The following is a 121,896-nucleotide window of genomic DNA, read 5'->3' as shown; positions in this document are numbered from 1 at the left end:
CTGGGCCAGTGCGAAGCTGGAGCTGAAATCCGCCGTCAAGGGAAGGGACGCTCCGTAAACCCTCCAGGGCTGTGATGGCCCCGGCTTGACAAAGGGACAATGTCCAATTTATTCTGCCCGTAGCCCTGACTGCCTTTTAGATAAGTAACCCCGCAGCGGTCCTGTCCTTCGCCCTTTCCACAGCTGGAAGGGAAAAGGGGTCACGCTCCCTTGGCCCCCGGGCCCCCGCCCAGCTAGCTCCCAAGGCGCGGGGGAGGCCGCCCAGCCCCTCGGCGCCTGCCGCCCCGCCCCTGTGCTAACTTGGCCGCACCCACTTCCCCCGGGAGGCGCCCCTGCCGCGGCCAGGCTGACGTCACAAGGCACCCAGCGCCGGCGCCCCGCGGTGCGCGACCCGCGCGGGGACCCGCCGCCCTCACGGCGCCGACACCCAGGCGCGCCCGCGCGCGTGCCCGTCCTCGCCTGGAAACGCCGCTGAAGATGGCGAGTCTGGCGCCCCTGGAGCACGCCAAGGAAGGATGCCCGGCTCCGGCTGCCGCGGAGCAGGAGCAGCCGCCGAGGGCTCCGGGGGAGGAGCAGGGGGAGGCAGCGCCGGAGGAAGAGGAGGCGGCTGTGGCTGCGGGGCCGCAGGTGGAAGAGGCCGCCACGGTGACCTGGCTGCTCGGGGAGCCGGTGCTGTGGCTGGGCTGCCGCGCCCAGGAGCTTCTGAGCTGGAAGAGGCCGCTGCGCACCTTGCTCGGCTTCGTCGGGGCTAACCTGCTGTTCTGGTGAGATCTCGGGCCAGGGCGGGTGTGTGTGTGTGGTGGGGGGACGTCTAGGAGGACAGGTGACCTTGGGGCGTCCAGCGAGGGGAGAGTGCGCGCTGGACGCTGCGAAGTAAGAAGTGTCAGCCCTGCCCCACTTTCTTGGTCACCTTTCTGAACAGGCAGACACCCATTTCAACTTTCCTCCAGCCGCACTTTCCTGTAAACAGTTGTCATCCTCCTTGCGTGTGTTCAGCAGGCGAGGTGATCGGCTGACCCGCCTGCACCTGTACCTACAGATGTGCCCAGCGTGCTCAGAAACTTGGGCTTTTGCTTTCTAAAACTCGCAGGCTTTGACCTGCTCCCCCAAAGCATGTCCAAGCAATCGTGCTTGAACTTGTACTCGTTCTTGCACCCCCCAGCAGGCATATCAGGACCAGCTTGGGTACACGCTCAAGACTGCGCCGCCCTCATCAGCTACCTGAGATGGGCACTGAATGATTTGTTTTTCCGTTCCCTGGAGGGTTGGGTTTACTGTCTTTACTCCCTGATGAGAAAACAGGAGGCAACCAGGTGGATTATGTACCTCACCCCCGCCCAAGTGTGCACAGTGAGGAAAACAGTCGTATTTTTAGGTGAAGCACAGAGAGAATACATAGGAATGGTTACAACAAGCTCCCAATCAACAGGTTTGTCTCTCCTTATAGAGCCCTTCACCAGTAAGGACAGGGGAAGTGTCCTGCTCCTTCCTTGAAGGACAGCCCTGTCATCTGCTACCAGTCTGAGGGAGGGCTGAGAAAAGTCTTCTTTGTTTGCAGCCCTGCCCTCGTAGCAAGCATGACCCACATGGTGCAGAGTGAGAAGAGCTTCGGCAATAGAGACCTTGTTATAGGACACAGATTTCTTAACCTTAAAGTTAGGAAATAAATGCACGAGACGTACACAGCCTGCCATTGTCTAGGTTAATTGAGCAACTCAAAGAGGTGCGTCCCCCCTCCCCCGCAGATCTATGCTAGTCCTGGTTTTCTCTAAAAACTGGCTGTATCTTATCTTACCAGGGCCCCTGAATGTGAATTACTTTCACTTTGGGTCACTTAGCTATCTGCGTCTCTAGAGTTTATTCCAAATTTCTCTTGCCTTTTGGGAAATTATGTGAGCACTCAAATCAGGAGGGTTTGTTGTGTTATGCTGGATGGGGCAGCAGTTCAATCATCTGAGGGCTGAGACTCATTTTACCAATGTGGGGCATATTTTTAAAATTCTCTTTCTTATTTTAAATTTTTGTTTATTAAACAAATAGCTAATAGGCCCACAGTTCAAAAGTTTAAAGGTACAGAAGGGTACCGTTTTGAAAATCTCCTTCCCGTGTCTGTGTCTGGCTACCCAGTTTCCTCCCAGAGGCAGCCAATGCTACTGGTCCCTTGTCTCTTTCCAGTTTAGGAAATGCACAATATTCCACCCAAACTGTAGAATGCTGCCTGTGCTCTTCCTCCTCTTAGTGTATCTCAGCGATCACTTCCTTGTTCTTTGTCAGCTGCATAGAATTCCATTGGAAGGATGTCACAAATTACTTAACCTGTGACGGAGGACGGACTAAGGTTGTTTCCAAACTTGCTATCTCAGTGTTCTAGCTAATGGCTTTGGGCATACAAGCACGTCTGTAGGATGAAATCCCGGAAGTGGAATTGTCTGGTCAGGGGGGATGTGCACTTGTACCTTTGATGGCTAGCACGTGACTTCCTTGGAGTTCTACCAGTTTAAACTCCAGCAAGCCATGTGTGTGACTGCTTGTTTCTCTCCATCCTGGCCAGCAGCATTTTATCAAACTTTTTGATCTTGTAAATCAGATAGGTGAAAAGGGTATCCCATTATGGTTTTAATCTGTATTTCTCTGAGATTGGGCGTGATTTCTCTGAGATTCATAGGAATCTCTGAGATTCCTATGTTCAAGGACCATTAAAATTATCTTTTCTTTGCATTATCTGTTTATTAATAACCTTTATCCATATTTCTAGTTGAGCCATTGGGCTTTTTTTCCCCATCGATTTGTAGGAACTCTTTTTATATTAAGAATCTTTGCCTAATTTCTGTAATATGAGTTGCAAACTCTTATTCTGTGATGTATTCTTAATCTATATTGAAAAGAATGACTTTGACATAAAATAATTGAAGGCATATTTGGTATTATTCAAGAGTGATGTCTTCTATTTTTTTAGTGAGTTCTATGGAGAGGCAAACAATAACCAGGCCTTTAATCCATTTATTTCTTTCTGTTTATCTGTTTTTCTTTCTTCTCCTATTTGCAGTGTCTACGTTCCATGCACGTATTTTCTTTGACAGAAAAATAATAGCACTGCATTTTAAATTCTGAATTATTTGTTAAATGGAATTTCTGACTCACTCATTAATTTCATTAAAATTTTGGATTTTTCCCCCTTTGTTGTTTTGGGGTTAAACACTTTTTGAGGACATCATTTTCTTTACATAGTGTACTTCTTATTAAGTGACCTTAAATGATGATGTTCTAACATTGTGTCTCAGTAACTCTAAAGCTCTGTATTTTTTATGAGAAAAACAAGATCAGTGTTAGAAATCTGAGGGACCCAAATCTTGTCTTAAGCAATAGTGATGGTATTTTTACTTTAATTGGTGTTAGTTCATGTGTGCAGAAATTAACTTTTCAAACATATATTTTTGAATGATTTAGTGCCTGGTACCAGCAGTAGCTTTCAGGATTTTGGTTTTGAGTTCAAAAGCTCTGACATGTATTACTTGTCCATTATTTGCAATATTTTAGTGCTGCACACGACAAAAACCGATCTTGAGACACGGCTGGAATGAATGGGTGTAACTCAAGGCCTCAAGAAGCAGGTGTGGTGGAAGAGTCAAAAAAGGATAGCTCATTTTCATCCAGTTTCAGGGGAGTGCTGGCCTTGTGGGTGGAAGAGATCGTGGGGTCTTCATAAGGAGACCGTGCTTGGACCAGATCTTGACGAGCAGGCGTGTTTTGGGAAGATCTAGTCCATGGTCAACAGCCTTCCAGCCCTAAGGAATTGTACCTGGTATTTCATCAGTACGCTGAACTGATGTAATGGCACGTGGATTGGTGGGGAGAAGTAGGGAAGATGAGACCAGCTACGTGCTTTGGAAACACATGTGGGGACAGTGGGAGCCTCGAATGTCATATTATGTGTATGGACTTGTTTTTTTCTTTAGGCAATGGGAACAAAAAATGCCTCCTTACTGTGCCCATAATGTTTTAATGGATAACTAAATTGTGCTCCATCCATTCCTACCATAAAATACTGTATAACAATGAAAATAAACCACAGTGATAGGCAATGACATGGATGCATTTTACCAATGTAATTTTGGACAGGAAAAGCACATAGTAATACGTGCAGAATGATTCTGTATTTTTTTAAAATTTCAAAATGCGCAGAGTAAACAGTACTGGTTCGGTAAATACACATAAGAGATAAGGCAAAACATTCTTGTCCCCGAAATCGAGGAAGTGGGTGTCCTTGGGAGGAGGGAAAACGTGTGACCGCAGAGGGACCCCTGGGTGCAGGCGGCATCGTTTTTTCTGACTTGGGTAGCAGTTACATGGTGTTCATGTTAGAATTATTTGAAAACTGTGTATGTGTGCATTCTTCTGTTACCTATATATCTGAAGGAAAATACTAAAATACTAAGTAATGCTAAAAAATAGTCTTCATTCAGAGCCCAAAGGAGTTCGATAAGACACAGACCACGCACAGTGTTTGCCTCATGAACAGGGTTTCCAGCACTTGAACTAGACTGGGTTATACTCAACAACCTTTTTTTTTTTTCACCAACGAGGGACATGTTTTAAAAATTCTTTCTCTTCATTCTAAATGTTATTTATTTTTAAAAACTAACTAACATGGCCTCACAGTTCAAAAGTTTAACAGTACAGAAGAGTAAACAGTTTTAAAGATCTCTTTCCCACGCTTGTCCCTGGGCACCCAGTTTCGTTCCAGAGGCAACCAGTGACACCGATTGGCAAACACAACATGAAACAGAATGAAGCCACCCCTGACCGATGTGGCTCAGTTGTTTGGGCGTCGTCATGCAAGCCGGAAGGTCCCCGGTTCAATTCCTGGTCAGGGCGTGGGCCTGTGTTGTGGGTTTGGTCCATGGTCAGCGAGCATACGAGAGGTAACTGATTAATGCTTCTCTTCCTCTCTTTCTCCCTTCCTTCCCCTCTCTCTAAAAATAAATAAGTAAAATCTTAAAAAATATATGTAGAATGAACCCAGCAAAACAGAAAATGCCCATTTGGTTTTGTTTTTAAAGAATTCACTTTTCGCTGTGTACTGTCAATAAAGCACACACTCTCTCGAGCGTCCAGTCAGATGTCACACCTACATAACAACAAAGGCGGTCAGGAGCTAGACCGTGCATTTCATCACTCCGACAGGTTTCTCTGAGTCCCTTTTCTGTCTGCACTTGCCCCTGGGGACTCATCTGCTTCCCATCACTACAGATTCTATTTATCTTCCCTAAAATTCTGTGTACACGATACCACATACTACGATGTCGTCTGTGTCTGGCTTTGTTCACTCGGCGTTAAGTTTGGAGGTTCACCCCGTCGCGTATACTAGTTAATTTGTTCCTCCTTATTGTTGACCAGGTTGCCACTTCAGGGATGTGCCACGATTTGTTGATGCCATTTGCTAGCTGATGTTCATTTGGGTTGTTCTCAGGGTTGGCTATCATGAATAAAGTTATTGAAAAACTTCAGGCAGAAATCTTTAGGCAGAATGTCTGTTTTTGGTGAGAGGAGTGGCAGGCTCTGACTCATGTTTTGTGTGGCCACATGACGGCTGCCCTGGACAGGCAAAGGATGGAGCAAAATGCCCCTATTCTCCGTCTCCTGGCTGGTCACAGCACTGAAATTGGGTGCCTTCCAGTGCAGCCTCCCTCGTGGGGCTCATGTCTCTGCAGCCTAGAAAGTGCCCGAAGTGAGGTCATGTGGGACCCACAGCTGGAGGCCCTGGCATACAGAAAAGCCCGTGCTTGGGGCTTTTCCTTGGAGTACCTGGCATTGCATGATATTCCCCTCCACTCGTGTGAACAGTGAAACTGCAATCCAGTGCTGTGCCGGAGGTGACCGCACAAGGGCAGGAGACCTCCGGTACTGTGACCTTTGTGGTGTCTCAGGCTGGGCCCCTGTGCGATCCAGAAGGTGCAGGACCCACCGGGAGTCCTTGGGTGCTGTTCTCTGGAGTTGGTTTGGAAGGTTGCAGGGTTCAAGTCTCACTTGGTGTCAAGAGCCCCTCTAGACCATTGCTGATGGCTCCTGTGATCAGGCTTGTGTTCGGGCAGCGCCCTCAGAGAGCGCACTCTCTCACTGTCAGCTCACGGGCATTGCCTGGGCTGTTAAAGACGTAGATACTGGGCTCCCTGTGGCATCTACAGGACCAGAATCCCTGGACGTGGGGGTTTTCTCCAACACCCCAGGTGACCCAATACTCCCGCTTGAAAAGGACTGACTGTGTTTAAGCACCTCCTGGGGTTCTGAGCTGTCTTCTCCATGAGGCAGTGTTTCCACTGTTGGACAAGGCTAGGTAGCAGATAGTTTCCTTACACCGAGGTAAGCCCATCTCTTGATGATGTTGGCAGCAGCTGCTGGTCCAGGTCCCCTTCCCAGCAAGTCCTTTGTTTGTTTCAAGGTTCATTCTGTTTGCTCCTGCTGAGTCTTCTTCCCAGTTGAAAGATCCCGGGCTCCTTCCATTCACTCTTTTCCAGACTCTTCTGGACATACTCCTCCTTGTAGGCAGCATTCCTGAGATGGCCTGACCCGTGTGCTTCCCCACCTTCTCCTGGACAGCATCCTAGTCATGCAGCCTGACATAGAATTTCTTTATTCCAATTGCTAGTAACGCCACTCCCTCTCACAGCTGCCGTTATTGACAAGTGTTAGACTCTCATCAAACTAGTCTTGTGTATAACACTTTGTAGCTGTGTATACACAGACCCAGTTTGTCAAACTGCAGTTACTAAGGATGTTCACATTTAGCACCTCAATTAAATCTAACAGCAACCTGGTGATGCAGGTATTGTTCCCTTTGTATGTAAGAAAATGAGGCCAATGGAAGTTAATTTCGTTACCACAGATGACTTCGACCTATACTGTTCAGTCACAAATTTGCAGTGATAGAAATATTTTTGCATTTGTACCGCCCAGTACGTGGCTATCACTCCCTTTCCAGACCTCCATTAAAAAATTCAACAATTACTTATCGTCTGCGACATGCTGACACTGTTCTAATGCTAGCGATGTAGATCATTGTAAGATCCCCTTTTCTCTCGGGACTTATATTCTTGTGGTGGAAATTGTGGGAAAAGACAATGCTAGGAGAATTTGGATGCCACGGAGATAACTGAAGCATGCACGGGCCAGGAGCAACAAGGAGGTACTATTTTGCTGGTGTGTTTGGTGCTGGACTCTCGGTGTTGGCTTTCTGCTGGCCTCTGAGTGAAATAGGGGAGTGAGACCACCGGGGCTGGAGACCAGAGAGGAGAGGCAGTGGGCATGGGGAAGGGGAAGTAGACTCAGAAGGGGCTCTGGAGGTAAAATCAGGAGGACTGAACGGATTTGTGGTGGGAGAAGGGAGACAGGAGAGGGAATGAGCAGTGGCTGGAATGAGCTAAGAGGAGGCTACAGCATGTTGGGGTGGTGGGAGAGGAGGGTGACAAGCCCAGTTTTAAGGGTGTGGATTTTATGTGCCCATGGCCATCAAGTGAAGTTATCTAACAAGTCCCCACAGGGCCAGCACATGGGCTGATGCTCGGGGCAGGCTGGGTGGGAGTATGGATTTGGATCTGTTGTCTGTTGGGGGTGCAGACTTGGGGGGGTTGTGAAATTTCCTAGGGAGCATCTGTTGGGTAATAGGAGAGAGAGCCTGGGAGAGGTGTTGAGGAAAGTGACATTACCACGGCAGGTGACCTCAAAGAGCACCTTTCTCAGGAGACTTAGAGCATGGTGAGTCCGAGAGAGAGATGTCCCGGAGAAGCCCAGTGAGGTGGCAACTGATGTCACCAGCTAGCATTCGATTGGCAAGGGCCCCCTCTTGGCCTTCGTGAGGGCAGTGTGGGCAGGGGCACGGCCTTCCCAATCGTACCAGATGTTCCATTCCCTGGAGGACAGGACTCTCTACTCTGCAACCTCTCCCCACTTAAGGCCCCCTGGGGTTTGGTCTTCAGGCCAGCCCCTGACTTGGCAAACTTGAGTTCAAGCAGTTTAGGAAATCTGCTTTCTCTAAGCCCTGGCTTTCGGGCCTATGGAGATACCCTGTTTTGAATGTCAGAAGTAGCATTCTAGCTGTGTTTCTATTGCACTCCTGCAGAGTCTAACCACCCCCTACCCATGCCACTCTCCACCCGCTCTTCAGATGCCTGGAGACACCCAGGTGGTGCTCTGAAGGACACTGGGACTTGTGGGGATGGAGGTAATGCCATAGGGGAGGCAGGAGGACAGAGAGGGCTAGGCTTGGAAGGACACTTCTTTCTCCAATACCTCAGGACCCAGACACGACACTGCAGAGGAATACCCAATCCCCATCCCCCCTCCCTCCACCAGCCTGTAGTGGGCGTGGCCAGGAGTCCTGGGCCAATGGCGACTCCTTTCTCTGAAGGAGGAGGTTGGGCTGAGATTGAGGAGGTTGAGAGAGGAGGAGGCTGGCTCTGTCTTTCAAGGGGAAGGATAGCAGGAAATCACAAATAATTGCGGGGAAACACCAGATGACATTGTTTTCCTGGCTTTATTTACTTCACTGTGGCCATTTCTACAGTGAATACAATTTTATCAGGTTCCTGTATTTTCATCTTTGTCCCCATAGACCGTTTTTTTCAAAATGAATTTTTTTTTCATGGAATAGTGCTAAATTTAGTGTTGTGGTCACCCCTATGCTGTGTTACATTAGCAGTAAATATTACACAGGACATTTCCCATTTGCTAAAGAAACAAGCTCAAAAATATCAATGGTATCCACATCTCTTTACAACATGCTTTTAGAAGAATGAAACTCTTAAGTGTTTTCAGAGATTGTTCAGAAAGATTTTTTACAGTGCTTTGTCCTCTGCTCATTTCAGCTTATTTGGGAAGGAAATGTTTTTCTCTTGTGGCTGAAGGTAGCACTACCCACGTGACAGCACGCTGGGCAAGGTGTGGCCACTTGCATGCTCCAGATGGAACTGTAGACCTGGGAGAAGGGGCTGGAGCCGCCACGGGCCAGCTGGCATCCCATCTCTGCCCAGACACCGCGTGAGCCTTTCATCGAAAAGATAAACTCAGATGATGCCAAGCGCTCACTCAAGTTGTGGCCACACAGGCCCGCCTGGGTTTCTGGATAAACCTAATTGGCTACTCTTATAACAAGCTGGTGTTCTTTTGACAAATTGTGGGACACACTTTCTGTGACCTTTCATGCTTTCACTTGGTGATACCTGCAGTGATCATTGACTTTAACGATGGCCATTGATTGGGGTCTTGCTTTGGGGCACTTGGCCCAGCAAGGTCTTGTTTAATTCTCACACAGCCTAGCAGGGGTCATTGCCCATTTTGTAGAGGGGGATGTTGAGGTTCAGGGCATTTAAGTCACATGCCCCAAGGTGGCAGTATGTGGCAGAGCTGGCATTCCAACCAGGCTTCTGTACGTCCTTCCCCCATCTGCTGGTCCCTCCTGCAAAGGGGAGGTTAAGGCATAAAATGAGTGTGAAGTTATATGGTTTATCCCCTGTGTCTCCTACAGGACAGAGTGAATCTACTTCTCAGTTAAAACATCCGCTGCCTCCCATATAGCTGGTTGTCTCTCACCTGCTTTCGGGAAAGAAACTTAGTTTTCCAAGTAAAATTCTGTCACCAACCACAGCTCCACTCCACCACCGCTGTGGTCCATTTTTCAGTATTAATTACCAAACCCCAGGATGCATCTCTCTCAGCTGTCAAGTGGTCTGGCTTTATCATATTTCAGTTCCCTTTCGTGCTTGCCCTTTTGGCTGGAGGACAGCTGTTTCTCTCCAGGTGAAAGATCCTGTGGACTCCTGCATCCTCTCAGGGGGCTGTCCCGTGTGGTGGAGTAGAGTAGTCCCTAAAATATGTGTACTCTGGGGTGTGGGCCTGGGTGCTTTTAGCGTTGGGGGAGGACAGCTTGTCTTTAAGGAGCATTTCTGCCTACCCTGGGGGTGGGGAGCAGGGCTGCTGGGCTGGCATTGATGTTGGCGGTGATGGGGGATTAAGGGTGGGGGGCGGGAATGTCAGGAGGGCTCAGACCAGTCTTGCTCCTCTTCTGGCGCATCTGCAAAGACTCCCTGCTGTGTGTGCAGCTCTTCTGGCCCTGGCCTGCTCTTTCGCCTCTGAGGCTCTGCCTGTCCCCACCACCTCTTCCACAGCCCCTTCACTGTCATCAGTCTCCTAGTCACTTCAGTGGGCTGTCCCTGCCACCCTCTCTGGGTCTTGCCTGTTAGTTTCAGCTTTTTTAGATCTGCTTGTATCTTGCATGGCATGTGGTACAATTTGAAGGCGTTTTAATTTTCTGTTGGTTTTTGTTTCTAACTCTTAGAAACTTAGTAAAAGTCTGTTGAATACCACTTAAGAAAAAAATTAAAGCTACAGGGACAGAATATGTGATGAATGAGGTGAAGAGTGCTGCATGTGAAAATCAGTCCCTCTTTCTCTACACATCCATGCTCTCTCCCTCCTTCCCTCTCTCTCTCTCTCAGATTAATTACTCCCACCAGGCTTTTAATAAAAACACAGCAATCTCTTGTCCCGCCTCTTTCCACTCCCTAGTGCTGTTTCTCAGAGCAATTATTGTAAATTTTCTGCTTTTAGCTCTATTTAGGCTTTTCTAAATAATATCCTTAAAATGCCATGTTTTTTACATTTAAGATTTTAAACATTTTTGAGGTGTAATTGACATGTAACATCATATTAAGTATGCAATGTAATGCTTTGATATTTATGTACGTACATTGCAAAATAGTGACGACAATAAGTCTAGTCAAATGTGTCACTGTATGTAGTAGCATTTTTTTAAAATGCCATTTCTTGATTGAGCCTTCTCAGACACTTTTTTCCCTCCCACACCAGTTCACATACACCCTGCTCCTCCTCCGTCTGCTCTGCTGAGGTCACAGTTTGGGGGTTAATCGTTGTGACCATGTAAGCATTGCTTATGCATGAGCAATAAAGAGAATGCCATGTTTACAGTGCCTTGCATGTACAACTTTATTTTGCTGTTACTGTTAGCATTTTTTTCTATTTGATCTTTTTAACTCTACCATTTCTGGAAAACAACTTTCGATATAAGCCAAACCTATCCGGCTGACACTTGAGTTTCTCTTTTTCGCCCTGTCCTTGCAGCCATCCCTCTAGGGGTCTTCACCTTCCTGTCCTGGTCCGGAGTGATGCGCCCTGGGCCTGCTGCTCGCTCAGGACTCCCGCATCCGCCCTCCCACCCCTCCTGGCCTGTGTGCGCGCCCGCATTCCTGAGCTTTGCTGAACCAGGGTCGGGGAAGTCCGCAGCCTCCAGAGGGTGGCTCCCTTTCCTTCTCCTTTAGAGTATTTATGACAGTTTAAGGGTTTTTTTAATGCTTGTTCTGAGTTTCTCATTTCTGTTTGTTTTCTTACTGGACTCTTCAAAGGCTTTCTTTTTGGACTCTTCCTGGACTCTTCCTCGGTGAGCTCCTCTGGCAGAGTGCATGCTTCAGCTCTGTGAAAGTACAGAGGAAATGCATGTTTTGAGAACTCGTGTGCGGAAAATGTCTTTATCCCACCCTTCCAGCTGATTGCTAGCTAGTTCGGTTGGGTTTAGAATTCTGGGTTGGAAATAATTTTCCCCTAAAATTTTGAGGCACTGTCCTCCCTGTCTCCTCTCTCGCTCCAGGGTTGCCTTTGAGCATTGGGACACCTTTTCAGGGCCTTCCCGATCTCTTGTAGATGATCGGTAGCTGGCCCAGTTATTGATTTGATTGTTGGTACTTGGGTAAGCTGAGAATTGGCCAGATTTCTGTGTTAGTTATTGCTGGTGCTTCAGCGCTTCAGGGCAAGCTGAAAGCATTTCTTTGTGGCTTTTATACTTTCAGGACTCAATGTTTACCATATAAACGCTGCATATGACATTTGTGGTCCATCGTAGGACTGTGGACTTGAACACAGGGCCTCTGTGTGCCTCCAAGGGGTACTCACACAGAGCACATCCTGAGTGGCGCCCCCTGGAGTTGTGCAGGGAGGCTGCCCTGGCTGGGTGCTGTGAGCTTTGCCGAGTCATGCTCTGGGGGGTGGGTGTCAGGCCTGGCGCTGTAGGAACACGTGTCATCCTAGAATAGGCTGCACCTAAATGCTAAATGAACCGAAAGGTGGAGAGAATTCATGCCTTGACCTTGTGTGCATGTGCTCACGACACATATCCTAACTTGTCACAGACCAGGGTGTGACCAAGATGTATTGAATTGAAAGAGTGTGGCTGTTACTTACGTTTTAGGTTTGGTTGGCAGCTTAAGGCCACATAGGTGCCACTCTCTGCCGGTCAGCTTCCAATAGCACCCTGGCACTTCGCCTCATGTTTTGCTGGTCCGTGTAGCACGGAAGGAAATGTGCATCCAGAGTAGCAGACTTCAGAAAAAGAATCATAGAATGAACATATTGAAATCATCTGGGACCCCGAGCTCCACAGTGTTTTGAAGGTATTGTACTAACCTGTTTTTCCGTATTTCCAGCAGCTGATGGAAGATACTTATTTCTATGATCAGGTTACACCGGTCCTGACCTAGTAAACCAGGTTATTTGTTCTGTTAGCAGCGAAACCCTTTCAAAAGACAGCATCTGTGTGATGAAACAGAAGGTAGGGACTTTGCTGCAGCTTCACTGTCACCTCAGTTTTTAGATGAAGAAACGGAGGCCCAAGCCCTTGCAGTGAGCTGGTGGCAACATGACCTATCTCAGAGCCTCCTGACCCCTTTTGTAAAACCGCACGCTGCCCAGTGTGTAGGTGAGCGTGATGAAACAGGCTAGGAAACAAAATAATCGTGTTCCCGGGTGCCAGGTGCACGGGTCTGATTTGCAGGTCATTGAGGAAACTGGACCCTGTTGATCCAGCTGTGTCTCTGGTGATCTTGAGAGTCTGGAGCAGGTGTGTTGACAGATCTCCCCACGAGTCGCTGGGACCCTCCCAAGCTGCTACCTGTGAGCTTCTGGCCTCACCCTTCCTCCATGCCCCATCAACAGAGCTGAAGTTTGTTCGAAGTCGTTTTTGACAAAAGGAGACAGTTGAGAACTTCCTCTTGCTCTCAGTGGTCGTGGCTTGGCCTGGCCACATCTACCTGAAACAAGATGTCTAGCATCCAGCTAGTGGTAATACTAACCTTTTTTTTTCACACGGTAAGGGTAACTCCCTCCTGGAAACCTTCCCTAGGGTGAAATTCTTGTCACTTGAATATTCATTTACTCTTCAGAGGAAGCATTTTTGTATGTTCCTAAAATACAAACTGATACTTGTGTTTCCTAAAACAACTGCAGGATCCGTTAAAGCGGACATAGCACTTCAGTAGTTACATTGGGTACCAAATAAAACTTCGGGGCTTTGTTGCTGTTGCTGTTGTTAATAAAACTTCTTTGAAATAGCTGTTGACCTCTTCTCGTTAAGCTCCCCTGTAGCTGGTACACGTACTCCAGGGTGTTCGAGAACAAAAACCAGGCATGCACTCAGGGTTTCAAAAGACTCAAACTTTGATGGGAAATAAAATAAAACGTGAAAGTCAGGACTAGAGATGCCCAGGAAACCAGCACAGTTTAGGGTCCATGGTGCACAAGATGCACGGCAGTCACCAGATTCTGGAGAGGGGGTGTCACCACGTGTCTGCAGGCGGCCTCGTGGCCTGCGTGCGGTCTGGGGCTCAGTGGCCCATGAGCGTCGTGCCGTCCCAGTCCATCTTTGGGTGGGGAGGAAAGCACATGGGAGCTGGGGCAGGGACAGTGTGTGGACCTCCTCCCACGGTTGTTTTCCTGCCCCCCGAGTGGGTACATGTTGGGGTATTGACTCTGGAATGGAAACCTCTCTTTCTGTCATTTCACCTTCTTAGGAATGAGTATATATTTTCTTAGTGTACCTTTTAAATTTAACTTCTGAAGACCTCCTGGGTAAATTCAAAACAACTTGTCCTAGAGAAAGGCTTGTCTCAGAGAAAAGCAGTGAGAAGAGAGCATTTCATGTGTGTTGTGTACAGTATTAGAAAGCTTTAGTGAGGGACTTTAACCAGTTTATTGTCTTAGTTTATGCAAAATGGTACATTAAACTCTTAACCTTTTTAAAATAAATATCTAAAATTTAAAGATACTTAGCACAATTTTACTTTTGGCTCAAGTTTTTAAGTTTATTAGAATACGTTTAAAAATGTTTATCACCCAAGGACATTTTTCATTGCTTTTAGAGAGACAGGAATGGAGGGAGGGAGGAAGTGAGGGGTGAGGGGAGAGAGGAACATTGATGTGAGAGAGAGACATTGAGTGGGTGCTGTCTCGTATGCGCCCGGACTGGGGATCGAACTGCAACCTGGAAACGCGCCCCGACTGGAAATCAAACCTCGACCTTTGCGTCTGCAGGATGATGCTCCAGCCAACCGAGCCACACCAGCCAGGGCTAGAATACATTTTTAAATATAATACTATGGAAATAGAAAATATGATTTATAAGTTGCTTTTCTGCTTTTTAAAAAAATTCACTAGTATTAGTGAACACCAACTTTCATTCATCAAGATGGAAAATTGGTAATTTCCATTAAAATTTTTACTTTTCATAATGTCATTAAATATAGCCGAACATTCAGCATGTTTGTATGTCAGTGCCATGGATGACTAAGACTTTGGATCTGTGCATGTGCCAATTTTTAGCTCTAATGTTGCCCATGGGATTTCTGCTATGTGTGGAGTTTGCTTGGTGCAAGCAGGTGCATGTCTTAAGGCTGAGGAGCCCGTGATTGCCATCTGCCTGTGGCGTTCAAGAGCATGGTTGTTAGTAAAAGAGCCATTCTTGGGGTACAGTCACCAGAATGTCAATGGTGACCTTTGCCTTCTAGTTAGAGGGACTCCCGATGTCTGGAAATGAGCCCAGACATACATAATGTATTGGCGCGGCTTTTGCTGTAAGTGTGGCTTCTTAGACTTGACGGGAGGTACAGCCGCTGCCCCGCCTGCAGAGATGAGGGTGCGTGAGAGGGCCAGAGTGCCATCCTCCTGGACCTGACCAACCACGTCATTGCAACAGGGTTTTAGCACCATGGCAGTTGAGAGAGCCAGACTAACTCCCAATAGCCAATGAGAAGCCAGGTCTTCCTTTAAAGAGAAAAGTTAATCTAAGCCAAGGTTCATTGGCCACCCTTGTTCTCAGCTGCTTTTCAGAATTGTATAGAAATGTTCATGCTCCCCCATACCTTTCTCTTCATTTTGGCAAAATGTTACTGTTATGATAGTGTGCTGTAGGGACTTCATGATTAATGATTACATTGATTACATGCATGATTACTTAATTACCCTAACTGACTCAGTCATTCAACAAATACTGAATGAACAACAATACAAAACGTGTTTATTGAACACCTGCTGTTGTCCAGGAGGTGACCTAGTGCTGGGGTGGCATCAGTAAAAAGGTGAGAGTGGGTCCTTCCCTCCTGGACTTTGTAGTGTGGTGTTAGTGATAAACAATGAACAGACAAATAAATGAACAAGTAGAAATCAAGATGAGTACTATGAACGGAGAAAATGTTACTCTGGGAAAGCAGTGGGTGGTCTAATTTGATTTCAGGCTTCCAGGGAGACTGGTCTTTTTTATATTTTAATTTTTTAAACGATTTTTAAAATTTATTTTTAGAGAGGGAAGGGAGGGAGAAAGAGAGACAGAGAGAAACATCAATGTGCAGTTGCTGGGGGCCGTGGCCTGCAACCCAGGCATGTGCCCTGACTGGGAACTGAACCTGCTATGCTTTGGCTCGCAGCCCACGCTCAATCCACTGAGCTATGCCAGCCAGGGCCGAGACTGGTCTTTAGCCTGTGTGGCCACTGAGTGTGGCAGCTGCCTGGCATGGTGTCTGGACTCACTGTTGTGCCTTTGCTGGGCTTTTGAAAACGAACGCTTTTTGCCAAAGAACCCACCTTCTCCTTGATCAGGAAAGCCAGTTCCTTGTGGGGGTAGTGGAATTGAAGTTAACAGTGTAGCTAACTGCTTAGTTGGGTTATTTTTTAAAGACTGTTAACAACAGAGGGCATTTCTATGTCATTTGCAAGGAGAATTTTATCTCTCATTAGCTTTTCTCATTGGATTGCAGTGCAAACTTGTAATTGAAATGTGGGTCCTACTCAGGCTCATGGTCTTTACCAATTCTGTTTGTGGTTCAACTGAGTGAAGCACTTTCTTTTATTGTTTGTGCTTAATGGCAAATGTCGTAAACACAGAAGCTGAGTCGCTCACTTGAGGAACTTAATGAGAAACTGTAATCTTGCCTTATTACGCGTTTTCTTTTCTTCTTCTTCCCCACATTGTTTTTCACGGGCGCCGTCCGTCTTGTTTGGAGAGTTAATATGGGCCTGGAAATCTCAGGTGCAATTATCAACAGAGACATACGTTTTCCGTTGGAGCTTGGGTAGGGCCGTGCAGAGGGACGGCTCCGTCTCCCTTGGCTAATTAGACAAAGTTGTTAGGGTTGTTTCTACCCCTGCGCACTGCCCATGTGTGCACACAAAGGGCGCGGACGGACAGACCTGCTGGGTAAAAGCCGCACCTGTAGCCCCTGAGGGAGCTTTAGACCCTGTGGGCTAGAGGAGGTGGCTTTGTTCCGTCCTGGACCACTTCCAGTCACCACTTCTCGTCTTCCTGTTTCACAGCTCCTTTCTGGCAAACAGTGAAAAGACTGAAAAGCAAACATCCTCATGCGGTCACTTTCAGCAGGTCGGGGAGGTATTGTCCGAGATCATTATTGCGGCCTCAGGGCTCTCAGGGAGCATGGGGTGGCCGCGTGTGACGTTTGCTGTGTCGATTACTTCTCTTTGCTGTGTTCTAAGGATCAGTTCTTTCCATGTTATGAAGATATGGAAATGATCTCTGTGTTAGTTTGTCTTCTCCTATTGGGGCAAGAAAGGGGATTCCTCATCCCCTTTGGGAATGAAGCATCAAATTCTTAGGCTGAAGAGGACTTCTCAGAACCAAATTGTGGCTTCTCACAGCTCAACCAATGTCTTGAGTTCTTGTGGCTTAATCTCAGAATTGAGTAATCTTTTTTCCTTTGATTTGTTCTCCCTTTGCCAATTTTTCTTATCTGTTTGTACTTATTCTGTGGGATTGTAGGTATTTAAGCTCTCCCCATGGATTTTGGACTGAAATAGACTAGAAATAAATGCTCACAAAGGCAGCAAGTGTATGCGTGTGTGTGTGCATGCGTGCCTCTGTGTGTGTGTGTGTGTGCATGCGTGTGTGCCTGTGGCTGGGAGCTGGGGCTCAGGAATGGGGTGAGCTAGCCTCTAGCAGGGTGAATCAGAAACCGGAAAAGCTGGCACTCGTGCTGCCTGTCCCGATAAGCAGAGACAAGGACCGAATCTTTATGGGCGCCTTGTTCAGAGGGCCAGTGGTCTGAGATGGTGGGTTTGTTCCCTGACAGACCGCCTTCCCTTCCCTTTCGGGCCAGCCTTTCTTATAAGGGGGCAAAAGTGTAGGTAAAGGGTCTGGAATTCAAGAGTAAAAACTGTAGGTAAGGGATTTGGGACTCAGAAAAGAGGTTAATCAGATAAAGGCAGCAGTCTGGCAATTTCCCTAACGCCCTTTCATCCGCTGACTGGTCATTTTCGTTATCCGTGTCCTGGGCTGCGGACTGCTGTCCCTGGGACACAGTGGTTCGGATACCACCCTGTGTGCTTATGGTGTCTCCTGGAGCACAAAGGTCATCTGCTTGTGATCTCCCAGAGTCAGTGTGGGCCGAGCTGCAGTCCCTGAAACAAGAGCTTTTTATATGCATTAACTACTAGGCTTGTTAACTATTACCTGAAACTAAAATTTTCCCACCGTTGACTCCCCCATCAAACCCAGTTAAGGGACTTAATCTTCCTGAGCTTCAGTCTCCTCATGTGTAAACAGTGGGCACCTCCCAGAGTGACCGGCAAGGATCAGGGAGGGAGCCCCCCTCGAGTCTGCAGCACGCAGGCCGTGAGTTCATGCAGGCCAGTGCCTTGCCCTGTGGTTCTTTCCCAGAATCACACTTTCCCACTTAAAAATGTCCCATTAGCTCTGGAGGGTGTGCCTCAGTGAACTGAGTGCTGGCCTGTGAACCAAAAGGTCGCTGGTTGTCTCAGTGTGATTCCCTGGTCAGGGCACATGCCTGGGTTGTAGGCCGGGTCCCCAGTTGGGGGCATGTGAGAGGCAACTGATCGATGTTTCTCTCCCTCCTTCCCTTTCCCTCTCTCTAAAAGTAGATACAATCATAAAAAAACGGTTCCATTAAATTTTGCATTGATATGTGTTTATGCTAATGATTGAAACTTATTTTAAAAGCCACCATCTATAAAAGAAGACACGATTATTTTAAATGTGAATAACATTATAGCTAGAGGGAGCCTGGTTTGTGAGTGAACTTGCCCTTCAGGGTCCTGAGCAGGTTTGACGTGGGAGGACTCTGGGCTGTGGCGGCTCCATGCCCTTGGTGTGCACGCTCCCTCCCTCCGCGCGCACAGGTCTACCAGCAGGAGCCAGGGCCCTGCCGAGGGGCCCAGAGGTCCCATGGTATCAGGGGCTGAAGTTGGGGGACCTTGAAGAGTTGACAGCTGTCATGAGAGATTCGTTCTCACCCCAGGCTCACTGTCAGTTTGGCAGGCTCCAGGGACCAAGTGCAGGGCAGCTGGAGGGCGGAGGTCCTTCAGGCGGCCGGTCCCTCTCAGGCAAGTATGCTCGTGCACAGGCACTCCCTGACTCTCCAGCTCCACCTCTGTCTGTGCATCTCTGCGTTTGCCTCTTTCTCTGCCTTCTTTTCCAACCGGTTCCATAGGAAAGAATCAGAAAGAGCTTTCCTACCTGGGATAACATAACACAGTCTCTGGCCTCGAGGTCGCCGCGCTGGTCGAAACTCAACTGGATTGGTTGTGAGCCCAGAGTGGACGGTTCTGATAGACACATTGGTGCCCAGATGCTTGCAGCCACTTTCTCCTGTGCCTCAGGTTCGTGCGCAGAGTGGCCGGGGGTCACAGTTCCCCGAGCACTGGAGTAGCATCCACGGCCCTGTCCTTCTGTGCCAGCAACTAGAAGGCCATCCCCTGGACTCACCACAAACTCTTTTAAACAAAATTGCAAGTTTTGAAAACATTTACCACCCTGGTTAGCCAGGACAGTTGCACCAAGGAGGGTTGTAATCCCTTGCTTTGAATTCCTTACCCTACTCTTGCCTTCCATGGGGACAGATGCCCAAGCATGTCATCACTGTCCTGCCACTTACATGTATCTGCAGAAACTACAGTGGCAAAAGTCCACACCCAGCTCTGAGTATCCTGTGGTTTTTTGAACATTTCATCATTGACTAAGAGAGAAAGACGGGTGACGTGTTCCTGGGACAGTGACAGGATGTTCCCGATGTTAAGGGCATGCCACGTGGGGAGGCTGTTCAGCTGAGTTCTTAGGCAGGGGTGGGCTCATAAATGGGGGACCCTGGGTCAGCTCCATGGGGCAGTGCAGCTTCAGCGTACCCATAAGGGACCCTTGAATTTGGCCCTCAGATAAACGGCCCTCCTAGGCGTGGCAGAATTACTAATTCAGTGCTCAGTCTATTTGATGTGTTGGATGTTTGAGACAAATTAGACAGTTGCTTCTGTGTGTCATGTGATCATTTGGATCTTTATTAGGGTGACCATGTAACATTCGTGTAATTTATTGTCTAAACCTAAGGGTACCAGGACAAGGTATAACTCAGGATATTATTGTTTCTCTGAACATAAGTAACCTGTTCTAATCTACATAGTTTGCTCAGATACAGTGTTGGTCTCTTTGTTCACTGAGTGTAGCAGCCCGAGAAGACATCTGGCTTTGCAGCAGGGAGTTTGGAGGAGACAGACCTGGTCCTCAGCTCTGTGGGGCTCACAGGACCAACTGCAGGGCTTGTTGACCTTGACACGGAAGGAGACCTTGGAACTGGCGGTCCGTCCACACACTTGGCTCAGGGTGTAAAAGCCTCAGTCCTAGTTCTGGAACCTCATGGTTTCAGACTGGGAATGGGAGGTCTGGGCTGTGGGAAATCTCGTTGCTGAGCCTAGGATCTTGATGGAGTGGTGTGTCCAGGAGGCCTGTCTATATGTGGATCTTAGACAATGTGTGATTAGGGTCATTCACCTGGAAAGGGATTGGCTGGAGCTACGGAGGCAGAGCCGTAGCAGGGCTTCCCGTGAGGAGGGGGAGGAAGGGGAGAAGGGTAGGGATGAGCCGGAGAGCCTGGCCCAACAGAACCAAGGTGGAGCTGACGCCACTCCGGGGCTGAAATCTAGTTCCTCACATCTTGGTCTTTCAGAGTGAACACGGTAGAGGAACCGGAGGATCTTCCACAGCTGTGGCAGTGCCATCAGTTTGGAACTGCGGGGTGGCGGGATTCCTTTTTGGGATCCTGGCCCAGGCCAGGTACACTGAAGTCACTGGTGTGTGCCTGCCCTTTCCCCTGCCCCCAGAGCTGTTCTTAGAAACTCTTCAGCACCTGCCACTGTGTCTTGCACCCGGTATATGCACGTATTTATTCATGAAGGAAGAGGCTCCGAAGTACAGCTCGATATTTGGGTCAGTTACATGCAGGGCTCCAGGTTTACGGTGTTTGGACTCAGAGAGGATTTGACTGGGCATGGCCTGAGAGACCGTCGCAGTCCAGTGTTGGTAAAGCTGGCTGTGAACACGGAGGTTCCCGAACTTCACCCCCGAGGACTCCGATTTCCCAGGTGCAGAGTGAGGCCCAGGGATCTGTGTTTTCAGAAAGTGCCCCAAGTAATTGTGATGGTCAGCCAGTCTGGGGAAGGTCTTACCTATGAGTGCCTCCCTTCACAGATGAACACACAGAGGCACAGGGAGGAGGGTGTGCATGTCTGTCTCGTTGGCTGAGCTGGCCTCTCGGCACAGCTGCGATTTGGCTGAAATTCAAGCTCTGGCAGGTGCCACTGGGCCGTTACCGTATATTTCATTGCTATTTGCATGAAAACCCAAATATACCAGTCGGGCTGCTCGTGACAACAGCTTCCTGACCCTCGTGTATTTCCTTCTCTTTCCCTCTCTGCTTCTGGGTTTCACCGTCCCCTCTTTCTTCCCTTTGTCCTTCTTACCCTCCTGCTACACTGCAGTGTGTGATGTTGGTCAGATCTCTTCCTCTTTCTTTTTCTAGTTCCTTTCTGTGAGGGCATCTGATAGTTCCTATTAAACTTACTGGTAACTCAGCCGGAGTGGGCTGCAGAGGTCGACTCCCATTCCTGGCTCGGAGACCTCTTCTCCTGAGACACAGTGACCAACGTGGATAGGAGGCCGAGGCTCCCTGGTTGGGCGGATATTATATAATAAATGGGCCTGAGGACCCCATTGCACTGTCCTGCTGCCCCCAACTGGATTTGCCCTTGGCTTTTGTCATCATTCCAATGCACAGCAGGAACAGAGCAGGCCGAATTCCTCTTCCCCTGACCTCAGATGAACTGGATTTCACTCCAGTGGTGCCCTTGACTTCTCCAGCTCTCTGGGCTCCAGAACGCAGACTCCCCACGGCTCCTCCCCACTGTCTTGTGGGTTCTCCACCGTACCCTGCTGAGCTGGGTGCATTCCCCGCATTCACTGGATTAACCACCGCCAGTTCCTGCCAGAGCCCTCCTGTCTCCCTCTCCCACGGCTTCCTGGTCGCTGCCGCCCAGCGTTCCCCTGCCTGTGGGTGTCTCCCACACTTCTCATCTGCCTGCACAACCAAGCTCATCCCTTCATTTTTTCTCTATATTTCTCTCTTTTTTGCCTCTGATTCACTTTTTTTGGTCATTATAACTGAAGAAGTATTTCTCTAGGAAAAAAAGCCTTCTGAGTTTTATCTCCCATTTGTAATTCATTGAGCCACTACTTTTTCTTGCTTCTTTTTGAGTAACCTCTTCTTTACAAATTATTTAAAACTATATATTTTGTTGGTTTTTAATATAATCCCCCTTTCCCCAGTATACACGTACGTGTAAACTGATCTGAAATTTGGGTGCACTTTACAATGCAGGGCTTCACAGTTTGTTTGGCAGCTCCCCCCCATCCCCCACGCCCCTTAAAAGTATGTAATTTAGTGCACACAACATCTTCAGACACTTTCTGCAGGATCTATAAAAAGGCTAGGGGAAATGAAAGTTAACTTTAGTTGAGATTCAGAATTTTGCAATAATGAGGGACATGCCTGCCAGTATGTCTGACTCTTAAGAAGATGACAAGATATTTTCCAGGAAAATGTGACGGTCTGGACTTTGAGTAATGCTGGGTGAACCACTGTGCCTCATGAGGCCCTTCTCTTGTGATTGGAGCCGCTGTGACGTCCAGTAGTGCCGACCCCGTAAAGGCCTCTCCATAGGGGAGCCTGTGGTGAGAGGTGTTTCGGTGAATGAAAGCGGAGTCTCCATTTCGGATCTCTAGTTTGAAAGATTTAGAAAGCAAGTAGTACAGATTAATTCCTACATCAGAACATGGAGGTTTTCTGTGCTTTTTGTCTATAGACTTTCTTTCTGAAGACAAAAGAAATGTATGTTTTAGCAGTTGACGCCATTCATTTCGTAGTCCTACGTGGGCTGTGCTTTACCCAGAAACGAGGTCAGGTTTTTACACCTGGGCACACTCACTTCCATCCATTACCAAAGAAGGCTTTTGGGTGGTGTTTTTTTTTTGCTTTATTTTTGTGAATGCTCCATTTCTTTGCTTTATAAAAATTGGATCCTGTTGAGCCACTTAGTTATGAGGTAATGAAAAATTTAGTTAGGTTTTCCTTGTCAAAGGGATACACAAGTACCCCCAATTTGTTTTAGAGATTTGTATTTAGCCGCTGAGTAGTTCCACAGAAGGCCCCTCTGCAACCTTCGCCTCCTGTTTCATCATGAACATTGTCCCCACAGCCCAGGGCCTGTCCGGGCGCTCTGGCCAGCCTGGACACCGTGGGGGACTTCCGCCAGGTGCATACGGAGTGCTTGGAAACCCATAAAGGGACAAGGAAGAGCTGTGGCCCTGAATGATCGTGCACGGAAAGCTGAGATGACGTGTCACCCGAGATCAGTAATTTAGTCCCCGGCCTGCCCCTTTCCTTTTTGAGCATCTCCAAGGAGTGAGCGCCCAGTGCTCATGTGCATGGCTCGTGAGCAGCACACGCACACTAATTTGATGTTATTAAGTCAAAGCCCATGATTTGGTAGGAAAATTTTCTACTTAAAATCATGGCACTTTCCAAAATGGACATAATTTGGGGATTCTGCAGCCTCCTTGTTTTTTTTTTTTTTAACCCTAGTAGAGGGTTGACCCTTACAGTCTTCTAGGCTGTCCCTGGGTCTTCTGGATCTCTGCTTGTTTTCCTTATGCTGTCGTTTGTCTCCGAACATACGGATTGAATCTCAGTTTTTAGCTGACCCAGATAGCAGAGCAGAGACTAGTCCAATAAACCATCCCAACAATACCAGGTGGGCTGTAGCAGCTGGCTACTTGGAGACCAACTTAAATTCAAAACAATGTAGCTGAACCAGAAAATGAAAGAGAAGAAGGTGAGGGAAAAGCAAAACACGACAGGAAGAAGCAAACAGACACACGTGTCTGACGTAAAAGCGGATCAGAGCGATGCTGTACGGGCGTGGCTAGGAGTCGTCCGGGGGCTGTCAGAGTCAGAAGCCACCGATGCAGCTGCAGGTCCCCAGACCGATTTGGATGAAGACAAGGGTCAGTGGCCTTCTTAATTGAACTAAGAACTGTTTCAAGGAGGAAAAAAGCCTTTATTGATCACTGATGGGGTTCCCTCCAAGATGCACTGAGGGTGGGACCAGGACAGTGGGTGCACAAAGGGCCCTGCACGGGGGATCAATGCGCTGAGGTGGCCGTCTTGCAATTCTCACTACTCTCGCCTCTGAATCTGTGTTTCGTAAGTGAAATCTGATGGGACGGTGAGGCATGTGCTGAGGTTGTGGAGCCTCAGCTCACAGGTGGTCCTATCTCCCCAGGGTGGGGTCCTTGCCTCTCCTTCCCTGCCTCTTGGTGCCAGTTCTGCCCAGCTGTCCCCTCCCCACCCTGCCTTGCATTGACTGCCCAGGGCAGTAGTCGAGGTGCACTGGTGCAGCAGGTGGGAGGGAGCCGTGTTCCACTGTGGCCATCTGCCCCTCCCTGGGGCCTGAGCACAGGTGTGAGGAAGGTTTTCCTGGGGCACGTGCCCTGTGACTGCAGGATAAGGTGGTTACCTCCTTTGTTCTGGCTGGCAGCACCTTGGTGCATGGAGTGGCGACTGGGGAGGGGCCTCGAACCCACCCTGGATTGAGGGCCCAAATGTCCCCGGAATGCAGGTTCCAGTTATCTTGGGGATCTCCCATTTGTCATGGGCTGGGGCTGTGGACTGGTGGGATGGGGGTGTTAACTTCCCCACCCCCAGCAAGGTGTCTGCATTTTCACTCTTCAGTGGACCTCAGAAATTGTGGAACCCCCTGAAAACGGTGCCTCTCCATACACCCCTCCCTTCAAAGTTTCCCATCACTGTGCTTCTCGTGGCATCTTGGGCATCCTGTGTTTTCACCATAGCCATCTGTTAATAATTATTCTGCAGCATCCCAGAATCCTCTGACCACTATAGGTGGCCATCTTTTCTTCAAATTCCTCCACAGATAAGGTGCTCACTGCAAATTTCTATGGATTCTGTGGGCAGGTAGCAAGGTCACCCCAGAGTTCAGATCAGGCTGTGCCGTGTGACACCTTTTGACAGGTTCTATTGGTATTTAGTTCTTCTACTGAGAACTGCTCCATACCTCAAAGTAATTCTCAGCAGTGGCCGGGCAGGTCAACACTTACAGACACGTAGACCTTAGGAATGTAGTTGTGTTCAGCAAGGGGTGAAAGAAACTCTCTTATGTCTTTGTGGACAAGGTGATGCATAGACAAGAATATAGTGGCAAACTGCATGGTCTGCTGTATTCATGAAGTGCCAATCCGTGAACCTCGGGCCCTCTGGGAGCAGTTGCTAGTGGGGACTGATATGACCGCAATACTGATGGGCGAAGACTCATGACACGCAGTACCAGCGTGTCAGTGTTGCGGCGTGGGACAAGACAACAGATGTGATTGATGCCACCATTAAGGTCTGAAGGTTTGAATGATGGGCCGTGTCAAACAAGAACAAATTTAATAGGACATACTTAGATTCAAAAATTGCATCTGAAAAATAGAATCCTTGGGGGTTTTAACTTCCTGTAAATTCAGAATAAGCCAGCATGCTGATTGAGCTATTTAAAAATAAAAGATTGTGCTCAAATTATTGGAAAACTCATGGCCACAAAAAATGCTGCACACAAATTTTTAGAGCAGTTTTATTCATAATTGACAAAAGGAAGCAACCCAGATGTCCGGTGAATGGACAAACTGTGTACATCATACATAGAATACTCTTCGATAATAAAAAGAAACGAGCCATCAAACCATGAAGCAACAGGGAGGAAACTTAAATACTGCTCAGTGAAAGAAGCCAGCCTGAAAAGGCTCCATACTGTGTGATTCCCAGTGTATGACATTTGGAAAAGGCAAAGCTTTGGGGAGGGTGAAAACACCAGCGGTCTCCAGGTGTGGGGGCCAGGAGGAGGGATAAGCAGAGCAGAGCTCAGGGGATTTTGAGAGCAGTGAAAATCCTTGGTGTGATGCTATGCTAGTGCATACGTGACCTTATGCGTTTGTCAAAACCCACAGAATTTACAGCAGAAAGAGTCAACCCTAATGGGAACTGTGGGCTTTAGTTGTATTGATATGGGATCATCATTACAACAGTTCTATCACTGATGAACATGGGAATACTAAGGGGAACTTCGCAGGGAAAGGAGATTTGGGAAATTTCAGGACTGTCTGCTTAATTTTTTCTATAAACCTAAAACTGTCCTAAAGAAAATAAAGTCTGTTAACTACAAAATACCTGTATAAGTAGAGCTATGGAGTCCAGAGCAAAGGGGTTTAAGGTTCCTCCTGGTTTCCGCACTCTGTAGGGAGCAGAGGGCCCTGCGGGAGCATTTGGTAGGAGAGGTCACCACCTGGACCCCGGCCAGAGGAGGGGTGGGGCACCTCAGGAAGAGTAAAGGAACCAGCACATTTGTCCTGAGGAAGACAACACTTCAAGAAGTTTCTGCAACCCTGCTGGGGACTGCTCGGTGTCTTTGAGGAGTATCCCTGGAATATCTCAAGTCAGTTTGGCACACCGAGTAGACACACTCCCACAAATTAGTGACAGTCCTTCCAGCTATTTTCCTGTGATAACAGGCAGACGGAGAGGCAGAAACTGGCGACTGGGAGAGATCCAGCAGGGTGGTAAGAGGGCTGGTCTAGGTTCACACCTGGCCCCGCCTCTTCCTGGTCCTGGGGCCTTGGGCGGGTTTCCTGACCTCTGTTTGCTCACCTGTAAAATGGGGATAATGGTAGGTCCTTCCTCATGGGATTGTTGTAAGGATTAAATGAGGGGACACATGTGAAGTTCTTAGAATAGTGCTGGCACCAGATATCAGCTTTATCATTCAGCCACAGTTCAGTTCTGGGAGGCAGAACCAGCACCAGTAGGTGGAAGGAGGTGATGTGCCGTGGAGAGCTTTCTCACTCTCGCGTTCCAGCCTCCTTGAGCTCATGCAGTTCCCTCTGCTTATGCTGTTCCCCAGCTTGGAACACATTTGTCTCTTTCCACCTGGCCAAGTCCGGCTTCTCTGGGAAGTCAAAGCTTAAACACCACCCTCTCTCGAGCATTTTCTCTGACTTCCTTATATGCTTGTCAGCTCTCTTTGTTCCCACAGCATTTTGAATCGTACTGAGGTTAAACACAGTTGTTTACCTGTCTGCTTCCGGCTCGGTGGGGGGGCAGGCTGAGATCCGGTCATCTGTGTGTTCCCCGCAGCCAGTCCAGCCTCTGACCCTCGCTGTGGGATGAAAACAGAATCACCAGTAACAGTGGGAGACTGCAGGAAACGGGTGCTGCAAGGCAGGCCGAGCTTCCTGATGGGAGGCGTATTTCAGGAGAGGCGGGTGATGCTGACGGAGGGGCTCATGGACCAGAGGGCTGCTGTGTCTGTCCAGGCGGCGCCGCAGAGGGCCGGCGTCAGAGCTCGGAGGGCCGGCAGCCAGGGGCACATTTGATGTCCTATAGGACAGTTTTCATACAAAGAAAAGACTGGTTGGAAACAATTTCACTTTCTTAAAAATAAATTTTGATTTAGTAAGATCATATATTCAAAACCCATATTTTTTCTTTCAGCATTCCATTTTAGCTGGCATAATCTATTTTGTTTACTAAATCAAGCAGGTTTTAACAACCATTCCGAAGATAGTCTTTGGTGGGTGATTGGTTTTATTACAAAGTTTAGTCATACTCCTCTAAACATTTAAAATGAATTTGTAAAATCTGTATTTTCTGTGTTCACTTGAAGTACGTCACCTTCAAAGATTACTAAGGGGGTAGGTACCAAAGAGGCTCAAGAGCAAACCCGAGGAGGTTCCCACCAGCCAGGATGGGACACCCGAGGGTCAATAGGGACAGCACTGCAGCCGGCCAAAGCACATCGGATATGTTGGTAATGACACCAAAAACCCAAGAGGAATGAATCAAACCAGCTTTGTAACCTTTAGGGGACACTAAAGAACTGCTTCATTATATTGAAAGCTGGTCAATTAAGAGAAAGAAGCAACTATTGATCCTGCCTCTCCTGTGAGACCCCTGTCTCCCAGGGATCGAACACCAACCACCGAGGGGAAGTTTCTCTGTGTGGATGTGACTGGCTAACACCTGCAGCACGAATGAGGGGTGTCGCCTGGGTGTCTCCTGGGAAAGACTGCTAATGTCACAAAAATATCAACACCAGACACCCAGACAGTATGTGCCTCCTGATGGAAATACACACCACCACCTGTCTTGTCGTTGTATAGGAAAGAAAAAGTGGGACGTAAATCTGGCCACGGCTCTAGATCCAGCTACCAATTTTTACAGCCTGCAGAAGGGACAGAGGAAAATATTTAAACTCAATCACAAGAATAACAGTGCAGGATTCTTAGACAGTGGAAAACTTTACTGGAGAATTGAGTCTGTTTTTTCTGCAAACATATTCAAGCCAAAAAGAGAGAGAGGAGAGGAGAGAGAGGTAGATGGCAGGAGACCTGCAAATTACAGGAAACTTAAGACACACACCGCACAGACTCGGGGTGTGACTTCCTCGGATCCTGTCTATGGCAGTGTTGCAGAGTGCGTGTGTGTGTGTGTGTGCGCATGTGTGTGCGCATGTGGGCGTGGGGCGTGTGGAAGGAGATGGGGAAAGGGGAGCCTTCACAGGGTACCTGACGACATTAAAGAAGTAAAACAGTTTTACAGTACGATAGTGGTGTTGTTAGTTTTAGAAGTTCTTTTTGGGGGGAAGATAAATGGCAATATTTACAAATTAAATTATACGATATTTGCGATTTGCTTCAAATAATTTTGGGGTGAGGTGGGGGCAGAGCTTAGTGGATGGGAATTTAGAAAAAACAAATTAGCCATAAATGGCAAATAGTTGGAGCTTGGTTTATTACACCTTGGGGTCTCTCTTTTTGTGTATGTTTGAAATTTACCGAAGTAGGAGTTTTTAACCTACAACTTTGTCTAGCAACCCAAGCCTTCCCAAGTATTAAGCAATTTCTATAAAAAGAATAAATTAAACTCAGAGCATTCCTAAGATTTTAATTTCAAATCCCAAGTCTAAATTATACAACTACATATTTTAAGTTGGAACCGTAAGGTGGATCATCTTAGTATAAATAATTAAAACACCAAATATGTGTAAGTTTTTCTAAGTTCAAATTATTAATATTTGTGTTTCATGTTTTAGAAATTTCTATACTTAATTCTTGGGGTTCACTTTGGCTTGACCATCCCAAGCCATTGTTGGGGTTGTCTTCTCATCTGGATGAGGATTCCTAAGGACCAATGAGACCCTTGGCCGAGGTGTCACCTGGACACACAGGGGCATCACATCCCCAGTGCTCTTTGGAGTTTCCATGGCTGTGTCTTCAAATTAGGTCTTCTGGGAGCCAGAGCTGTGGGCTGAAGCCCTGTCATTACCTAATTTTTGTATTCCTGGAAGATTGTAACTTCCACTAAGAGAATAAGTAGTGACCTTCAGTGCTTCCGTTGGTTTTGCATTTCTTTGATTTTTTAGAAAAATATTTCTAAGGTTTCCTAGCCAGATCTAAAGACCTTTACACTTGTGGGAACTTTCTCTTCTAGGGCTTTGCCTGAATCTACAAAGAAGGCCATTCAAATGAGACACACTGGTCAGATGTTGGCAGACCCTCTGATACAGAGTGACTCAGACTGTGAGCGACAGCTCATTTGTGGGCCCCGAGTCACAGTCCACAATGTAATAGAACTCAAGGGAAAGTATCAGAAGGCATTACAGATTGTAAGGATAAATATTATTTTTTGAGACTATTTTTTGTATATATTTACATGCAAGTGAATTTCTGACTGTGGGTCACCATCAAAAATTTTGAAAGCTGCCACTTCAGTATGAGGTGGGGAACCCCCACAGAGCCTGGCACACACACAGTTAGCAAGGATTAATGATAAACTGATAGGGAGGAGGTAGGCTAAGAAAGAAAATAAATACCAGAAAACAACCTGGATTAAAACGAACATTGGAGTTAAAAAAAAAAAAAGGGAACACAGAGTAAGCAGCAGTTGTTTTAGTGGAGGAAAAATAAAATTACTGAAGACACAGGTGTTTGCATTGTGGGTTATCTTTTACACCTGCTCCTTCCCACTGTGCTCTTGTTCACCGTTAATTCCATGTTGGTAGCACAGTGCCTGGCCCAGTAGGCAATCCACAAATAAATATTTATCGAATGTAACTACTCGGAGTTAGACCACTTGCTTCAGAGGACCTAGAGGAAGAGCCTGGGCTCTGGGAATCTGTGTGTTAAGTAGCTTCCCAGGCAGTCCACCTGGCCGCAGTTGCAGACCAGTATTTGAGAATCACTGACCACTCATTTTCCTGTCCCAGGTCGCTCACATGGTTAATGTTAGAACCAAAGCTAGAACTTGGCTGGCCCACCTTCTGGGAAAGGACTTTACCCACAACTCCACCAGTGTCTCCCGTTGACCGCTTCTCACCAAACATGACCTTGTAGTTAATGCCCAAGAGCCCATACTTCTGTATTTCATCTCGTGCTCTCTGCTGTGCACGCCCCACGCCACCCCACATTTTCCTAAATCACTTATCATTTCATTTTCCTACTCTATACGTTTGGCTTCCTCCCTGTTGCTGGTATTAAGACCAAAAGCCCTAACATATCATTCAAGGGCCTGCCTCAGTCAGCCCCCAGCCTGTCTCCTTGATCTCCCCACTCTCTCTTTTACCCTTCTCCTTCTGCTGGGGCCATCCCGGACACTCGGCATGCCCTGACTCTGGTATTCTGTTCATGTTTCATCCTGCAGTTGGAACAGCCTCTGTTTTCCTCTAAACTGCATTTATCCTTCCAAAGTTCAGGTGCCACTTCTAGAACGTTTTTTCTGACTTAATTGTTTCTTCTTTGCTTCCCTCTGCTCTTGGTTCACGTTCTATCACAGGACCCAAGATGCACCGCATTGGACTTTGTTAGCTCAGTCTCTATTACTTTCTCAGATGACGAAGATGATGATGTCTTCTAGTTTCTAGAAGACAGTGTTCATGTGTTCTTTAATTCTCTATATTCTCTGTTATGCCTTGTAGTTAGCATTAAGTGACATATTTGTTAAGTTAATTTGCCTATGAATTATGATTACATCAATGTTAATATTATTGGCAGCTTGGGCAATTACCACTGTGAAATGGGCTTCATCCTCTAAGGGAAACCCTGAAGCTCCTTGTGACTTTCTTTTTTTAAGTACTGCAGTGGTTGTGTGCTGTGCATGATAAAAGATTCTTTGTTTCTGGAGAGGAGGTGGGCAGATCGACAAAAGGGTAGTGATCTTAGAGAGAAAGGGTTAGCAAATTGGGTCCTTAATAACTGCTACTTTTAAGAGCTTGGTGGACAGGGTGTACTAGTTAAAGAAATGAATATGGCATAAAAGAAAACCATAAAACAGAGGGCGAGGCATCTACTGTAGCTTCTCTGTGTGTGCTGGAAACCCCCGCAGCTCTGCCTTTCCAGCCCACCGTAACTCTGTTTCAGGTCCATCCCATTCTCCGTCTGTCAGCAGATTGAGATTCGGGCCAGGTTCAAGAGAGCGGGTCCTCTGCCCAAGTTAGAGGCTGGAGGAGAAAGCCTGGCACAGAAGCACACGCGGCCCAAGCGCTTTTACTTTGTTGACTTTGATGCCTATTAAATAACTTCTGCGTGGTCACAGTGGGGTGATTTGAAGAGTGAAATCATTGTTGAAGGTGGCAGAAACTAAACCTAATTTTTTAAAGAAACAAATCCTGAAGCTGCAGTGATTTGTCTGTTTTTGCTCCAATAGGTTCCTTGCATTGACTCCATGGAGAGTGTACCACCTGGTTGCCATCACGATTCTTGGGCGTGTTATTATGCAGATCATAAAGGATATGGTCCTATCCAGAAAGAGAGGTAAGAAAACTGAGAGTTCATTGTTATGATATTTAATTTTTTAGAGCCTGAATGTCCGATCTTTGTGTAGGCATCTGAACCAACAGGTCCTTTGAAAAGGAGCAAGAAGCCAGGTGACATAGGCATTGACCTTGCTATTTTTACCGTTGATTAAATATTTATTTACTGTTGATTAATATTTGTTATTTAATTGATGCTGTCCCTTGTCATAGTTACTGCTCTCAGGCAAGAGGTTTGTATGCATTGGTTTTCTCTTTTAGCTTGAAGCACTATTATTTTAAATACCATTTTGATATTTAAGTAGGCTGCAGTGAGGATAACAGTTAAATATTTATTACATCCTCCAAGTAGAAAATGGGCCACTAGAAAATGGACTGGTTTACGTAATGTATTTTTTCTCCTTCAATGAACAGAAATAATTCAGTGCTTAAAAACAATTTAATGCTTAAATTAGTTTTAATTAGTTGATGACAAAAATGAGTTAATTTTAAACATTAAGTTTAAAAGTGAGAAATTATTTAAAAATGTTTCTGAAGGTGTTTTCTGACTAATTGATCTATATCATAAATCTGAGTCAAGCTTTTCTACACTCAGAGGGTCTTCTTCTACCAATGTTTGCGGTCGTTTTGGGACTGGGCAAAAATTCCTCCTTGGAATAATGGGGCCCTGTGCACATAACTGTGATAGGATTGATTTGATTAAAAGTAGCTAAGAGAACGTTACAGTGAGGCATTTGATGTCACTAAGCATAGCGCCAGATGGAGGGGTGTTTTCGGTGGGGTACACGTAGACAGATGCACGTAAGACCTGCCCAGAGGTCTAGCGCTGGCAGGAGCACCAAGGCCTCTTTGTGAGGGTCATGCCTCTCCCGACGCCAGCACTGAGACCAGGGGTAAAAGCTATGACACATTTACCATCATGATGTCCTGTGGTGGACTTCAGTCTATGTTTTGAGTCTTTATGGATCTTAAACAAAATCATTTACATTTCTGAAAAATGTAAATCATTTTTAAAAAGATTGTTTATGTTGGTATGTTTTGAGGTTTGAAGGTAATTTCTCCATTCTAGTGTTCTGGGAGTGCTTTTGTCCAGTGATTGCTTTTCACGAATCTGTAGATTTGGATGATATTCTTGCACATGTTCTTCCCTCTCTCCCTTCCTCCTCCTCTCTCCTCCCCTGACCTCCCTTTCTGTGTCAGAGACAGACTCCTAATGTTAAAGCCTGACAGGCCCCGCCCTGATGTTCTCTGTCCACCCCAGGTGTGCGCAGGCCGCCCTCCCAAGGTGGAGCACCGCAATGCTGGGGGTTTTGTGCCCGGGCCAGCAGGGTCAGTGCGCGGCTGTTCCCGTGTTTCTGCCTTGACTCATGACTGGCAGAGGGCAGCCTGTTTTTCTCAGGCAGACTGTAACATTTTCACCCTCCGGAACCTCTCTCATGGAAATCTTTGTAGAAATAGCCACTGACAAATTTTATCCATAGTCATTTTAGCTCAGTAGAGGAAGTTGACTCACAGAGCAAGCTGAGCATCTCCGTATTTTCAGCGGTGGAACAAGGAACAGATGAGTGTGCAAGGCCGAGGATGAGGTTGGAAGACCTCATACCTGTCCTTTTCTCACTCCTGGCCCACTACACAGAGATCATTTTCAGCACTGACTCGATGGCTTCATGCTCTGGCCAATAGGAAACTTGCATAATCACAAATTGCAAGGAATGTCTGCCTTGTGAAGATTCAGTCCTTTAAAAAAAATTAAGGTGGCAGAGTTGGGGCAATACTAGCCTAAAGTGTCTAGTTCTTGAGCTCATTGTCTCCATTTCCGAGCTGTGGAGAAACTCCATCACAGGCTGAATTAGTGTCCCACGGCCGCTATAAAAACTGCTGCAAACGTGGTGGCTCCAAACAACAGAAACCACTTCTCTCACGGTTCTGGAGGCCCCTAGTCCAAAATCAGTGTCACTGGGCCAAAGTCAAGGTGTCAGCAAGTCTGTGTTCCCTCTGGAGGCTCTAGGGAGGGGTCTAACTCCTTCCTTTTCTAGCTGGGATTGCTGGTGTCCTTGGCTCGTAGCCACATCACTCCCGTCTCTGCCTCCATGGCTGTATCACCTGCTCCTGTCTGAGTCAACTTTCTCTCTTACAAGGACACTTGTGATTGCATTCAGGGCCTCTCTGCAAAGGATAATCTCCACCTCATGACCCTTAGCTTAATCACACCAGGTCAGTCCCTTTTTCCATAAAGGTGATGTTTTACCGTTTCCAGGGGCTAAAACCTGATGTCTTTGGGAGCCATTATTCAGCCTTCTCCACTCTGTGAACCTCCTTGTCCCGTGAAATGGGAGAAACCAACCCATCCTGCAGGGCTGGGTAAGGGTTGAATAAGAGGGTAGAACAGGAGTGCCTGGGGCACAGTAGCAGTCTGCTCTGTTCAGCACTGCCACGTGATGGGAGCGATGTGGGCTTGCCCCTCGTCAGTCAGTCTGTGAGCGCCTCTCTGTGCTGGGGCCGGTTGTAGGCACTGGGCTTTTTTGGACACACCCCCGTGCTCTCCGTCCAAGTGGAGCTCTCGTGCTGTGCCCTGTAGGACAGACATTTGTCCCTGACCAGTCTTTCTCTCAGGGTTTTCACCGACACTACTCTGAGTATGGCATTTTTGCTGAACAAAAGAAAAAGAGGAGAAGTGGGATTAATTATGGTGCTTTCCCAGCACTCCAGTCTCTGACTGAAGAAACACTGGTGCCTGCTTCCTGCTTTCTGTAAAATCTTTCAGGACAAAGGCCCGTCTGGAGCCTGTAAGTAGCTGGCAGGAGCCTGACTGCTCAGCCTCTCAGCCCTGGCCGTGATGAATTGGTCTCTGGGAGGCACAGGATCGGATCGGCTTCAAATTAGATCCAGATGCAGTTCTGGTAATGCCATGGCTTCGGTCAGAACTGCCAGCCGTGCTCATTAGGCTCCTTGGCCGACAGCCGCAGTGACTCGGAAAGGACGACCCAGTCATCAGGGCTCACGGGGCTCTTCTGTTGCCCCCCCAGCTCTTGACTTTCCCATGCCTCACCACATTTTTGGCTAAAGATACTAAACTTCCATTGTTAAGATTTTAATTGTAATCTTCCTCTCCCTCTGTTACTATTTTTAACACCATCTTAGATGCTTACCATGAAGTAGGCAAGCCAAGTGTAGAGATCCTTCTTGTGAATGAATCTTCCTGAAACCCACAGGAGTCCATGTCTCTGTTACGAGTTGCCACCATGGGCAACCTCCAGCCGCCATGGGTTCCTGTCTCACTCTTACAGCGGTGCACCTTCGAAGGTGTGCTCCCTGCATTCACTGCTTCGTCGGGGCTCTCGGGAGCTCTTCTGCAGCGTGGAAAACAACTTCTGCACCCTTGACCACCTTCCCCTTCTCCCTCATTGCGAAGAACCACAATGTCTTCCCCAGCTCTATGTTAAGATGCTCTCTGGGCTCGCAGGGCTCCACATGGCCACCTGCGTAGCATTTTTACCCGCTGTCTCTCGGTGCCTTTCCTGTCGTGAAATCGACACTACCCATTTGTGCCTCGTGCTGATTGCTACTGCACATGGGCGCACCAGGAGCTGTGGCCTAGCAACTGTAGTCCTTCATGCCCTGTCTATTCTCTGTCATTCCAGCTTGTACCCTGATGGCTTGAGTGACAACCTGTATTCAGTCACCCACTAGTGTGGCCTCATCTTTGACCTTACTTAGCCTTTGGAAATACAGCATCTCAACCCCTGCAGAGGCTGCAGGTCAGTCCTCAGAGGACCCCTCTGCCCAGGCTCCCGTCCCTTGCTACTGTTGAACCAGCTCTTGGTGCTCAGTTCAAGTGTCTTCCTGCTCAGCCTCTTCATCGCACTGCCCCTCAGCCCTGTGCAGCCCCAGCATGGTCTGTGCTCTGTGATTGCAGTGTGACTGTCCTTATATTCTACATGCCCTGTCCACTTAGCCAGCGACTGTGCTCGTGTTTTCAGTAATAACAAAACAAACCCCCAAACTGTTGTCTCCTTTCTCCACCCCTGGCCCCGTGGTTGTCAGAGAAACGTCCTGTGGCAAGGTGGGTTGGTGCTCTAGGAGGTTGTCTCTCCAGCTTTCCAACGTTAGTTGAGACCTCGCTAGTGCTTTTGCATTGTCTGTGTGCTTTGTTTTGATGTGCATCTCACCCCACAATGTCTGAGGCAGCTTCCAAGGAACATAGAGAGTGAGACTGCTTACGAGAGGTCTCGTAGGAGGACAGGAGTCTCATGGCGACCATAATTAAGCAGCAGATTTATCCCTGGGCTTGCTGGCAGCCAAGCCAAAGAGGGAACCAGATCAAATGCACAGTTCTAGTCATCTGATGAAAGGTTGCCAGCAATTTTGAGAAACTTATTCCTGGGGTTAAATGTTAAGATCTTACCACCTAGATCTGTGATAGGGGATACTGAAGAACAAGAGACAACATCTTTTGTATTTGATGGGAAAGTCAGCCATTTCATTAAACTGCCTTCTAGCCGTTTCATTAAAGCTGGCAGTTGAAAATATAATAATACGGCACAGTCCAATGAAGAAAGTTACTGGGGACAAGAAAGCAAATGAGACCTGGGTATATATTTTTCTGCTGATTTCATTTGAGCCTGTGTATAAGCTGAAAACACCCAAGGAATGAACAGGCAAATCTCCCCTTTTGCATATAAGATGTCTCACGTCTCCTCTTGTCAGCACCGAGTCAGAGCTCACTGTGGATGCCACCTCTGTTGTTGGCGCTTTCTCGAGTGGCCACATTCCTCCCTTCCCAGAACGCTCGTGGTGTGTCTTCTTGTATAGTTTCTACCCCGGTTCGTGTTTACTGGAGTGCAGGATTTGGCTGGCCCACTGGACAGTCACGTTCTCAAGGCAGGACCACGTGGTATATAGTTTTCCATCTCCTGTGGTATCTATCCAAGTGTTTTGCGTGCAGTAGTATCTCAGTAAGTATTTGTGGACTAATTGCCTGAATTAATTATCATGTCAAAGGTATATACAGAGCGTGATGGGATAGTTACAGTTTAAAGACGTAGGCATCGCATTTTAAATAGGTCAGAGCATTTCTAAGTTGGGAGACGCCTCCAGAGAAAAATGCCTTGCCCGAGTTTCACCTTTCACTTCTCCTTATTGCAGGTGCGCAGTTGTGGAGGAGCCTCAGCGAAAGGTAGGAAACTTTCTTTCTGTGTTGTGGCTAATGGGGGAAGGTCACTGAGGCGCCAAGATGGATCTCTGAAATGATATTTCAGTGACAGGGACCCAGATCCTAAGGTCATTTACAAGAATGGGAGAATAAAAGAAAATGCCAGCGAATCGAGGGCGAGGATGCAGTCGGGACTCACTGAAGAAGCAGCAGCAGCGCGAGTCTCGCTGGGATGTCGGGCAGCCTGAACGTGCGTGCGTGCTGCCTCACAGCGTGTGCGGACTGGAAACGGGAGGTGTTCCCATGCGGAGCTCCTTCCAGACCTCGTTCCGGGGAGTGAGCAGCGCTGCTGGGGGAGAACCGGGCACCCCAGTCCTGAAACTCTGCCCGAACGTTCCCGGGTTGACCATGCTGTGTCAGTTCAGAGGACTCTGGGGTGGGAGGCGCGGGTGCCAGGTTGCTGGGGGCGAGGGCGCGGCAGGTGCTGACTGACCCCGCCCGAGACCCTCGCCCCGCCACAGACGAGTCATGTCCCCTTTTCGGGTCGCCTCCCGTGAGATGAATGCGGGGCTTCCAAACGGGAGAGGAAAGAGTGGGGAGTCGACAAGGGGAACGTAATTCCCTTCGCCAGCTGTGCTTTTGGGAAGTGGAAAAAATGAGGAAAGTGTAACGATAATATTCCAGTAAAATGAGTGGCCATCTCATGCTGGCCACTTATTTTTTTAAATTCTGCCTTTAAAAAATTCTCGTATTACTTAGAGAGAGGTGCTTGGGGTGCTCTGTTTGTATCCAAGTGGCCAGCATGAGATGAATACACGAAAAGGAGGACTAAATAGTGCCTCTAAATTCCTATGAAAAAACACAACTTGGTATTTTATATAATGTACCTTGAAAAGCTGTGCTCTTGGAAATAATGCTTATTTCAGGTATTAAATGCTTACGAAAGGGTAATTTCATGACCAGCTGGCTTTTGCCTGCTTGTTCTTCCATTTGGGTCCCAGATTTCCATGGATGGAACGTAAATAGGTGAACTTGCCAGGAGACTCCGACACAGAGGGAGACGTTGGAGATAAGGAGGACCATCGGCCCCCCCAGTGGTTCTCAGGGAGGCGGAAGGATGCGTGGGAGGGAGGGCACAGCCCAGGGGAGGAACCAGCAAGGCTGCTCATTTGTCTCGAGGTCTTTCCTGGGGTCCAGTGTTCCAGTCTGTGTGCACCTAAGGGCCCTGGGGCTGGTTGTCGGGGCAGCCAACCATGTGATTAGAGGGACCAGACTTCCTGTCCCTGCTCCTGACCTCTGGGGAGGGGAGAGGGGCTGGAGAGCCAACCAGTCACCCGTGATGTCATCAACCGCACCTGTGTAATGAAGCCTCCGTAAAACCCCAGAAGGACAGGGTTTGGAGGGCTTGTGGGCTGGTGGACATGTGGAGGGACCGCTGGGTCTCTGTGCCCTCCCCCCGTACCTTGTCCTGTGCATCTCTTCCGTGTGGCTGTCCCTGAGCTACATCCTTTGTGATAAATTGGCAACCTAGTAAGTTTACCGTTGCTCTGCATTCTCTGAGCGGCTGCAGCAAATTAATCAAACCCCACAGAGGGCATTGTCCGGAGCCTGCAGTCTGTAGCTGATGAGTCAGAAGCACAGGTGACAGCTGGACTTGGGATTGGTGTCTGAAGTGGAGGGGATACTTTCTGATATTTTTCACTGCAGTTTCCCTTGTACCATTTGCACTCCTAATCTATTCATCCCACTGAAGATGTGAACTTAAAATATTTATTCCTCAAATTCCTTTGGTGATGATTTGGTATGCTGTTTACAGTGATTCTTGGCCTCTAGTACTGGGTAGTGCTTGTGTTTTTAACACTGAAAACATGTGATGGGTAACAGTGGTGGAGAAGAGGTTCTTGGAGGTGGAGGGAGGCACAGTCTTGCTCCTGTGAGGTGTGTGGGATCAGGGTCTTTCCACTTCCAGGGTCTCAGGTGCTGAGCTCAGAAGCCTCCCTCTCACTTGGCCTTAGTTAGAAATCAACTCCCACCGCCACCGGCCTGCACGGCCCGGGTTCCCAGGGTAGCGCACTAGGGTTAGTTTGAACTCTCTGGCACCGTGCGGGTAGTTTGTGTTCAGTCTCAGAGTGAGGCAGACCTTCCCTTTGTGGGGCTCTAGTTGGCTCATTTAAGGGCCATGAAAGGCACTGTTAAAAAGGTGAATCAAACGAGAGCATTCTCCCTGCATACAGCCATTGTAAAGTTTTTACATTAAGAAGAAACGCCTCAAAAAGGGAGCCCTTGTGCACTGTTGGTGGGAATGTCAGCTAGCGCCACCCCTGTGGAACACAGCATGGAGGTTCCTCAAGAAATTAAAAATGGAACTGTATGCTATATAGTCTGGCCGTTCCATTTCTGGGTGTGTATCTAAAGAAAATGAAAACAGGATTGAACAGAGACCTGCACCCTCCTACTCACGGTGGTGTTGTTCATGTAGAAGCAACCTAGGAGCCTGTTGGCAGATAAGTGGATGAAGGCAGTTGGTACATATACACAACGGAATACTATGCAGCTGTTAAAAAGGAGGGAAATATGCCATTGGTGACAGCATGGAGGGACTGTGAGGGTATCATCCTCAGTGACATAGGTCAGACAGAGAGAGCCAGAATACAATATGATCTCGCGTGTGTAGCTTAAAGAAGCTGAACTCATGAAAACAGTGGGTGGGCAGCTGCCAGGGCCTGGGGGGTGGGGGCTACGAGGAGGGGTTGGTCAAAGGGCACAGACTTCAGTTAAAAGGGGATGCATTTAGGGACCTAATGTATGGCATGGTGACTGTAGCTCACAATACAGTATTAATATACTTGTGAGTTGCTCACAGAGTGCATGTTTAATATTCTCACCGTGACAACAGAATGGTAACTATGTGAGGTGAAGGATGTGTTGACTAACCTTGTTAAGGCAAACATTTTGCAATATATATGTATGTCAGGTCATCACATTGTTCACCTCAAACTTATACAATGTTTTACATAAATTGTGTCTCAATAAAGCTGGGGGCGGGGGAAGGAATGCCTCCCTTCTTTCTCTGCATCTAGTGGCTTGTTATTTCACAGGCTGTTATTACTCTCTGGGAAAATTTGCCCTTGTCAGCTAAGCTAAGCTTAAAGTATTTCCTTCAAAACGGAGCAGGAGGACAGTATATGTGTATGTTTATGCATATGGAGTTTTTCTGGATATTCAAAGGGTTTTCATGGTGTTCATGTGTGTGACACTGAACAACATGACAGCAAAGCCAGCATCTAATTTCTGGTATCGTCATCAGCAGTAAAAATGGGGTAATTTTAATCATATGCCCTTCACATACTGACTTTTGTACCTGGAAAATTCATTTTTGTGCACATGTGGTTCTCGGTGGATAAATTTTGAGATGTGCTTGTGCTTGATGCATATTTTTTTAGCAACCAGTAAGCACTGATTCTACAATCTGTGAACAGGATTTATGCAGAGCTGCCTGTCTGCCTAACCAAATTAACGTCTTTTATGACGCATTCCTAGTATTGAGACGAAACCTGATCCACAGTGTAATAGCTCTTCATTTCTGCATGTGACTGGGGCAGAGCACTGAATAAAATCCTCTGTTGACAAAGGAAAGACTGTGCACCTCACCTTTTAAAAACAGAGTCATTTTTAGTTAGGCCAGGTTTTTCTAAGTGTAAACTAGAAAAATGACTTGACTTACATAGGCACCAATCATTCAAAACTGTGTTACCTAGTTCTTTAATTGTACATTATAACCCAGATGAAGGAGCTGTTCTCATCAGAAATCTTGTTTAATTGTTCAGTGCCCATTTACAGAAAACACAGGGGGTTTTCATGGGAACTAACAATTTTGAAAATTATGTCTGAGAACTCTGGGATTTTCTGACAGCCTTGGCCAGAACCCCCCTGCCTCTAGCAGGGCGTCCGTCATAGGAAGCGGGGCTGGCTATCCAGTGGTGGAGAGAGGGCTGCAGATCTGCTTTGCCTTCCCTTGAGCTGACTCGTCGTGGGCACAGCAGAGGGTTAACAGGCAGTCTTCTAGAACCCATGGGGGTGAGCAACAGCTGTGAGCTTTTTGCCACTAGCTGAGTCAAGTTGCGGGATGACTCCTCCCAGCCCGACTCTCTCACCCGCTCTCAGGAGTAGCAGTTATGCAGCCCACTTCAAGGGATAGAGTGCCCCTCGCCTTGTCAGCATCCAGATTAACTGCTCAGGTGTTCTAGCTTTTTTCCTCCCCTCTGGGGAAGAGGAGCAAGAATTTTTGTCTGTAAAACCCGAGTCCCGAGATTGCTCCAGCTCATATGCCTAGAATGAATTGGAGCATTTAAGTAAGAAATGGCTAGTTTCATCCTTGAGTCCAAAGTTATGTCTCTGTTAAAAGTGGAGAGTCATCTAGCATTTACTAAATTGTCCCCTCGGAGGAATAAAATTTAGTGTGACAACTGTCTTCTGTATTTATGAGTCATCACTTACTCATCAAAATTGCATAGACAGGGTAAATTATCAAGTAAAAAGCATTGCATAGTCCTGTGTGTTAAATAACAAAAATTCAACCAAGTGCGTTTAAAGGTTTAATTGGCTGTGTTGAACAACTTATGAATCCGGCAGCATCCCATCCGTCAAATAGAAAGGAGTTCCAAGACCGGTACAAAATGGAAGGCCTTTACAGAGAGGAGGGGGAAGGGGTCAGAGTGAGCGGATGACCTCATCGTCCTGTGGAGAGCCTGTGTGGCAGATGACCTCACAGGTGCTCCCCGGAAAATTCCAGGCTGACTGGGTCAGGTTATATTGCTGGGGAAGGTGGAAACTGCAGGTAGGTTCGGCGTGAAGCCTTGGTTCGGTGCTGTGGGCCTGGCACAGGCGACCCCGTTTGGGCTTCTCCTCCCAACACGTGGTAGCTTGAAAAGTTGACTTTCTTTGCTGTTGGGCACAGCAGTAATTCTGACTCATGCTTTGAAACTGCTCGATTTTACAGCTCTAGCATTTCTGAATGTGTCTAAAAGCCACCTTGTAACCTGTATTTTGAAACCTGGTGCTCATACCTTTCTAATAAGCCATAATATTTGGAAACTATTTTTTTAAGTTTACTTTCAGCCAGAACCCTAGACAGGGAGCCACAACCGCATGAGTTTTAAAATAAAATCTTGCTATGAAGGATGCATCTGATTAGATTAAATGAAAAATATTTTCCTCAAGAAACAAGTTCGCTTACATCCAGAATATGCTGGATTTAAGCATGTGCACTTCTACGCTTGGGCGAGTTTCTGGCCGAAGACGCCTGGGCAGGCCCGGGAGGGAGCTCAGCACCGCTGTGAAGTCTCTGCCCTGCCAGAATAAAAATCCGAATAGGCCTTTTATTCCTTTTTAAAAAAAATAATAATTAAACACAGTTCTGTAGTCATGTATTGCACAATGGAGAGTCAAAAAGCCCTTTTCTTCCTCTCCCAGGAAAGAACAGACCCATTCATTGAGGGAGGGATGGTGTGCTCTTAGCCAGGGCTGCTGAGATGGGGTCCCGAAAGTTTCTCAGAGTTCTCCATCCGGATTCCAGTCTGGTGTGCTCATTTTCAAGGCTGTGTGTTGAAAGTTACCCCATTTGAAGACAAGTATGGAACAAAGGACTGCAAGCTGTTTTTATTTATTTACTTACTTAAACATTATTCATTAGTTTTTTAAAGATTTTATTTATTTATTTTTAGAGTGAAGGGAGGGAGAGAGAGAGGGGGGGAGAGGGAGAGAGAGAGAGAGAGAGAAAGAGAGAGAGAGAGAGAAACACATCAATGTGCAGTTGCTGGTGGTCATGGCCTGCAACCCAGGCATGTACCCTGACTGGGAATCGAACCTGCGACACTTTGGTTCGCAGCCCGCGCTAAATTCACAGAGCTACGCCAACAAGGCTCCAAGCTGTTTTTAGAGCAGTTCTGGAAGACAGTGATACAGAGAATCACACTTAATTCTTCACCGTCAGCGGCGTACCTATATAAAACATTATTTATGAGTTTTAGAAGTGCCTCATGCTAGACATTTAGGGGCCATTCTTTTCTCTCAGGAGTCTGTCCAACTCAAACGCGTACCTAGAATGTGAGTCCAAGGGAAAAACCCTTCATGAAATTGATGTGGGTCTTCGTGACAGCAGCTGATGGATTTCCCAAGGCATTACTAATAAAACAAAAGAGGAAGTACAGTACCGTCCATAGCCTGCCGGTTTCATTGACAAGGGTGTTGAATTGTTAGGCCTGATCCTTCATGTCCGTTGCTGTCACGAGGAACATACTCTCCTTACGTTCGAGCAGAGTTATCGAGTGAAAACGTGGGGAGAAACACAGGGGTCGGCTGGCCGTGGGTCTGGGGGGGGCAGCCCTTACGTGGCCATAAATGACTTCCTACTTAGGGCTCCTCATGTGAAAAGCTCTCAGTATTATATTTTTGTTATAATTTTCACTTTTGATAGCTTTTAACATTTCTTTAAAATAATGTAATTCCATAATAATCTGTTTTAACATTAGTTCTATCATCATTTTCCCCATAATTTTAGAAGTACTTCATCTTTGCATAATTAAAAGTGTGTGTACATTGTCATTCCCTGTGGTGGCCCCTTGGGTCTCTATGGCCACTTGATGACAAATGACAACTACAACTCTGATCATTTTCATCTCTGTTTGCAGATTCTCTTAACCCCATGCCTACTAGGTTTCATTAGGTAGTAGATCCTGAATTACTAAGGATTCGAAAATGTAGCTCATGTATAAACATATAAAAAAATTAAGCTAAACTAATTGTTAACAAATAGCATTTTTTTCCTCCGATTCAGTACATTTAAATTACCAGAGAAGGAAGACTAGTAGTTAAAATTTCTCTTAACTTGCCCTAGCCTATGTTACAATCATTTGAATATAAAGACTTCACATATAGTTTAAAATCTTTTCCTTTTCTTCCCCCCCTCCCTCCTTCCCTCCCAGATCCAAACCTGAACAGAGTTTGTATAAAAGTTCATTTGAGCCAAACTGACTACAGTACTGAGCAATAAGATAAAAAATGCTTCGAGGGTGACACTTCTGCAGTTTCTTATGTGCTTTGGAACTAAGGAGGGAACCTAAGGAGGATTACAGGAAGGTAGGAGAAAGCAAGGCAGGGATTGGGTTAGAGGATAGTTAACCAGATCATGAGTTCTTTTCAGGGTGGTTACTCTTCCCAGGGGTCTGAAGAAGGCATTTCAAAGGTGTTAACCTAGATGTAAAAAGCAATAGGCAGGACCTGCCTAAGGCAAAGATGAACTTTTACTAGGTAAGTTATAGGCCTGGTGGTGACTACGCCCCACGGCCTGCCCAGGGAGGGCTTTATGAACAGATGACCCTGTGAGGTTACTCTCGGTTAGATTTAGTGCAGCGCCCTTTTTTAGTCCCCTCTTTCTCTGTCTCCCTACTGTTCCCAAACATTTTTATTTGTATTCATGTTTGCCAACAGCATTTAAAAGGTATTCTTTCTGATTTTAAAAATAACACATGCTAATTTAGAAAACTGAAAATATAGGACATTTATTTAAAAATGAAAACCCAAAGCTTTTATAACCCCACCACCCAGAAATGAAACTCACTTTCAATTTTATTTTCTTCTAGTCTTTTGTAAAATTATATATATATATTTTTTTCATTGATTTATCTGTCCTTTCAATAAATGTTTATTGAATGCCTTCTTGCCAGGCATTTGTGGAAGGGAAAAAAAGCAACAATAGACAAACAGCTGTGTCCTTGTGGAGTTCTGGTGAGTGAGCCAGAAAAATAAATGTCACCACAGTACATAGTGTTAGATGGGGTTTAAGAGAAACTGAAGCACTAGAGGGGACTAGGGAGTGTGAGGGTGGGCAGGGAGAGTCAAGGTGAGATAAAGCGTTCAGGAAAGGCCCTCCCGAAACAGACTTTTGAGCAGAGACGTGAAGGAGGTGAGGGTGTGAATCAGGTCTGGAGGAGGAGCTTCCAGGCAGATGGAATAGTAAGTGCAAAGGCCCTGAGGCAGAAACTGTGTATGAGGGTGATTTTTCTTTTTTTTAGATGCAGCTATAGTATCTGGGATAAATGGAATATTGTGTACCTCATTCAGATCATGTGCACAAGAATATGTAGGGCTATGAAAGTTTATTCTTTATTGCTGATTATAAAAATTATAGATTTACAGCAAGCACAAGGAGGTACAATGGGCAGTACATCAGATGCTGGTACAGAGATGTGGTATCGGCGGGGCCTGCACCCGTGGGTGCGGTAGGTGGCACGGAACTCCGCAGGCAGCACGGCCTTGGGTATCCAGTCACCTAAGTGCCAAAGAGCCGCCGCCCGGAGATCGGGCTCCAGTTACGAGGAGAGAGGTGGCTCGGCTCAGTCATTGGAAACAAAGGTCAGGCCCACGTCCAGATAAGCACCTGGGCTCAAAGGAGGGGACGGAGCCTCAGACATAAGTCCAAGGTCCCTGTGTCACTTGACACTAGGCCTCATAGGATAGGGTTATAGAAAATTATTAATGCATACTGAAGTAGTGAGTTGAAATCCTTAATTTCCAAGGTCAAGTGGTATCTGAGGGGTGGGGTAAACGTTCCGAAATTCTTCCTTTCCGTGGCTCAGCGACAAGTCCGAAGACGAGCCTCCAGACACAGGTGAGGGAGCCTGAGTGCTCGTCCTCACGACCTGGTGTCTGTCCCCCAAGAAGTTCCAGCGAAGTAAAACTTGGACACCCCTCGCGCCGTCCAGAGTAAGACTGGTATTTCCAGCCTTATGCTCAAACCGGAGTCTTCCGGCCATTGAGCAAAACAAACCTGAGAAGACACACGCGTTCTCTTCCGAACAACCCAGCCCTGGGTTCTGCTGACCCGTCTGCCTGTCCGTCCATCTGTCAGATGCCAGCTGTCAGTCTGTCTGCCTGTCAGTCTGCCTACCCAGCTCTACATGTCCTTTCACTGTGTTTTCACGATCACGTCTGACATATTGAAACATACGTGGAACATCCCCGTACATTGTGAGACAGCTTACTTGTGAGACCCTGTAAGTAATGAAACAGACCGACGAGACCCTCTCCCCCAACAAGGACTGGAGCTGCTGTGCTTCCCCGCTCCCCGCAGCCGCCTCCCCGCGCCAGAGGCGAGCACGGCCCTGGCTTTTGTGTTCTTCGCTCCTTTGCTTTTCAAAATCTATATACTTGTATGTGGATGTGTACATACAAATATACATATAAGTATACCCATATTTTAAATTACATATATATCTTCCTCACTTAAACTTTTGTTTGGAAGTCTGTAAAAACAGTGCTGTATTTATGTAGGCCCCTGGACCAGTGTCTGAGCACAAACAGTTCTCAGGAAGATCAACCCCACGTTACTGCATGGAGACGTCGTTCATTCATGTTTGTTATTGTATCACGTTCCACCGTGCGACTAAACCACAATTTACTTAGACCTCTGTTTCCACTGGACTGTAGAGCTCCTGTTCTTACTGGGCTGTGTGTTGCTGCTGTGAGTGTGAGTGTGCTCTACGGCCGTTCCACGAGCAGGAAATACCGGGCTCGTAAAGTGAATGGTTTCCTGAACTGGATCGCTGTTGTCAGCATAAGCAATGTCCAAACCAGTAAGAATTTTTTACTTGAACCAAATTTATTTGAACCAAATTGACGACAGTTGCCAGGGAACAAAATCTCAATGGATTGAGGAAATGCTCCAGAAAATGGCAGTTTTACCACTTATTTTATACAACACAATCAAAGGAGAAGACAAGGGGTTACACGAAATTCACTGGTGGTAGATTAGGGAGGTGGGGAAAAAGCAAAGTGGGGAAACCGCAAGGATTGGATACGAAGTAACTCGAATAGACACTTCTCTTACACAGGTGGGTACAGGATAGTGAACAGTCGACAGTGGACTCAGTGACAATAACAACGAGGGGTTTGGAGGTCTCTGCTCCGGTGCAGTGAGGGTCCGGATAAAGGAATTTACCCTGACTTTCCAAAGGTGTGTTATCATAGATGCAAAAACACAAGAGAAGGGCTCAGTTAAGGTTAAAGATTGGTGTTTGTCAAGAAAGATACTGGCCCAGGACTTGACTACCCTCTATGACTTGCTTTTAGTTAGAAAGTTTGAATTTCATACCATCCTACGAGGTTACTGTAGGACTCTGAGTTTGTAAGGACGCTATTCAGGCCTCCCCTGAGCTTGTTAGGTCTGGGGTGTGGCCCCTTTCTAGTCCACACTGTGCATTTGAAAGCTTGTGTAAAATCTGCACTGATTCTTTGGCTCTGACAGCTGTTTTAGAAACACTTCCTTGAGAGGCTGTTGTGGTGCTGGCTGCCACTAGAGGGTGCCCAGGAGATGGGACATCAGCATGTCCGGGAAGCTAAGAATGAGGTGGCTACTGTTGAAACCTAGCTGTGCGTCTCCGAAGTGCTCTTAGTACAGCTTATTTCAGCAGGGCAAAAAGAGTGTTGCTCTAGTTGCAAGAAGACAGTGCAGTTAAAGGGTGTTCTGTATCCATACACATGTATGCGTGGGTACAGCTATATTGTAATATAGTAGGGGAGGGAAGAAAATGAACAATGAACAGGGAGTAAGATAAGTGATAGAAGGGTGTCAGTGGAGAAGGAGACAGACCAGGTGGGGAGGAAGTCCACCAGTCAGTGACAGGTGATTGCGCTTCTCAGTTTAGGAACAAGCTGAAGACTGGTGAGGCCTCTCAGAGCTCAGGGGTGCTTTGAGTGCGTCCTCATTTTACTGCTTATTTCTATCCACTGTCTGATGAAACCTTTTGAATATTGTTTATTATGTGCTCTCCAAAGCGTGTCCTTCCCTGTCTGGGCCCTGACTTAGTACTTTTTCCTCTCTTGGAAACAAATACAAACATGGTGCCCCTCCCCCCACTCCCCCTCCCCCGCCCCAGAGCTCTACATACTCTTGAATCATGCATCCCAGAAAATCGTTCAGTTTGCAGTTGTGTGGAGGGAGGACCGCTTGGTGAGTTGCTGACCCTTAGGCGTGAAATTGACCTGTGAGATAAGGAAGGCAAAGGTCCCTGATTGTTAGAAAAGGGTACAAAAGAAAAGACCGAACAGGCCTGTCCTCAGGACCTTGGAGTGTTTGTGGTAGACGGAGTAGCTCCGCCCCTGCCCCTATCACGAGAGCTGTCCACCTCCTAATGCCCAGAACTGGTTACTGTGTTCCTTCCCTGGCAAAGGGACTTTGCAGATGTCATTAAGTTAAGGATCTTAAGACAGGGGCATGATCCCAGATGATCCCCGTGGCCCAGTGTCAGCGTAAGAGGGAGGCAGGCGGTCAGGGGCAGGAGATGCTAAGCTGCTGGCTTTGATGATGGAGCATGTGCCCTTCACTTGTCATTTTAGTCACGTTTCCTTTTTATTTGTATTTTTGAAAGAGGAAGGTATGTGCAGGAAGGGGGGAAATTGATGTGAATAACATTATTATTGAGAGGTATTTGGTAAAATGGGGGGGAAAAGGTGTATCATGTTGTACCCTTATTGAGTAGATTGCATTACTTGTGTGCTGTTTGTTAGGGTTTTTTTGAAAGCTATTCTTACTTGTGCTTGTTTTTAATACCTGAACAACTGGGAGAGAGAACTTATAATCCTGCAGTCATTTGGCTCGTGTTCTTGGAGAGTATTTTTAAACTATAATTTCAGAGCCATCTAATGCCATTAAAGCATCAGAGGTGCCTTCAGTACTCAGTTCTGCTGAACGGCACACTTTAGATTTTGAAGAGTATTATGACTTCCGCTGGAAACACATTTGTAAAAGATGTTTTCCTGGATGTTTGCCTTAATTTTGTTTATTAAAAAGAGTGATGATATTTTCAGTCATGACTCAGGAGTCATCTGCCTGGGAAAGAAAACTCTGAATTCCAACGCTTATCAAGCTAAGCATTCTCAAGTCAGAAATGGATATTTATTTTGAACAGATTGCACATTTAAATATTCTTCCCCCCCTGCCGGGGCTAAGTTGGAATTAAATCATCTGGCTTTAAAGGGCTATTAATGGATGCACCATGCTTGGAATAAATCGTGAAGACTCAGTAATCAAGAGAGGTTCAAAATGGAAAAGAAACTTGCATTTTTTTAAATTGAGAAATGAATCCGAAACTGACCTGGGGTCCAGACAGCTCTCTCCTCCTAGTCTGAGTCCTGTTAAACTGGGATGGAGAAGACCACCCTTCTTGTGTCTCGCTCCTATGCAAGGTGTTCAGTGGACGCAGAGGCGATTGAGTCGGGCCACTCCTGCTGGCCTCGTGGAGGGAGGAAGTGTTGCTGGTGCTGGGGGGTGCATGGAAATTTAGAGATCAACTTAGAAGTTTGTCTTTGTTCCTCGAATTTTCTTCCGCTGGCTAGAATATGGGATCTGTAATTTAATCAATGGCAAGAAGTAGTCAGCTAAAATCCTAGAGAAGGTTTTCCTCTTGATACTGATAACTGATTGCAGACTGGAACACAAGCGATTCTCTGCTAAGCAGGTGATTTTGAGAAGTAGAAGGAGGCCAGTAGAAGCGGATGAGGCTGCTCGGACCCCAGTGCTGCATCAGCAATGTTGCCTGAGCTCGCTGCCTGCACTCGGCGGGCCCGACCTCTTGGCCTGGGGTTCTCTTCCTGCCCATCTCCCCCCTTTGGATCTTAATAATGAGTATAAGTAGAAGAAATTAATTGGTTGGTACAAGGCATAGAAATACAGAATTAAAGAGTAGGAGAAAACTACAGGTAATCCGAGCCTCTGAAAAAGATCTTAATGAAACAATTATAATCTGTTCAGGACTCAGGTTCCTGGAGGAAGGATTGGTTGCTAGTCCCCTGGGCTAAGTAGTTGTAGCATCTCATGACCCGCTTAGATGCAAAGAAGAAATACTCTCTTTCATATTCTTGTTGGAAACTCTTTCCTGCCTATTACTGTAGAGCTCTGGGACTCCTGAATTACAGGAGTTATTTCAGGGGATGTTGTAGATACTTTGGTGTGCACCATTTTCACATACTACCTTCACCAGTTTATATCCTGACACCTTTGGAAGGCAACTTTACAGCCACTAGCATAGGTCTGACTTTGTGGTCAGGGCTGGGGGGAAGTGTGGGTCATGGGGCAAGGTCACCTAACATCAAGGCGCTGTTAAGGGTGGAGCCATTAACCAATCCTGACCACACTTCCCTCCCCCAGCCCTGGAGTCTCATAGCTCCTGGCCCCTCATTCACGGAAGAGGAGGAGAGAATCCGGACAAGATAGAAAAGTGGCTCCAATATCACATTTTTTTGGTCACAAAGGTTACAATACAGTATTCTCAAGATCCTTTTTAAGTTTTTAATCAGCAGTTCATGCGAAACTGAATAGAAACAAGATTGACGATGAGCACATGGCGACTCCCCAGTCTGCCACTCTTTTCTTTCTATCACGGCTGCGTTTCGCTGCAGAACAGACAAGCGTCTGCTTTAGGCTGGACACGGCTCCAAGTTCTGGGTCGCCTCCAGGCATGCTCCTCCCCCTTCGGTCTCGTTGGACCCGAGGCCATCGAAGGCATGTGGTTATTCTGGTTTTTATTGCATGTTTACATCTTTTGATGTATGCATATAAATGTTTCCATTTATGGGGTGTAACCTAACTATAAGTCCCATCTCCCCATTTATTTTTGAAGATGGCTACTTTACCTTTTCCTTACCCTCAGTATTTTGCAGGTGCTTCTTGAATTTTCGGCCATAATTATCAGTTTTAGCTAGCACTGATTTTCAGGGATTTACTCAATACCTTGTTGTTCTGTCTTTCAAAATCAGAACAGTTTTACCCAATAATAGTTTCCGGATGTGAAATTATTGGCAAATTTGACATTATGATGGCATAATTGTATGTATCCATACATTCAGAGCTAAAGGGCTTTGTGAAAACTGCTGTTACAAGGCCCTGGCTCATGTGGCTCTGTGGATTGAGTGCCGGCCTGCGAATCAAAGGGTCACTGGTTTGATTCCCAGTCAGGGCACATGCCTGGGTTGCGGACCTGGTGCCCAGTTGGGAGCATGTGAGAGGCAACACATTGATGTTCCTCTCCCTCTGTTTCTCTCTCCCTTTCTCTAAAAATAAATAAAATTTTAAAAATATATACCACATGCATATTTATCAAAGGGCCTGTTTGTACACATTGAAAGGGAAACTTAGAAGAACCAAGAAGTACAGGGGTAGGCAAAGTAGGTTTACAGTTGTGAGTATGTGAAACACAAGAGTTTTAAAGCTGTAGTAATAATTAATAAAGCTATTACAATAATCATAACCTGCACGTCTTCTTCCATGTCGACAACTGCAGACCTACTTTTACCGACCTTTATGTTCATCCACCTACTTCTGTAGCCTAAATTAATGCTGCTGAAATAAGAGTTGAGTTTTTGTATCAAAGATTAAATCCCCATTGTTGGAAACATTCGTGGTTGTTCAATAAAAGTCACCAGAGAGCCAGCTATGAACTAGGCTGTGCAGACTATGTTGCAATGTGAATGCAGAATGTTTTAAAAATGTTCCTTTCATTCTGAAGAAATCCAGTTTTCCTGTTACCTGTGCAGGACGTTGTTAGGGGTCTATTGTTTCCCTCCGTAAAGTATCTTTTATCTTGGGCCTGACTCTGGAATTCTGCACTTGAACCTCTTGTGATGTTTGTAGAGCGGTGAAGCACTTCATAAATGTGATATTTTGGGTCTGAGAATAGAGAAGGGGAGGTGGCAGTTTCTCCAGGCACCCTGTGGGTGTCTGACAGCTGCTATTCTGGATTCCTGTTTAAACTTCGGGGACACTTTCCCTGTCGGCACCTTGAGCTCGGTCAGCGGCTTCATCCTTCCGACATTTCATCAAGGCCCGCCTCGTACCAGGCGCTCTGCCGGGGATCCGGCCGGGTTCCTCCTCTCTTCTCAGGGTTTTGTTGTGTTTTCCTTGATGTGGGAACAAGGGGAGAAGGTCTCAATGTCAGCGAGGTGGTAGGAAGAACAAGCATTGTACCTTGTTAGGCAGAGTTGAAACTGTGTCATTCACTGTTCAAGTGATTCTGAAGAGATGCCGTTGCTGTTTGTTCTACATGAAGAGAGGGAGCCTGTGGCCCAGAATAAAAATAGGTCTAAGTATTACATCATCAGAAAAAGTTTTCATTGGTACGGCGTGCCTTCAGGGAAGAAAGTCCACAGTTGTATGTAGATTGATTCTGTTATGCTTGCTGAAATAATTTTAAGACAAAAATAAGAAAAAGGAGGGAAGGAATACTTGAAGAGAGCCACAAAGTTCATTTTGCACGTATTGATTAATATTTCAAAATTAGGATTTGGTGTTCATTTTTATGCATATTGAATTAGCACCCTACTGATTCCTGATTTTCAGTCACTTGTTATAATTGCATCTTTTATTTAAACTGTAAAAACATCTTTGAGGTAACATGTTGCTTCTAACAGTGTACCTCTTTCTAAATGTTGAATGTTTCTTTATCCAGACCATGAAATTTCAGGATCTGTGCAGTGGAAATGCAGAGATACCAAAGGAAATTTTCTTTTTGGTGTTTTTTATTTCTCAGGACTTTGGTAACCGAATCTCATAGCTTTACGTGTTAGGACCCATGAAGACTGGACTTGCTGAGATTCTCCCAGTGAGGGGTGAAGGCTTTTAACTCACCGCCTACACTGTGCATTTCGTCATGACACTGCGGCACAGCTGGAGGGACAGGGCTCAGACGTCCTGGGGCTGCTTTGTGGGCGGGGAACACCGCAGGTCTGGGGGAGCTTCTGTCAGGACAGCAAATGGAACCCCCTCAGTGTGGCATCAGTCAAGGAGGAATTGTTATTTGGACTCCGTGTCCTATGGAGGCTGAGACCACGAAATGCAGGGAACCGGGAACAGAAGCCGCTCGAGATGCCCCAGGACACCGAGGGAGGTGACGGTGCAGGGCAGCTGAGGAAGGGAGAGGACCCTGGATGAAGACGACGGTGACTGCTCACGAATGTCATCCATTAGTGCTTACGATTTGCCAGGCACTGCACTAAAATGCTATCAGCGTTACTTAATTTGTCCTCATGACAATTTACAAGGCAGGAAGCATTAGCCCCGTTTAAAAGACGGGGACACTAAAGCTCAGTTAAGTAACTCGACTACGGGGATTTCAACTCAGGTCCTCCTCTCCCGTCCAAGCCAGCGGGCTGACCTCGGTGTTCCATCCCAGCCCCTCCCAAACAGCTTGTACTTCCTTTCCTAGAACATAGTTTCTTAAGCAGTGTGTAGGCAAATGAAGTATAATAGAAAGAAAGTTAGAACTTTAAAACAAGAATTTAAAACGTTTTCATCACATGGCAGTATGGAGGAAGTGAACAGATGGTTGGAGCCGTCAGGGTGCCAGGATTGATGGAGGAGACGGAGCCCATGGCGGGACCTCAGCGGGGTCGAAACGAGGACCCAGGCAGTGGGGTGCTGGGGGTCCCCAAGTGTCGGAGAGACTAGTTATGTTCTTCTGTGGCTGAATTGTGTTTCTTTGCTGTTGCTAAAAGCTTCCTTTTAATAGGTTTAAGGCTTGTTTTCCCCACAAAAATGCAACTATACTTTTAGTAAAAACATGTTGATCTTTGTCATGTCAACCGCTTTTTCCTTGGCATAGGGTTTCTCCTTACACGCAAACTATTTAAGTCTTGGGACATAGTGTGGCACCAATGGAAGAAACTTTGACCTTGGAGCAAATACCAGTTCAGCTCTCAGGCCTCAGTTTTCTTACAAGCTAAATGAGGTGGGCGGGCTTGTTTGGAAGCTGTGGTAATCCAGACAGTATGGTACACAGATCAGTGGGACCGGAGAGGGTCCGGAAGTAGACTCATACATATATGACAGCTGATTTTCAACAAAGGTTCAGAGGCAATTCAGTGGAGGAAGGACGGCTTTTTAACAGATAGCACTGGAAAAGTTGATAACGTGTGCAAAAGCATAAACTTCGATCCATACCTTGCACAGCATACCATATTTAACTCAGAAGGGCTTGAACATAGGCCTACATCTATAAAACTCTTAGAAGAAAATGTAGGAGAAAGTCATCATTTCCTTAAGAAAGCTTAAGGAAAGATTTCTTCGATGCAATGCCATAGATATGATCATTAAAATTTTAGAAAAATTTGACAAATTGAATTTCATCAAGATTAAACATTTTTGCTTTTAACAGACACTATTGAGATAATAAAAAGTCAAGGCACAGATTGGGAGAAAATGTTTGTAAATCTATGTAAATATAGCTTATAAAAATTTGTATCCAGAATTTATAAATAACTCTTAAAACTTAATAAAAAAGCAACCCAGTAACAAAAAGTCCAAATGATCAGTACAAGTACTTTGATTGAGGTAAGCACAGGAAAATATGCTCACCATCATTAGTCATCAGAATTGCTATTTAAAACCGCATTGAGATGCCACTACACCTGTTTTAACGGCCAGAGTTTTAAAAGACTGGCCATACCAAGTGTATTTGAGGAAACAATGTGAAGCAATTGGAACTCTCCAGTTCTGCCTGTGGTCCAACCATTGGCTAAGAGTTGGGCAGGATCTTAAAGACATAAACATATACCCACCATGTGATTCAGTCATTCCATTCCTGAGTATTTACCCAAGGGAAATGAAAGCATTTGTCCACACAAAGTCTTGTATGTGAACGTTCATGGCAGTGTTATTTGTTATAGCCAAAAGCTGTCTGTCGACGGGTGGACAGATAAATTGTGGTATGTTCATGCACTGGGATACTGCAATATAATAAAACATCATGAATTATTGATACATTGATAAATGAAACAACATGGATGAATCTCAAAATAATTATGCTGTATAAAAGAAGCCAGACAAAAGTAGTACATGCTATATGATTTAATTTGTAGAGTTTTTATAATCTTTTTTAAAATATTTTTTTAGATTTTATTTATTTGTTTTTAGAGAGAGGGGAAAGAAGGGAGAAAGAAAGGGACAGAATCATGGATGTGTGAGAGATACATCAATTAGTTGCCTCTCCTGCTACCCCAGCTGGGGACTTGGCCCGTAATCCAGGCACGTGTCCTGACTGGGAATCGAACTGGCAAGCTTTTGGGCTGCAGGTTGGCACTCATTCCAGTGAGCCATACCAGCCAAATCTGTATAAAATTTTTAAAATGAAAACTAATCTGTAGTTACAGAAAGCAGATTAATCCTTGCATTGGAAGGGGAAGGGTAGTGCAGGGAATGGCAGGAGGGATTAAGAGACCAGGAGACTTTTGGGAGGGTGATACAATTGCTCATTATGTTGATATTGGTGATGGTTTCATGGGTGTATAAATATCTCAAAAGAATAAACATGTCAAATCATGCACTTTAAATATGTGCAGTGTATTGTGTGTCAATTACACTGACAAGACTCTTTAAAATAAAGTGGGTGCAGCAGTCAGCACAACTACACGAATGAGAACACACACAGCAGTTTGTGTGTAGAAGCCAGCAGAAATTTTGTTCCACTTTTCGCAGATGGTTCCAGAACTAGTATTTGTATTGCCAAGGCGTCCCTTTCATGTGTGCTGTGTTTTAAGAGGGCCTTTGACTTTTGAGTGTAATGTGTTACCCACTAGAAAACAGAGACGTGCTTTACGGGGCCTGGTCAAAGACGGACAAGTACGGACCCGGCTCTGGAGCTGAGTTTTCCTTGGGGATGCCTTCCCGTCTCCTTGTTTGCCTGTTACAAAAACCAAGGCCACGGACGGCGGGGTGGCAGGGACAGCCGGTTCTCCTGCCTCCTGCCTCGGAGACTGGCAGTGCTCCCAACCCCAGGCCTGTCTGCAGTCTTTCAAACACCCACTCCCCTGCTGCTGCTGTTTGTAGATAAGCGAAATGGATTGACACCCACTCTGACACCCCTGCACCCCCAATGACAAGCCTTCGGGTGGAAGTCAGGTGGGCGTTTCCTTTCCCTAGTGCCGTGAAAGCTCACCCCTTCCTCCATCTGTAGTGACGGAAAGCAGAGCTTTGGTGTTTGGAGGCTGGGTTGGTTGCAAAGGAGTGTGGCCCCTGGGGTGGTGTTTTTTAGGTGGGCATTGGAACTATTCTGTGTTTTGCTTGTGGAGCCGGTTTCATGGATGCAAGCATTTGTCAAAACTCACCAGATTTTATGCTTGAAATGCATCCATTTTAATTTTGTAAATTATACTTTAATAAAGGTGCGATCTTAGAAACTCCACATGGTTCTTTCCTCAGCTCTTGGCCCTCAGCTGTAGAGTATAGTGGTCCCTCCCAGGGTGCATCCACCTGTGTATACCCCCCCCAATTATGTTTTGATGAAATAATCATGTCATTGTCTCCCTGTGTAGTTTTTCTTAGGAAACGAGAGTAAAACCACTCTTTTAGTTGCTGTTTCAACCATAGGCACATAGATTAGTTTTTACTGTTGAACTTGGATATTATTTCTTTACATCTGTGTTGCTAAGGACAAGTCAAGTGTGAAATTGAGGCAATTTTCACTAATGAAATATGAAAAGAAAAGTTTGATGATAATTAGTCAAGTCTCTGCTAATGTGTAAGCTCTGGGGTGGGGCGGGGTCCACAGTGATATCCTTCCTGGAACCGCTCAAGCTCAGTGGTGTCACAGAGTAAACACTTGTTCGCCAGTCAGTTGACTGAATTGATCCATCTCTCCTGTGGTGGTTCTGAGTCATCCATGTGAAGCAGCTGCTTTACTCTCTGGTCTCCCTAAAAGACTCACAGGATGTATTAGCCAACCGTCCCCTTTTCTGTGCTCAAGAAAATCTCTGGGGGGTTGCTCGGAGCGTGGGTGAGCTGTTGGCGGTGGGGTGCCCAGCACCCCTGCTTGTCTGCAACAGGCACGCTGCTATCCCTCGCCTTTCCAAATTACTCATTAACGAGCCTGAGTCTTTCCCGGCTCTGATTTTCCTACAGACCCAAGTGAATCATTCACCGGCGTGTGTATGAATTTCCAGAAGGGTTCAGAATCAAAGGGTTTCGGATTCTCAGTTCTTAAGATCCCTTCTGCAACCTTGGAAGTCGAGGTAGAGACGAGGCCACCACTTAGCCCAGGCCTGTGCCCACCGAGGAGGTGCTTCTGTGTCACAGCGACATTACTCCTGAGCCCCCCGCAGTCGAGCCTCATTAGTTCTGCCCCTTCCTTCTGCTTAGCAGGTACACTTTGTTCTCCAGTTTGATCAATTATTGACTTTATAAATGGCTCTTCTGGATAAACAAGCGTAATAAGGTAATTGACTTGCTCTTAAGAAGTTTGTGAGTGTTTAAAAAGCATCAGTAGGAGAGACTGTGGCCGTGGGAAAGCCGATGGTGTTGGTGATTTTTAGTTGGGGGATCCAGGCCAAAAGGAGAAGGCTGTTCACTTCGATGTCCAGGTCCCCACCTGAAGGGGCGTCCGGTTTGGGTAAATCTGCTCATTGAGCGTCTGCATTTTTTATCAGCAGCCAAATCCGTTGTCCTGATCCGAAATGCAGTCAAGAACAGAAATAGGTTAATCATAAGTGTTATATTAAAAAAGTTATTTGAATGTGCGCTTCCCTAGGGAAGAATTCTGTTCATTTGAAAGTGCCATTCACGTTTTCTACTCCCAGCAAATGTTACTTTAAAAAGAGAAGTTATTTTAAAACATGTCATTCCATTTAGGCACATTTGATAAGCAGAGAATCTGGTACCAGTAATTATTTGACATCTCCATGTCTGATGAATAAACTGCTCATTAATTTTTGACAGTCACTCAAAACATGTTCAAAACAAGGCAAGGACGCAGCGAGATGTGCCTTCAGTGACAATGCAGTGACACAGCAGGACGTCCATACTGGGACAGCTGGCTCTCCTGGCGGTGGCTGGGGAGGGACTTGGGGGCCCAGGGGCAGGGCAGCGAGCAGGGAGCAGCGAGTGGGGCAGGAGGTGACGAGGCTGGTGCGGCAGGACCAGGAGCTGCGTGTTGACCTTTCCCGTCTGGCTCCCTTCAGTCCCAGGCCTGCATTACGAAACATGTTCTGGAAATGATATCCAGAGGGCACACGTCCCTTTGGTGACAGCTTATTTCTGGATTCCCAGTGCAAATGCCTGCACTCTGATGACATTCAGAGGTGTGTTTCACGGCCCATCATCTGATTAGTTACTGAATTGTAAGGACTGGCCTGCTGGCTTTGCGTCAGAGCACATGAGTGCAGGAGCAAAATAACTTGTTTATTTCCTTCGGTCTCATTCCAACAGACCATGAAGTCAGGACCTCCCTCCGTCCTCAGGTGTCCCCCCTTTGTGGAAATGAAATGCTTCAGTCCTTCCTTGGGAAATGGTCTCTGATTCAGAGCTCTTTGAGGGCCCTTAGAGTGACATGTCTCAAGAGATAACTACAATCCCCTCTGAAAAATCCCAGGACACGAGAGTATCTGTAATAGACGCTGACAAGCAGTCAAGCGCTTTCGCCCCTTATGGGTTCTCAGTTGAGGTCCGCAACTCCAGTGGCAGGTGCCTCAGGAGGCCAGTGGTGGCACCGAGAGTCAGGCCATGGTGGCTGAGACAGACTTGAGTTCAGACGTCCCTCTGTCGTAGTATCCTCATCTTTAAAATGGGTGTAATAATAGGAACCCCCTACTGGAGATTATTATTCATCGTTATTATCATTCATTATTATTTATCTGCATCACATGTGACAAGTAGAAGAGCCCTTGATTACAAGCCACTTCCATGCTCAGAACAAGAACCCCAGGGGCACCGAGGGGGCTCACTAGTCCTCCAGCCGCCCAACCAGCCACCTCACAGGCTCCTTCATCCAGAGCAGTGCCTTCACGCTCCCCCTGAGGTTGGCGGCTGCGTCTTGGGTATGGAAGCCAGCTTCCATCTGCTCTGAGTTGTGGTTAAGGTGGGTGGAGTCGGGGAGTTAGGTTTCCTCCCGAGGCTGGGGGCTGTGCTGCAGCTCAGAAATCTGGTTCCGATTTGAGGCCCCGCTCAAATGCAGTGTGTGACCTCATGGACGTCAGTAGGGTGCCTTCCCTGAATTCCTTCCCTGCCTGTCCTTGAATATCCTGGGGAGCTGAGTTCCTCTCCACATGGTTAATAATCTGTTACTGTATTATTTTCCATATGAGTAAGTGTAAACCCACTTTTGCCCCAGTCTGTATACTGTACACATACTTGAGGCTGAAAATTCCAGCATCCTATCTGCCCAATAGCTGCCCCCAAGGTGGTGGCCCCCGCCTGCAGCCTGAGAGCATGCCTGGGCGGGGCTGGCCCTCTCTCCTTAGTGGATAAAAGGCTCCGTGGTTGTGAAAGCACCTGCAGCCCCACATCCACACCTTGCACCGCCCTTTTCCTTTTAAAGAACCAAAGCCTGCCTTTGATCTGCTGTCATATTCACACACCACACCTGACACACTCCCGCACCCCACTCCCACCCTCCACCTTTGAGCTGCTGCAGATGTTGGCAGCTGGCAGCCTCGCAGGCCTGGATGCCGTGGCCCGCAGTTTCGGGCAGGTAGAGGAGCCATTTACAGAATGTCCCCGCCTCTCTCTCAACAGGCACCTGCAGGGACCTGGCCTGGGCAAGTTCCAAAAGCTCTCAGCCTTGTTTCTCCATTTGCAATATGTAGAAAATGCTATTTCATTCTGGGGGTCCTGGGGAGGAATGAAGCTCACAGAGGTCTGCAGAGTGCCTGGGCCCTCGGTAAGGGCTCTGTGAACAAGCGGGTCTTCGGTTCACACGGCCGTGTGGGACGGGCGGGGCAGCCCCGCTCTCATCTGCAGGGACAGGACGGGCTGAGGGGGCTTGGCATGGGCTGTCCGGGGAGGGGAGGGAAGAGTCTGGAAGGCAGTAGGTTGAGATTGGCCCTCTGCCATCGTGGGACTCCCGTGGCACGAGGTGCAATGAAGGGCCCTTCCTTCGACCAAGCATATGACCCCCCACCCCTCAGTCTGAGAGCTCAACTCGGGGGCCTGTAAGCAAATCCGTATTTAAAAGAACATTGTTTTATCTGCCAGCATGCTCTCCAAAATACAAGTCTGAGATGAACTTGGAAGCCCATTAGTGTATAAAACATTGCAACTCTAATTTTAATGTGTGAAAAACCACCATCTCAGGCCTCCTTTTGCTGTGGTGCCACCAGCGCTGTGCAGAGATGTCCAGTCTCTCGCAGCGGCGGCGCCAGGTGCCACGCCGCGGTGGCTCACGGCTTTCCCAGCCAGCGCATCTGACGCAGCAGTGGTTAGTGTTTCCCGTGGAGCGGATGAGGGGAAGGTGAGATGGGAGACACATGTCCGCCCTGAGACCTGGTGTGTCTTGGTGGCACCTGGGGAGCGAAGTTAGAATGTGTTGAAGTGTTGACATGCCCAGGTCGCAGGGGTGAACCAGGTTGGCAATTCAGTGTTTTGCGAGGTGATCCGCTTATGCTGACTCGTAATCCTTGTCAGTCTGTTGCCACTGTGAGCAGTTGCATTCTTCCTAGTTGAAGACGCACAGGGGGACTTGGGGTTGTAATCAGCACTGTCCAGCCTCAGGGCATTTTGTGGGAGCTTCTCTCTGCGGTAAAGGAGAAGGCTCCCTGATTGTCACCTCCTTTGTGGGAGCTGGCCTCAAGATTCTGGTCCATCCCAGCACTTGGACAGTCCATGTCTAACAAGAGAAGTGGGATGGGCAGGAGGAGAAGGTGTGCTCCAAATGAGATAAAGGACTTGTAAAACTCGGGCTTTGTTTGCTCCCACTGATTCTAGGTTAGGTAGATACAGGCTGGGTAGATAGATATGCTAGCAGTCAGCTCTCTGTCAGCCCCTCGCAGCCTGCATCCACAACCATGGTGCCCATTTTGTATTGGGTGAGCCAAAAAGTTCGTTTGGTTTTTTTCTGTACGATGGCTCTAGTAGCACTCACTTGTCTTTATCTTCATTCAAAACAATTTTATTAGATTGCATCGTGACAGCTGTCATATCAGAGTGCACTTAAAAAAACATCAAAATAGGTGATTTTGTGTATCTATTTTAATACGGAAGATGAAAGAAAATAAGCTACATTTTTGGCATACTATGCTTTATTATTTCAAGAAAGGTAAAAATGTAACTGAAATGCCAAAAAAAGATTTGTGCAGGATATGAAGAAGGTACTCGAAAGTGTCCAAAGTGGTTTATGAAGTTTCGTGCTGAAGATTTCTTGCTGGATGATGCTCCACGGTTGGGTAGACCAGCTGAAGCCGATAGCGATCAAATCGAGACATGACTTGAGAACAATCAACGTTATGCCATGCGGGAGATAGCCGACACTCTCAGAACATCCAAGTCAATAAAGTTATTGGTGCAGATGAAAACTGAACAGACTTTTGGCCAACCCAGTAGATGGCGCGTTCTGTCCCTGGCACCACTGAGCCCAGAGGGGGCACTCAGATCTCTCAAGGACTGACGCTGGCTGGAACTGTGTCTATATTTGAGAGGAGGGGTGGGGAGTAGAGAGAGAAAGACGACAAAACCAATACAGGCGTTCCGGTTGAAAATCTGCCCCATTATGACCCAGCTCCTCATAGCTCTTAACAAAATGTGCCTTTATATGCTTATGTCTTTGCTTGTTCACTATCCAGCGTCTCTACCACCCCGGGAGCTCCGTGAAGCAGAGAACATGCCTCCCGTATTCATCTACACATTGTGAATCTGTGGGACCTAGGACAGGGCCTGGCACTTAGTAACTGCCCAGTTAAAAATATTTGATGAAGGAATGCGTAATCCTGTGCCCATGATTTCCCAAGAAGGAAAAACGGTAGCAGAAGGCACTCCCCTTCGGAAGTTTGGATATTTTATCGATGTAGCTACCCCTGGCACAGAGTGTACTTCCGAGGGGGCTTCTACTCTTGGCAAATCAGGAAGATGGAGGTTCCGAGTTACGTGAAAAGTGCCCAGTAAAAACTCAGAAAAGGGAAATGAGAGCTGGCTGGTATCGAAGTGTGAATGTTGATACGAGTACAGAAATACCCGGGCTACCCCTTCTGATTCATTCACACATTATCACATGATGGCCTTGGCCTTGATAAGGTTGGCTGAAACGGGCAGGGTAATCTCTCCTTTCCACACGCTCTGTATGTCCTCGCAGCCCAGCGAGGCTGGGCAAGTGTGGGGTGCCCTGCACTTCAGATGATAACCTTGGGGAGCATCTCTTCACGGCTCCAAGCCAGCGGGTCCCCTGCATCTTGGTTCTTAGAGTGTGTGTAGACAGCGTTGTTCTCACACAGAATTAAAAGTCTCGGCAACTCCAGCAATACTCTGATGCTCAGTTTTTTGGTTGATAAAATGTTCACTGTTGTGAATCAGTGTGTGTGAGGAAAATGTATCATTGTTTTTGGTTTTCCTGACCTTTTGAAGGACTCTCCCATGAAGGAATTTTCTGCCTTATGAGCCTGTGCTTTGCCGATGCAGAAGCTGCACTCACTCTTCCGGACTCCCCTGAAGCGAGGGTGCAGGCCTGTCCCCCAGGCTCCACCAGGCAGATGCAGGGGCATCAGACTTGGCATTAGAAGCTGGTCATGAAAGAAGCAGGCTTTAAGGAACCCATTCTGGTGAGGGGGGTGATCTGTACATCTGTTTCCCAAGGTAGCAATGATGAAGGGTCTCAGTATCCAGCGTTCTGGAAGCTGCCAGATGATCCCACTGGAATTTATGCTGGAGCTATTCTGTGATGAGATCTGGGCTGTGTTTTGACCTGTTCAAGCCAACCAGAGTAAGCTCATTGTATTCACCACCAGGAGCTCTGGCTGATACTGGGAGTCATTCTAAGAACCCGTGTGGGTGTGAAGTAGCACCACAATCACCATGCGGATCCTGCTGGATTTCTACTGGTTACCACAGAGAGTTCTCCTGCATTCCCGAGCATCAGTCAAGAAAGGCCGAGACCTGGAGATGCCCGCACTGGGCTGCCTGGGACAGAGGTCCCCCTACTTGAAATTTGGCATTTATCCAGGGAGATGGGAGGAATGGTATAGTGATTCCAAATTATCTGTCTTCAGAGTTGTCCTCATTTTAAATTTTACCCCAGTCTTTTCACGTGCGCAATATCAGCTCTAACAGTTTGGGTAACAAAGAAGCTAATATGCACTGGGGGAACCTAGCTTGTTCTCCCAAGGCCAACGTAGTCGTTCAAACGATGACTTTGTGTAGGAATGCTTGCAGCTAGCTCCATGTTTAGGTAATTTGTAAAAGTTTCTTCAGAAAGATGTAGATAATACAGGCATTCTTTTAAAAGAATTTAAAAAAAATTTTTAAAGGTCTTATTTATTCTTAGAGAGAGGGAAAGGGAGGGAGAAAGAGAGAGAGAGAAACATCAATGTGTGGTTGCCTCTCACATGACCCCTACTGGGGACCTGGCCTGCAACCCAGGCATGTGCCTGACTGGGAATTGAACCAGTGACCCCTTAGTTTGCAGACCGGCACTCAGTCTACTGAGCCACACCAGCCATGTCTGTAAAAGAGATTTTAAACAGCATCTGGTTAATTGTTCTAGTCTTTCCCTTTATTGTCTGCATGGAGAAGCTATGTGAGGAAACAATAAGGAAAAAAACCCCAAAACATTTGAACACTAATGAGTAGATTGAGCAGAAACCTCTGATGTTCTAGAAAGTTTTATACACCCAAAGACTCAAGTGACAAATAAAGCTACTAATATTCAGTGTCATTTGGTCCCCATTGGCTGTCAGAACACATTTGGTCTCAGTGCCCGCCTCTCTGTGTCTATTTTTTAAGGACAAGTTTCCGAGGCCAAGGCAGACGTGGGCCCATTCCCTCCACCCCAGCAGTCCGAGATGGGCTGGCCCTGGGAGCTCGGACGTGTTCCCTGGTGCCCTCCTGGCGGTGCCACTCCCTCTGATGTAAAGGGGCCTTGCATTTGGCTGAAGGGCACATGCGGGCCTTCCTAGTCATTTGCTCACAGCGTGTGCTATGAAAGGGAAGCCCAGCTTAGGCCTGTCTGCTGCCTAATTTGGCGACAGGAATCCTTGCTTGGTGGAACCGCATATCCTTTCTTCTGTTCTCTGTAACTATTCCCCCTTCTCCGTCCTCGGAGGTGCCGTGAGTTGTCTTGCTTCCACCCAGCAACCACCCCTCTCAAGCCTGGCCCAGCCCATCCTTCACCATCACTGAGACACCACTCCCTGGGGGGACTGTTTCGCCCACCGCAGCCGCCCAAGCCTGCCTCCTGGCTCACTGTGTGACTCTCCGTATCTGTCTGTCCTCTGTCGTAACAGCACCCATCACATTACTTTGTAAGTGCTTGTTGATTTGTCCGTGTTCCTCAAAGACTTAAACTTGGTGATGACAGCAACTATTTCTAATCTTTGCCTTCCTAGTGCCTGGCCTGTGGTTGGTGTCAGTGAGCAGCTATTAAATGATTGCTGTTTAACAAAACTATTTAGTTAATACATACCTAGGTGAGTCTGGAGCTGTGCTATGTATGAGCATGGATGATTCAAGAGAGGAAAAACGTATCCCTGGATCAGCCATTTGCAAGCTCCTGTGGCCTTGGGCAAGATACTGTGCCTCTCAGCCTCAGCCTCCCTATCTGTGAAATGGGAGAACGCCACCTTACTCAAGACGTTTTAAACATTACCTGCAACAGTTAACTTAAAGCACTTGACACATGGTAAATACTCCTTTGCTGCTGCATTGTTATCTGTCATCAAGGGGTGAACTGGCCAGCGGTAATGAGGGACCAAAAATGAAAGAATAGGAAATGTAAAAAATAGTTTTATTCTTTCATTCTTTCCTTACGTTGATATTCTGATGAGAAGGGAAAGATTATTGCAATTGGAGAGAACCACATGGAAAATGTGAGGTTGAATTTCTTCCTCTCTTGAGTGTTTCCTAAAGCAAACACTTAAGTAGGACAGTCCAAATGCCAGCACTATTCTCAGTAATTTGCATATGTTTACATTGGCATGCAGTCTTATATACTTAACTCAATGTAGTATATTTTACAGTGTTTACAAATGCATTGTTTTCCCTGGCTGGTGTAGCTCAGTGGATTGAGCGCGGGCTGTGAACCAAAGCATCGTAGGGTCGATTCCCAGTCAGGGCACATGCCTGGGTTGCAGGCCACCACCCCCAGCAACCGCACATTGATGTTTCTTTCTCTCTCTCTTTCTCCCTCCCTTCCCTCTCTAAAATTAAATAAATAAAACCTTAAAAAAACCAAATGCATTGTCTTCGCAACTGCAGTTTATAGTTGAGGAAATAAGCACAGAGAGGTTAAGTAACTTGCCTGAGATCACACAGCTGTTAGGTAGTAGAGCCAGCATCAGAGCCCAGGCAGGCTGTCTCCAGGGGTCACTTGGCAGAATTGCCCTTCGGAGCACATACACTGTGCCCAGCGCAAAGAGAGGCCTGAACACAAGAGATTCTGCCCTTCAATGGCTTACTGCTCAGGCCAGCAGTAGTAATTCTGTTGAGAAATAGACAAAATTGGGCAACAGAGTTGAGGATTAGAGCCAGGGTGAGTTTCCTGGAAAGGGCCTGCACCATAGAGATGAGCATGCAGCCCATTGATCAGGATCTGCACCTGGGAAGGGAAGACCAGGAGGAGTGGGCAGCGGGGGAGGGGTGCTGTCATGCGCCTGGCCTTCTGGTGCAGGGAGGATGGGAGTAAATGATAGAGGGAGTTCAGGGCACAGCTCTCTGGATGCAGGTCAAGCTACATTAGGCTTCACTTTGACTTGACTCTGATTGAAACAGAGGGGTTGAAAAGGAACCTGACCACGATGCAGGGTGAGTAGTATCTTGAGGACAGTGTCCATGCACCTGAAGGACACTCAAGGTTAATTTAACTCTCTACCCTGTTCCACATCTGGGTGAACTAACAAAATGCACAGTGATGCATTTAAAGACGTGAAAAAAAACGTGCTAAAATAGCTGAGCTAGCTGGGAACTTATTAAGATGTTTGGTTTACTCTGAGGTTCAGCTTGCTGTTGAACAGTGCTGCAGAATAACCCTGGTGGTGCCTTCAGTGGGATGGTGGAAATATTCAATCAGATGTTGATGCATTGAGAGGAGTGTTTCTGGTTTGTTCAGTCACCACATTAACAGCAAGAGCTGCTGGTTTGATTTGCACCAGATATGCTAAGAAGCTAATTATATGACAGGGTGACCCACGTGGCAGGATGTTTCAGTCATAGCAACACAATATTTATCTGGACAGCAAACAGTCAAGCTGCTAATTCAAGATGCAACCTTTTCCAGAGACTTAGCCAATGCAGAAAAAAAAAAAACACCTTTCTCCACGCCTCACATAGACAGACCCGCTCCAGTTCTAAGGGACACCATGGACGTTGTTTTCTCGTCAACTACCAGTTTAGAATTTATTTCTTGATGACATTTTTATTAAGTATTTTTATATTAAATAATCTCCATTTAAAAATGTGGTCAATTACAGGACACCAAAACAAAGAATAACAGACTCTGTTTTTATTTGTAGAATTTTAAAGGTAGAATTCCAGACTTTACATATTTTTTTTTAGTTTATCTGATAACAAACGAAATACATATGTGGGGAAATTTTCAAAAACACTGAAAGCACACAAAAAGTAATAATAGAGATAATCACTATTCATATTGGGGTACATCATTCCTTACTGATGGTTTTCTCTAATCAATTACAAATGGACACATATTCTATTATAATTTGTGCTGTGTGTGTGTATACACGACAAGATCTGTCTGGAAAAAGTCCAACCATTGTTAACATAACGAGAATGGTTTGGATGACAAAGATATAACCTGACGACCAAGGAGAGTGGACTGGAATGTGCATTCATGAACAATGACGACTTCACTGTACTAGTCATTGTGGGGGGTGGATGCTGTTGAGTGAGCATGTGTACTGTGTGGCCTCGCATTCAAAATGACTGAGCGAGTAAAGCAATGAATCTGCATCAAATTTTGCCGTAAAGCTTGAACATTCCTCCATGGAAACTGTTCGGATGGTTCAGAAGGCTGCAGCTATGGGCAACTGGTGATTGGCCGCTTCACCACGACAACATGCCTGTTCATGTGTCATGTCTCGTACAGTTTTTTTTTTTTTTTTGGTGAGACATCAAATCCCCCAGGTAACTTAGCAGTCCTACAGCCCAGATTCGGCACCCTGCGACTTCTGTTTTTTCCCACAACTAAAATCACCTTTGAAAGGGAAGAAATTTCAGACCATCGATGAGACTCAGGAGGATATGACGGGATGGCTGATGGTGATTGGGAGGACTGTGTGAGGTCCCAAGGTGCCTCCTTTGAAGGGGACTGAGGTGTCATTGTCCTATGTACAATGTTTCTAGTATCTTCTTCAATAAATGTCTCTTTTTCATATTATATGGCTGGATACCAGATCTCATGCTATACAGGGGTTGCTGAGTATGGCTTGAGTTCATTCGTTTACTGTTGAGTAGTTCTGACAGATACTTACTCTCTGGCTGTTTATAGAAAAGGTTTCCCACCTGTTTTAATATATATAAAGCATCCCATCAGGAATGTGCTTTTAGGGACTTCGTGGTATTCAGGCGAGTAGACCTAAGTCATCTTTGATTTCGCCATGTCCCTATTCCACACATGTAGCCCACCAGCTTGGCTCCTCCTCCAGAATGTGGCCTAGATCCCGCACACCATCGTCCTTTTGGACCTGGGCTGGATCTCACCCCCAGCCGGCCCCCGCACCTTCTCTGGACCCCGAAGAGTGGCTTCTACACACCAGCCGGCGCTATTGCAATGGCTTCCCGTCCCCCTGGGAGTACAGTGTGTGTCTGACGCAAGGGGACCATGAGTGGACGGCAGTGGCCCTCCTTTCCGTGGCTGTGGTCCAAGAAAGGCTTTTGGCCGCCTTAGGTGTATAGGCTTCCTGAACGTAATTTAAAGGGCCACATTTCCTACACATGCTAATTGCAACCACTGTAAAATCACTGTTTGAAATTTAGTTATATTAATATATTGTATATAAAACATATCTTATTTGTATAATGTATTAGTTTTAAAATTCTGCTTTTCCTAGTCCCCTCATGTCAGTTTTACTGGAACGAGGGCCGCTTTTGGAGCCAAACACGTTCCCCAGAACAAATTCTCTTCACTCCTAGGTTGTGATTGGGAACTTTAAAAACGTGGAGTCACCGGAAATTGTGCCAAGCTATAAGCAACTATTTCAGTCTTTTTTCCTGGTTTTATCTTTTTTGTGCAGTTGTGCTGAGATATAATTGATGTAAAACATTATATAACTTCAGGTGTACAGTGTAATGATTCTGTATACCTGTATGTTGGGAAATGGTCACCACAATAAGTCTAGTTAACATCCGTCACCTCCCAGAGTTACAAAGTCTCCCTTCCTTGAGATGAGAGCTTTTAAGATCTACTCTCTCAGCAAGTTTCAAACGAACAGTCCAGTATTGTTAGCTGTGGTCGCCATGCTCTACACTACAGTCCCAGACCATGTTTATCTCGTGACTGGAAGTTGGTATCTTCTGGCCACCTTTACCCAATTCCTCACCTCCCGGCCCCCTCTGGCAGCCACCAGTTGTTGCTCAGCGTCCATCACGTGACCACTCACTATACCACTGTCTGAAGAAAGTTTTGAAAAGCTTATTTATAATAACACTTAGCCCCTTCAATGATGAGGTGAAATCCCCACAGATAATGATAAAATCTGTGATAAATGTCTTTGTCTTCAATTATACTGTTATTATTAATGTTATTAATGTACAATATAATGTTATAATAATGCACCACTTCTATCAGGGAAGCTCTGTGACATCTAAAAGCTTCTTAGACTATCGTTGACTGATGTCATTTCAGCTATTCTTCCTCCCCCAGTACTTTTCTAGGGAAAGAAATCAAATGTTCAGCCCTAGTGTATGATAGATTTGTTAAGATCACATCCTCCTTCTGAGGGATAATTTTAAGTAAAGCAAAGCAAAGCAAAGCATGCTTTTATTTAATTTTTTTTCTTCTATGGATTCTAGAGTGAGGGGAAGGGAAGGAGAAGGAGAGGGAGAGAAACATCGATGTGAGAGGGAAGCATTGATCAGTTGCCTCTGGCGTGTGGCCTGATGGGGAACTGAACCTGCAGCCCAGGCATGTGCCCTGACTTTGAACTGAACCCATGACCTTTCACTTGGTGGGACAATGTCCAACCAACTGAGCCACACTGGCCAGGGTGCAAAGCATGTTTTTAGAGACAAGTGATATAGGGACACTTACTACTCCCATGGACTCTGTGAGGTACTGCCAGGTCCCCCCTTGGGAAGGAACCCTGACCAGTACACCTAGGAATCTGGGGTCTGCCCTTTCTCCACCCCCGGCTTTGCCTAGAGGGCTGCCTTGTTCGTTTGAGGGCCTGGGAACACAAGGCCAGGAGAGGCGCCTTCTTGTTCGCCGAAGCCTGTTTCTCAGGCTGAAGTCCCCAATAGGAGCTTTACTTTGCCTTTAAGGTTTGTAATTCTGTGTTGTTGTGAAGCCCTCAGAAACAGCTGTTTCTCATTGTTGGTGACACCCCCTGTGTGTCTCCTCACATGAAAACACTTGCACTTTCACAGGGGGAGAAGGGAACCCCATCATCCTGGAAGACATGCCTGAACACAGTGTCTCCCTTTGCACATCCATCCACAGATGGTGTGGAAACACATGATACCATGTGTCTCTTGCTCTTCACTTATATTTAGGACTGAGGTGATGTTTAAATTTTAACTGGGCACAGAAGCTGGATCAGGAGGAGTCTTAAATAGGTCATTCATTGCCCATCACGGTTTTCAATACAACTTGTGGTTTTATTGTGTAATTTAAAAAATACAAAGTCAAGTTTGACATAGAAAATGCACATTGATTATGAATCAGCAGGCTGAGAGCAGCATCTTGGCAGCGTAGCTCCGCTGGGAGAGCCAACGGTGAAGTGTGTGTATGGCATTGCCATGGTTTGATGCTAAAAGTGGGTACAGGTTAAGAAGCCAAGTCTCGTTTCCATTTTTAACCTCCGGACTTCCTCTTGTACTCAAAATAGGAAAGAAACATGAAAGGCAAGGACAAACAGCACACGTGGAAAAGAAATTTGAACTTGATTTTAATCCGGGTATTTTTATCAGAGTGAGGGAAAATGGCGGGTTGGCATGGCTTTCAGCGGAACACAGTGGTGGCAGCTCAGGTGTGTACACAGCTCATCTCTGAGGACTCGACTCACAGCATCCAGGAGACACCATGGAGGAGCGTGTGCAGTGCCCTGTCTCGCACACGTCCCTGGGAGACAGACACACACCTATGGATCACAGGCTTTTGTTCCCCTGTGTCGGGCCGCCTCCTCCAACTTCTGGGTTCAGACCTGGTGTTGCCCATTGATTGGTGCTGATGCAGGGTGGGAAGGATGGGAGACAGATAGTCTTAGAGAGGACCAGATGTACTGTGGTTAACACCCAGCTCAGCTGGAGAGTGCCGACTGGCCAGGGGTTGGGCGGGTCTCATGGAGCAGCGTCAGCGGGAGAGAAGTGGTCTCCCCCCTCTCTTCCTCTCTTAAGGGGTTAGAGGAGGAGTCATCGGTGCGCTCAGCACGGGCAGAGATGGGCTTGTGGCTGGAAAAATTTGAGCAGCACAATCAGTAACATAGTACTGGATTATAGCCCAAACTGTAAGTCCTTATGAGTCTATTTAAATACTTACTGATATAAATGATTCTGTAAATAAGTAAGTGAGGGAGGGAGGAGAGATGAATCCTTCTTGCAGAAGAATTCTGAATAATGTGTGTGGCAGCTCCCCCAAGGCAGAGCTGGGTTCACATGTGCCACCTCCCTACCCCCTTGAGGTGGTAGGACTTAGACTTGTTTTCAGAGACTAGAATATGGAAAGGGGAAAATAATGACTTTGCAGTGGAGGAACCTGGGAAGTGCTGCTTTATGCAAATGATCGGCCTAACATGACTAGCAAGAAGTCATGTGGATATCCTGAACCCCCCGACCTGATGGGGTGAGGAGGATCCTTCAGCTCTGTGGTCTTCTTCCCCCACACCCATAACCTCAATCTACTTGGAGAGAAACAAAATGAATTCACACTGAGGGACATGCTCAGAACACCTGGTATCTACAAAGTACTCCTCAAAACTGTCAAGGTCATGAAACCCAGGAAAGACTGGGCAACTGTCAGACCACAATAGACTGAGGAGATATGGTGACTGATTGCAGCGTGGTGCCCTGCATGGGATCCTGGGAGAGAAGGAGGACATTACTGGGAAAAACTAGTGAAACACCAAGTCTGGAGTTCAGTTCATGCTAACCTACCAATGTTGGTTTTAGTTTTCACACACGTGTGGTGGTAATGTGAGATGCTAACCCAGGGGAAACTGGATGAGGGGTATATGGGAAGCCCTGTACTACCTTTGTAACTGTTCTATAAATATAAAATTATTCCAAAACAAAAAGTTTATTAAAAATAAAGCAAGTTTGCCCCAGCTGGTGTGGGTCAGTGTACTGAGCGTCAGCCTGTGAACTGAAAGGTTGCCTGTTCACTTCCCGGTCAGGGCACATGCTTGGGTTGCAGGCCAGGTCCCCAGTTAGGGGCATTCGAGAAGCAACTGACTGATGTTTCTCTCACACATCAATGTTTCTCACTCTCTCTTTCTCTGTCCCTTCCCCCTCTCTAAAAATAAATTTAAAAAATCTTTAAAAAAATAAAACAAGTTTGTTTTGCTTATAGGAGAGAGGTGCTGGACGCTGGAGGAAACCCCTCACAGGGAATTTTATGGAGGGAGGAAATTGGGGATTCACGCCACCTCAGAGTCTCATGGGCCCGGGTTCTTTTCTAAGTCTCTTCAGGCTTCATGTTTTGGGTTTGCTTCATTCTATTTTTAAAGCCATCACTCTTTGCTGTTCATTGAAGGGGTTTTACCCTGATGGGAATGAAGCCACTTAGGAAACACCTTTAAGTTGCTAGTAGTGTACTACTTGGAACGTTGAGGTAGCCTATAGGAGATACACCACGTGTGGGAGAAGCCAGATTTATTATCAAACAGACAGACAGTGGTTGAGGCGATAAGGAGTCCCTGCCCATTAGGTCATTGGAGGGATCTGCCCTTCTGCAAGGAGCAGTTATAAGGACTCTGAAGTCAAAGCCCTCTTCTTTCCCACTTGTCAAGATCAGCAGATGCCCAGCTTGTCTTATAGCAAATGCTTCTGAAGGGGCTGCCACCCCTTCAGAAGTGCCTAGAGGCTGTAGGATACTGGCCTGGAGCTCATGTCCTCAGACACTCTTCCCAGGGGAGAGGTCCTTTCAGTGTCTGAGGAGATTTCTCATCCCCACCCAAGGCTGGGCCAGCAGGCAGAGCTCAGCCAGCCAAGACCACAGTGGGCTCACGTGGGGCAAAGGAGAAGGCCGCCCAACCCAGAACCTCAAAAAGAATATGGAAATAATGGTTAACTATTGAAGGCCTGTTCAGGTGCACAGTCTCCATTTCCCTTCGGCTTCTCCACAAAATACTGGGTAAAAGTATAGCCAAGAAGCAACTTATTAGGTGCTATTCAGGAATGAAAAGTAATTTTTAACACTGAACTAAGCCACACATGAAAAGGAAGATCAACACACAACAAAAGTATTGCGTAATCCATGATTAAACTGAAGGTTACCATTGCTGCCTCTCTGTCGTGCATTGTGTTTTGAAGCTCAAGAGATAAGATTTGTCTTGAGCTGTGTGTCACTCTTAGTCACTCTAGGCTCTTTCCAGGATTTGTGGTCTTAGAAATTTCCATTTCCTTGTGTTTGCTAAAAGCAGTGAAGTCTGCCAGACTTCTTTTTCTCCTATGGCTATTTGTTCTAAATTTCTTGGAACTGAAGATTCTCTGTTAAGAGCCTTTACCACTGAACTACACAGACAGCCTTAGGAGAGGGCTTTACATAAGAAAGCCAAGAAGATTTTTCAGAAACAGGTGTGTTCTGTGGAGGGAAGCTTGAACCAATGGTAACATTTGGTTCCCTAGGGAATTTGATTTCTATAGAAATGTCTATACTTCTACTGGAGTTTCATAGAAGATTTTTTTTTGAGGCGAGGGATTGAAAGAAGAGAAAGAAATTGGCTTGCTACAAAAGCATATCAACTGTGTCTTAGGGAGAGAAGGAATGATGAAATAAGTAGGGACAAAATCAGTTACAGGTGACAACAGGGCCTGGGGCGGTCATAAGCAAGAGTTTGTAGGGACCATGTTTAGTGCAATGAGATGGGTCTCAGTAAATGCAGGACACAATGCAAGCAAACCAGCAACGTGGGGTGATGCACCACTCAAAGGCACAGCACCTGACTTGTTTCATGTAGTCCTTCCTTAAGCAGTTGCTAAATGCGCCTTTTTCCTCTCCGCGTTTCCCGAGGCTACTCCTGTTCTCTGAATGTCACTTCCTGCTCTTCCCCATCACCATTACCCACCCTTCCTGCTGCAAACCTGCTGAACGAGTGGGTAGATGGGTTGTTTATGGTGTTTGTACTTTGCTTCATTTTGCTTCATGGATTCAGATGGTCATTAACTTCTAAATACCACAATTTGAACACTCCTGACATATAAAGAACTTTTATTAGGAGAAGTATTTGATCAGAAAGTTAGGACATCAAAAAGACCCCCGTGGAGATCACCACCACTGGTGTCACTGGCACGGGGGACACCTCGGAGGCCATTGGATGTTTTATGGTGCTCCCTGACAGCCTCTCTCCCACCCAGCTCCTTCCACACCATGGCTCCCTTTCTCCTCCTGTCATTGCCCAGCTCTTCTCCCCTGTCTCTGTCCTTCCACTCCTGGACTTCTCACCTCCACCAGGCTTGCTAGCTTCTCCAGAGTCCCCTGGGTTGCACTCTGGTCTGTCCAAACCACACTTTCAAGACAACTTTGCTTCAACAGCTCCCTTTGGGGGGTGGGGCGTGGGTGTAGCATGAACTGGAGGGGAAGGTATGGGAGGCACTCACTGGCCAAGCTGAGTAGTCTGTGGCGAAGATTGGATTCTAGTTGGTGGTCCCCACCAAGACCATTAACAAATTATGTGATAATCAAGACATGGCAATCTAGGGCATATTGACACAATACAAGCTCTCACAAATAGCAGAAAGAAAATAGTGCTCTATATATTGGGTTACCCTACAGTTTGTGACCCAAACAGGTAGACCGATGAGAGGGAAAGGGGTCTGTTGTTAATTTCACCAGGAGAAGAGGTGCAACTCCCCGGCTGGGAGGTAGGTGACTACAGTGATACAGAAAAAGGAGGAAGAAGGTTGATCAGATAGCTGAGGGGCGGAGGACATGCAGAGGCTCTGTGTGTTGATTTTAGAGTGCCAGCTATTTTTGGATGGAAAGAAATCTGAGGGAAACATTCCATATGCAAAGCTTTAAAAAGGTAAAAAGATAAAGTGTGGGTAACTGAGTTGAGTCTGTTCTAATTATCATGAGAAGCAGCTGTGAAAAAAGGTCCCCACTTTTTCCTCTGGGCTGTTCAGATGATCAGGGTCACAGTTTTCCAACTGTGTCCTGGGCAACTCTGGGTTTCCAAGGACTCAGTGCAGGGGCTGCCCCTGTGGGGAAGTAAGGCCATGTTTCTGTGCTGTGCCCCCATTAAAACCGAGGAACTCTTTTTGATTGTTGGTGTAACATAGAATTTAAGGGATGGAGGAAAGCTTTTATTACTTTGAAAGCCATCAATCTAGGGCAAGTCTCAGTAGGATTCCACCCACTAGAAAGAAGAGCGAGGGAATCGTCTCTCAGTAGTATAGCTCGTCGTGGTAATTCATTAGACCCGTCATTACCAAATGCATCATTCACCCCATGTACATACACGGTTATTTGATCCTTTGATTTTTTGAATTTATCTTTTAAATAAAAAAGGTGTTCTTTTCCATTTTGTTCCGGAAATATACTTTGATACTAGTTCCATACCCTTATTCTACTTTTGCAAAGTGGATGATGTATAGTCTGAATTTTTGAGGGAAACACATTCTGTATTGGCTACACTCGAAGTCATTGATGGGATATGAAAAGATAGGGAGGGGAATTTTTAGACCACTGAGGCGGTAGATGGGGAGGGCTTGCTCTGGTTTCCTTTCTCTCATTCTTTCAGCCAGCGCGTGTCTTCCATGGAACAGCCACTCCCCAAAGGCAGTTCTCTGACTGGTCTGGCTTGAGTGGAAAGTAAGGGATCCTGGTGCCCCTGAAGGCCTAGTTTCCCAGGTAAAAGCAGGGATTTTTTTTTTCTGTAGTGACAGGAAGACACAGAAAACAGTTTCCCCTTCCATTAAAAAATAAGCCTTTTTTTAGGCAAAACAGCAGGATACAAAGTCAATATCCAGAAATCAAAGGCATTTTTGTATACCAGCAATGAAATATCAGAAGCAGAAATCATGGAAAAAATCCCATTTGATATAGCAACAAGAAAAATAAAACACCTATGAATAAACCTAACCAAGTAGGTAAAAAACCTGTGCTCAGAAAACTACACAACAGTGAAGAAAGAAATCAAGGAAGACACAAACAAATGGAAACATATACTGTGTTCATGGATTGGAAGAATTAACATCATCAAAATGTCCATACTACTCAAAGCAATTTATAGATTCAATGCAATACTTATTAAAGTACCAATGGCATATTTCACAGACATAGAACAAACACTTCAAACATTTATATGGAACCATAAATGACCCTGAATAGCTGCTGCAATTTTGAGAAAGAAGAGCAAAGTAGGAAGGATCTCAATACCTGACACTAAACTGTATTATAAGGCCACTGTAATCAAAACAGCCTGGTACTGGCATAAAAACAGGCACATGGACCAATGGAACAGCCCAGCAATAAACCCAAGTCTCTATGGTCAATTAATATTCAACAAAGGGGCAGCAACATAAAATGGAATGAAAATAGCCTTTTCAACAAATGGTGTTGGGAGAACTGGACAGCTACATGCAAAAAAAAAAAAATGAGTCTTGAGCACCAACTTACACCATACACAAAAATAAATTCAAGGTGGATAAAAGATTTAAATATAAACAGTGACACCATTAAAGTCCTAGAGAAGAACATAGGCAGGAAAATCTCAGATATTTCATGCAGCAGTATTTTCACTGATATGTCCCCTAGAGCAAGGGACATGAAAGAATAAGCAAATGGGATCTCATCAAAATAAAAGGCTTCTGAACGGCTAAAGAAAACAGTATTAAAATAAAAAGAGAACCAACCGTATGGGAAAACATATTTGCCAATGTTAGGGTTAGGGTTAGGGTTAGGGTCAGACAAGGGCTTAATCTCCAAAATATATAAAGAACTCACACGACTCCACTCTAAGAAGACAAGCAACCCAATTAAAAAATGGGCAAAGAACTTGAACAGACATTTCTCCAAGGAAGACATACAGAAGGTCCAGAGACACATGAAAAGATGCTTAGTATCGCTAGCTACCAGAGAGATGCAAATTAAAACCACAATGAAATACCACCTGACATTGGTCAGAATGGCTATCATAAATGAATCAACAAAGAAGTGTTGGAGAGGTTGTAGAGAAAAGGGAACCCTAGTGCACTGTTGGTGGGAATGCAGACTGGTGCAACCACTATGGAAAACAGTATGGAATTTCCTCAGAAAACTAAAAATGGATCTGCCTTTTGACCTAGCAATTCCATTGCTAGGATTATATCCTAAGAACCCTGAAACACCAATCCAAAAGAACCTTTGCACCCCGATGTTCATAGCAGCACAATTTACAATAGCCAAATGCTGGAAACAACCTAGGTGCCCATCAGCAAATGAGTGGATTAAAAAACCATGGTACAGTTACATAATGGAATTCTATGCAGCAGAGAGAAAGAAGGAACTCCTACCCTCTGCGACAGGATGGATGGAACTGGAAAGCATTATGCTAAGTGAAATAAGCCAGGCGGTGAAAGACAAATACCATATGATCTCACCTTTAACAGGAACCTAATCAACAAAACAAACAAACAAGCAAAATATAACCCAAGACACTGAAATAGAGAACAGGCTGACAGTGACCAGAGGAAAGAGGGGAGGGAGTCCTAGGGGAAAAGGGTGAAGGATTTGCAGGAGCAATTATAGAGGACACGTGGACAATAACTGTGGTGGGGGGTGGAGGCAGGAGGGAGGTGGGGAGGGCTGGGGGTTGGGCTGGGGTCGGGGGGAAAGGCAGAAAACGGTACTTGAACAACAATTAAAATTAAAAAAATAAGCCGTTTTCAAATTTTTATTTTAAGAACACATTTTTTTCTTATCATAAGAACAGTTTGTATTTGGTGCTCAAAAATAGAAAATACAGTGAGGCAAAAAGAATGAAATGGAAAATATTCATTATTTCTTTAAGCCAGAGAAGAAAGTCATGATTAGCACCTCAGGCCAAGTCCTTTATAATACTCTTCCTTTGTCTTCTCTCCCTCCTCTCCCCTCCCTTTCCCCTCCTCCAGTCCTCTCCCCCTCCTAGCTTCCCTTTCTTCATATATATCTTTCCAGATATTTTTATCAATACATAAATATATATCTACATGACCACAGACCTCTGGTTAGGACCGCTGGCTGTAAAGAAGACAGAGGTTAGGAACCAGGAACTGTGTGGTCATTGGTGGTACAAACTGGAGAAGAGAGGAGGGGAGGGCCTTGACAGAGTTACTTATGGGGTCTTGTCCTTGTCCTCAGCGGGTGGAGGGAAGGGAGGATGAGAGTGGGTTTTGGGTGGAACAGAGCAGAGGCCGAGCCTTTGAGGGCATAAATGTTCAGTGGACTTTTCTCAGTACTGTCAGGTGGGGTGGCACATCTCACATCTGATGTGCCATCCGACAGAAGTGTGGACGTCAGAGGAGCAAAGACCGCGGCTGTTAAAACCAGTGGTCAGGAGAAGACACGTTTCAGTGTTGTTCTAGCCTGTTGTGCAGATGGGACAAAGCTGGCATCTGTGACCATGTGTAAAAGAAAAATATTTCTGAAAGAAAAGATTCCAAGTGGAGCTACTGTCCACGCGCATGAAAAATGGTGGGTGAATGAAGAAGGCATGAGAATCCGATTTAACAACGTCTGGTCATGAATGCCTGGAGGATTACTTAAAAAACCCGCTTTGCTCATTTTGATCACTTCAAAGCCTGTGTTACACAAAGTGCAAAAGCAATCGCAGTGGACTGGAAAACCCAACTTGCTGTGATACCTGGCGAGCTAACCAGCCAACTGCAACCTCTTGATGTGCCAGTAAACAAGCCCTTTGAGCCCCTAGTGAAGAAGGAGTGGACATTGTGGATGCAGTCAGCTGGTAATGATTTAACACCTACTAGCAGGATCAAGGAAACATCCATCACCCAGTTTTGTGATTGGATCCTAAGATCTTGAAACAGTGTCAAGAAGGAAGTGGTTATGATGTTGTTTAAAACATGTGGCTTCAGCAATGCTATGGATGGAACTGAGGACAATGAAATTTACCAGGATAAGGAGACTCTTCAGAAGACACTGGTAATGTAGAAATTGAAAAAGATGATACTTCTGATATTGATAGTGATGAAGAGTTCTTGGCCTTCTGTGATACATAAAATATTTTGTACTTTCTGTTTTGTTCTTGTGTTTTGAAATTATTTGTTACATAAAATTTCTTGTACCATAATATTTCCAAAATAAATGCTAAATTCCTTTATAATACAAATGCAAGTATCTAAATATAAGTAAAAAAATTAAAATGAAAGATTTTTTTCCTGAAAATGTGGTCCGAAAACATGGGTGCACATTATACATGGCAAAATATGGTAATGCAGGCTATGTATATAATTAAAAATTTCTACTAGCCAAGTGAAAAAGAGGGAAAAACCAATGAAATTGCTTTTAACAATGTATTTCATTTAACCAGTATACCCAAAATATTATCATTTCAAGATGTCGTCAATATAAAAATTAGTAGTGAGATATTTTACATACTTTTTTTCCTACTTCATGGAAAAAATTTGGTGCAGCCACATTTCGCCTGCCCAGTAGCCAACGCAGTATAGCTCTGGAGGGTCTGCACAGTGTGTAGCACTGAACGCTAACATGAGGAATAAAGATGTCTGTTCCTAGGAGGTGAAGGAGATTCTCTTTGGCCAAACTCTAGGCAGGCTCTTCTGATCTCTTTTTCAGCCTTGGGTATGCCCTCAAGAACTCATTTCACCAAGAATCTTTCAACAGGGTTTTGGAGGGGTGTGGATATAAGAGACTGAGTCTGTGGAAGCGTCTGGCCACATGCGCTTGGGCCAGGGTGTGTGGGCTCCGCTGTCTCTTTGGCTGGCAGAGTGGAAAGAGCTCTCAGCCCTGGAGGCAGACCCTGGCTTTGACACCAGCAGGTCACTTCGCTGTCCGGGGCCCTAGTTTCAGCACCCATGGCCCTCAGGGCCACTCACTGTCTGTATTCTTCAGGATGCCCAGTGGATGCAGGTCAGCAGTGATGAGGGAGTCCATGGCACCCCAGTCTCTGCTGTGCTGGTCTGTCATCTGTGCTGTGCGTTTTCCCCTTTTGCCTTGTGAATTTCAGTAATTAACACAAGTACACCTAAAGGTGAATTCATGGTGTAAGCAAGTAACTTATTTTATTTTATTTTTTATTATATTTATTGGAGTGACATTGGTTGCCGGGGTCCAGCCTTGGCGGGGTCTCAGGGTCCCCGAAGCATGCACGGCTAAGGTGAAAAGACTGAATTGAGACACCGGGTGGGGTGCCGGAGGACAGCCAGGCTTTTTGGGCCCGGCTGACTCACCAAGAAAAATCAATCTTTATTTTCATATGGAAGGTTATACAACATTCAATGCGTAGTGTGATTATTAAAACAGAAACAGTTACCACAGAAATAATTTCTAAAATCACAGAAGGTTTTACAGATCAATCATGTTAAAGAAATAGCCGGAGAGTACGGGAGGCCCTACAGATCAACCATATTAAAGGTTATTTTGATCAAGAGGGTCATTAATCAGGTAGCCAATGAAGCTATATGGGCACAAACTTTCAGGTGCCAGTTAGTAACTAGGTATCTATTAAGATTCTAGGAATTGGTCTAAATTAAAAGGGTGCAAGGGGTGATTTGTAGGTATATGAAATCAACTATTATCCATTGAGGTTAAATTTGTCTTGGTTAGGTAACGTTTTTTGCCTAGGTTTTTTGATTTATACATTTTGGGGGGGCCATGTTTTGTGTTTGTTTCCATGTATTGAGATTATTATTTCCAACTAGAACTCCTTGCTTCTTTACACTCCTGTCCAGGGTATGGGAGGGGTAGTAGCTCTAATAAATCTTAAGCTTTTGAGTAGTGACTCCTTAAGAAATAATTCCTAGCAACAACTTCCTTCAAAGTTCTGGCAGTTGGCCTGCCCATAGTTTAATTTTGTCCTTAACTTCCCAGGTGGGGGAAGCAGGCAGCATTAGGGTTGCTAGGGGTCTCTATTCTGTGGTCAGCAAGTCATTTCGAGCAGAATCAGAGTCATCGTGCAGAATTGTTTGTTGTAACACACAGGTATCTAAAAATCCCACCACCTGTTGCTAGCAGGGACAGGCATACAGGAGGAGATAGACAGGAGATCCGGCCACAGTCACCTCTGCTGTGCAGATGCGTCTCATCCGACCTGACTGTGTCAAAGGTCAGCTGTTGGCCGGATTCTGACAATTGGTGAATAAGATTATGTGGGTTTCAAGTGTATGATTTTATGATACATCATCTGTATAGTGTATTGTGTGCCCATACCCCAAAGTCAAATCATCTTCTGTCACCATATATTTGGCCTAATTTGCCCTTTACTTCTCCCACTCCTTTCCCTCTGGTAACCACCATACTGTTGTCTGGGTCTCTGAATTTTTGTTTTTCTTGTTTGAAGCAAGTAATTTACAAATGCATGCAGGAGTGCTCAAAGGAAGTATTTCAGTATATACGAGGTCTGGCACAAATAACGCCCCCCTTTTTTATTACAGAATCCTTTATTACAAAATCATAAGCCTGTATTTCTGTAACATAACAATATCACATTCAAGCATACCATATGACATTTTAGGTGCAATGTTCAAATTAAAACTATAAATTATTACACACATAGTATTACTCTATTAGCCATGCTCAAGCAGGAGTTGCTTCTGCCAGACCCTGTATTTCATGGCAGTTAGTGGCAGTTCATCTGTTACAGCGCTGATCAGTTAGCTGCCCTTTAAGGCTGAGAGGCAGATTTCTGGGATGTATTCTGTTCTGTAGTAACCAGCAGCCGAGTTCAGCAACAGCTACACTCAGAAAGTCAAGAAATAGGAAAATAGGAGCTTAGGAGAACAAAAGGTAAAATTAATGGGAAAGAATTGTCAGAAGTGAGAGTTAGATCAGAGAGTTAGCTTTTTTTGTTGTTGATAAGAGTAAATAAAAGTGCAGCAATATTCTCACTGATAATATTTTCAGTGTTTCAACTTCCTCAGTTGTTTAAACCTGAAATTTCTAGCCACACAGCCCATTGCTTCAGGCCCCTGCACAACCTGGTCTTCAGAACTCTCCTCGTGACTGTTTTCTTTCAAGGTCAATGGTATTTGAGTTATGTGTTCGAGTATTTTGACTGCCTTAACCTTAGACTTCGAGGTTGAAAAGTTTAGATCTGGTATGAAATATTAAAGAAATGTCTTCAATTGTGACATGCATGTATCACAAAATAGCTAATACCATCAAAAGAAGGCAGACTATGTTGTTTCAACTTTTCAGTTCTTTAATGCTCTAGAAATCACTTTGACACCGACATGTAAAATATACATCGGCTATAGATATATTGCTGGGATTAGCTATATGGCAGTGGAGTACAGGCATTTAAAAAAAACAGATATATAGTTTCTTAATAACTAGATCTTGCATACTGCCTTAGTTAATGATACCAATCAGGAGAGCAAAATAGTTTCAAGTTTTTATGCAAAGCTTTTAGGATTTATTCCTAAAGGTATCTCAGTAATATTTCTCTGGCCTTTTTTTTTTCTTTAAATGAGGAAGGAGCTATACTTTCTATTTTTAAATTGCAGTGTGACATTATGTTAGTTTTAGGTGCACAATATAATGATTCAGTGTTTGCAAGTATTATGAAATGATCACCACAATGAGCCTCGTTAACATCTGTCACCACACAGTTAAAATTTTTTCTGGTAATGAGAATGCTTAAGATCTACTCTCAGCAACTTTCAGATATACAATACAGTGTTGTTAACCGAGGTTACCATTTCCATGACTTTTATTTTATAAATGGAAATTTGTACCTTTTGACCACCTGCGTAAAAACTTTTCCCCTAGTCTTTTGGTAAAAGTAGAATTGAAGCTAGTTTTGTCCTGCTTTTAGAAGTTGCAGCAAATGAGGGTACCTGGTGATTGATAACTCCTTCGCAGTGGTGAGCTAAGCTATGAAAACATCTCAGGCTCAGTCCTGCTCTGGCCAGCATCAGGCTGTTCCCTGAGGACAGAGGGAAGTCCTGCGGGAGAAAGCAAGCTGCCCAAAGGAACACAGAGGCTCCTGTTTGCATGTAACTTATTCTGAGTTGAGAAATCTAAATGACCCAAGGAAAGATTTTCATGCAAAACAGTATTCCTCAAGACACAATAGTTTATTACTTTTTTTTTTTTTTTTTTGAGTAAGAGCTCTTTTGCTGAGTGGCTGAGTGTTCTCAGAACAAACAAACCTCTCAGCTCTGGCATGTCCAGCCCACTTCGCTCTCCCCCCTCCAGCTCCCTTGTATGAGCTAGAGATCCGATAGCCCAGGCTGAAGTTGCAAGCTCCCCGTGGCCACGCGCCCACCCTTCGGTGGGGTGGCTGGTCCTGCCAGGAAAGTAAAGGAAAGAGAAAGGGTAGGCAGGCCTAGGCGAAGTCCTCCCAATAAAGGTTAATCGCTGGTGGTGACAGCTTCTCACACGACTGGACGGAACACGCTGGGCAGCCGGGCCGCGCTTGCTCCCAGCTGCCTGTCACGGTACTGAGAGGAAGAGGTGACCTCTTTATTTTTAGAAGGGCACAGTCATAATAACTCAGCGCTTAGCTTCATTCAAGGCAGGCAGGCGCTTTGGGAGTTTGTAAACACCTACTTTCTGAGTGAGGGAGGAGTGCTTTTTTTTCCAAAAAGGAAAGAACTGGACTACTGGGTTTTTCCCTCCTGATAGTCATCGCTCCAGTGGAGAAGAAAGCACTGTAGCGCGGGCGCGCTGCAGCCTCCTCCACGGTTTCCGCGTTTTTAAAGGGCAGAAATGCCTGAAGGGGAGGACTCGGGACCAGACAAAAGGTAATTACAATGTCTGCTTACTGCTTTTCGAGTCCATTTCATTTGCTAGTTATCTTTTTTAAAATAATGTGACTAGTTTAAGTGAAAATTTAAAAAAATTAGAATGCAATCCCTTAACTCCAGGAAACTGAATGGGTTTTTTTTTGTTTGTTTATTTTGGAGAAATACAAAGTTAACTTAAAATACCCTTAGAAACATATGAAAATAAGTGTTTTTCTTTAATGAGGAAAGGATAGTGTGAAATTTTAAAAAAGTAGTTCTCCCTGTACTATGCTAAGTCTACTTGAATTTTTTGATGTTTGATTTTTAACTTTAGATGATAGTTGTTGGAAACCTAAGTTAGTGAACATTTTGTAAAGTACTGGCGTTTTAAAGACATGTTGAACATTTTCAAAAGTTAATCTATTAGACCAATATACCAATTTAGGTATTAAAATACGTTTTTTTTTTACCACAGTTCTTACTTTTGAAAATGTGGTCAGTTTAAGTCCTTATGCAGAACATTAATTGTATCAATGTTTTTATTAATATATAGCTCTAAGAAGAGGGTATAGAGATGGGAAAGGAAACAGGCAATTAATTCCTGCTAATATGACCATAACTTGTGCCCATGTTCAAGGCCTTCCCTTCTAGCCCCATTGCTGTATTAACAAAATGTGTATGAATCTGTTTCATTGGAATTCTAATTAGGGTCATGGAAATTAAGAAGTAGAAAGGAGACAAAACAGAAACAAACTCATAGATATGGAGATACAACTGATGGTTGCCAGAGGGGAGGGGGTTGCGGGGTGGGTGAAAAAGGCAAAGGGATTAAGAAGTGCAAATTGGCAATTACCAAATAGTCACGGGACAGAAGGCCCAGCATAGGGAGTGTGGTCAGTGATACTGTGGTGACTGCGCACGGTGCCAGGTGGTGCCAGACTTGTGGGGCGATCACTTCGTAAGTTACGTAAATGTCTAGCCACTGTGTTCTATACCTGAAACTAATGTGGTATTGAACTGCAATTGGAAAGAATCTTTTTTGTTGTTGTTAAAAGAGGAAAAGGGGCTATTGATGATTTTATTGTCAAAGAAGGTGGAAACTGGTAGCCGTCTGGGAACAGGAGTGCCAGGTGTCGTAGTTTTGTGGTTCTTCCCTTTAAGATAAGCTGCCCTTTTCAGCCGTGACTGTAAGATGTGTGTGTGTGCGTGTTGATTATAATAAGTTGTAATTGTGTCCTTAGAAACTCCTTCTTTCTTCTCCAGTTTTCTCGTTTTTGTTTTCTTTTTCAAATTTCTTTCCAATACATCAAAGGGGAACATTAAGTTGACTCTTAATTGAATAATGAAACAGTTTTCTGTATCAAATGAGGCATCAAATCAAGTACTTGAAGAGGGTATTTATGACAGTGCCTACATTTAGGACATGGACTAACTGACTAGTTAAGAAGACAGTTTCAGAGAAATTTAAAGTCAGTCTTGGTTTTGAGATGATGGGGTTGATCTACCTGTATTGTGTGCATCACTGCTGCCCATCACATTTTAATGTTTCTGGAATCAAGACTTTCTCTTTTTCTGTTAGCACCTTGGCATTCCCACCAGCTCCCTGGTAGACATTTGCACAGAACAGGCATTTCAATAAATAATTGTTCAATGAGACGTGTGGATAGCTCATTTTAATACTTGCAGTGAATGTGTAGGTGGACTGATCATTTGAGACTGAAGGGAAAGATTTGGCAGAAATGTAATAATTATCACCATTAAGTAATTAATTGTGGATAATTGTAAATGTTTTGAACTAACAGTTTGTGATGTACACAGAACGTAAGGTGGTTTTCTAAGACTGCTTTACTGGTTACCAAGGACAAACAGACAAGAAGGAAAATGTATATATATATATTGAATAATTATTATTACTAAGGATTGATGATGTATTTGCTGAAAATGGGAAACCCCCTTTCACTCCCTTAAAGTAATGTACCCCACTCCCCTTTTTTATTTTGATTCTGTGACTGCCCACCCTTAACAGTTTGTGGTCTCCTGCACAATAAACTTCGCTTATTTTTTCCTCCTGGGTTTTTTTCCTCCTGGTCTGTACAGAAAGTTAGAAAGGGCATCCTGGCCAGGGTGAACATTTAGGGCTAGGCTAGAAATAAAATATTACGTTCGAGAGGGAATTTTGCTCATGCTGAATTTGAGATGAAATGCCACTGGACGTCTCCATCGGTGCCACGTCTAAAAGAGAAGCAACTATTAAAAGTGACGGGCCTGCTGATAGCACTTGCCCTGAGGGCTGCCGTTGAGTCTCACACGCAGACTTCGTGTTACCTCAGTCCGGTTCGGGAATTTGGTGACCTGAATTGCTCTGTGATGGTCAGTGAGCTGAGTCTGAACGAAGTGTTTTAAACCAGTGGACACCAGATGATGGGGAGCTTCGTTAGTGTGTCGGCATGTGTGCGGTAGACCCCATGCCTGACTGCTGTGTGCACTCGTGGTCGATGGCTCAGAGGCTGCGTTTTATACTCACCGAATGCACGGATGTGAACACAACTGCCTGGGGTGGGGGGGGGGGCCCTGGGATGGACCCTCTTCCTTGCTGTTTATCTTGTTGTTGGTAATAAACACTCTGGTATTAACCTCCAAAGACTTCATCTTTGTCTGCATTTCAAGGTCAGGAGATGAGGGTAGGGGGGTGAGGGAATGCCGTTCTAAAGGAGGGTAAGGAAGATGGAAACCCAAGCAGGAAGCCAAAGAAGAAAAAGAGGTGGGGGAAGTGCCTGGGGAAGCTGGCAGGAGCAAGAAATACGAGGATAACTAGACCCCAGCCAGAGGCTTAGCTCTGCGTGGTCCCTTGTCCCACCTGATTTGGGGCCCCACCATAGAGGTCACCGTGCAGTCCCTCCATGTGGCCCGAATCTGGGTGGAGGGGTGTGGACAGGTGAAGCATTCCCTATTGCAGCTGCTGGCAAGGGGAATGGACCTCGGGCTACCAGGATGAGCTCAGCAGGAGTCTTACAGAAGCACTTCGCCACCAGGCCTCCGTGTGCACACTTTCGCTCTGTGTGTGTTTATCAGCGCGGCGCTGGAGTGAGGTGCTACACCTTGTGGTGGGGTGAGGGGCGAGGCCGCTGCTTTCATGGAGCATAGGGCCTGAATGGGGGAGACAGACCCTTAAGTTAAAAAATAACTGGAGAATATTTCAGATAATAAGGGCTAAAGGTCACATTTAACATGGAAATGTGGGAGAATACCTGGCATGCGTGTGGTACACGAATATTCAGAAGGCCTCTCCAAGGAGGTGAGTTCTCAGAGAGGGGGAGAGGAGCCTGTGGCTGCGCCTTCTAGGTGATGAATGGTGTGCTGGTCTCTGGGGGAGGGGAAGCCCTGGTCTTAGCGTTTGTTGATTGCTTTTTCAAGACGTGCACACAAGGTCCCTGAAAGTTGAGCTGGGCAAGGTGCCAAAGTTTGTTCTGGAAAGCCCGTGGGGGTCAGCTCCAGCCCGCAGCGACTGTGTGTGGACACAAGGGCTGGTGTTTAATTCTGATGCGGTTGCCTCTTCTTCATGGATATATCCCCATGGTGTAGGAGCCATATACAGTTCTTGAAGGTCTCTTTTTCTTCCACCGCCCAGCATAGTCTTGGAAAATGTCTCTCTGGCATAGAAAATGTTGACCGCTTTTGAAATCCTCCTTTGACCCAGCTGAGCTAATATTTGAAATTGATTAAGAACTTCGAGAACAATACAGTCTGTCCTTGCTGCCGGAGCGTGTTTGTGTGCGGTATCTTAATCACCAGTTAATAAGCAGCCCGCTTCCCAACCCCTTGGAGCTCCCCAAGTCCCTGTTAAACCTGATGTTTATTTGATAAACACAGGTGACTAATTTTTTGTCATCCCTCAAATGTGATGAAGGTCTCTCTGGTTTCCTCTACCAAAGGAGGGCGACAGCTGCTGTGTGTTGGGCCATGGAAGGGGCAGTCCCCGCGCTGTCCCTAAGCAATCAACAGAAGCTGTCCCTACAGAGGAAAAGTCATCGTGTGTGGACTCCCAGACTCTTGTCCCCTCGTGGGCAACTGTGTGTCTAGATGGATCTGGTTGTCTCAGGCTTCTCTTACTGTGTGAACCGGGGACCTGCAGAAGGTGCGGGAGCTCCAGGGCTTAACTGAGGGGCAAATCTCACACGAAGTATTGTGTTCCCACTGCAAGATGTTAAAGTGGCTCTTTTGGGTAAATAAAAACAGTACAGGGAAAAATGAATGTAAAGAAGAAATGGTCAGCCATCATCTTACTGCCCCCAAATGATACTGGGATATTTTGCTTTCAAATATTTCCTGGACAGGTTCTTTTGGTGTTGTTTTTTAATTTTTTGTAAAGTTCCAATAATTATATATGATACATACAATTTTATATGCCGTTGCTTTCTTTCCCCTCATGAGCATTTCCCAATGACCTCCAACATTTGGAAACCTTTTTTTTAAAATGCCTGCAAAATATTCTACCCTTTGGATTTTCCCACATTTATTATTACTACTAAATTATTGAAAATTGTTTTGCCATATAAATGAGAGTGAGATACACCACTTAATTTTTCTAATGAGGGGACGATTCAATCGAAAGGTGTCAATAGGAGCTGCCAGGTTCCTGAGGCCGTCTGTGGTCTGACCCTCGTGAGCATCCCGACCACAGGCATGACGTACGTGCGCGGCGCTCGGCGTGTGCGGTCCGTCCGCTCTCCCTAGGCGGTGGTCTCGACAAGAGCTGATGCAGAATTGCCCAGGGTGTTCCTGGTTGGTCTGGTCTGGGCGGGCGGCGTGTTTTTCATGTTTGGAGCAGGACCATGAGGGGCACATGTTTGGTTCACATTATTTTTACCCTTTGTAGGACTGCTTTCACCCAAGTGAGTGGGGGCGTTAGGCCGCAGACCTGTGTTACGTGAATTTACCTCTTCTAGCAGGACGCAAGGATGTCTGCCCAGTGCGGCTGACATTGAGCTGAGTATCCCCAGGAGCAAGTTCAAGTTCAGGACACCTGTGCATCTCATGTCCGATTGGTTAGTTGTAATTTATGAGTACTGTGAATCTTCTAAATGATCATATTTCCATCTCTGATGCAGTCATCGGGAGGTGAAAGGATAGCTCACCTCTAGCAAGTATATAGAGCCCTCTGGAATGCACCTTTGTGTGCTCTTCTTCCCCTGGGCCATTTCCTTTCCCATCAGGCCCTTCAGGGGCATTCCCTTGTAGGGCCACCCCCTCCCCCTCCCCAGCCCTTCCGTGGCTGCGATAGCTACATATTAGGGCATCCAGCCGAGAGATGGATGTCACCCTGTGTGGGATGACACCCACCCCAGGCTCTGACTCCAGACTGTGGACCCTGGGGTGGGGCGGCGTCTCCTGGATGAAGGTGTACCATTTCTACAAATGCCTCTTGCAGACCAAGAGCTCTGCTCCCTCAGGTGCTTGTTTTACTCCTTGTTTTCTAAGTTCTTTTAGAGGCCACCTACAGGTCTTTATGGACTGGAGTGAGATAAAATAATTACCAAGAGAATAGCCCTTGCCACACACAGATTAAATATATACCTCTATGTGAAGAAATAGAAAATGAAGTCTTCCATTCACCTAGTTTTTAACTGGGGACTAGGAGGAGACATAAGTGATTGGGTTCCAGAGGCGGTCCACTGAGGCTGGAGAGAGGGTGAGAGAGATGCAGGGACTGGATTTGGGGTTTGGGAAGCATCAGCTTGTGATGCCGACAGAAAGGTTGCTTTGAAAATCAGTAGTTTGCTTCAGCGATCTAACTTCTCTTTCAGCTGAAATCTAGTGACGTCACAGTTTGTTTCTGCAGCTGGCTGGCCATGTGGCAGTCTAGTAACAAGAATCAGTCCAAATTCAGAGGAAAGACCTTCAGGCAGAAGTGTGTCAAAGCTCTTGTTTGTGTATGTGTGTGTTTTTAGCTATTCTTGTGAAATCACTATAAACTCTGAATGAAAAAATAAAAATGACCTCCTGCGGGAATATTGGCTTCTGGCTCTTTGGCCAGAGTTAATATGACTTCATCCAGTGCCTTCTGTGAGTGAGAACCAGGCAGAGTGGTTTTAACCCTGATGTGTTCTTACCTGTATTTTTTCTCATTGTCCTCTCAGACTCATTCATCCACTCTCTCTCTCGAATCCTTGGGCTCCACCCGTGCCTCACACCACGGACTGCCTTCTCCCACCCACGGCACCCGTTGTCTGTGATTCCAAATGGGCAAAGACGAGAGGCAAAACACAGATGGAGCAACGTGGGGCAGTCCATCTAGGTCACAGAGTGTCCTGATGCCGAAGTTGGGAAACAGGGGGAGGGTCCCAGCTGTTCCTGGGAGATGTGCACAAGTTGAGGTGGTGACCAAGAAGGCAGTGGTGTCATGCTTACAAGGAGGTTCCTGTCAGTCTTCCAGGCTGGCCACACTCCCCCGTCTTCCTCAGATGCAGCCTCATTTTTGCAGGGTTGGGCAGCCCTGGGCGTGACTGTCACCCACAGGGTAAATGCCAGCGAGGGCTATTAAAGATGTTGTTCTGCGGTTCTCCCAGAGTTTGGGAGGAATCCAGATTGTGGATTCTTTGTCTTAGACGGGGGACCACAGTTGTGAGTGCCCCATGTTAGCAGAGGGGAGGGAAAGGCTCGAACGCCCCAAAGTCAGTGCCCTCTCCGTGGTAACTGGTTTACGAGGGCTGCTGTGTGTCAGGGTGGAGAGCTGCTGGGACACCCACAGGTGGTGTTGCCTAAGGAGGAGTGTCACACAGCCATTGACGTCACCGTGGGCCTCTCGCTGGCTGCAAACAGAACGAGCAGCCGAACTCTTCGCTGTGACTCAGGAAGTGACAATTCGTGGTGGTGTTTCAGTTCAGCTCTAGGCAAGGGCTCTCTTCTGAAAAGAAAACAAACCCATCTATCATCTTCAAATTGCACCTGTAAAGATTAAACCTACAAATTCTGTCTTTAGATAATATTTCTGGAGTATCTTGTGATGTGAGGGGCAGAAATCTTTCTTTTCAAAGTAAGTAAACTGAACATGGATTCTAAACAGTCATCCTTTCTCCTAGCCATCACTATCTTGAAGGCTTTCTTTTAGGAGTATGTTTGTTTTGTGAAGGAAGGCTTTGAGATGTAGCCTTTGTTATGAAAGGAATATTTATGTAGATTAGTGATAAACCTGGAATGAATCGACTTGCTTGCTGAAACAAGGAGAGATTTGCTCAGTAAACGAAGCACAACCAGCTCTGACGTTGGCGGAGGGGGAAGTAGCTGACAACCCGCGCTGGGCCCGGCGGAGGGGAGACTGGGAGGCTGCTGCGGTCCGTGGGCAGGGCTGCGGGCTTGGCGGCAAGTGGCTCCATGCTCCCGGGCCAGCTCCTAGCACCTGGAAATGGTGCCTGGAGTTCTGATAAGGGCCGTGGGGCCTTGTTGGGAAGGTTCCGGGAAGCATTTTATGGCAGATCAGCGTGATCTGCCATGCGTGGAGAGGGTGAGCGGGTATGTGAGGGAAGCTCACTGTGCCAGCGTGAGGACGGGGCAGGGGAGCAATGGGAGGATAATCTTTGCTTATTTGATTTTGAAAGACTCTCAAGTTTTCAGTGATGTTAGTGGCACCTTGACCCTGCCCCCTCAGTAGTTTCTGATATTCTGAGCTTGAGAGGGTAGAAACTTTACCTAGGAAAAGTCTGAAGTTTAGATGCCTCTTTGCTAAATCCTGGATAAACTCCCAGGGCAAGGTCTATTTTAAGATCAGAAGGAAATCTTTCTCCTTGTAATACTTTACAAGTCAAACCTGGCATATAACAACCTCACCACTATTATGACAAGAAATTGTGTGCTTCTCTTTCATTTATTATTAGCAACAGGACTGTTTTTTTATCCAGATGCTGTAAAACAGGCGTGGAAGGTTGTTGGATTGGAGTTGGAAAGACCTGGAGAGACCTGGTCCTGGAGTTGCTCCCGCTTGGCTGTGTCTGCTTTCTCCCTGTAAAATGGGGGCATTTGCCCACATTGTCAGGTTGTGGTGAGGGTTGCAGATCATATGATAAATCTCCTATGTAATTCCCAGCACTTGGTACAAACACAATACCTGGGGGGTGTTGTTACAGTCGAAGCTCTTTGAATGGTTCCCAGACAGCTTGTTGGGTTAATCAGTGATCTCCATCACTGCTGGGTAGCCACATGGCTGAAGCCTAGGACACCTTGAACCTGGCAGGCCAGTGCAACCTGGAGGCCAGATCCACCCTGCACCTGTTTTTGTAAGTAAAATTTTATTGGAACACAACGATGCTCTTTCTTTTGGATAGCGTCTACGGCTGCCCTCCTGCTGGAATGGCAGAGTTGAGTACAGAGACCGGATAGTCAACAAGGGCTAAGTTATAGTCCATCTGGCCCTTTTCAGAAAATGATTGTCTGCCCTGACTCCAGTATAGAACCGTTCCCACCGTATGAGTTGTATGCTTACCAAGTCAGTGTGTTACTCACAGATCTCTTTATGCCAGTGTTGTTGCTATTCTAATTATATAATTTTCACTATAAATTATGTAAACTGATGAAATAAGAGATCAAAAATAATATTGTGGGAGAGTCTGCTGTTTGTTCCCAAATTCGTAGTTGTTTCCCTTCCTTTGGTAATAGAATTTCAAGTTTTAGCTAGATGATGGCCACCAATAATTGCCTTCCATTTCTAGGCCCTCTTGCCCCTAGGCATGGCCATGTGACTGTGTTCCAGCCAGTGGGAAGTGGGTGGGAGCTTTGCGTGCATCTCCAGGCCATGAGTCGAAGGGAAATGGAGTGCCCTCTGACTCCTTTCCCCCTCCCTGCTGGCTGCAGTGCGGATGGGGTGGCAGGAGCTGAGTAACTGTCTTGGTGATGCTGAGGGTCTCTGAGCAACAAGATGGAAAGAGCCTGGACCTCCAGCCTATGGAGATCCCATGTAGCCCAGGCCCACTCTGCTCTGCTGGACAAGGGAGAGAGACGAAGCTGTCTCTTGTTTAAACCACTGTCACTGTGACATTTGAAACAATAGGTCAACTTATATCTTAATACGGAACAGCTGTTTACCTCTATGAAACCAAGTTGAATGCACTGGAATCAGTCATGGCAAGTTGCTAATTAATATTGCTTTTTAAAAAGTGGACAAAACAACTAAAAAGGTTGGTGGAGGGGCGAGCATAAGAATGATCCTTTATGTGGGTTGTTTGATTTATTAAATTCTTCCTCCTCTTTAAACCAAGTAGAAATCAGAGCTAGTTCTTGGGACTTTATTTCACGCAAGGACACCAGTTTCTGTTCCAGTCGGCAGTTTTCAGCGCTCACCGCAGGGATAAAGTGATGTTTCTTGGATTCAGTTGACTGCCCCGAGGGTGCACCGCTTGGTTTTGTTGGACCCCAGTCAGCATTTAGGTTGTTCCTTAAGTGTGAGAATATTCATATTGACTCCTTGTTGAGATGGTGTGGAATTAATGGATAATCTGTACTATCCTAGATAAAGGAAGAGGGAAGTTATTTGCTACTAAAAAGCAGCTTAAAATTGGCCATTGTTGGCTGTCTATAAGGATACGAAAGCCCTCGTAAATGCTGTGATGAAAACCTGGGAAAGGAGGATTTACCTGCTCCCAGGCAATCAGGCCCGGAGGCAGAGCAGCCCCCTGTTTTCGGTAAATTTACCTTTACGTTCTGACCCCCGCCTCTGGACTCTCCAGCTCACGTTTCCAGTGAAACCATAGGCCCTGGATTTGAACAGACAGAGAATTTCTAGTTTCTGCTTCACAGCAAGGGAACAAAGCAGTGAAAACTGTGGCAACGAGGCCACCCTCGTAGATGGCGGGACGCCTGCTCCGGCCTCGCACTCACCACAGGCCTGGAAATCGGCGATCCATTGTAAGGGAAAGATGAAATTCCGTACAAAGCTCTGAGTTTCTCTGTTATGGGACTGCGAACATTGGCAGAACCCGGATTTGACATCTTACATTTTCAGCGTCCTCACAGCTTCAGAAAATGGAAGTACCTGGGTTTTTCTCAGCTTATTAGGAGGTCTGTTTGCCAGGAACCTTTTTCAGTCTGAGATCTCATACTTCAAGGACTAAGATCTGAGATCTTAGTCCTTGAAGGGTTGCAAATAGCTACTAAGATTCTCTTTTAAGGGATATTGCCAGCTTTAAATATTTCTCTTTCAAGTTAACATCAGTTGAAATCTACTCTTTCTATAAGAAAGTAAACGTTGCTTATTTCGTTAAAGTGGAGGACTTTACTCAGTGTTCCCCTAAATTCAGCTTCTCCAGCAAACCTGTGCATGGATAGCTGATTATGAAATCCTTAAGCAGAGGGTGCTGATTAACCTATCCAAGCCCATGGGCCCTCTTGATTTGCTGACATATGTCAGAAGTGGTGGGGCATGATCCAGAAAGCGTTCGGTATCCAGTCTGTTCTGGCTCCTCATTTGCCAGACCCAGAAACCCCGGTTCCTTCCGAGGGTTAGTCACAGCCCCAGATGGAGTGACGTCTTTGGTCACGGTGCTGCTGACCTGCATATTTTTATGGCCCTACATTCTCCAGCATAATTTGTTAAAAGAACATTAATTTCATTTGCTTTTCTGATTCCCAAGAGTCAATTTATAACAGATTTCAGAGTTGATTCATTCCTGGCTTCTTTGGCAATATAATGCAATGAAAGGGAACTTAATTTTTAAGTGAACCTAATCATCCTTAGCCCCTGGGGTGTCTGCTGGCTGTGATATGTGCAGGGCTCACTGAGACACCATGTTGGGAGTGGATAGTTTGGGTAAAGATTACATCGACTAGAAGGTCTAAGGCTTTTGTTTATGAAAAGAGAAGCAATGGCATATATCTGACTTCAAAAACAATTCTTTTATACAGCCCAACATTTTTTTTTCATTTCTTGAAAATGCATTATGGTTACATGAACTAGAAAAAAAAGAAAAAAATGTGCATGGTAGATTGAGTTCTGATCAAAATATAACTCTCAAGCATAGAATGTACCCAAAGGTAGCAGTTAAAGGGTATATAATATGTATATAGGTATTTCTGTCTCTGCCTTTTCTTTTTTGCCTAAGTTTCTTGTTTTCCAGCCACATAATCTGTCTTTCATTGCATGTTTGTTTAAAATAGTCATTGTCGTTGTATGGTTTGATAGCAGGTGGATATCTTTGGCCATCTGGCTCCATTGGTTCCGTTTTGGCCGTGGTCAGTTTCCTGAAGGCTCGCCTACGCTTGTGAGTGCCCCCAAGTAGCTCAGGATAAAATGTTTTAGCACCACGTACTTGACCTACGTAGTGGGGAGGACACAACTCTTAGAATGTCCAGGCCCAGTTAAATGTTATTTCCACTGTAGTTTTGTCCTTGTGCTTCTGGATGGTTCTCACCTGGGAAAATGAAGTAACTGAGGTCGATCAAAGAGCTGTTTTATCTCACTAGAGGATCTTATCAAGTCTATTCATGCAGCTGAATTATAGAATACAAGCAGAAAATGGAACAGTAATAAACTGTGTGTGTCACAAACAAGAAGGCATTTAAAATTTTACCGACTAGACTAGCGAATCCAGTAAACGGTGTCCCAGGTAGGTGAAGGGAGCAAGGTGTATGGATTTAACATTGCGCCGGAGGGAGGTGGTAGGTGTGAACAACACACGGCCCTTTCCTTGATGTCTGATTTAGGGAGGCGGACTTCCTAGAAATGGCTAGGGTATTGGGCAAGCAGGTCTCCAGTTGGCTTGGCCGTTTTTCCACACATAAAGCACATGTGGCAGCTGTTAGATTCTCCTGAATACCACTGACCGGAACTTGAACTCTAGAGGCAGAGATAACACCTGCGACAGGTAGGAGCGAAGGAGGGTGGTGCAGATGGGCGGACAGCTTTCTCCCTGGCCTGAGGTTCAGCCTGGGTCATTCAGATCTCATTTATTTCTACTGAATACACATCACAAAGGAATACTACCGTAATATTTAAGAATAAGGTTTTCTGAGCAAATTAATAATGTGAATGGAAATGAGATGTTGGAGGAACTTTTTGTTTAAAGATTTTATTTATTTGTGTTTAGAGACTGGAAGGGGAGGGAAAAAGTGGGAGAGAAACATCGATGTGCGAGAGAAACATGGATCGCTTGCCTCTCACACGCCCCCAACTGGGGACCTGGCCCACAACCCAAGCATGTGCCCTGAATCGAACCGGGCGACCTTTTGGTTTGCGGGATGATGCCCAGTCCACTGAGCCACCCCAGTCAGGGCGGAGAAGCTCTTTAAATATGTGTTTTCAAGAACTCTTTTAATCTTCAGATATAAAACACACAGTGACTGTTATCATGGTGATTAGAACTGCACTGAAGGCCGACTCCTTTTCAGTTCATTATTAGGCAGACTCCTGCTTTCTTTCTGTGACTGGGAGAAAGTGGGGGAAAGCATTCCTGTGGAAACTCTTTGTAATCAGACAGACTGCACAGTGTGTTAATTAATTTGTATGACTTTAGTTTCCTAAAGAACCTATTGCTAGGAGAAATAACTGTTTTTGAAATTTGTCCTCACACCGTAGTATCAAGCACCACATGCCCTCTCTAAGCAAAAGACTTCTTCACAGCCATGCATTTCGTGTGTCTGTACCGGTTTCTCCCTGGGCCATCACACACCCTTTCCAGTTCGTGCCCTGCATACTTCCAAGTCCGTGCCTGTCTCCCCTGCACGCCGTTACCGAGTGCTGCACTGTACTTACTGACCACTAACACATGCAGTATCCATCAGTAGTAACTTATTGCTAAAATCCACTTTTGCAGGAGGCTGGTGGCAAGTTTAGCCAGCATTGAGACATCACAAAGAGATTCATGTTTTTTCCATGACTGACAAGAATGATCCTCTCAGGAAGGGTGTGTTCCTGTACATGGCTGGCTTAAAAATGAAGATGAATGAGATATGCATTCTTACAAGAACTAAAGTGGGAATGCAGCCTATAATTTAACAGTCCAGCATCTTGAATGAATACCTCAATAACGGATGGCCACTGACTCCACATTTGCTGTGTTCCAGGGTACCCCCTGATCACAGACTGACAACAGCCCTGGCTGGGTGGCTCAGTAGGTTGGAGTGTCATTCCATACACCAGAAGGTTGTGGTTTTGATCCCCAGTCAGGGTACATGACTAAGTCCGAGTCTGATCCCCAGTCAGGGTGCTTACGGGAAGCAACGGATCGACATTTCTCTTTTACATCAGTGTTTCTCTCAATGTTTCTCTCTTACATCAGTGTTTCTCTCCCTCTCTCTCTCTCTCCCTTTCTTTCTCTCAAATCAATAAACATATTCTTGGTTGAAGATTAAAAAATAAATAAAATAAAATGATGTTTGTTTTAAAAAAGACTGACAACAGAATCTTCAAACAAGATTAATTTTAATAGGCCTTAATAATAAAACACTTTGGAGGAACTTGGTTATTCACTCTGTTTGGGTTGTATGTACCCATTCAGGCCCCGTGAAACAGGTAAGGCCTCTGAGAAACAAAATTAGGAATTATGTTGTTGATGAAATTTGCTCTGAAAGAAACATATCCTTGAGTATTGTCACAGAAGTGTAAGTTTCATATAACTAGGCCAAAGGGGAAAAAGGCAGGGAGGGGACAGTCACTTTGGAGTCCAACTGCTGTTAAACCCTGGATTGTACTCCACTGGAAATCACGGGTCCCAAGCAGAACGCAAGGAAATGCTTATGTCCTAATGAGCCAGCTTGCTTCATGATAACAGCTTCTGTTTTCCTTGAGAAACGGTCCCTGACTCTCAGATATTGTCCCTCCTTTTCAGGGACAAAGTAGAAACCTTTTCTTCCCTCAGGGACAGTGATGGAAGCAAATCCAGGCATTCACAAATGGAAGCGTGTTTAATCTCCCGCAGGTTTCAAGTAGGTGCTTGTTCTGAGCTAGTCATGGAATTTAAATTGTTTGTGCCCTGAGTTATTGAAGTCTAGATGCTGAAAAGTTAACAAAATTGAAAACTCTGGAAAATAAGTTCTCACTGGCACCTGTTCACAGAAACCAGAATAACGTAAGAAGGAAGGTGATGGTGTTGGCCGAGCGCCAGCCTTCCCAGCTCCCTTGACACGTAAGTGACAGTCCGCGTGCCTGGGCAAGTGGCGGTGCAGAGGCTGAGATGGAGGGCACAGAGGGGCAGTGTCACCAAGTGACTGGTCTCTGATTCGCTTAAAACAGTATAAAAAGAGAGAGAGCGAGCCCCACACAGAGCCCCAAGTCACCCCGAGGGAGATGGGGTTCAGTTTCTGGGGGCAGAAGAAGCCGGCACTTAGCTGGCGCCTCCTGGTCCCTGGCCGCGGGTGGACTTGCTCACGCGGCTACTTGGCCTGAGAAAGCGACAGCGTCCAGCGGAGGGCTATGTAATTTCTTAATCTTGCGTTTGCTTTTTTTAATCCTCCAGTTGACACATCTTATTTGCTTTGTCATGGTTCTAATGCTGTGTTTGTGCAGAGACACATACCTGCGCATTTATTTTGTTTCTCTGTACACACATGCACACGTACACACGGAGGAACATATTATGTGTCCACAGGATTTAAAAAAATTCTAACACATCACACTAAGAAATGTTGAAATCTGTAACTGGACACTGGCTGACCTTTCTAAGAAAAGTTCGGCAGGACTCGCCATCAGCAGATGCTCACCACCAGCGCGGAGCATGGGACCGTTAGTCACCGGTGGGGAATGCTCGGGCCGTGGGGCCCGGGCCAGGTGTATTTATAGGTATGGGAGTCGGAGCAGCTGCGGGCCGCGGTGGCTGGGTGACCACGGAGGTTAGAACAAGCCCCCCTTTTAAAAACTTTGTCTCTGTGGGACGTTGGCATAATTCACTTACTGAAAAATACCGTTTGGATTCCATTTCCAATCCCTATCCATTAAAAATAAAATCAAATAGTATAAAATGATGTACATTTTCTGGAGGCAGTTATGACATAATTCTTCTAAACATCTTTGGAAATGATTATTGCACTGAGTTCTTAGGGAGATGGAAAACCTAAAAAGTGACTAGAAAGGGGTGTGTGTGTGTGTGTGTGTGTGTGTGTGTGCGTGCGCGTGCGCGCGCACGCGCAAGAGGAGACCACAGTGTCTGAAAATGCTTTCCAGTGGATTAAGGTCACCCAACAAAAACAAAAAAGGGACTCCTTTTTCCCTGTTGCACGGGAAGGTTGGGTCCTGGGTGATTTTCCCCGTTTGGGCCTACTCAGCCCCACGGACCCAGTCCCGCTCTCCGGGGCATTGCAGAGGCACGGGGTCCCATGCGTTCCCAGGGAGAAGTGAGGTACTGGGACCCATATTTTGCCAGAAGGAATTCCACACAAACTATGGATTTCTAGTTAAGGAAGCTTTTGAAATAAATGAGGGATATTTTCTAATTACCTAATTTTGAAAGCAGTTTAACTCTTCATTTCGAGGGGAAAATTAAAAAAAAAACTATATACATGAAAGTGAGTTTCTAAATTTTGGGGGCCTTTTGCCCATTATTTTATATATATGTATGTATTTATAGATATATATATGTATGTATTTATAGATATAAAGGAATACATAGTAATTATTGCCAATATTTAATGTATAGAAACATTCAGATAAGTGAAAAAGAGTCATACATAATGTCACTAAATAACCAGTTATTGATATTTTCTTCTTTGACATTTGTTCATTGTTTACATTCATTCATAGTTAATACTCATTCATCTATTCACTATTTCGTGCTTCATACATGTTCGCTGCTGAAGCCAGAGCCATGGCCATGAATGCTTTCATGGAATTTAAATTCTAACAGGGAGTCAACGTTACAAACGTGCACAGACTGCAGTTAGTAACTGCTTCAGGAGAGAGCGCCCTACTGGTGGGGTGGGGGCAGCTCAGGTGGAGACAAGCGTGGAAAAGCACGCAGAGCTCACTCCGCCCAGAGCCTGGCCCCTGTGGAGAGCCCAGCCCGTGGCAGCCCTGCCGGTGGCTGTGTGCTCTGGAGTCCTTTTGTGGGTCCTGACTCAGAAGCAGCAGAAGTGGTGGGGAGAGAAAATGGGAATCTCAACTCCTTGTTCCTTAGTTTCACCTGGGAACCAAAGCCGCATTTCAGGTAGTTCCGTTTCTGTAGCTTGGCCTTCAAGGATTCTGTGTCCGTCCACCTGTTGCTGCTCCAATGCGCTTTCCCACTCATCTTTCCAGCGATCCCCAGGTTCCAGTCCAGAGTGGTCTTCCTGTGTCTGCCCTAGGAGCAGTCTCAGCCCCATCTCTCAGTCCATCGTGTGAGAGCTCTGTGACCTTGAGCAAGATAGTTAATGTGTCTGGGCCTCCATTTCCTCATCTGTAAGACAGGAAGAATAAACAGCACTTCACTTCTGGGCTCGTTGTAAGGACCCACTAGGAGAGCCAATTTACAACACAGAGAACAGTGCCTGGCCCCTGGTATCTGCTATGATGCTTAGTTCTTGCTCCCTGGAACCTCCTTAACCTGAATTGTTAACCAACTGCCTTGACTTGAATTATTCACCCTACTTCCATTCTTCCATTCTACAAAAAATTGTCACCTCAGTAAAACTGATACAAGTCTCTGTGTGATCTTATTCCATGGCTTTTTAATAATAGTTGTTCCTACCTCCTGCTTCATATTCTACAACTCTTCATTGATTCCCACTGAAAGTGTAGCCCTTTATTTCAAGCTGCAAATGCCAGAAGCCAAACTGAAATGCACCCAAGGCCAGAAGGGGGAATTGGCTCCAGCAAAGGGGATGTCTGTGGCTGGCTTTGCCTCTTGGGGCTGGCAGGACCCAAAAACTCAAACCAGACGTCAGGATTCATTCATAGTCTTTCCCCCTCTCCCCCTCACTGCTCTTCTTCCCTTTCTCCATCCACTGACCACTGGTTACCTGTCTCTGGTTGATAATTATCTCCTCAAATCTAAAGATCAAGAAGTAGGTGAAAGCATTTGAGCTTTGATATACTAAAAAATCTCTTTTTGTGCTTTAAAAATAATTCTCCATTATAAAAATGCTTTTTGAATTTTAGGTTCACTAGTATAATTCTGAAAAGATTTATTACCTGTGACATGTACAATAATGTAAAGGTCCCCCCCATATCCAATCCCCAACTTAGTTTTGAATTTTTTTCTCCAACAGCCCTAATTAAATGTCATTTTATAGAAGTGAGCTTCATGTATAATGGAGGAGAGAAGGGGGAGAGAGATAGATCGATCAGTTGGGGTCCTGTGCAAACCTTCACTTACTGGTGGGGGAGGGCGCCATAGCCATCTCCAAATCCCTGGGGCCAGAAATGACTGACAGTCACCAACTACCCTCAATGCACGTTTGTTGAATGAACAGAAAGGAAGTGGTCCTGAGGGACATTGTTTGTTCTCTGCGAAGATTCATTTGCTTCAGCATTATTTGTTGTAGACCTCAAAGGCACTGGGAGCAAAAGAGATGAAACAGGCTGCCTGCACGTGTTCTCTCTTACAGAATTAGTCTATTTTTATAGAGCCGAGTGTCACACTTGTTAGTCTTACAGCACCCCCTAATGGAAGATACTGTGTGCTGCACCCTGAAACTAAAGTGCATTCTTGGATGTAAGCCATTGAACAGGACAAAGGCTAACTTGTCTTTTAATGTAAAATTTAAACAATGTGTTTGCTAAGTATCTTTTTTAAAGAAAAAAGGTACACAATAATTTAAAAGGAAGCAGGAAAGGAAATAAAATCCTTCAGATCCTGGTTGGACCACATGAGTTACTTGGTTCATTCCAAAACTCACCTTTTCTTATTCCTACATCTGCCACAGTTAAATGACCTCAGATCTGATTCTTTCCGAGCTTGCTTTGAGGACTTGTTAGGACCAGAGCAGCATTCAGTCTAGGATTAATTATTCTTTGTAACCGAAGCAAAACCCTTCTGAGTCCCCGATGTCCATGAATTTGAGGTTTTCCAGTCTGGTTGGTAGTACCAGGTGTCAGTCTGTCCTTGTGTGAATGCAGGACTCCGTTCCCTCTGGTCCTTTCTATGGCTTGTTCCCGCCCCCGGGTTCCTCACACAGGCACTGGTCGGGTGGAGGCCCCAGGGGTCCCCTCTGATGGTCAGCATTCTCTCCGCAGGCTCCCGTGCTCCGCACAGGCAGTCCTGCCTACTCTGGCCTCTTGGGTCCTCTCTGTGGACTCTGAGCTCCAGCTCCTCCTCTCAGGTAGTCACCACGGTGCATCCTTCCTGCTCCGCAGCTGGAAACCCAAGGCCGGGAGCACTCACTCCTCTCTCGGGGACCACCGGCCTGCCTTGCATAGTTAGTGCCCAGGCAGGGTCTTGAAAACCAGTGTTTCACATATCTTGTTTTTTCTTTTTCTCTCCCTTTCCCTGCCTCTCCCCTCCCCTCCCCCCTCCCCCTTCCTTTTCTTCTTTCATTTGTTTCAGATGGGAGGGCAGATTGGGTCTCTGATAGATCGTCTTGCCCCCAAACAAATTCTCCTTTTGTCTTTATTTTTGAAGTGGGGAATTCTCCATAACTTTTTCACAGGGTGTTTCTCGAAGTCACCCACGGTAAGAAACACCTGCCTCAGAAACACCTGGGACGCTAATTAAAAATGCAGATTTCTGAGCTTCTGCTCCGCCAGACTCTGGAGCGAGGCCCAGATGGCTGCTGCTGAAACCGTGCCCACAGTTAACTCCAGGATTCCCTAGAACAGGGAGTCAGTCCGCGTGGCCGCGGCACCCTGGTGAGCCACTAGCATTTTTAAAACATGCAATACCTGACTATTTAGTCAGGGGCACGGACCTCTTTCCCCGTAGACTGTCATATTAAAAAATGGCAACAGCCAGCACAACAGCAGCCATCCAGTGTGAATGAGTCAAAATTATACCTATTTTTTTGGTCAGATTGGCAAAAGATATATTTTTTTGGTGTGTTGCAGATTTTTAGTAGTTAGTTTGTGTGTGCCATGAGATGAAACAGGTTGAAAATTGCTCCCCTAGAAGGTTTTGGGCCAGACCACCTAGTGTGCATACCTACGTGGACTCTAGTAGGAGCGTGGAGGCAGGGAGAAGGGGCGTCGGGTTGAAGGTCTGTGGGGAGGCCAGAGCACCCTCCTGTGAGCCGAGGTGAGGCTGCCTGTCCGGGGCCTCGTCTTCCTGATCTCTATTCCCCCAGGCAGGCTGTTCAACCCGCGGTCCAGGGTGGCTGTGTATGCGGCCCAGCTCAAAATCGTAAATTTACTTAAAACCTTTTTTTTTTTTGCTCATCAGTTTTCGTTAGTGTTTGTGTATTTAATGTGTGGCCCCAGACAGCCCTACTTCTTCCAGCGTGGCCCAGAGATGCCCAAAGGTTGGACACCCTGTGTGGGATTTCTCAGACGGGTGAAACCCTAAATCGGTTCTTTGGTAAATAAATGTTTATCTTGATCATGCAGAATGTCTTTTGTAAAACTTCTGTCTTTCAGGGTTTTCTTTCTTTTTCTTTCTTTTAAAAGAAGGATAACATAGCTCAATGAATCTGCCAGGGCCATAGTTTTGGTACCTTTTTTTTTTTTTGAAAGCACCACACAGCTGCAAATCCTTGGGCAAAGCCCATTTGAAAGACGGCGTGGCCATGTGGGACTTGCGGCCTCCTGCGTGGAACCACTTCCGCGGGACTCACCAGGAGTGCTGGGTGTGGTGATCACAAGGGGGGACTCTAAGGGGTCCTTCTCTCTTGGCTGGAATGTGCAGGGGTTTCACTCCGTAGTGAAGATGTGAGCAAAAGAGAAAGCTGAGGGAAGGAAGAAAGCAAGCAGGTGAGGAAGGAAAGAAGGATGGATGGCAAGAAGGACAGACAGATGAACCAAAGAATCTTACTTCTCTTTACCTGGCAAATGCATGTTCTCTCTGAAACTAAGGAGGGAGAAAATAAAGCGCAGACTATTAACACTAAAGCCACTAGTCCCCACTTTTCTCCACTGGGTCACCTTCAGTCATACAAGAGTTGTATACTGTTTGGTTAGGAACTTGGTGGAGCTTCACACTGTTTTTAAGTCCCCTTTTATGTTCGTTGGACCTTACGGTGCAGGTTGATCTGCGTCAAGGATGGGGGGAAGACAGCCACACACCATGTAAAAGATCTCTTGCCCAAGGATCATCCAGGATTCACAGGAGATCCTTTCTGTAGGCTCTCTAGGAAAACCTAGAATTTCATTCTGGAGCAACTCAGTGTGTGTGTGTAGACGTCACCTGTGTGAAACGTCAGCCAGCCTGAGCATGGATCTCAGTTTGTGCTGAGTGTTTGGACCCCGCACACGCGGGGCTCCTTCTCTCCTAGAGAGGCGCGTCCTCAGGAGGCTGAGCGGATCTGGGTCAGCCACACCTTGTTCCTTCTGGCTCTGGAAAGGAGCAGCGAGGGACGTCGAGTGCTCTCTCTCATTCTAAATTACAATACTGGGCCTCTTCAAAGAATGTCATAGAATTTATTCATCCTTTGAAGAGGGCTCATGTTTAAAGGAAAAAGAACTGCATCGGAAATTAGAAGTCTCGGCCTCAGGTCGTGGCTCTGCCCCAAGTTAGTTGAGGGAAGTTGGATGTCACTTTCCTCATCTGTAATAATGAGGGAATTTGAAAAGTTGATGTCAAATGCTCCATGTCATTCTATATTAAATAGCTATATTAATTATAGTATGTGGTACATACCTTTATTACAAATATGGAGTTGTGCTGTCCTAAGCTCATGGTAGACTATATGTAATGGAGGACGATAGAAACGTACACTCCAGCGGAACTCAGGATTGGTCACTGGACGGTTTAAAGCTATTACGAACCTCCCAGAGAGTGACTCGTCGGGGCCCAGGGTTCGTTTGAAGAAGTGGGGAATGACATCTCTTCTTTGCCCTTGAGTTCAGATTTCCTTTTTAAATCATACATATTTCTATTAAGTTTTATTCAGCACCATCTGTATATTTATTGTTATCTCAATCAGCCTACTACTCTTTCAAAATCTATTTGGTTAGAAAATATCTTCAATTTGTACACCATGAATTTCTCATTTCTGTTGCTGATTGTAACAGTAATTAAAATACCCATTAGAATTATTCCTAGTTCTTATGTTAATATAAATGTTAGTAACAATGAAACTTATTGTCTCAAAATACCATCACAGGAAGCTTTTTCTAAAGGGGAGAAATTTAATATACATGAAAGCGTCTTCTTATGGCTGTGGAAATTAGTCACACACTGAATATTTTCTTGTCTCTCTTTCCCACCAAGTGATGGTATCTGTAGACACAGGAAGGAACAGTGCTACAGGTATTCAGTTTTTGTTGGTTTGAAACAGCAATGCTAAACACACTGAATATAATGTAAGACACAATGGGGGAACTTGATAACTTTTATTGACTAAAGGAGTAAGGTAATGGATGGATACTGAGGTTTTTTCGTATTCATTTGAAGTTCACTGTGAACATAGTTATGGTCTTTAAGTACAAAACAGAAATTTTAGTTATTTCATTGTACTAAACACCTTAAGTTGTATGTAGACTTTGCTATAGACATTATCTCTATGCAGGTAACTTAGGTTAATTTATGAGTTTAGTATTAGACTATGCTCCTTTTCAACTCTAGGGCATTTCCTTACTAGAGTAATAACATATGTGTACAAATGTGGTGTCACTTCTGAGATGTAAACCCTGAAACTACTATTATCAGCGCCCTAAGCAGGGTGGGCTTGACCTGACATATTCTCATGATGAGTTAGGATGGCAAGCATGGGAGTTGAACTTCATGTCATTGCATTTGTAGGCAATGCCCTCAATTTGCTTGTGTCTTCCTCCTGCGGCGACCATCACTAGTTTTCAGCTCACTGGGGTTCCTGGGGGAAAATGAGGGCTGGGACACAGTACGTGCTTGGGACATGCATTGCACTCAATAAATGTTGTGATGAGGATTGGGAAAATATGAGGTATTGTGAGATCCCGGTGAATTTAACCACTTTCTATAGAGTTGACCAGTCATAGTATGTATTGAAAATTCACTGTTGGTGTTGATGATGATGATGATAAGATTAATGCCAAAGTTTCTTTTAAAATAGTGTGGCTTCCCCATTCTTAAGGCTTGAAGTGTTTCTAACAATTCCCACAGAGCCTCGTACGACCTAGTCCACTTGCTGCTTTCCCAGCTTCGTGCAGTGATGCTCTTCGGGTTTACTCTGCTGCAGTCACACCGGCGGTTCAGGATAGTGCTGGTAGCTCCTTCTCACTGCAGAGCCTTTGCGTATGTTGTACATTGTTCTTTCAGGAGCTCTCTGAGCCCTTATGGTAAACTCCTGCTTATCCAGGTTTTAGCTTCAAGTGACTTTTTCAGAGATGTCCAAACCCCATACCTCTCCCTCGGCCTGTTCCTTGTTGCCGCTGGGTGATTGTGTAGCTGGTCGTGTAGCCTGTATCTCTGTTCTTGGCACTTGAGCTTTGTGGGGCACATGCCGGCTTGCGTACCCCTGCACAGGCTGTACCGGAGGGCGTGGCCAACAAGACATGATCAGGAAATACCTGCTGAAGCTTGCTAAACATCTGAAGTTCAGCTAATCTTTTTGTTTTCTTTTTCTCTCTCTTCAGCTGGGAAGTTATCAATTCCAAACCAGATGAAAGACCCCGGCTCAGCCACTGTATTGCAGAATCATGGATGAATTTCAGCATATTTCTTCAAGAAATGTCTGTTTTCAAACAGCAGAGCCCTGGCAAGGCAAGTTTTGCCCCATAGGGCAATTACTGTGTGCATTAAAAAACGTGGAGTAAATTTAGAAGCAAATGCATTAACTTATTGTATCAGCTTGTGAGCTTTCTCCAGTTCAGCTTATGCTTTTCTGCAACACATTAGCACGGCTCAGAAACCGCAGGGCGTTAGCATGAAAAAAACTTCAACCCCATATTTTGAAATTGGATTTTTTACATATTTATCTAGCTCCTTAACTAAAACCAGTGGTGACTGGTCTTGTCATCCGGACCAAGAAGAAAAGATATCCTACTAAGAATTTTGGTTTTTAGCCTTTAGCCTGGTCCCAAAGTTGAAGGGAGATGACATGAATACATAGTCCTTGGGAGGGACTTTTGGAGATAATTGAGTCTCACTTTTAATCTAAACAGTGGAGTTTCTTATATTACTTGTTTAAGAAATAAAATCTTTGACAAAAAACTTACAGTGATTATGTAAATGGAAGGAGTATTTTTCCAGGTGAGATGAAACCCTGAGAGGAGAAGAGTCCTAAGGGGTCTGAAAGGGATCACGCGGAGAAGCACCCACACTTGGGTCACTTTTGTGCGCAGAGGCAGCTTCAGCTGCGTCCTGAGAGCAGGGGGCGGTGCAGAGCCATCGGTGGGCCCTGGCCTCCCTGTGTCGTGTTCGAGTGTCTCGACCATCCACCTGTAGTTGGAAAGCAGAGCCCAGGAGTATCGGTGTTTACAGTCCTTCTCATTGTATTGTGTACAGGCACTCTCTTAACTTCAGTACAGGTACTAAGTAGTAGAACTATGCCTGGACACATTGTGAACATATTAAAGTAGAGAGGTGGTATATGGATAGCTTTTTTAGAGCAGATATCCTTTGGGGGGTACATTTTTTGCCTACTTTGTCAAAATGGTTAAACATTTTCAGGAGATTCTGAACTTAAAGCTTCATTGGGTTGCCTTAATAGGCTCCAGGTTAATTAGCTTAAGAGGATGATGCTACAGATTCAGAGGATAATATGAAATCTCTTCACAAGACTGAATTCTGAGTACATTAATGCTTTTATAGACTTATTTGTTCTTTTGAGTTTTAAGATCTTTCTTCCTCCATTTTGCTACTAGAATGCCATATTCTTCAAGGGCCCCTGCTGCTTCAGAAATAGCTGTTAGTTTAGTTCTCAAATTCATCCTTTGACTAGTTAATAAACTAGTTCTTTTTGATGAGTTAGTTTATTAACTCCATGCCAAAGAATGAACAATCAAAGTTAATCTGAATTGCAGACCTCCTTGCTCTTCCTCTTGTCAGTTATTGATCAGTTACAGATCCCTTATTTGTGTGGTCTTTTCCAGATTTCCTTATTTTCTTTGCTCATCAGTTTAATGTAATACTATAATTAAAGCAAAAGAAGACAGTTTATTTTTACGAATCGAGTGTGGAAAATACGTGAAGACTTTATGGGAGAATTTTTCTATCTTTATTTTTAAAATTTTTTAAACAACCAAGAATTTTGGGGGGGTCGTGACTGACAGAAGGAACATAATCCCATTTCACTATAGGAATTTCATTTCATTTGCGGTTGGTTTCTAGCTGACGCAGAAGGAGTAGATCTGATACAGTTACGGAGGAGATAGTAGTGGCCAGAAGAGTTATCCCAGCAGCTCGTCAGCTGTGCAAATTACTGTGAACATTTGCAAAAATGCCTCTGATTTCTGTAATGTGTTTTGCTGTATTTATAAATTTCAGTGAGCTCACAGAAGTAAATACTTTGAACCTGCAGATTTAGTTATCAGGCTGCTTTGTATTCAGTGAGTGATCCTGAGTAAAAGAAGTTTCTGGGGGCATACAAACCTTCAGTCTCCTGCATCTGGCAGTAATACAGCCCCAGATATGATTAATGGGAGACAGTGTGCTCTGTGCTGAAATGAGCTTCTAGAACATCAGAATGATTATTGCCAACTGTGAAAATGATCTAAGGCTGGTTGAACACTGCAGTCTTTAGTCAGAACTAAGGGCAAGAGAACACTGAAAACCATTTGGCGTGATGTAACAGACCATATATAGATGAGTAACTGGGTGTGTACCACGTGCTCTGGACTGTCTTGGTGTTATGCGTAACTGTCACATGTTATTTCTCTGATTTCTAGTTTTGTCTCCTGGTCTGCAGTGTGTGCACATTTTTTATGATCTTGGGAAGTTACATTCCTGGGGTTATACTCAGCTATCTCCTCCGTAAGTATGGAACATTTGGCTAGTCTGTGTGATGCATGTGGTATAATTTAATGGTCAATGAGACCTTCCATTGTTTGGAAGATGAGGGATGAGTACTTAATTATAAAGAAAGTTGATTATTCTTTAATTACCACCTGTACAAATTTTCTCCTTTTCCTAGAGATCTGTTTATATTTTAAAGTTGGAATAATATTTGCCAAAAGGCAGGATTATAAGTGGTTGACTGTATTTTAAATTATGTCTTAAAATGATAAGTAAGCTATACTCCCTACTCCCATAGATACATGAATAGTTTTGCCCTTGTGCATGTTCTGTGGCTCAAGAAATAATTAAAGCCACAATGAGATGCCATCTACCAGAATAGTTAAAATTAAAAAGACTGATCATATCATGGTAATTAGCAAAGCTATGGAGTGGCTGGAATTCTCATATTGGTGGTGGGTATGTAGCATGGTACAGCCACTGTGGATATCAGTTTGGCAGTTTCTTAGAAACTACTGTATGTCCCAACCATTCCACAGTTAGGTGTGTACCCAAGAACAATGAAAGCATTCGTCCCAAAAGACTTGTGCACAGATGTTCACAGCAGCTTTATTTGTGGTAGCCCCAAATAGAACGCAGTCCATATGTCCATCAACAGATACATGGCTAAACAAACGGTGGTATATCCATTCAATGGATTACTACTCAGCACTAAAAAATTAATATGTGCAGCAATCTGGATAAATCTCAGAATAATTAGATTGAGTGGGAGAAGCCAGATTTTTTAAAAAGTATATGAGGTCTGTCTGGAAGAAATCTAGTCACTGTTAATATAACAAGAACAGTTTGTATAACATCAATGTAACCTGTAGCCAAGGAGAGGGGACTGGAATGCCCATGTGTGAACAACAATGACTTCACTGTTCTAATCGGTGGGGGCAGTAGATACCATTCAGTGAGCATGTGTACTGTGTGGCTGTCACATTCAAAATGACTGAGCGAGTACAGCAACGAATCTGTATCAAATTTTGTGTTAAGCTTGAACAGTCCTCCATGGAGACCACTGGTTGCCTGGGGTTGAGGTAGGAGAGATCAGGGACAGGCAGGAGGAAAGGAGGGATTAATAGAAACCTGCGGAAACTGGGGGGTGATAGAAATATTCACTGTCTTATTGTGGTGATGGTTTCTTTGTTGTGTGCACAGGTCAACACATATCAAATTGTACACTTTATATATGTGCATTTACTGCACATCAACTATAACTAAAAAATTCTGTTAAAAAAGTGTAGATTTCCTGCTTCTCCTGAAAAATACGATTTAGCACTGCCGCCTTTGGATGGTGTGGGCGTGCTCCATTTAACTAACACTCCTATTTCCCTATTTTTCTCACACCAGCTTTTAAAATTTACACATACCACCTTGGCTTCTAGAGGTATTTGAGTTTGCAGCTCCTATTTAGAAGGTAAATAGGCACATTTCCTAACCACAACAAAGGAATAAATATTAGGAAGACAATACAAGTTTCACTTCTTTCTGTATTCCTAGTGCATGACACAGATGGCAACGGTCCGAGCTCAAATCCGTTGTCCCGAATACAACTCATGTAGCATATCAGCCTCTGGATCTGCCTTGTTCCGCAGGCGAAGGAGAAGAGAGCCAGAGCAGGAGAGTGTAACCTGGGCAAGGCACGATTCAGATGGTTTGCGTTCATCTCATCTGTCCTCACAACAGCCCTGAAATTGTTACTATCCCAATATATCCCAATGTGAGAGGCAAATAAATAATAGCTTTCCCATGGTGCAATGGCATTTAACACATAAATTAAACAGTCCCTCTAGGCCTGTTGTTCGTAAAGCATGGCATCTTTGTGTACATCGTGAGGGTGAAAGGATTGAAGGGAGGGAGTTGATCTATTTGCAAGTCGTTGAAAAAAATGACTAAACATGGGATTTGTGTGTGTGTGCGTATGCATGTGTGCAGGATTAAATGTTTTTATTACAGGGGGAAGAATTGAAGTTATGAGCTTATCTTATAGAAGCATTTCCCTAAGGAAAAAAACCTGTTTGTCAATAAGGGAACTGAAATATTGTAACAGAATACAAAGCTGTAGCCTTTTGAAGTAAAGATCATCTTACCCACACTCTCCTCCTTCTTCTATTTCAGTACTGTGTGCCTTTTTGTGTCCACTGTTTAAGTGTAATGATATGGGACAAAAGATATACAGCAAAATCAAGTCAGTTCTGCTGAAACTGGATTTTGGAATTGGAGAATATATTAACCAGAAGAAACGTGAGAGATCTGGTAGGTAAAGTTTGACTTTCAGATTCCTCACGGGAAATGAGACATCAACAAGCTATTATTGTGAAAGCACCTTCAGTACATTTCAGAGTGTTTTAGCCTTTTTACGGCATATTACTTACAGAAGCTAGTCCCCCCAAAGTAACATAGTCTTTTCCTATTTATATTTTTATTTTTTTCTGAAACATACAGTAAATTGACTTTTTAATTAAATTGTCAAGGGAGGGAGAAAAAGATTCAACCATTCTATATGTGCTACTCATGATTTACTCACTTTAATTTGCTTTATTTTGGACCAGCCTATTGCAAAATAGAAATGACACAAGTAGGACTGAGAGTGTGGGCACTGTATGTGAGGAATGAAAAGAATGGGAAGGAAAAGAAAAGACCTAGAGGGAGAACCAATGTGATCAACTTTCACCTTTTCACTTGTCCTGACCTTGTGGATTCTCAGACTGTAGCAAGCATCCCAGTGGCCAGGAAGGCTTATTACAGCATAGATTGCTGGGCCCCACTCTGAGCTTCTGATTCAGCTGGTCCAGGGTAGGGCTTGAGAATGTGCATTTCCAACAAGTTCCCAGTGGGGCAGAAGCTGCTGGTTCAGGGACCGCACTGTGAGAACTACTGATATGGACCATTTCCCTTGGAGATCAGACCCCTGCCGATATGCGAAGCTTGAACCTTTAATTCCGTGGAAGCTGGAGAAAATGAGGAATGTGGGTTAGGGTATGTAATGGATAAAATACACTCTGTCTAAGCTGGCTGGGAAACTGAAAGCTTCCAAATTTTTTCTCAACAGAAGCAGACAAAGAAAAAAGTCACAAAGATGACAGTGAATTAGACTTTTCAGCTCTTTGTCCTAAGGTATTTTTTTGTTGTTGTTGTTTAGTTTTCAATTTGTTCCTGTGTAGTTTGACTGTAAATTTATTTACATGCACTAAAGCAGAATGATTTTCCTAATAGACTCCTTCTGTTTCTCTAAGACGATTGAACAGTTCTGAAAGGAAAATACTCATGTAGCTTTTATTATTCTGACATTTCTGGTGTTAGTATGGAGTTTTCAAAAGATTTGCCACAGGAGTTTACAGCGTGCCGCTGGCATTTATGTTAACACAGATTAGCCTGAGGGCAGCTGCCAAGGAGTTGTCCGTGTCTGACACAGATGTGTCCGAGGTCTCCTGGACTGACAACGGGACCTTCAACCTTTCAGAAGGGTACACGCCGCAGACAGACACTTCTGATGGTGCGTTCACATCTCTCCTTTTCCTGTTGTTATGTGTGCATGCCGAAATGTTTAACTCTGTCCACTGCCGAGTGGATAAACAAAATGGGGTGTGTCTGCCATGGACCACCACTTGGCTATCAAAATGAGGTACTGACCCTTGCTACAATGTGGATGAGCCTTGAACATGTTAGACAGAATGAAAGAAGCCAGACACACAAGTCTGTATAAGTCTGTTTATGTGAAACGTGCAGAATAGGCAAGGCCATACAGATGGAAAGTGGCTGTGTGGATGCTGTGGGGCCTCGGGAAAAGGGAAAGGTGGCTGGTAATTACTGCGGGTTCCTTCCTTCCTTCCAGTTTCTGTTCGGAATGATGAAAATGTTCTATTTAGAATTAGATATAGGCGACGGTTGTACAGCTTTGTAAATATGTATATTAAAAACCACTGAATTGTATACTTTAAAGAAGTAAATTTTACAGCATATGAATTATACCTCGAAAGCCATGACTTTTTGATGAGAAAAAAATGTAAGTCCATATCCAAAAATCTGCCTTTATTTTGAAAACAAATAAATATTGACAGTGAACAAAATGAATGCCTAATATACCTAGTGACATATAGCAAGCTTATAGCAAGCTTATAAGCTAGCTTATAGCACACATGGGAGGAGGGGGAGAGAGAAGCTAATCAGAAACACCCAGGGCTGGTTCTCACTGACAGAGATGGAACTGTGGAGGGCAGACTCCCCGAGTCCAAAGCTGACTCCCAGGCTTCTCATGTTTTTCTTCAAAGTTAGTTTAAAAACTTAAAAAAACCTCTTATTTTTAATAATTAGGTTAAATGCAAGAACACTGTTTATCTAGAGGAAGGAGAGAAATGGTGCAGGGTTTGAGACAGGTTGGGGGACTGGGAGACCCGAGTGCTGGCTCCATTTGTAATTAGCTAACTATATGTCCTTAAGCAGGTGACAGACTTCGTGTGGACTTCAATTTCTTCATCTTTAAAGTGCATTAGAACAAGAGGATCATTGAGGTCCACAGAAGCTCTATAAACTTTCAATATCCACAAGACCTGGAAAACAAACACTTTATTTTTAAGCATCCCATCCCAGATTTACACAATGAAGGGGCAATCATAACCCAGCCCACAGATGAGAGTTCCGTAATTAGATTGAATATTTCAGATTACTGTCGTAGGGAGTTAACCATTATACTGAAAGATTTTCTATGAAAAGTGAAAAACAATAAAATCACTGTTTGCCTATGAACCAGGCACTGCTTTCAAATATCCTGAATCTTAAAAGTGTTCCTGTATGTATACATTCAGGACATGAGTTTGGTTAAAATGGTATGGTCAATTTCAGCTATATTTATGGGAAGTCAAATGTTTCCATATGCTCTGAGGTTGGACATGGAAGAGGAGCTATAGCTTCTTCTAATTCATCGCTTTAAACAAACACAGGTTACAGATGCGCAGATGGATCTTCATGGATGAAAATGCTGAGGTTGGGGAATATTCCACACCTACTGTTCCAGATACCATGAAATCTCCAGTTGAAATATTTTTTATTTTGTGATCATACATATCCACATTGGCTTAAGCTAATTTCCTCCCCAGGGACAGGATGAAATTTTTGTTTATGGTGAACGTTTAAACTTCAGTCAAGAAGCCTCAAGCTAACATTAGACAGGTTGAATGTTCAGTCATGGCGTACACTGCTTCGTGCTTCCAAGGACAGTTAGAGATGAGGGGGAACACAGAGTGTGTGCTTGTGGATAGACAGTGTCCCAGATTTGGGAGGGGTCCAACATGTGTGGTTGAGTTGATTTAAACTTTTATTTCAGCCCTTTCATTTAAAATGTATGTACGTGCTTAAACATGAACTTCTGTTATGCATTTCACAGATCTTGACCGACCTAGTGAGGAGGTTTTCTCTCGAGGCCTTTCAGATTTTCCATCTCTAGAAAATGGCATGGGAACAAACGATGAAGAGGAACTAAGCCTCGGCTTGCCCACTGAGCTCCAGAGAAAGAAGGAACAGTTGGACAGCGGTCTCAGACCCAGCAGAGAGAGGCAGTCAGCGGCTGGTCTCACTCTTCCTCTGAGCAGTGACCAAACCTTTCAACTGATGAGCAGCCTGGCGGGGGATGTCATCACAGCGGCAGTGACTGCTGCTATCAAAGACCAGATGGAGGGCGCGCAGCAAGCCCTCTCTCAACCTGCGCCCAGCCCAGGGGAGGACGCAGACACCGAAGAAGGGGATGACTTTGAACTCCTCGACCAGTCAGAGCTTGATCAGATTGAGAGTGAATTGGGACTTTCACAAGACCAGGAAGAATCGCAGCAAAATAAGAAGTCTTCAGGCTTCCTTTCCAATCTACTCGGAGGCCATTAGTCTGGAATCAGCTTGCACAACAGAGCACAGATAAACTACCAAAAAATTTCAAACAAGGAAAAAAAAAGAAAAAAAGGAAAATATGTTTTTGAACTGTGAGCTTTACTGATTACTTTAGATTATTTTGTCTTACTTTCCCTTCTGCAGTGAATTAATCGGATATGTATCAGCTGATACTGATAGATTGATATCTCTGATAGTTGTTTTTATGTAACGAGCATGGAAATGAAAAAATATGTATGTATACAGTTGACCCTTGAACAAACGGGTTTGAACTGCACAGGTCCACTTTGGGGGGGATTATTTTCAATACATACGATAAATGTATTTTCTCTTCCTTATAATTTTCTTAGACATTTTTGTTTTTCTAGCTTTTTTAAAAGAATATAGTATATAGTTCATATACAACAAGTGTTGATCAACTGTTTATGTTATCAGGCTTCTGATCAATGGTAGGCTATTAGTAGTTAAGTTTTGGGGGAAGGCAAAGATACATGCAGAGTTTTGACTATGCCCTTGACCCCCGCATTGTTCAAGGGTCAATTGTGTGTGTATATACACACACATGCAAACATATACATACATCTATAAACATATACATACATACTATGCTTTCAGAGATGAATATTAAGGGTTGTTTTTAAAGCAAAATGAAAGCACCAAATTATTGACATCCTTCCATAAAATTACTCCTTATGTTTTCTTTACAATTACTTTTTTAAGCATGCAAAAACAGTTTATTGTAACTCACAGAAATATTAACAATTAATTGTGAATACATGCTGTATCAGCTCCTTTGTTCCTAATACTTAGAAACAGATAAACCTTTTTGATATTTTGTTGTAAGAAGACAAAAATGATCAGATAGGACATCTTTAGTTGCAGGACTTGGGAAATAATATCAAAATTAATTTCCCAGGAAAAAGTTCTTAAAATATATTTAACTCCTTGGGATAAGCTGGTACATCTCCATGTTATTTCGGTAGTTGTAGACTTAGGCTTCCATCTACATGGCATGCTTTATAGACTGCCAGCTGTAGTCCTGCCGTGGGTGATAGTAACCCATCGAAAGCAAGTAATTATATATCATGTAGATGGTGGTTTTGATGTAAACAGATTGAGCTATGTTTCTGCGGTTAAATCGTCTTACATTTGTAATAGGGTTACTGTGAGTGCAGATCTGTTCTGTCTGCTCAGATGTAGGTTAAGCCCTCATGTTTGATATAGTGTCATGGAAACTGTGTCTTAAAATCATGAAACTAGTTCCCAGTCTGTTCTATGAGTGATGTGGCCAGCAGCAGTGGAGTGACAGTAACTGCCTTTGTGGTTTGTATAGACTCTCCTACAGGAGAAAAACTAGCTTGGCTTTAAGGTGTATTTATTTGCCATTGAAGTCTAAATATTCAATCTGTTTCTCATTGGGAAGCTAGAATATATTTTTCCATTATTTTAAACTTTTTAGGTCACCTTTAAATAACCAGATTTGACTTGCGTTTTTTTAACAAAGGACTAAAAGAGCAGAAATCAAGCTAATTTTGTTTTTGTGACACAACTTTTACTAGTGTTGAGGGACCATGCCAGCAATAGCAACCAACAATCTCTTCAATCTTCAGGTTCAGCTGGCATTTCTACAGATGCCTCCAGACATCTGAGACCCTCAGAAAGGAAGGATAATCCAAGAATATAGGAAATCTGTGGTCCCCTCTGTCTGTTTTATCCCTTTCCTTATATTTCTAAAGACTACTTGTAGGTAATCTGACATTTTAATGTAGCATGTCTTATTTATTTTTTCTTTCTGAGGTATTAAAATATCTAGACCGAATTTTGCCAAATGTTAAAGGGGGAGAAGTCACCGAAGACTTCGAACACCTGCTTTTTGTGATTGACTATGCTTCTGTCGTTAGTGCCTCCTGACTGTGTTTGATGTCCTTCACCGACACAAAGTGAGCCCGTGCCTTCATTATCTTGCCCATTTTGGAACAAATGAAAACTTGGTGTTAGATCTATGAACTGTGTGCTTTTGGGAGGAATATACCTGAATTCTATCCAATAAGTCTCTGGACATGAAAAAAAATACAGTCACATATTTATAAAATAGTTGTGACCAGGATTCTTTTTTTATGTGTATGCTTCTTCATTGAAAAAACATTTTTGGCTATAAAGTCAAAAAGTTTAAAGGTCATTTCAGTTTCTTTATTGAAGGGAAAACTAGAACTTAAATAATCCAAGTAGTTAAAGGATGAGTTATAAGTCAGTGAACAAGCTTACAAGAGAAGATAAACTCAAGAGCTGATAGTATGAACAGTTCACCAGAATGAATGGTTATTAACTATACATTAAAAGGGGCCTGGGGATGGGGAGGGCATGAGGGGAGGGAAGAAAAATGTGTTATACTAGCAGTATGGGGGAGACACACCAGCTCGCTATGGACAGTAGCATTGTAACCATATATGCACTTCAATTTTATTTGTTCAAGAATATAATAACAAATTTACACAATGCAGTAATGGTATTCTTAATTCAAACAATCAGGGATGGCGAGGGTTTTTGTTTTGTGTGTGTCTGTGCCTGTTTGTTTTGGTGGGGGAGCATTAATATAACCTTGTTTCTGATTTGAAGATTTAGTAACAATAAACCCTGTGATTGATCCCATATAGTGGGGGACTGTATATCCCTTACATGAGGATTTATGGAGTCATTAAAATTTGAAGCATGGATTTTTAAAAAAAATTATAGAGCTGTAGAAAAATGGTTTTGCTAATTTCTGGTAGACGATGCTCATCAGCAGAACTATAGGATAGGAATAGCAAACATCGATCATGCATTTTGATCTGAAACAGAGCAGGGCCCAAGGAGGTCATGCTTGCTTTGGAAGATCAACCCAGGGTTAAAGCAGTGTGCATATTCTCATTCTGAAATATCTTTGCTTTTTTTCTGACTCAAAGTCTTCCAAAGTGATTAAAAAAAAAATCACTCTCCCCAGTTTAGTATTCTCTTAGGAAAAGACATTCCTACAAGATGCTGCAACTGGCAAACATCCTCAACACATTTAGGCATCTCCCTCCAACATCTGACATAAGTGCAACTTTCTTCCTTTTAAAAAGGCAAATGCCAGCATACTACTGATTGTAGGCAAGAAGCAAATCTACATTTAAGAAAAGGTGATTTAAATGTTTTTCTTTTCTGTTTATAACTTAGGTTGATGTAGTCTACACTGCTCCAACTATATTAGCTATAAGGTAGAATTATTCTGAAAACCCTCACTAAACTGTTGTCACAGGTCATTTGTTACCATGATGAAGTTAGACAGTCCCAGGACTATACTTTGTGTGTTATCCCCCCATTTCCACCAAAACATTTCGGTTAGTATGGAATGTCAGAAGGACACGTTCTGGTTCTGATGTTAATACTGTGACCCTAGGGCACAATGTCAAAGTCAAGTAACATCCCCAAACCACCACCTCCGTTCCTCTGAGCATAAAATTAGAAAGCTAATTCTTATCTTTCACACAGGGATGTTTTGAGAGTTAATGGGGGGAAAAAACATTTGAAACACCTTTAGGGGATGAAAAAAAACTATAGAAAACATAAAACCAAGATAGTGATTATTTTTTCCTGCCTATGTTTCAACTACGCCATCTTTTTAAACATGAACACAAAGTCAATTGACAAGTGCCTAACTTACAGGAAAACTCTTAAATTTCTCTCAGTGGGCTTACCACTTTATTGGCCTCATAACCCAGTCAGTGCTGTGGAATAAAGGATGAAAAGTTTTGCAAAAATGCCTATTTCAGTTGACTCTGGACCATGTGTAAGATTCTACACGAGTCATTTTAAGAGGTTCTAACACTTACTGCCTGTGACTCTACGTCACCTAACATCTCTGAACCTGTTTTCTTTATCTGTAAAATTAAGATAATCACACCTACCTCACAGTATGCTATGAGAACTAAGTTTGTAAGACAGATTGGCAAACTTCGGGTCTGTGGGCCAAAGCTGGCCTGCCATCTGTTTTTGTGCGGAATACCAATAAAGGTGATTTTTAAATATTTTTAAATAGTTGAAAAAATCAGAAGAATATTTCATGCCATGCAAAAAATATAAACTCAAAATGCAGCATTCACAAATAAAGTTTCATTGGAACATGCTACATTCATTTCTGTGCTGCCTGTGGCTGTGTTCATGCTGTAACAAACACTGAATAGTTTGACAGAGAACATAGGTCTACAAAGCCTAAAATACTTACTGTCTGGTCCTTTATAGAAGTTTGCCAACCCTTGGTCTAATACATAGAAAACACTCAATTACAGTTAGGATTGTGTGTAATCCTCATGACTGTACTGTTACATGGTACTAAGAACATGTCTTCCAGAAGCATGGGTTTAAATTGCCCAGAGTCACAGAGCTAGTGAGTGGAAAAGCCAGTTTGACCCCAATGCCGATTCTCTTTCTAATGTCCTATTATCGAATGTTTAAAAAATATATTAAGTGACCATAATTTTAAATAGTTTAACAGAATTTTACTAAACATACATGTGACTCATCATATGAGTTATTTTATTTAATTTTTTTCTATCTTCAAAGAATCCAGAAACCACCTGATACGTTTTAAATGTTGTAATAACCAGGTTTTTCTGTACATTCCTGTTCCTTGTTAATCTAAAAACAAAACTTTGCATTTCTAGGGACCCAAAACTAAGAGGTAGTCAAGTGTCTTAAAATTATTTATTGAAAAATCACAATACTTAACCATTTTTATGAACACAGAATTCATAGTAATTGTAAACCACTTATTCGATGCATGTTAGTTTTATATTCTGTGTTTGTCACCCCCAGAAGGTAACCTCAGCAACCCTACCTCCTTTACAGTTTTACCTTTAAAAACCAAGTTGCCGCTACCATATAGGAAGTGAAGAGTAGTAAACCTGAGACAAGCAAATACTGTGATCACTCTATCAACTGACTTGAAGATGACCTTACTAACTTTTCAAAATATGATCACCAAAAGTCCACATCCCAACACCTCCCGAGACTGCAGAGGAACCAGCCACATGTCACGGGCGCTGTCACTGCTACAGTGTGCTCTGGAACCTCAGCAGTTTGGTAATTAGTCAACTGAAGTGAATGGACAATATCCAGGAGGAATTTTACTTTTCAGTATTTTCAAATTAATTTTTTCATGGGTCATCTCAGTTTAAATTATTCAGTAGGATGATAAATTGGTAATAAGTATTTTTGGTAATACTGTGAGCAGAGATAAGACACATTACTATAGTACTCAGGATATACTGTGGAAAATTTAACCCAAAGATCCTTTAGTGATTGGCTTGCGTTTACCAGATAGCTATTCAGGGATTTGTTTGGTGCCCCCCTGTGTGTATTGCTCTAGCACTGCTCTAGTACACAGCAGTGGAAGGCGTCCCTGTTCTCACGGGGCTTAGAGTCCAGATGTGGGTGATGAACGTATAATGTGACTCATCATCATTCTGGTTTGCCCAGGTGGATGGTTTCCTGGAATACAAGACTTTCAGTGCTAACACTGGGAAATCAGGCACAAACAGCAAGTGCTAGGGTGGCCAATTTCCCAAAATGGTCCCCAAAGACACCCTATTCGTGCCTTTACGTGGCCCCCTCCTACATTGAATGTGGCTGACCTTTGTTAGTCATGTACCGAATAATGATGTTTTGGTCAAAAATATACCACATATATGGGGGTGGTTGCATAAGATAATAATGGAGCTGAAAAATTTTACAGCCTAGTGACATCGCAATACATTATGTGTTTGTGGCGAGGCTGGTGAAAAGCTGCGCTGCTGGTCATCTAAAAGTACAGCATGTGCAATTATGTACAGTACAATACATAATACTTGATAATAATGAGACTATGTCACTGGTTTATGCACTTACTATACTTTTTGTGAGAGTGTACACTTTCCAATGATAAAAAGTTTGCTGTAAAACATTATCCCGTGTTCTGCCAGCAGCATCCTCATACATCTCCTCTTTACTACATCTTGATTGCATCATTTTTCTCATACGTGATTTAATCTCATGTTGTTTTGAATATTAACCTGCTGTACTGGCTTGTAGCCTAGGAGCAATGGGCTCTATCCTATAGTTTCATTGTGCAGTAGGCCAGGCCATTTGGTTTGGGTAAGTGCACTCTATGATGTTCACATAACAAGACCGCCTATGCATTTTTCAGCATTTTCCCTGCCCATAAACAGCACATGACTGTGATAGCACATTGGGAAAACAACTGTGTGACTTCCCAGGCCAGGTCATCACAAACATTATGGCTTCCACTTTGCTCTTTTTGGAGGAAGCCAATGTCATGAGGATACCCAAGCAGCCCTGTGGAGCAGTCAGCTCTGTGAGGAATGAAAACCTCTTGCTCTCAGCCTGTAAATGAGCCATCTCCCACGGGGATCCTTTAGCCACAGTCAAACCTTCACATGCCTTTGGTCCTGGACTACATGTTCGCGACAATGCCATGACATCCTGAAAAAACCCATATTCCTAATTTACAGAAGCTCAGATCATCAAAGTTTGTTCCCTTAAGCTGCTAAATTTGGGCTAATTTGATAGAATAGTAAATAATACAGTGCTACAGAGAAAAGTTATGCTTAGTAACAACAAGAGTTGGGTACGGAGTAGGCAATATATTTGACAAGAGGGTATGGATAGGTCTTTCTTATAAAGGCACTTGAGCAGAAACCTTGAAGGAAGCAATCCAGCAAAAGAATGTTCCAAACAGAGTTTAAAGGGTTTCTAAGACTTAGTACCAACAAAAGATGTTGGCTTATTCTTGTCAGAGGAACAAGTTTCAATGTCACCTAAGTGGAGTGAGCAGAGTGGGAAACGGGCTATAGCGGGAGGGCAGAAGTAGGGGAAACAGTGCAAATCACATAGTGCCTCCTGGAGTAAAAAGTTGCTCATTCCATGCAAGCTGCTATAACAAAATACCACATACCGGGTGTCTTACAAGCAACAAGTTTATTTCTCACAGTTCTGGAGGCTGGAAGTCCATGGTCAGGGTGCCAGCATGGTCTGGTGAGGGCTGTCTTTCTGGTCACAGACTGTATTCTCTCCTAGGTATCTTAGGAAAAAGCACTAATCCTATCATGAAGGCTCTGCCCTGAGGACCTAATCACCTCCCAAGCCCCAGCACCCCTGCAACACCGCCACCTTGGGCATTAGGTGTTACTTCAACATAGGAATTTGGGGATGGAGGGAGGCACAAAGGTTCAGATCATAGTGGTAAGATGCTTGAATTTCATTCTGAGTCAAGGGAAGCCACTGAAGCGTTTTGAGTAAGAAGGGCAACATTGCCTTGACCTAGATTTTTGTAAACATCTCTATCTTCTTTGGTGTTAAGGGCCACTTGGATTCTGAACATGTGATCTTCAGCCTGGAACTGTGATGGCTGGTATGTTTAGGCTGTGCAGATGAGTCCAAGCACCCCTTAAGTCCCTAACATTCATGTTTCCTACAGAACTGCGCTGCTACGTCCGAGGGAGAGTTAACTGAGAACACGAAATGAGGCTAGTCCGAATGAAGAAGAGCTGCTAATTGTAATATACAAGCTGGAGTTCCAAGGTTTAGTACCAACAAACGAATGTAAAATTTCATTAAATCTTTTGGATGATTACATGTTGAAATAATAACATTTTGGATATACTGAGTTAAATAAAACATATCAACCTTACCTCCTTTATTTCTTTTTAAAATCGTGGCCACTATTCGATTTAATATGGCATATGTGGCTTGGACTAGATTTCTGTTAGGCAGCGATTTGGCTGGCTTTTTACTCCTAGTTGGCATTTTTTCATTGGTGACTTTCGCCTGCACTTTTCCCTTGATGCGCCGCCTGAGAGTCTGGGCTTAGGCCTCGGCTCTCGGTTTTCCTGTGCATTCCCTCAGCCTCAGGCCTGAGTGTCCCGGGTCTCTGGACTTGAGCCGGCGGGCGAGGGCTCCAGGTGGGCAGATCCGCGGGCTGGCAACCCTCGCTTTTATGACACCAATTCACCAGGAGGCAGAGGCGCAGCGGGTGGTCCTCGGAAAAGCCCCGACCGTCGCGGGGACGTCAGAACCACTCTTAGGGGCCTCCCAGGCCCGGGAGACGCCCCAGC

At 45.0% G+C, this 121,896-nt stretch overlaps 1 protein-coding gene across 3 annotated transcripts; it reads left to right on the top strand.

Moving 5' to 3' along the window:
- The first annotated feature begins 348 nt into the window (after positions 1 to 348).
- On the top strand, positions 349 to 115,859 carry RETREG1 (reticulophagy regulator 1). Of its 3 annotated transcripts, XM_045847854.1 has the most exons (9): positions 349 to 764; positions 31,440 to 31,546; positions 36,691 to 36,721; positions 105,526 to 105,652; positions 107,779 to 107,863; positions 110,009 to 110,146; positions 110,943 to 111,007; positions 111,260 to 111,386; positions 113,274 to 115,859. In XM_045847854.1, the coding sequence occupies exons 1-9, from the start codon at positions 478 to 480 to the stop codon at positions 113,762 to 113,764; spliced, it is 1,458 nt and encodes a 485-aa protein (XP_045703810.1). In that variant the 5' UTR covers positions 349 to 477; the 3' UTR covers positions 113,765 to 115,859. The 3 variants fall into 3 exon arrangements, with proteins under 3 accessions (XP_045703810.1, XP_045703811.1, XP_045703813.1); XM_045847855.1 differs by lacking the exons at positions 349 to 764; positions 31,440 to 31,546; positions 36,691 to 36,721 and adding an exon at positions 78,081 to 78,165; XM_045847857.1 differs by lacking the exons at positions 349 to 764; positions 31,440 to 31,546; positions 36,691 to 36,721 and adding an exon at positions 82,428 to 82,949.
- The last annotated feature ends 6,037 nt before the right edge of the window (positions 115,860 to 121,896 follow it).

Source organism: Phyllostomus hastatus, unplaced genomic scaffold (assembly GCF_019186645.2).
Source record: "Phyllostomus hastatus isolate PE091 unplaced genomic scaffold, TTU_PhHast_1.1 phas_contig_58, whole genome shotgun sequence".
NCBI lineage: Eukaryota > Metazoa > Chordata > Mammalia > Chiroptera > Phyllostomidae > Phyllostomus > Phyllostomus hastatus.
The sequence above is the reverse complement of the archived record's forward strand: the minus strand, read 5'-3'. Positions and strand labels throughout refer to the sequence as shown.

Coding starts and splice junctions, on each gene's coding strand:
- RETREG1 (XM_045847854.1), top strand. CDS start 478: ATGGCGAGTCTGGCGCCCCTGGAGCACGCCAAGGAAGGATGCCCGGCT. Junction 31,547..36,690: donor GGTCCTATCCAGAAAGAGAG/GTAAGAAAACTG, acceptor TCCTTATTGCAG/GTGCGCAGTTGTGGAGGAGC. Junction 105,653..107,778: donor AACAGCAGAGCCCTGGCAAG/GCAAGTTTTGCC, acceptor TCTGATTTCTAG/TTTTGTCTCCTGGTCTGCAG.